This window comes from Elephas maximus, chromosome 22, assembly GCF_024166365.1.
Source record: "Elephas maximus indicus isolate mEleMax1 chromosome 22, mEleMax1 primary haplotype, whole genome shotgun sequence".
Classification (NCBI taxonomy): Eukaryota; Metazoa; Chordata; class Mammalia; order Proboscidea; family Elephantidae; genus Elephas; species Elephas maximus.
In genome coordinates, this window is record NC_064840.1 from 39584854 (window position 1) to 39729032 (window position 144179).

The window sequence follows — 144179 nt, forward strand, 5'->3', positions numbered from 1 at the left end:
TCCTGACTACTTGGCACCATGTGCCATCTCTGCTCCTTCTATATACGCTGTGCAGTGCTGCATGGGTGGGGAGCCACTTCCCTGGTCCATGCCACCACACTGGTGGGCTTCCTCGGAGCATCTTTTTTTTTTTTCTCCTCTCTTCTTTTCTTGATTTCTTGTCTCCCTCTACCTTCCTTCCTTACCCTTCTCCTGAACACCTGGTGCCATGTGCCAAGTCTGCAACTTCTTGACAGGCAGTGCAGTACCACTTGGCTGGGGACCAACTTCCAGTGGGCTCTCTTGAGGCATTTTTTTTCTGTATTCTTTCTACTTTTTTTCCCTCAGTTTCTTGTCTCTCTGTACCTCCCTTCCTTTCCTTGCTCCCAACCACCTGGCATGTTTTCTTTTCTTGGTTTCTTGTCTGTCTCTACATTCCTTCCATTCCTTTCTCCCAATCACCTAGCTATGTGTGCCTTTCTGTCTCCTTTTTTTAAAAAAGAATCTAGATTCTTATCTCTCTTTCCTTTCCTTTCTCTTTCCCATCTAGCTGTGTCTGTCCCTTCTTCATGGGCTGTGCCTCACTGCATGGCTAGAAAGCCACCGGCACGTGGCTTCCCTGGGTCTGTGCCACTCCAACGGAGGCTCCCTCAGCACTTTCTTTTAGCTCTTGTTTCTTTCTGCTCTTTCTCTTCTTTCTTACACTCACTTAGCTCCACACATCACAATCTCCCCCCTTCCTCCTGCCTATCTACACCATACATGGAACATCACACCCCCAAGCAGCACAGGCACAGCCTATCAGACCCTGGCCTGCACTGACCCCTGGCCCACCCTGTTGGCCCCAGTACGTGCCACAAACAACCCATACCAGCCCCTCCCCTTGCACTGGACCTGCCCTGCTGCACCACAGCTGAGTGACTGGCTTTGCCCACTGAACAAGGTGGGAAGTATCATGCCCAGAGACGAGCAAACAATGAAGAAATCCCAGCCCATGTGCTCAGGCATAACCTAATAAAACAAAAATCAGGATGAAACACAAATCTACAAACAATTGATGAAGAAAATAACTACTGAATGGCCCAAAGACAGCAGACAATAGCAAAACATATTTAAAAAAAAAAAAAAAAGACAGGGTGATTCCGCTAGGCATCCAAAATAAAACACCAGGTGATCTTCCAGTAGAAGAAAAGGCACTGGAACTACCTGATAGGGAATTCAAATATCTAATATTCAGAGCTATCCAAGAGTTGAAGGAAAAAGCAGACAAAATGAGGAAAAAATAGACAAAGTCACAGAAAAGTCAGACAAAATCATGAAAAAGACAGACAAAACAATGGGAGAATCCAGGAAAATAATACAGGGACAAAATGTCAAAATAAATGCACAACCAGAAATCATACAGAAACAGCAAGTAGAAATCCAAAAAACAAACAACAAGATTTCAGAAATGGAGAGTCTATAGAAGGTTTGAGGAGCAGGTTTGAAACAGTGGAAGGCAAGATCAGCACAATTGAAGACAAATACTTGGATACCACTTTGTTTAAGGAGAAACCAGAGAAAAGAATAAAGAAAAATGAAACTCCGAGAATCATGTGGTATATAATCAAAAGTAAAAATTTGCGAGTGATCAGAGTTCTAGAACAGGGAGAGAAAACGGAAAGCACAGAGAGGATCGTTGGTGAATTCCTGACAGAAAATTTCCCTAATACCATGAATGATGAAAAGCTGACCATCCAAGAAGCTCAATGAACCCCATATAGGGTAGGCCCCAAAAGAAAAACAGCAAGGCATATCATAATCACACTTGCTAAAACCAAAGACAAAGAAAGAATCCTGAGACCAGCTTGAGAAAAATGAAAAGCCACATACAAAGGGGAAACAATAAAACTAAGCTCTGACTATTCAGCAGAAACCATACAGGCAAGAAGGCAATGGGATAACATGTATAAAACCTTGAAAGAAAAAAATTGCCAACCAAGAATAACATATCCTGCAAAACTCTCATTCAAATATGGTGGTGAAGTTAGGACATTTCCAGATAAACAGAAATTAAGGGAATATGTAAAAACCAAATCAAACTTACAAGAATTATTAAAAGGAGTCCTTCGACTTGAGAAGAAACAACATCAGATGACAGCCCGACTCTAGGACACAGGACTGCACCAGCCAGATACCAACATAGGTAAGGAACCTTCAAGGATTAATTAAAACTAAAAGATTTACAACAGGGAACCAGGGAGATTAAACTGTAAATGACAACAACATCAGAACAATAAGAGAGGGAATAAATGGTGCAGGTATAGAACTTTCAAATGAAGAAGAAGGCAAGGTGATACAAAGTAATAAAAGGCTTGTTCAAACTTAGGAAGATAAGGGTAAATTTCAAGATAAACACAAAGAAAATTAATAAACCTACTCATCAAAATAAAGAAGAAAAACATAAAGTCTCAGTAAACACAAAATCTACAAAAACGAAAGTAATGAAAAAAAAATCCGTAAAAAAAGGCATTCAACACAGGAGAGTAAGAAGAACAAAGAAAACTTCAGTACCACAAAAAAAAAAAGCTACAAAATGACAGCAAAAAACTCATACCTATCAATAATCATACTGAATGTAAACGGCCTAAATGAACTCATACAGAGACAGAAAGTGACAGAATGGATAAAAAACAGGATCTCTCCATCTGTTATCTACAAGAGACACATCCTAGAAACAAAGACATAAATTTATTAAAAATCAAAGGATGGAAAAAAAAAATACATCAAGCAAACAGCTACCAAAAAATAGCAGGAGTGGCAATACTGATCTCAGATAAAACACACTTTAAAACAAAATCACCACAAAAGACAAAAAAGGACATTACATAATGATTAAAGGGACAATCCGTCATGAAGACATAACACAATAAATATTGATGCACTCAATGACAGGGCTCCAAAATACATAAAAGAAACTCCAACAGCACTGAAAAGAGAAACTGACATTTCTGCAATAATAGTAGGAGACTTCAACATACCACTCTTGGTAAAGGATAGAATATCTAGAAAGAAGCTCAACAAATATGCAGAAGATCTAAAGGCCACAATCACCCAACTTAATCTCATAGACATAAACACAAAACTCCACCCAACAGTTGTAAAGTACACATTCTTTTCCAATGCACATGGAATGTTCTCCAGAATGGACCACATCTTAAGCTACAGAGCAACCCTCAACAAAATTCAAAACATTGAGATAATACAAAGTTTCTTCTCTAACCACAAATGCATAAAAGTAGAAATTAATAATAGGAAAAGCAAGGAAAAAAATCAATTACACAGAAACTAAATAACACCCTGTTTAAAAACCACTGGGCAATGGAAGAAATCAAAGATGGAATAAAAAAATTCCTAGTATCAAACAAGAATGAAAACACGTAATACCAAAACCTTTGTGACACAGCAAAGGCAGTACTCAGAGGTCAAGTTACAGCAATAGACGCACATATTGAAAAAGAAGAAAGTGACAAAATAAAAAATGAGCTACACAACTTGAACAAATAGAAAGAGAACAGCAAAAGAAGCCCAAAGTCACCAGAGGAAAGGAAATAATAAAGATCAGAGCAGAACTAAATTAAACAGAGAATAGAAAAACAATAGAAAGAACCAACAAAACCAAAAGTTGGTTCTTTGAAGGGATCAACAAAATCAACAAACCATTGGCCAAATTAAGAAGAGAAAAACAGGAGAGGAAGCAAATAACCCAAATAAGAAATGAAATGGGAGACATTACAACAGACCCAACTGAAATAAAAAGGATTGTAAAAGAGTACTATGAAAAACACTTCTACCAACGAATTTGAAAACCCAGAGGAAATGGACAAATTTCTAGAAACACACTGCCTACCCAAACTAACACAAACTGAAGTAGAAAATCTGAACAGACCCATAACAAGAGAAGAGATCGAAAAGGTAATAAAAAAAATTCCGCCCCCCCTCCAAAAAAGCCCTGGCCCAGATGGGGTCACTGGAGAATTCTATCAAACATTTAGAGAAGGGTTTACACCAGTACTACTCAAACTATTTCAGAACGTAGAAAAGGAAGGGATACTTTCAAATTCATTCTATGAAACCAGTAAAGCCCTGATACCCAAACCAGGCAAAGACACTGCCAAAAAAAAAAAAAAAGAATATTACAGACCAATATCTCTCATGAATATAGATGCGAAAATTCTCAGCAAAATTCTAGCCAATAGAATTCAGCATCATATCAAAAAAATAATACGCACAACCAACTGAGATTCATATGAAGTATACAAGGATGGTTCAACATTAGAAAATCAATCAACATAATTCACCACATAAATAAAAGGAAAGAAAAGAATCACATGATCCTCTTCATAGATGTAGAAAAGGCTTTCAACAAAGTCCAAGACCCATTCCTGATAAAAACTCTCAATAAAATAGGTATAGAAGGGAAATTCCTCAACATAATAAAGGACATCTATACAAAACCAACTGCTAACATCATTCTTAATGGACAGAGGATGAAAACATTCCCCTTGAGAACAGGAACAAGACAACCTAAGGATGCCCTTTATCACCACTCCTATTTAACATTTGTGCTGGAAGTCCTAACTAGAGCAATAAAAAGAAAAAGAAATAAAGGGCATCCAAATTGGTAATGAAGAAGTAAAACTCTCCCTGTTTGCAGATGATATAATACTATACATAGAAAATGCAAAAGACTCCAAGAGAAAACCACTGGAACTAATAGACAGATTCAGCAGATTAGTGGGATACAAGATAAACATTCAAAAATCAGTTGGATTCCTTTACACCAATAAAGAGAAGGATGAAAAGGAAATCAGGAAAACAATACCGCTTATAATAGCCCCTAAAAAAAAAAAAAATTCAGAATAAATCTAACCAGGGATGTAAAAGACCTATACAAAGAAAACTACAAAACACTACTGCAAGAAACCAAAAAAGATCTACATAAATGGCAAAAAATGTCATGCTCACGGATAGGTAGACTCAACGTTGTGAAAATGTCAATTCCACCCAAAGCAATCTACAAATGCAATGCAATCCCAATCCAAATACCAACAACATTCTTTAAAGAGATGGAAAAATTGATCACTAATTTTATATGGAAAGGGAGGAGGCCCAAGATAAGTAAAGGACTGTTGAAGAAGAAGAAAGTAGGAGGGCTGGCACTATCTGACTTCTGAATCTACTATACAGCTATGGTAGTCAAAACAGCCTGGTACTGATACAATGACAGAGCCATTGACCAGAAGTAAATCCATCCACCTACGGTCACCTGATCTTTGACAAGGGCCTGAAGTTCATCAAATGGGAAAAGACAGTGTTTTTAAACAAACAGTGCTGGCAAAACTCAATGTCCATCTGCAAAAAAATGAAGCAAGACCCATACTTCACACTATACAAAAAAACTAATTCAAAATGGATGGAAGACCTAAATATAAAGCCAAAAATATAAAGATCATAGAAGAAAAATTAGGATCAAGACTACAAGCCCTAATACACAGCATTAACAGGATAAAAACCATAACTAACAACAGACAAACTCTAGAAGCTAAGGTAAATAACTGGGATCTTCTAAAAATTATACACTTATGCTCATCAAAAGACTTCACCAAAAGAGTAAAAAGAGAACCTACAGACTGGGAAAAATTGTTTGACTACAGAAAATAAGACAAAGGTCTAATCTCTAAAATCTACAAGAAAATCCAGCACCTCTACAACAAAAAGACAAATAATCCAATTAAAAAATGGACGAAGGAAATGAACAGAGACTTCACCAAAGAAGACATTCAAGAGGCTAACAGACACATGAAGAAATGCTCTCGATCACTAGCCACTAGAAAAATGCAAATCAAAGCCACAATGAGATACCATCTCACCCTGGCATTACTGGCATGAATCAAAAAAACACAAAATAACAAATGTTGGAGAGGCTATGGGGAGATTGGGGCTCTTATGCACTGCTGGTGGGAATGTAAAATGGTACAACCATTTTGGAAAACAATATGGTACCTCCCTAGAAAGCTAGAAATAGAAATACCATATGATCCAGTAATCCCACTCCTAGGAATATATCCTAGAAAAATAGGAGTGTTCACATGAATAGACATATGCTCACCCATGTTCATTGCAGCATTGTTAACTATAGCAAAAAGATGGAAACACCCTAGATGCCCACTGACAGATGAATGGATAAACAAACTATGGCACATATACACAATGGAGTACTACACAATGATAAAGAACAATGATGAATTTGCAAAACATCTCATAACATAGGTTCATCTGGAGGGCATTATACTGAGTGAAATAAGTCAATATAAAAGGACAATCACTGTATGAGACCACTACTATAAAAGCTCATGAAAAGGTTTACAGGCAAAAAGAAACAATCTTTGGTGTTTATGAGGGAGGAAAGGGGTGGGGATGGAAAAACATTGAATGGACGATAGATAAGTGGTAACTTTGGTGAAGGGTAAGACAGTACACAATACTGGGGAAGCCAGCACAGCTTGTCCAAGGCAAGGTCATGGAAACTCCATAGAAACATCCAAACTCCCTGAGGGACTGAATTACTGGGCTGAAGGCTGTGGGGACCATGGTCTTGGGGAACATCTAGCTCAATTGGCATAACATAGTTTATAAAGAAAATATTCTACATTCTACTTTGGTGAGTAGTACATGGGGTGTTAAAGGCTTCTGAGTGGCCACCTAAGATACTCCACTGGTCTTACCCATTGGGAAGGGAGAATGAAGAAAACCAAAGACACAAGGGAAAGATTAGTCCAAAGGATTAATGGACCACAACTACCACAGCCTCCACCAGACTGAGTCCAACACAACTAGATGGTGCCCAGGTACCACCACTGACTGCTCTGACAGTGATCAGAGTAGATGGTCCTGGACACAGCTGGAGAAAAATATAAAATAAAATTCTAACTCACACAAAAAGACCAGGCTTACTGGCCTGACAGGACTGGACACCCTTTTAGCTCAGTAATGAAGTCACTCCTGAGGTTCACAGTTCAGTCAAAGATTAGACAGGCCCATAAACCAAAACGAGACTAAAGGGGCACACCAGCCAGGGGCAAGGACTAGAAGGCAGGAGGGAACAGGAAAGCTGGTAATATGGAAACCAAGCTGGAGAAGGGAGAGTACACAAAACAATATGTGTACTAAATGTTTAATGAGAAGGTAGTTTGTTCTGTAAACCTTCATTTAAAGTACAATAATAAAAAGAGAAAATTACAGCTGTATCATAAAGGAGAGGCAGATGGGACTTCCCTTGAGAGGCAGACACTACAGCAAGCCCCATGTAGAAGGAAGTGGGTGTGTGGGACCTGGAGTAATGGCTGGGGACAGAGAACTAGGTGGAGCACAGTGCAAGGCGAGGCTGAAGGGTAGGCAGAGGCTACTGTCAGCCACATTAGGTTTTAATCTGAAGAGTAATGGAGAGCTATTGAAGGTTTACAGTAGGGAGTAACCATGATCAGCTTTGTGTTTTGAATTCTTTGCTCTGGTTGTAGAGAACGCACGGAGTTGTAGGGTGCCAAAAGTGAGTGCAAGGAGATCAGTAAGGAGGCTATTGCTGGAGTTGTGGTAAGTTGATGGTGGCTTGAATCAGGGGAGTGGTGCAGGGGATAGGAAGAAGTCGAGGGCTGGATAGGTATTTAGGAGCTAGAATCAACAGAATTCATCATGGCTTTGGGTGAATGCTATGGCTCTTCAAAAGACCTCTGTTAAAAGACAACTCCTAGCTTAGAAGCATTAACCATTAGCATAAAGCCATTAAGCCACTAGCATAAAGAAGTTTCTCACAATAACAAGATGTCTCCTTAGACAAAGTCCCTTAGAGAACTTTAAAGCAAGTGAAGGAAAAGAGGTCAGAAAAACCCCATATAAGGAGTTGCAGTGAAGGACAATGGCCACCAGGAGGCAGCACAAGGGTCTCGGGCACCTGCAGGGTATGAGTCCACACAGAAAATCAGCCCAGCAAATGAAGGCAGCAGACCACTCACCAGCTGTGTAAGCTTAGGCAGGTCGCTTTGCTCCTTCGCTTCTCTGTTTGTACATCTGTAAATGGAGTTGATGATGCCTGCCCTGCACCTCCAGTGCTATTGTGAGAATGGTAGGTTAGATAACTTTGAAAGACCCTTCCACCTCTGAGAGTTTAGAGAAGGAGATTTGGAGTGGATGTGCTTTGCAGTGTCTCAGGCTGCCTTGGAGAATGAGGCCAAAGCCCAGAGATCTGCACTGTGGCCTGTGGCCCCTCTGCCAAAAGGATGCCAGGTCCCCCGGACTGGACTGGAGCTTCCTGTTTCCAATCAGGATTGGTGCTAAAGACTAGGCCTGTAGGTAGACTGCTAGAACAGGGAGGAAAGCTGTGAGGATAGGGTAGAGGTCCTGACTGCTGTCGTGTATGTGTCCTAGGTGCCTGGAAGTGCAGGCTGTGGTGCAGCAGGGATCATATTTGAGGATATTTGTACCTCCAGTGGTTAACATGGTGCATAGTATTATAGACTACCTTTGGTTTAGTGAGGGGAACACATGCTAGGGGGCCAGGCAGATCTGGACTAATTCCCAGCTCTGCCACTGTTTTCTCCTTAATCTCTCTGAGCCTCAGTTTCCTCATATGTCAGATGGAGTTGCTCACATCTACCCTGCTATGTCATTGTGGGCTTGGCACATGTTAGGCATTCAGTGAATGGTAGTTGTTGATTGCACTGGTGGTGTTAATGGGCTTAAGCTATGTTTGTGGGTAGAGTGTAGAGTGTGTGGATGCCTTCAAGGGGGATTCTCCTGCCTCCCTCCATGTAGGCAAACTGCTGACAGTGGCAAAGCCACATTGCCATGCTTGGGGAAAAACTGCCTTGGTTTATGGTGTAATTTAAAAAATGAATATTTGGGTTTGATTTCGTTTACCGTGTGGCAACTCAGTGTCTACGTCTGGTTGCTGCTTTGGCTCAAGTCCTTGCTGGGAATGTGGAACTAGAAGGGTTTTAGGACCCTGCTGCTGAGGTCTCTTGGGACCCTTCAGACTGTAGGTCCACAGTTTCTCTGTGAGAGGCAGGAGCGAGTGAAGCATGAATGAGAGGCCAGAGGAAACCAGAATTGAAAAGACTAGCTCTGGAATAGCTCTGCCGTTGCCAGGCAACAGACCTGACGCAATACATACACACACACACACACAAAACCCTTAAAAAAAAGTAATAGTGCTGAGAATTCACAGGAGCATGAGAGAAAGGGAGGGAGAAGCCAGCTCAGCCTCTGGGGCTGGGGCCAGAGGCTGAGGAGCTGCTACTCCGCCTGTCTTGGGAAGAGGAAGCAGGACACCTTGATGACACCCCTAGAAGGGCCCTCCTGAGCGCCCTGGGGAGGTAGGTTCACGGCAGAGGGGTGGAGACTTTCCCAGGGGCTGGACAGCCACTGCAGGGTAGGGGGTGTTGTGGCTGTGGCAAAAGCAGTAGGGGAAGGGGATTGGGGTGCTTCAGGTCTCCAGGGCAGGGAGTGAGGAGGAGCAGCCATGTCCAGGGCTGGGGGAGCGCACAGAGCTTTCAGACACAGCCTCAGATCCCAAAGTGCCTTTGAGTGGACACTCACTCACCTGCAGGAGAGTAGAGCTCCTGCCTAACCTAGTCCAGGGACGTTTTGTGTGCATTCAGTGTCTTCATGGAGGAGTGGAGCAGTGGGGGTGGGGCTCCATCTCCCTGGTCTCTTCCAGGGCTAAGATTCTGAGGCAAGATTTTGAGTCCAAGGTCTGAGAGGCAGGAGCTCTACATCAGAGTCTCTGGCTGGTGATCTCCAAGCCCACTCATGTCCTCTGTCTAGTCAGGTTCAGTGAAATGGAAACTCCTGCTCCAAGGATACAATCAAAAACTCAGGAAAAAATGACTCAATGTACTTGGGCCCAAGGACCTCTAAAGAGTGATCAAAGGCCCTATGGAATGAGCAGGGCAGCTGTGAGGCTTGGACATCCACAGATCACCAGGATAAGACAGGAAAATGTCCCTTCCTTGGCAAAGGGCCACAGACCACACCTCTAGAGGCAGGCATTTCTTTCAAGAAAATCAGACCAAATTTATTGCTTTAAAAAAAGTGCCTTATGGCTTGTATTTGGTTTTTATTCCCTGTGGTGCTTACACACAGGTCTGCTGTGTGCCCCCCGCCCCCCACCCCACTCCCCTATGGCCTGGAAGGCAAGTTGACTCTAGGCTTCTGGGTCATGGCCACTGTTTTATGCCCACAGGTAAGTTCTCCCACTTAAGTTTCCATAAACTCATTGTCATTCTGAGCGAATCCTAGAAGACCAGACCAGGACCTCATCAACAGGGCTATTCCCAGAGTACTTAAGGGAGATGTGGCTACAAAGTAGCTTCCCTTCCCATATCTTTGCTGGGCAAAGTCCTGGAAAATCAAAGCTGGATATGGTGTCCCTGCCTTGACCATGCTCTGCCTTGGAAGAGGCAGACAGCAAGATTGGAGCTTCTCCCAGTGTTTAGTTTTGTTTTTTTTTAATAATTTTTATTGTGCTTTAAGTGAAAGTTTACAAATCAAGTCAGTCTCTCACAGATAAACTTATATACACCTTACTCCATACTCCCACTTGCTCTCCCCCTAATGAGTCAGCCCACTCCCTCCTTCCAGTCTCTCCTTTCATGACCGTTTTGCCAGTTTCTAACCCCCTCTACCCTCCCGTTTCCCCTCCAGACGGGAGATGCCAACATACCAGTGTTTTTTAAGGGGCTTGGCAAAGCAGTCTCAAGCTGTACTTAAAGCAGATAAAGATGTCAGCTATTCTTTTCTGAGTGCATTTACTGATCATGCAGCGTTTGACACCCTTTTCCATCCATTTGCCATTTTATTCTCACAATCGCCCTTAGAAGGAGATATCATTATTCCCATTTTGCCAATGGAACTCTGAAAGATTATTGCCATTGAGTTGGCTCCAAATCATGGTGACCTTAAAAAAACTGGTTGCATCGAGTTGATTCCGACTCATAGTGACATTACATACAACAAAACAAAACCTGACCTCGTCCTGCCCTCATAAGGGTGTCCCTATGGCTGACAGGTCTCAGCAGAGCTTCCAGACCAAGACAGACTAGGAAGAAAGGCCTGGCAATCTATTTCCAAAAATTAGTGACTGAAAACTCTATGGATCATGAGGGGTGAGGACAGGCTAAATAGAGGGTGTTGGGCATATAGGGAGCAGGAAAGATGAGCCTGGAGATGGAAAAGGGGTTGAGAAGGAGGGTGATAGATAAGGCTTGCTAACTTTGCAATTGGCCTGTTGAGTTTGGGCTGCCATAGGGAGTCAAGTTGCCAGGATGAGTTTGGAAGGCTGCAAATCTCAGCTTCTTACTGGTTAAGGCAGTTGACCCAGTTCAGCAAATAAAGCCCAGTGCCTCCCCACCCTGACCCCCACCACTTCTCTCTTGAGAGGTGTTGGAACCGAAAGAAAGAAAAGGAAAAAGAGGATAAGCAAAAGGAGAAGTCACAAGTTTGCGGTGTTCCAACCCCAACCCCATCCCCTTTCCTCCTGAACACCCTAGGTGGGTGTTTCCATAATGTTTATCCATTAAAACCTGCTTGTGAAAGGGCCTGGAGAGAACAGTATCCTTGTCTCCCTGTGGGCATGGCCCATCCAGGAAGGGCTCCTTTTCCAGTGGTTGAGGAGTAGTGTGCTCTCTAGCATTAGGGTCCTCTCATACCAGGGCTCCTCCTCATGGAGCCTACCTGGGCCCTGGCACATGGTAGCTCCCCACCAGTTTGTCATCTCTCCTGGAGGCATTACAGCCATACTTCTTCACTGTTAAATATCCCTTTACTGAGGAGCTCCTAGTAAGTCCCTAGGGCACCATTCACTGTAGTCCTCCTCCCCAGCAGCCTTTTTGCAGAGACCCAGGAGGAGGTGAGGTTCAGCTTCTTCCTGGGGCCTAGACAGACCGCCCATTTCTTCAACGCCATCTCTCCTGTGTGGCCGGAATTTCCTCTTGAGGTATTTTGACCCAAATGTGGGAGCTGGTAATAGATCTCCAAAGGCGTCCTCATAGGGCTTGTCCCCTAGGATCCTACAGGGGAAGTCCCCAGATGAGAGCTAGCTTTCCAGGTCAAAGGGAAAGTATGCAATGGCTCCAGACAACGATCTAAGCCACAGGCACAATTTCAGGGTTTACTGAACGCTGAGCAGTACTTCCTCATTCCAGGCAGTCAGCAGAGTGAGAGACTGGGAGCTTCAGCCCTGGAAGGTCTGCTGGGAGGCTGTCTCTGGGGTAATGAGTACACAGAAGTTTCTATATGAGGATGGTGCACTGTGAGATGGCCACTTAGAGACAGAGGTAGATTATCCAGTAAGCAAGCTAAGCATGGGCTTGTGTTTACTTACTAATCTGTAGTGAACAATTTCACATTTCTCACCACATGAAAGATTCTGCTTCTAGGTATGGCTGACATCTGTCTGTCTTCCAACCCCACAGCACCTTCCTACAGAATCAAAGCCTCTTTTCACATTTGTAATCCCTGACAGGGGCAGATGACTCAGTAAGCAAGGTAAGCATGGGTTCACTTGTGCTTACTTACTAATCTGTAGTGAGCAATTTCACACGGGTTTTACTATGATGTGGCATGGTGAAAACCATGTGAAATTGCTCACAACTAATTAGTTAGTAAGCACAAGTAAGCCCATGCTTACATTGCTTATTGACTAATCCCCCTGCTTAGAGACCTGTCTGCAACCAAATTCAAAGTGAAATAATCTTTCTAGTCTCTAGTCCTGTGAGCATTTACAAGTACTATGTACTGTAGAAAAAACAAACAGACCCATTGCCATCCAGTCTATTCCTACTCACAGCGACCATATAGGACAGGGTAGAACAGCACCATAGGATTTCCAAGGAGCAGCTCGTGGTTTTGAACTGCTGACCTTTTGGTTAGCGGTCGAATTCTTAACCACCAGAGAGATAGTGAAAGTTGTGAACTGACCTAACCAGGCATCACTTTTGGGCTTTGTTGTGCTGTTGTTCTGTTTGTTTGATGGCAGCCACTGAAAACTTTGAGGAAGGTGAAAGCAAACTTCACCATCAGGTTCGAATGAAAGTAAGTGTCACGGATTGAATTGTGTCCCCCTGAAATATCTGTCAACTTGGCTAGGTCATGATTCCCAGTATTATATGACTGTCTACCATTTTATCATCTGATGTAATTTCCCTGTGTGTAGTAAATTCTATCACTATGATGTATAAGATGGATTAGCGGCAGTTATATTCATGAGATCTACAAGATTAGATAGCTGATCTCTTTTGAGATACAAAGGACAGAAGTGAGCAAAGAAACATGGGGACCTCATACCACCAAGAAAGTAGCACAGGGAGCAGAGCGTGTCCTTTGGACCTGAGGTTCCTGGGCTGAGATGCGCCCAGACCAAGGCAAGATTGATGACAAGGACCTTCTTCCAGAGCTGACAGAGAGAAAGCCTTCCCCTGGAGCCGACCCCCTGAATTTGGACTTGCAGCCTACTACTTTGAGAGAATAAATTTCTCTTTGTATTTCTTGTGGTATTTCTATTATAGCAGCACGAGATAACTGAGATAGCAAGTCTCAGACCAAACTGTGCCACACGTGTAGACATTTTTTAAACAAATATTTATTTGCAAAGCAGGTCCAAAAGGGTTCATAAACCTGTTCTGCAGGCTCAGTGCCATCCCAGCAACCTGCCTTCCTAGTACTCTGGCCACACTTCACTGAAGACTGCCCAGAATTTGTTTGGCCAACCCACACATCTTGAATACCTCTGTTTTCACTAATGAGAATGCATTTCTAACATTTACTCTGCTACCTATCGAATGTCTAGTGTGGATCAGAGATAAAGATAAATCCTCTTCCGAACTGTGGACTTTCTTATACGGGGCTGTCGACCAGGGAGTGGTGAGCCCTTATGTGAATGCCCATGGTTTATGGCTCACCTAATTAAACCACATGAAATATCTCACTGTCTATGTGAAGGATTTAAAGATAAATAATTGACATACTACCAATGAGCCATAAGACAGCCTTGTCTTCAAGGAACGCAGATTCTGGTCAGGGTTGTAAATGAGTAAACAGACAATTTCTTCAAAGTACTGAGCAGACAGTACAGTGATGCTCTACACATATTGCATGGCTTTAATATTTTAGTAGCCCTTTGGACCTCAGCCCTCCTTTTGATAGGAGAGTGCCAGATAAGCACAGTCATGAGCAAAAGGTGACAGTCATATTCAAAACATAACTAATAATTCACATATATTCTATCTTATTTAATTCTTCCAAGGCTGTGAGGTAGTTTCAATTATGATACCCATTTCATGAATGAGGAACCTGTGTCTTAGGTTAAATAAATTACCCAAGGTTTCAGAACTAGTAAGTGGCAAGGTTGGGGTATGAACCAAGTCATTCTGACACTTGACTCTGCACTGATTCCCTAACCCCACTTTGTCTCTGGCTCCCTGCCTCCTGATCCTGATTTCTTCTCTCCATGAGATGTGGCCTAAGGCAACTTGTGCAACACCGCTACGCTCAGCCTGGGCTGACCCAATGGAGGGAGCAGGGTCCCATGCCCCTTTTCTGCTCTGTCTGCATAGATGGCCCCAGCGTGGGCACCATGTTGCACCCTCAGGATTAGCTGCAGTCCAAGCTCCCTCCCTACATCAGAGAGAGGCCTCACTGGGCATTCCTAGCAGGGTGAGGCCACATTGGAATCCCACCTCATCCTTAGGACTGGCACTGCCCAAATACCTGGAAACTCTAAGGGTCCTTCCAGCACCCCTGAGAGGTCAGGACACCCAGTACAAGTGTGATATTGAAGTGCAAAGTGAGCACGTGGCACACCATGAACCATTCAAGGATGTCCCTATGAAACCATCCGGCTTTGGAACTAGCAATGCAGGGCAAAATAGAAAGCAAATCGCCAGAACAAATGCCCACTTGAGCTAGAGTTTGTCGATGCTGCTTCTTTGAAGTCAGAGCCAATTATCCTGTGGTTTTGAATAGTCCTAAATCAGCCTCTATTTCAGGGCTGAGACTGATGCCAGTTTGGAGACACCTTGGTGGGCTGAAGCCCACCCTGGGGGAGGATGCGCCCTCCCCCGCCCCTGCAGTGTCCTCAGCTGTGCGGCGTTGCCCTGTAGTTTCAGTGAGCTGTAAAATGTTTCCTGCGCTTATAGTCCTCACTCCAGCTATGTCCTGACTTGACCTCTGCAAACTGTTGTAAAGACCCCTCTGTGCCTGCTTTCTGCTCCCTAATCCCCTCCGTGGCCTTTGGCCAGAAAAGCCCTGTCTATGGTCACATGTGGAGGACAGGGCAACAGGCTGCCTTAGCCTCTTGTGCACAGCCCTGCCTTGGTCAAGTGTTTTTTCTGAGGATTCCCACTTCAGACTTCCCTACATTTCCCTTGTCTAGTTTCTGCCTTCACTAACCAACAGGTCCTCAGGAAGGCTGTCCAGTGCCATGCCTCCACCAGACTCAGACTCTCAGGGTATCTTTCTCCCTGGTTGTGAGAGCAGCCCCTTCCTAGGACCCAGCAGCCTTGAAAGGGGCTATGGCCAGCGACTCTGGGTGTCTAGCAGCTCCCCGCCTCCCTTTGGAAAGCTATAAATTAGGCCTATAGCTCCCATGAGCCAGGGCCCCTCCCCCCAACAAAAGGGAAACACGACTCTTTCTGGACAATTTTCTTTGCAACTTCTTTCACTGGGTACAGTAAAAGGAAAGGCTTCCATACTCACAGCCTTACTGCAGGAATGCTCCACAATAATGCCAGGACCATGTGTCTGCTCTAAGCCTCTGGGACCAAGAACTTATCAATTACGCAGCACTTTGAATCTGCGAAGGTCTTAAGCATTTTTACAGATTCTTTCTTCAGAATGTCCCAGAGAGATGAAGCAAGTTTTCTCCATTTTCTAGACAATAGAAGCAGGACTCAGTTAGGAGTCCAAAGACTTGGGTTCAGCAACTTCATATCCAGCTCCACTGGCTGAGCAGTGCAAACCTGGGCAGGTCTTGGATTTCCCTGGTTTGCAGTTTTCTCTGTGGTATAACTCTTGGGAAAGCCTTTCCAGCCCAGGCCATAGTGTGTGGGAAATAATTTTCTAAACTGCAGCATGGTTTAAAATATTTGTGATTACTCTTATTGTTCCAGGTGTGAAAATGGGAGCAGTGAATTATGAATTGAGGTGCTACCATTAGCACAGGACGCTCCAAACCCAGCATCACCTGGGAGACATCCCTGGAACACGGGTAAGCAGGTTCCTCCACCCTCAAGGGTGCAATTACAATACATGGTCATGATTCCACTTGCTGCTCCTGGTCTGAGAATGATAATCTTAGGCTGGGAAGGAACTTTAGCTGCCATGTCACCAAAACCACTCATTTTATAGAGGAAGAAACAGAAGCTCTGAGAGGGGAAGTGAGCTGCCACAGTCACTCAGGTTTGCTGACACCAAGGCCAGGGACTCTTTTCTCTCCCACCTCAGGCTGGGTCTGTCCAAAATGGCTCTCATTTCCATCTCCCAGCAGTAATGCTGGAACTCAACGTAGGAGACAGCTTGAGCTGCTAAAGCAAGAAGGGTCACAGGAGTGAGGAACACAGCCCACCAGGGCCCCTTGCCTTCTTTTTGGAGCCCTGTTACAGGGCCTCCCACCCATCTACTGGCTCCCCTTTGCTGGCACCCTTGGGTGGAGGCTTACAGTTGCCCCAGGGTCAGGCCTGGAAGCCAACTTCCTCCTCCCTCCTGCCAGAAAGTCAATAACTCAGAGGACAAAGACAAATGAGATAAGTTCCTGTCCCATGCCAGGTACTTTGCTCAAGTTCCAAGAAGTTGTGTGACTTCCTCAGGGTTGGACAGTTGTGAATGGCAAAGCTTTTCCTGGGCTCAGGTCTCCTTGCTATTGAACACTGCCTGTACACCCCTGCCCATGGAGGAGGACTCTAACCCAAGAGAGAGACCCTCACACTGCAGGTAGTGTCATACACCAGGATCAGTTAGAGGACACCTCAGTTTTAGTGTATGAGTTTCATCCTCCTAGCCTTTCCAGGTCAATTTTACAGTATTGCCATGAGAATATTTAAATGTCATTATTTGCCATTCTTAAGAACTCTGGGCTTCAAACATTGAAACATGAAGCTTATGTTCTTGTTGCTTTTCTATATGGGAAGTTGTTTGAGAAGGTGGGTAAAGTGGCGGAGTAGGGAAGACTTTCCTTCACAAACCTGCTTGGAGCAGTGATTCCCTCACCTATTAAAGTAAGGTAATAATAGTTATATACCAGGATTATTTCAAGAATTGAATTAGACATTTGCCTGGATTAGACAGTGCCTGGAACATAGTAGGCACTTGGTAATTATTCTCTATTCCTTTTCCTCTCGATTATAAACATTTTCATTTAGCCGTATATTCAAATAGAGAGAAAATTGATCATTTATTTATTTTTTATACCAGTTGGACTGGTTCTACCAAGCAAGTAGCTATGAAGGGAGCATTAGAGACAGATTCTGCCCTCTAGGATCTCATAGTCTAGTATAGGTATGTTACTCAGACCTCTTTTGATTGAAAGAGACAGAAGCCCAGCTTAAGCTAGTTTAAGCAAAGGGGAGAATTTCCTGGCACACACAATTGGAAAGTTTAGGTGTTTGGGCACTGCTGGGTCAAGGACTCAAAATATATTGTCATGTCTGTCTCTTGCTCACTCGCTGGCTCTTGCTCTCACTCTTCTCTCTCTCCCTCTCTTGTTATCTGACCTTTAGTTCTCTTTCCCTGAGTCTTATTCTCTCTTAATGCAAATAGGCTTCCTTCCTGTGGCTGGGGAAGATGGCCCTGGAAACTGCAGGCTTACATCCTCCTAGCTGAGGCATCCCAGCTGAAAAGACCCACTGTTTTTCCTAGTATCTATATTAAAGTCCCCTGAAGATATTCTACTTGACATTACTTCATCATGTGCACATCCATTGGACAAAAATAGCCTCCCTATTGCCAGAGCAAGGGCTAAAATGATTGTTAAAGTCTGGGTCATGTGGACATTCCTGGGGGTGGGGGCAATGTACAGGGTGCTGTGACTGGCAGTTGCTTCAGAACCAACTGAAATGATAGAAGGGTGGTTCCCCAAGGGAGGGATACTGGGCAAAGACCTATGTCCACCTAACAGATACTTCAGAAGTAAAACTAAGGAATTATGATCCAAGGAGACAAATGGTCTGTACCCTAAGACTGATGCAGAAAAGTGCTTTTAAAAGAAAGGGTGGTGGTTGGGATGGAGAGGGGAAGGTTAGGGAAGAAAGCAAGCACTTCCATTCAGAAAGATCAAAAAGACTGTGGAATGAGGTGGTGTTTGAACTTGGCTCAAAGACTTAATCAAGTTTAATCATGAAATATAGGGAAAGGGTAAAACATAAAGTTGAGACCAGACTCCTAAACAACTCCCATCTCAGGAAAAATGATTCAGCCCTCTAGAAAACTGTTGAACTTGAAAGCCTTACCCATAAATCTATAGGAGGTCTACTCAGTAGGAAATCATCTGGAGATATGAACAAACTCTGGTTACAATTTGTTCCCCAGTTTAACAGCATTGCCTTTATCAGCATTTATTGTATATCTGCTATTTGCAAAGTCCTGTGTTCTGGATAAGGAGCCCTGATGGCACAGTGATTAAGCGCTTGGCTGTTAACTGAAAGGTTAGCAGTTTGAACCCACCAGCCACTCCTTGGGGAAAAAGATGTGGCAGCCTGCTTCGGTAGAGATTACAGCCTTGAAAGCCCTATGAGGCAATTCTACTCTGCCCTGTGGGGTTGCTATGAGTCAGAATTGACTCAACACCAACAGATTAACAGGGTGCTCAGGATATGGCAACCCCATGTGTGTCAGAGTGGAACTATGCTCCATAGGTTTTTTTTTTTTTATTATTATTGTGCTTTTTTAAGTGAAAGTTTACAAATCAAGTCAGCATCTCACACAAAAACCCATGCACACCTTGCTAAAGAAAATTGCTCCCCCTCAATGAGACAGCCTGCTCTCCCCCTCCACTCTCTCTTTTTGTGCCCATTCTGCCAGCTTCTAACCCCCTCTACCCTCTCATCTCCCCTCCAGACAGGAGGTGCCAACATAGTCTCAAGTGTCCACCTGTTCCAAGGAGCTCACTCCTCACCAGCATCCCTCTCCATCCCATTGTCCAGTCCAATCCCTGTCTGAAGAGTTAGGTTTGGGAATGGTTCTTGTCCTGGGCCAACAGAAGGTCTGGTGGCCATGACCACCGGGATCCTTCTAGTCTCAGCCAGACCATTAAGTCTGGTCTTTTTACAAAAATATGGGGTCTGCATCCCACTGCTCTCCTGCTCCCTCAGGGGTTCTCTATTGTGTTCCCTTGTATCTCTGGTGTTCTTTGTTCTCCTTTGGTCCGGGTGGGTTGAGACAAATTGTTGTATCATAGATGGCCATTTGCTAGGGTTTAAGACCCCAGACACCACTCTCCAAAGTTGGATGCAGAATGTTTTCTTAATAGATTTTATTATGCCAACTGACTTAGATGTCCCCTGAAACCATGGTCTCCAAACACTCACCCCTGCTACACTGGCCTCCAAAGCATTCAGTTTATTCAGGAAACTTCTTTCCTTTTGGTTTAGTCCACTTGTGCTGACCTCGCCTGTATTGTGTATTGTCTTTCCCTTCACCTGAAGTAGTTCTTATCTACTATCTAATTAGTGAATACCCCTCTCCTACACACCCTCCCTCCCCCCCTCCTAACCATCAAATAACATTTTCTTCTCTTTTTAAACTATTTCTCCAGCTCTTATACTAGTGGTCTTATAGAATATTTGTTCTTTCCCAACTGACTAATGTCACTCATCATAATGCCTTCCAGATTCCTCCATTTTATGAAATGTTTCATAGATTTATCACTGCGTAGTACTCCATTGTGTGCATATACTGTAATTTATTTATCCATTCATCCGTTGATGGGCACCTTGGTTGCTTCCATCTTTTTGCTATTGTAAACAATGCTTCAATAAACATGGGTGTGCATATATCTGTTCGCGTAAAGGCTCTCTTATATTCCAAGGAGTGGGATTGCTGGATCGTATGGTAGTCCTATTTCTAGCTTTTTAAGGAAGCGTCAATTCGATTTCCAAAGTGGTTGTACCATTTGACATTCTCACTAGCAATGTAGAAGTGTTCAAATCTCTCCACAGCCTCTCCAACATTTATTATTTTGTGTTTTTTTGGATTAATGCCAGCCTTATTGGAGTGAGGTGAAATCTCATTGTAGTTTTGATCTGCATTTCTCTAATGGTTAATGATTGTGAACATTTCCTCATATATATGTTAGCTACCTGAATGTCTTCTTTAGTGAAATGTCTATTCATATCTATTGCCCATTTTTTAATTGGGTAATTTGTCTTTTCGTAGTTGAGCTTTTGCAGTACCATGTAGATTTTTAGAGATCAGGTGCTGATCAGAAATGTCATAGCTAAAAACTTTTTCCCAGTCTGTAGGTAGTCTTTTTACTCTTTTGCTGAAGTCTTTGGATGAGCATAGGTGTTTAACTTTTAGGAGCTCCCAGTTATCTAGTTTTTCTTCTGCATTCTTTATAATGTTTTATATACCGTTTATGCCATGTATTAGGGCTCCTAACATTGTCCCTATTTTTTCTTCCATGATCTTTATCGTTTTAGATTTTATATTTAGTTCTTTGATCCATTATGAGTTAGTTTTTGTGCATGGAGTGAGGTATGGGTCTTGTTTCATTTTTTTGCAGATGGATATCCAGTTATGCCAGTACCACTTGTTAAAAAGACTGTCTTTTCCCCATTTAACTGTTTTGCGGCCTTTGTCAAATATCAGCTGCTCATATGTGGATCGATTTATGTCTGGGTTCTCAATTCTGTTCCATTGGTCCATGTATCTGTTGTTGTACCAGTACCAGGCTGTTCTGACTACTGTGGCGGTATAATAGGTTCTAAAATCAGGTAAAGTAAGGCCTCCCACACTGTTCTTCTTTTTCAGTAATGCCGTATTTATCCAGGGACTCTTTCTCTTCCATATGAAGTTGGTGATTCATTTCTCCATCTCATTAAAGAATGTCATTGGGATTTGGACCAGAATTGCATTAAATGTATAGATCGCTTTTGGTAGAATAGCCATTTTTTACAATGTTAAGTCTTCCTATCCATGAGCAAGGTATGTTTTTCCACTTATGTAAGTCTCTTTTGGTTTCTTGCAGAAGTGGACTGTAGTTTTCTTTGTATAAGTTTTTACATCTCTGGTAAGATTTATTACTAAGTATTTTATCTTCTTCGTGGCTACTGTAAATGGCATTGATTTGGCGATTTCCTCTTTGATGTTCTTTTTGTTGGTGTAGAGGAATCCAGCTGATTTTTGTATGTTTATCTTCTATCCTGATACTCTGTTGAACTCTTCAATTAGTTTCAGTAGTTTTCTGGAGGATTCCTTAGGATTTTCTGTATATCAGATCATGTCATCTGCAAATAGAGATACTTTTACTTCTTCCTTGCCAATCTGGTTGCCCTCCATTTCTTTTTCTAGCCTAATTGCTCTGGCCAGGACCTCCAACACAATGTGGAGTAAGAGCAGTGATAAAGGGCATCCTTGTCTGGTTCCCGATCTCAATGGGAATGCTTTCAGGCTCTCTCCATTTAGGATGATGTTGGCTGTTGGCTTTGTATAAATGCCCTTTATTATGTTGAGGAATATTCCTATTTTGCTGAGAGTTTTCATTGTGAATGAATGTTGAACTTTGTCAAATGCCTTTTTTGCATCAATTGATAAAATTATGTGATTCTTGTCTTTTGTTTTATTTATGTGGCGGATTACATGAATTGTTTTTCTAATGTTGAACCATCCCTGCATACCTGGTATGAATCCCACTTGGTCATGGTGAGTTATTTTTTTGATATGTTGTTGAATTCTGTTGGCTAGAATTTTGTTGAGGATTTTTGCATCTACCTTCATGAGGGATATAGGTCTATAATTTTCTTTTCTTGTGGTGTCTTTCTTTACCTGGTTTTGGTATCAGGTATATGGTGGCTTATAGAATGAGTTTTGTAGTATTCCATCCTTTTCTATGCTCTGAAATACCTTTAGTAGTAGTGGTGTTAACTCTTCTCTGAAAGTTTGGTAGAACCCTGCAGTGAAGCCCTCTGGACCAGGGCTTTTTTTTGTTGGGAATTTTTTTGATTACCTTTTCAACTTCTTCTTTTGTTATTTAGTTGTCCCACCTCTGTTTGTGTTAGTTTAGGTAGGAAGTGTGTTTATAGGAAATCATCCATTTCTTCTAGGTTTTCAAATTTGAGTACGGTTTTTCATAGTAATCCGATATGATTCTTTTAATTTCAGTTGGGTCTGTTGTAATATTGCCCCTCTCATTTCTTATTTGGGTTATTTGCTTCCTCTCATGGTTTTCTTTTGTTAGTGTGGCCAGTGGTTTGTCAATTTTGTTGATTTTTTCCAAAAACCAGGTTTTGGTCTTGTTAATTCTTTCAATTGTTTTTCTGTTTTCTATTTCATTTAGTTCAGCTCTAATTTTTATTATTTGTTTTCTTCTGGTGCCTGAGGGTTTCTTTTGTTGCTCTCTTTCTATTTGTTCAAGTTATAGGGATAATTCTTTGATTCTGGCCCTTTCTTCTTTTTGGATGTGTGCATTTATGGATATAAACTGGCTTCTGAGCACCACTTTTGCTGTGTTCCAAAGGTTGTGATAGGAAGTGTTTTCATTCTGATTGGACTCTATGAATTTCTTTATGCCATCCTTTATATCTTCTATAATCCAGTCTTTTTTGAGCAGGGTATTGTTCAGTTTCCAAGTGTTTGATTTCTTTTCCCTGATTTTTCTCTTATTTATTTCCACTTTTATGACCTTATGGTCAGAGAAGATGCTTTGTAATATTTCAATGTTTTGGGTTCTGCTAAGGCTTGTGTTATGACCTAGTATGTGGTCTATTCTAGAGAACGTTCCATGTGCACTAGAAAAGAAAGCATACTTGGTTGGTGTTGGGTGGAGTATTCTGTATATGTCTATGAGGCCAAGTTGGTTGATTGTGGCATTTAGATCTTACCTGTCTTTATTGAGCTTCTTTCTGGATGTCCTGTCCTTCACCAAATGTGGTGTGTTGAAGTCTCCTACTATAATTGTGGAGCTGTCTATCTCACTGTCCAATGCTGACAGAGTTTGTTTTATGTATCTTGCAGCCCTGTCATTGGGTGCATAAATATTTAATATGGTTAAATCTTCTTGGTGTATTGTCCCTTTAATCATTATATAGTGTCCTTCCTTATCCTTTCTGATGGATTTAAGTTTAAAGTCTATTTTGTCGGAAATTAACATTGCCACTCCTGCTCTTTTTTGATTGTTGTTTGCTTGATATATATTTTTCCATCCTTTGAGTTTTAGTTTGTTTGTGTCTCTAAGTCTAAGGTGTGTCTCTTGTAGGCAGCATATAGACGGATCTTGTTTTTTAATCCATTGTGCCAATCTCTGTCTCTTTATTGGTGCACTTAGTCCATTTACATTCAGGGTAATTATGGATAGGTATGAATTTAATGCTATCATTTTGATGTCTTTTTTTGTGTGTTGTTGACAGTTTCTTTTTCCCACTTAATTTTATGTGCTGAGTAGATTATCTTTATATATTGCCCTTTCCTCCTATTTGTTGTTGTTGATTTTGTTTCTGCTGAGTCTGTATTTTTCACTTGTATTTTATTTTGATGAGTAGAATAGTTTGTGTCCTTTGTGGTTACCTTATTATTTACCCTATTTTTCTAAATTTAAAACTAACTTTTATTTCTTTGTATTGCCGTATCTTCCTCTCCATATGGAAGGTGTATGATTACATTTCTTAGTCTGTCTTTATTATTTTAATGTTATATAATAACATTAATGTTATATAATAACATTGCTTTTACCCTGTTTGGGGCTTTATGGGTTTTTTTTTTATATATATATATATAATCTTGCTTTGTTTTTTTGGATTTCCCTGTCTGGCTTGACTTCTGGTTGCTCTGCCGAGTGTTCTAGTCTTGGGATGGTACCTGATATTATTGATTTTCTAACCAAAGAACTCCCTTTAGTATTACTTTTAGTTTTGGTTTGATTTTTACAAATTCCCTAAACTTGTGATTATCTGGAAATGTCTTAATTTTACCTTCATATTTAAAAGAGAGTTTTGATGGATATATGATTCTTGGCAGGCAATTTTTCTCCTTCAATTTTTTAAATATGTCATCCCATTGCCTTCTTGCCTGCATGGTTTCTGGCGAGTAGTCCAAGCTTATTCTTATTGGCTCTCCTTTGTAGGTGACTTTTCGTTTATCCGTAGCTGCTCTTAAAATTCTCTCTTTATCTTTGGTTTTGGCAAGTTTGATTATAATATGTCTTGGTGACTTTCTTTTAACATCTACCTTATGTGGAGTTTGATGAGCATCTTGGATAGATACCTTCTCATCTTTCAAGATATCAGGGAAGTTTTCTGCCAACCAATCTTCAACAATTCTCTCTGCAGTTTCTGTTATCCCTCCCTGTTCTGGTACTCCAATCACTCATAGGTTATTTCTCTTCATAGAGTCCTACATGATTCTTAAGGTTTCTTCATTTTTTAAAAATTCTTTTGTCTGATTTTTCTTCAAATATATTAGTGCCAAGTGATTTATCTTTGAGTTCAGAAATTCTAGCTTCTACTTGCTCAATTCTGCTCCTCTGACTTTCTATTGAGCTGTCTACTTCTGTAATTTTATTGTTAATCTTCTGAATTTCTGATTGCTGCCTGTCTATGGATTTTTCCAGCTTATTGAACTTTTCTTTATGTTCCCGAGTAATCTTTCTAATTTCTTTAATTGCTTTATCTGTGTGTTCCTTGGCTTGTTCTGCGTATTGCCTCATTTCCTTCCTGATGTCTTGAAGGGCTCTGTATATTAAACTTTTGTATTCTGCATCTGGTAATTCCAGGAATGCACTTTCATCTAGAAGATCCCTGGGTTCTTTGTTTTGAGAGCCTGTTGAGGTGATCATGGTCTGTTTCTTTATGTGACTTGATATTGACTGTTGTCTCTGAGCCATCAATAAGTTACTGTATTAGTTTATGCTTGCTTACTGTGTTATAGCTGCTTGCTTTGTTTTGTTTTGGTATACCCCTATGGGTTGCTTGAGTGAGCTAGCTTGATTATTTTCACCTTTGGAGCTCTGATGTCCTGTCCCCAGCTGGTTAGAGCTGTTACAGGTATATCAGTCTGGAATCTATTCAGTTTTTTTTGTATGAATTCAGCTCAGGTTTCCAGGTAGCTAATCATCAAGTGTGTGGTACAGGCTCTGTCCTACAGTCTCAGAGGGTCAGGGGTGATTGGCGTATATACCGGTATCTGATTGCAGTGGGGGTCACGCTCTGAACAAGGCAGGGGGCTGAGAACAGACCCCCAAGTGTCTCTGAGGAAAACAAGTCCCTGTTCCCTACAGCGTGCCGATGGGTGGGTTCTGCAGAGGGACCATGGGTACCCAAAGTATTTGGTTGTAAGGACTGGGAGGTACCAGTTATCTTTAGACCCCTGTCACGGGTGGCTAGGTGACCTGAGTGGAGCTACCAGTCCTTAGGTCCCTGATGTGGGTAGGTGAGGACCTTGTTTAACAGGCAAAGCAATGTCAAATGTCAAACTCCCACCTCTCCACCACACAGCTGAAATGGTTGGAGTTTGCCAACAAGGGCCTATTCTCCCGAAATAGGCCCAGACAGGTCCATGCAGAAGGGAAAGTTGCTCGAGGTCCACAGATGGTTTATGCCTGGACAGGAGCCGCTTCTGTCCTGAGCTCCCCAGTTAATGGAGCTAGCAAATTATCTTTCCCCGCCCCCCCCCCCCCCAGTTGCAAATTTTTTCCTTCCCCAAGGCCAGAAGAATGTCTCTAGGTGCTCAGCGGGGCTTAACTCAAGCCCAGGGATTCAGCGGCTGAAGCCGGCTTGGGGGTGGGTGGGGCACATTAAAACATACACAAGTACTTAGCTTTTACTGAGACCGCCGTTCTTCTCCGGTTCCAGAGGTATATGTAGGCTGTGTGGCTGGCTGCTTCTCCCTGTGGAAACTGCGGCCTAGCGCTAGTACCAGCCTGCAGCCGCCACCGCCACAGCAGCTCTGGGACTGGTGCCTGAGGGCTCCCCGTGATTCAGGTTAAGTAACTCTTCTCTACTTCTGAACGGCCTCTTCCTCCTCCTGTCCCTCAGTTCGTTGTCTAAGCTTGCCTTTGATGCTCAGGGCTCCCAGCTTGTCACAAATATACTCGTTTCACTTGTTTTTTCAAGTCTTTGTTGTAAAGAGGGCTTGCCCCAAGTGTCTTTCTGTTCCGCCATCTTGGCTCCGCCTATTTCTAGCTTTTTAAGGAAGCACCAAATCGATTTCCAAAGTGGTTGTAACATTTTACATTCTCACCAGCAGTGTATAAGTGTTCCAATCTCTCCACAGCCTCTCCAACATTTATTGTTTTGTGTTTTTTGGATTAATGCCAGCCTTCTTGGCGTGAGATGGAATCTCATTGTAGTTTTGATCTGCATTTCTCTAATGGCTAATGACCGTGAGCATTTCCTCATGTATCTGTTAGCTACCTGAATGTCTTATTTAGTGAAGTGTCTATTCATGTCTTTTGCCTATTTTTTAACTGGGTTATTTGTCTTTTCGTAGTTGAGTTTTTGCAGTATCATGTAGATTTTAGAGATCAGGCACTGATCGAAAATGTCATAGCTAAAAACTTTTTCCCAGTTTGTAGGTAATGTTTTTACTCTTTTGGTGAAGTCTTTGGATAAGCATAAGTGTTTGATTTTTAGGAGCACCCAGTTATCTAGCTTTTCTTCTGCATTGTTAGTAATGTTTTGTAAACTGTTTATGCCATGTATTAGGGCTCCTAACGTTGTCCCTATTTTTTCTTCCTTGATTTTTATCATTTTAGATATTATATTTAAGTCTTTGTTCCATTTTGAGCTCGATTTTGTGCATTGTGTGAGGTATGGGGTCTTGTTTTATTTTTTTGCAGGTGGATATCAAGATTTGCCAGTACCATTCATTAAAAAGACTATCTTTTCCCCCATTTAACTTCTTTCGGGCCTTTGTCAAATACCAACTGCTCATATGTGGATGGATTTATGCCTGGATTCTCAACTCTGTTCCCTTGGTCTATGTATCTGTTGTTGTACCAGTACCAGGCTGTTTTGACTACGGTGGTGGTATAATAGGTTCTAAAATCAGGTAGAGTAAGGTCTCCCACTTTGTTCTTCTTTTTCAGTAATGCCGTATTTATCCAGGGACTCTTTCTCTTCCATATGAATTTGGTGATTTGTTTCTCCATCTCATTAAAGAATGTCATTGGGATTTGGACCAGAATTGCATTAAATGTATAGATCGCTTTTGGTAGAATAGCCATTTTTTACAATGTTAAGTCTTCCTATCCATGAGCAAGGTATGTTTTTCCACTTATGTCTCTTTTGGTTTCTTGCAGAAGTATACTCTAGTTTTCTTTGTATAAGTCTTTTACATCTCTGCTAAGATTTATTCCTAAGTATTTTATCTTCTTGGTGGCTACTGTAAGTGGCATTGATTTGGTGGTTTGCTCTTCGATGTTCTTTTTGTTGGTGTAGAGGAATCCAACTGAGTTTTGTATGTTTACCTTGTGTCCTGATACTCTGCTGAACTCTTCTATAGTTTCAGTAGTTTTCTTGAGGATTCCTTATGATTTTCTGTGTGTCAGATCATGTCATCTGCAAATAGAGATACTTTTACTTCTTCCTTGCCATTCTGGATGCCCCTTATTTCTTTATCTAGCCTAACTACTCCAGCACAATGTTGAATAACAGCGGAGATAAAGGGCTTCCTTGTCTGGTTCCCTATCTCAAGGGGAATGCTTTCAGACTCACTCCATTTAGGATGACGTTGGCTGCTGGCTTTGTGTAAATGCCCTTTATTATGTTGAGGAATTCTCCTTCTATTCCTATTGTGTTGAGAGTTTTTATCATGAATGGGTGTTGAACTTTGTCAAATGCCTTTTCTGCATCAATTGATAAAATCATGTGATTCTTGTCTTTTGTTTTATTTATATAATGGGTTGCATTTATTGTTTTTCTAATGTTGAACCATCCCTGCATACCTGGTATGAATCCCACTTGGTCATGGTGATTTTTTTTTTAATATATTGTTGAATTCTATTGGCTAGAATTTTGTTGAGGATTTTTGCATCTAAGTTCATGAGGGATATAAGTCTGTAATTTTCTTTTTTTGTGGTGTCTTTAGCTGGTTTTGGTATCAGGGATATGGTGGCTTCATAGAATGAATTTTGTAGTATTCCGTCCTTTTCTATGCTCTGAAATAAATACCTTTAGTAGTAGTGGTGTTAACTCTTCTCTGAAACTTTGGTAGAACTCTGCAGTGAAGCCGTCCAGGCCAGGGCTTTTTTTTTGGTTGGAATTTTTTGATTACCTTTTCAATCTCTTTTTTTGGGGTCTATTTAGTTGTTCTACCTCTGTTTGTGTTAGTTTAGGCAGGTAATGTGTTTCTAGGAATTCACCCATTTCTTCTAGGTTTTCAAACTTGTTAGAGTACAATTTTTCATAGTAATCTGATATGATTCTTTTTATTTCAGTTGGGTCTGTTGTACTATTGCCCATCTCGTTTTTTATTCGTGTTATTTGCTTCCTCGCCTGTTTTTCTTCTGTCATTTTGGCCAAAGTTTATCAATTTTGTTGATTTTTTTCAAAGAACCAGTTTTCGGTCTTGTTAATTCTTTCAATTGTTTTCCTGTTTTCTATTTCATTTAGTTCTGCTCTAATTTTTATTATTTGTTTTCTTCTGGTGCCTGATGGATTCTTTTGTTGCTCTCTTTCTATTTGTTCAAGTTGTAGGGATAATTCTTGATTTTGGCCCTTTCTTCCATAGAGTTTTTAATGGTTGATTTTTTCAGAAGTAGAATGCTGGGCCTGTCTTCTGAGGTACCTCTGGGTGGACTTGAATCTGCAGCCTTTCATTTGTCAGCTGTTGTATTGACTGTTTACATCACTCAGGGACTCTATGAGTTGGAATTTACTCTATGGCAGCTGGCTTATGCTCAGGACACAAGAGATAAAGCAATGTCCTTATCTTCCAGAAGCTAGGTGTCTGGTCAGGGAGACGGTACACTTCCACAGTACAAAGTCTACAGTCTAACTGTGCAGGGAGTGTGATGAAAACAAGTGCAAGGAGAATTCAGAGGAAAAGTAGCCCTGAAGACAGAAGCTGTCCTAGGAAGTATTCAGATAAGAGGTGAGCCCAGAAGAGAGCTGTAAACGCAGCAGGAACTTAGCTAACTGGTGAGAAGCAGGGGATTCCCAGACAGGCCAATAATGTGTACAAAGGACAAAACAGGTTGCCCAGAAAGTTTTCATTCATTTATTCACTCATTCATTCAACAAATTTACTAAGCCAGGCGGTGTTCTCAGTTTTAGGGCCACAGTAGAGAAGAAGACAAAGTCATTGTCCTCGTGGAGCTTACATTTAGTGAGTGAGATACAATAAATAATACAAATAAGCGTGTATATAAAGTGAACGATAAGAGCTATGAAGAAAAATGAAGCAGACAGTGCTAGACTTGATAGGATGGTTAGAGCCGATCTCTTTGTGAAGGTGATTAAATATGAATTAAGTGGGTGTGTGAGATCAGTGAGAAGTCAGGTTTTTTGGAGCTGAGGCTTGGGGATGAGGAACACAGCCTCAGAGTTCTTTGAAATAAATGGATGAATTCTTAAAATGATTTGCTGCCAGACATGTCCGGTTGCTGCAGATAGGAATAATCCAGGTGGCCAATTGGTTGTTTCCAAAAGTGGAAAGTTCTGGGTTCTCCTGGGTGAGCAACATGTACTCTCCTGTGGAATGCACTACTCTGAGGCATAGATCACAGGGCATTTGAAGAAGCCCTCAAGTAGCACTATCCTGTGTACCACCCTAACACCATCACCCACCACACACCCACCCCTACTTTATACAGCTGTCACTCGTCTGTCAGTTTGTTGTACTTTGGTGGCTTGCATGTTGCTATGATGTTGGAAGCTTTGCTACTGGTATTTCAAATACCAGCAGGGTCACCCATGATGGACAGTTTTCAGCAGAGCTTCCAGATGAAGACAGATTAGGAAGAAAGACCTGGCAACCTATTTCCTAAAATTAGCCATGGAAGCAGCAGTCAAGAAATCAAACGATGTCTCTTTTGCAGCAAATCTGCTGCAAAAGACCTGTTTAGAGTTCTAAAACGCAAAGATGTCACTTTGATGACTAATGTGTGCCTGATCCCAAGCCATGTCCTTTCAATTGCTTCATACGCAAGTGAAAGCTGGATAATGAAAAAAAAGATGGAAGAAGAATTTACATGCTTGAATTGTAGTATTGGTGGAGAATACTGAATATATCATGGACTGCCAGAAGAACAAGCAAATCAGTCTTAGAAGAAATACAACCAAAATGTTCCTTAAAAGCCAGGGTGGTGAGATTTCGGCTCCCTTACTTTGGATAGGAAAACCTGGTGGCATAGTCGTTAAGAGTTACAGCTGCTAATCAAAAGGTCGGCAGTTCGAATCCACCAGGCACTCCTTGCAGACCCTATGGCGGTTCTACTCTGTCCTATAGGGTCGCTATGAGTCAGAATCGACTCCAAGTCAATGGATTTTTTTAAAGAAAAGTCTTAACCAGCCCTGTTCAGAAGGTATGTTCTAGAAGAAAGCACAGTCCTAAGGAATATGAGCTAGAGGCTCTGTGCTGTCACTGAAGAGGTCTGTCGCCTTGAGCCAGCCACTCAGGCTCCCTAACCTCAGCTGGCCCAGCAGGGCAGTGAGATAAGACGGCCTGCCCAGCCTTCCTTGAGGTGTGAAAGTGCTCCATAAATAAAGTGATTTTTCAGGAGTAATGTGACCAGCATCACAGGACAGCCCAGAGCCGGGCCTGAGCTGGCTGTCTCCTGAGGGTGTCTTGACTCCCAGAGTATGCTCCTGACTGGTTGTGCTTGGGATAGACTGGGGAAAGGGATACAAAGCCTTGCACTCCATTCTGGTTCCCCACCTTCCCCAGCCTCAGCCCCTGCTGTGGGCCTCAGCTCAGCCTTCTGGCTCCTCTATCCCACCCATAGCTGTATGCCTGGGTTTGAATTCTTGCTTTGCTATCTACAAGCCTTTGGGCTACTTACTTATCTTCTTTGTACCTTAGTTTCTTTATAATGGGATGATAATAGTATAGCATAGTATTTCACAAAATGTTGTACAAATTAAATGAAATAATATTTGCTTCTAGTACCTGGCATATATTAAATGCTTGATGAAGATTAGTGGCTTAATAGTATTAAAATATTAAGTAGTAAAATTATAAGTTGGCAGAGCAGAATCAGAGTTGAATTTTAGAAAAATAACTGGCAGTAGGGCAGAGAGAGCTGTGAGGCTGGGGGAGTCCAAGCGAGGGATTGAAGGGCCTGAAGGAGGGGGCATTGAATAGAAAAGGAGACAAAGAAACAGTGACAGGGTCCATCTCCGCAGGCTCAGGCTGAGGCTTAGGAGAGAGCGGTGTGGGGAAGGCAGCTGTGATAAAGTGGATGGAGAGTGGACATTAGGATTTGTCCCAGCTTTTCTTTTCTACTACACATTTGTGTTCCTGAGATCCAGCCTGCCTCTATGGCTTCAGCTTCCTCATTTGTAAAATAGAAACAATGTGAGTCTTAAGTGTATGTGAAAACCCTCTGTGAACTGTAAGGTGATATTATTGCCATTATGCCTGTGTCAGTACTGGGGAGCAAGTCTGCAAATTCCCTCAGACTTTTTACTAACAGTAAAACCAAACCAAACCCATTGCCGTTGGGTTGATTCCAACCATAGTGACTCTATAAGACAGAGTAGAACTGCTCCAATTGATTTCCAAAGAGCAGCTGGTAGAGTAGATTCAAACTGCTGACCTTTTGGTTAGCAGCTGAGTTCTTAACCACTGTGGCACTAAGGCTCCTTTATTAACAGTAGGCATCCGTATTTGCTAAATAATTCATCCCTTTTCCTGGGCGAGGATCCCAGCTCCATCAGTTCTGTTTATGTGACCTTGGGCCTCAGTTTCATGAGAATTGTTGTTGGGTGCTGTTGATTCTGACTCATAGTGACCCCATGCAACAGAGTAGAACTGCTCCATAGGGATTTCTTGGTTATAAAATTTATAGAGAAGATTGCCAAGTCTTTCTCCTGCAGAGCTGCTAGGGGCGTTCGAACCAACAACATTTTGGTTAGCAGCCGAGACTTAACTACTGTGACACCAGGACTTCTTGCTTTATGGAAATAGGACCCTCATTTCTTCACTTGTAAAATGAGGATACTATTAGTGTTAGTTTGATTCCTTTGGACTGCAGAAACAGATACTAGGTGACCTCAGTAGGTCACTTTTGGTTGCAAGCAACAGAGAACAATGTTATTGTAAGGGTAGCAGGTGATCACAGATTTATCAGGAGGTTAAACACCCAAGGTAGAACACAGGAAGGACCAGGGCAGCTCAGAAGGCAAAGAGGCAAGAGGCCCTGAATAGTCTTTTAACAGGAACAGGCCAAGATGATGCTCCCACCCTAGCACTTCACATCTGCCTCCAGGCTGGGTGCCACCCTCCGCATTGCCACAAGTGAATCCTAACCATCTCTTCTTCTTGGCCTCCAAATTCTGAGTCCTGAGCCTAAGCATCTGATTGGCCAGCAGAAGTCACATGCTTGTACCCTAGTTGCCATGGGGATAGGTCAAGGAGGAAGGGGGAGATGATCCCACTGGTTTCCAAGAAGGAAAACACAGCCTACCCGGCCTACTATACTGCACAAAATGGGATGTTCCTTAAAGGCAGACTGGAGCCAAACTGCAGTGGTTCAACTCTCAGCCTCATCATTTATTACCTCTGTGACTTGGGCAAGTTACTGAACCTCTCCGTGCCTCAGTTTCCTCATCTCTAAAATGAAGATAATGATAATACTTACCTCATAGGATTATTATGAGACTTAAATGTGTTAATATGTGCAAAGCTCTTACAATAATGCCTGGCATGGTAAGCTCTGAATAAGTGTTAGCTGATGCTGTTATGATGACTTCATTGTTTCTCCTATCTGTTCTTATTGCACCCTGTGCACACACAACCCAGCCTAGACAAATCAAGGAAAACTTCTAACAGAACTGAGGCACAGGAGAAAAGGAAGGGCATTTTAGACTGAAAGTCACAGGGCATGAAAGGGCATGGTGTTCAGAGGGACAGGAATATTGGGTGGTGTTGTAGAAAGATTGTTGGTTGTAATACAGAGAAGAAATGAGACAGTTCTTGTGAAGAATCTGACTGATAGGAGCAGGAAAGAGCCTGTGGGACCAAAAAGGGTGAAAACAGCCTTTTGGGTTTCTCAGAAAAATGAAGATTGATGGGGCCTCAGAGGGGAGTGAGTACTGCCAGGTAGTTAGCTTGCACCACCTTCATCCCTGAAACAGAGAGGGAGAGAAAAGTTCAGCAGTCTTCTGGATCTTTCCCTGCCCCCTGGGAGTCCCATCTAGGAAGTGACTTTGAAAGTTTTCCAAGTGAACAGATTAAGTCATAATGAGGCAAGGTGTTGGCTGAATGACTGAACTACACCCACACTTGATCCTCTGGGAGCCAGACGAATTAGCTCAAAGCTGGCACCGTCTTTCATGGCAGCCTCCATGGGCCAGGAGTGAGCCAGGGAGCATGTTTGAACACTGGTCCATGTGTGCAGCTTGTGACCCTAGATACTAGGACTTTCCTGCTGCAAAGAGGCTGATGCTGTTTGGGACGTGACCTGGCTGTTTGGGACCTGACCTGGTTGTTTGGGGAATTTCTAAGTCCCCTGCAGCTAGGTGGCCTGCCTAATAGGGTACTCCTGGGCCTAGTGGTATTACAGGGTCTGGCCTTGCTTTTCCAGATGCTCCAGGTCTAAGGTAGGGAAGTATTCTTTGTCTTTCCTCCTTAGCCTCTCTGTTTTTGCAAAGCCCAGGATAAGAGAAAATGTGCTTACCTGGCAGCAGGAAGGATTTAGGTTAGATGTAAAGAACGCCTGTTTGTGAGCTCTTTACAGCCTGTCATGGATTGAATTGTGTCCCCCAAAAATATGTGTCAACTTGTTTAGGCCATGATTCCCAGTACTGTATGATTGTCCTCCATTTTGTGATTGTAATTTTATGTTAAAGAGGATTACAGTGGGATTGTAACACCGTTACTGAGGCCACATCCCTGGAGTGTGGCCTGCACTACCTTTTTTTTTTTTTTTTATTAACTTTTATTGAGCTTCAAGCGAACGTTTACAAATCAAGTCAGTCTGTTACATATAAGTTTACATACATCTTACTCCGTACTCCCACTTGCTTTCCCCCTAATGAGTCAGCCCTTCCAGTCTCTCCTTTCATGACAATTTTGCCAGCTTCCCACTCTCTCTATCCTCCCATCCCCCCTCCAGACAGGAGATGCCAACACAGTCTCAAGAGTCCACCTGATATAATTAGCTCACTCTTCATCAGCATCTCTCTCCCACCCATTGTCCAGTCCCTTTCATGTCTGATGAGTTGTCTTCAGGGATGGTTCCTGTCCTGTGCCAACAGAAGGTCTGGGGACCTTGGCCGCCGGGATTCCTCTAGTCGCAGTCAGACCATTAAGTATGGTCTTTTTATGAGAATTTGGGGTCTGCATCCCACTGATCTCCTGCTCCCTCAGGGGTTCTCTGTTGTGCTCCCTGTCAGGGCAGTCATCGATTGTGGCCAGACACCAAATAGTTCTTCTGGTCTCAGGATGATGTAGGTCTCTGGTTCATGTGGCCCTTTCTGTCTCTTGGGCTCTTAGTTGTCGTGTGACCTTGGTGTTCTTCATTCTCCTTTGCTCCAGGTGGGTTGAGACCAATTGATGCATCTTAGATGGCCGCTTGTTAGCATTTAAGACCCTGCACTACCTTTTATCTTACAAGAGAAAAATGGAAAGGGAAGCAAGCAGAGAGTGGGAAATTCATACAACCAAGAAAGCAGTGCTGGGAGCAGAGTGCATCCTTTGGACCCAGGGTTCCCCTGTGGAGAAGCTCCTAGTCCAGGGAAAGACTGATGACAAGGACCTTCCTCCAGAGCCAACACAGAAATCTTTCCTCTGGAGCTGATGCCCTGAATTTGGAGTTCTAGCCCACTTGACTATGAGAAAATAAATTTCTCTTTGTTAAAGACATTCGCTTGTAGTATTTATGTTATAGCAGCGCTAGATTACTAAGACAGGGCCTTAGCCCCAGAAGTTCCAGTCCACAAATTGATCCAGTCCTGGCTCTGATCCACATACCCCCAACCCCACACCTCTGCCAGCTCAGGCTGGGCCAGCTCAGTGCCTACTCCTTTCACCTGCCACACCCCTGGAGTGACTTGTTCTGGTGACATTTAGATCATCTCTTGTGCTGGATTGGAGCAAAGAAACCCCACTAGATCCGGCCCTTGGGCACTGGAATACCCAGCAGGGCAGCTCTCTCTGGGACACTGGTTACAGTAATATGGAGCCTGTTGATCAAATTCTCATTACCTGTGTGCTGGGCACACTAGAGATAGTTGAGGGCTGGTCCCAGCCTGCTCAAGTGACCAGGCATTCTAAAATGACAAGTCCCTAATTCACATCTTCTCCACACCCCACATACACCTTCTAATAGTAGTACCCATCAAGTAGATACAGCTCTTTACAGTTTACAGGGAGCTTCCGCATACAAGATTTCATTTGATCCTCACAACACCCTTAGGAAGATATGGGGGTTGTGAGTGCCATTGCACAGATGAGGAAACTGAGCCAAGAAGAAGAGGGATCTGGCCCTGGATGCATAGGGTGTCAGTAGCAGTAGTCCCTGGCCTGCTCCCCTTTGCTCTCACCCTGTGGATAACACACTATGAAACCTGCCTTAGCCTCTGTGGCCCTGAGCTGTGTCATAAGCAGATGAACAGGGAGGGAAGGGAGTAGGGTACAGAGTGGTTTTTTTAGTACTTTTATTTTTCTCTCCTTTCTGTGGCAAGACTTGCTGTTCATGGTATGATGAAATTGCAATTTTTAGATCTGAAAATTTGGGGAAGATTGGGTAAGCTGACTTAGTTGGCTTCCAGGGAAGAATTTAAGGGTACAGAAATTGGCTTGGGCCTGCCAGCAGGTCAGGAACCAACAGGATTACTGCTCTTTGTAATAAAAATGGGTTGGTTTGGTGATACAACTGTGATGTAGACTGACAGCTATCATAACCTCAACAATAACATTTTTAAAAGTTTAAGTTTTTCTAGGGCTAACTGTATACCAGGCTTCATGTTAAGTGCTCTGTATTTGCCACCTTATTTAATCCTTACAATGACCTATGAAGTTGATATTATTATCCCCAGGCCAGCTTCATGGCCTAGGACCCATACAGTCACAAAGGGCTCCACACTTACAAGAGCCCCACGCTGGTTTAAGGCTCTGCTGTCACCATCTTGAAATTCTTGATAATGCTTTAGCAAGGGACCCCACACTTTAATTTTGCCCTGTTGTTGTATGCCGTTGAGTATATTCTGATTCATAATGACCTATATGACAGAATAAACTGCCTTATAGGGTTTCCTAGCCTGTAATCTTTACAGGAGCAGATTGCTAGGTCTCTTCTCTTATGGAGCTGCTGGGTGGGTTCGAACCTCCAAAATTTCCGTTAGCAGCCAAGTGCTTAACCATTGTACCACCAAGGCTCCTTCATTTTACCCTAGGCCCCTGCAAATTATGTAGCTGGTCCTGATTATCCCCACTTCTCAGAAGAGGAAGCAGAGGCACAGAGTGATTTTTAAATGACCTTCCCAAGATTATAGAAGAGGTGGGTGGTAGGACCAGCACTTAGACCCTGCCTTACAGGGTGTCTGGCTCCAAGGCCCACGCTCTTCTGTAATAGGAAGCAGCTAACTTTTTTTTTAACCCAGAGTCAGGCTACTCTGTGGGTACCTGCCTCTGATCATGGTTGAGTCGCTTAACTTCTCCCAGCTTTGGTTTCCTCATTTGTGAAATGGGTAATCCTACTTCTTCCACAGGGCTACTAGGAGATGCAAGAGAGACAGTGTGCACACAAGTGCTCCACATACTCCATAAGCTCAGCAGATCAAAGCATCATAATCGATCCCTAGTTGAATCACAATTCACTGGCACTCCTAGTAATGCCTCTAAATATTTCTGACATTTCCTTCACAGGCCCACCGGAATTGATTTTGAAACTGTGGCACGAGTAAGCAGCTTGCAATTGGCTGCTAACCTAAAAGTTGGTGGTTTGAAGCCAGCCAGCAATACCTCTTAAGAAACCCCTGACGAACTGCTCCCATAAGGATTATAGCCTAGAAAACCCTATAGAGCAGTTTGGCTCTGTAACACATGGGGTTGCCATGAGTTGGGGCCAACTCAACGGCAGCTAACAACAGCAACAATTAAAGTAAACTCCCTCTATCCAACCCAGCCACATAAAGTCACAGAGCTGTAGGTTTTCCCACCTCAAACACCTAACAGTTCTGACTCAGCCACAGCACTCCCTCCCCTCTTCAGTGCAAGTGTGCTTGGGGTAGAGGGAGGGGAGAACTCAACTTCCCATTCATGTTATCTGCTCACAGAAGGACTGTAAAGAGAGTATTGCTCATCTCATTGCTCATTGGTTTATCTGAAATTGGATCCTCTCCCAAAAGCTTCACTGAAATAATTGGAGCTCCCCTGCTGGTGGGAAGGAAGCCCTATGGGGTAAAGAGCTGACCCCAGCCACATTCGAACCCGATTCTGGCACCACAGCAAAGAGGCAGATGGTGCCAGAGGAGGGGGCCCCAGAAAGCCACTAATAAGTCTTTGAATTTTGAGTTCTAAAGAAGCCTGTGTGACCGTTAGACTGCACAGAAAGACCCTGTGAGAAGTCTCTGCATTTGCAGAGCATACTAAATTTATAAAGTGCATACAAACCTCAGTTCTGCCAATGTCCAAGAGACCTGGCAACTGGTATTATCACTCGTGTTTTACAGATGAGGAATCTGAAAGTTTGGCAAGCCTGAGAGAACCTAAAGCTAGGTCATCAATCCCAAATCTAATCTCCTCCCTGGCTACACATTAGAATCACAGGGCAGCTTTAAACATATGCTGATAACTGAGTGCCACTCCCCAGATCAAATGAATCAGAACCTGAAAGGGTGGAGCCTGGATCCCAAAGTGTTTTAAAAAGTTCCTCAGGGGATTCTCATGTGCAGCCAGAGTTGAGAACTAGGTTCCTTTGCTATCACTGGGGGTGGAATATTCCTTTTTTACTCCTCAGGGAAGCCCAGAGCAGGAGGCAGGTTCTAGAAAGAAAGCAAGAGAAGGCACACTCAGCTCATCTTGAGTATCTCTGTGTACAGGTTGGAGAGAATCCCACAACCTCTCTTGGTGGCCTAGCCTGGTTTTTCTTTTTGCCGCCCCCTCCTTAGTTCTTTACCCCTCCTATGCTTGTCCCCTATCTGCCCAGTTTCCATCGCCCCAAACAAGCAATCACATCTATTAGTTTCTTTTTCATCCTGGCAGAGAATTTTTTAGGCATGCACAAGTCAATAAAAATATCTCTCCCCCCCCCTTTTTTTTTTTTTTTTTACCACAGAAAGGGTGCTGAATACCTTTCTCTTTTCATTTAAACTTTATATTGGACATCAGTCCATATCAATCCATTCACTTGGACAGCTGCATTTCATCAGCATAGATTTTTAAAAATCACTCTGAAAGTCAAGAACTTCCACCCTTGGTCTAAGTCAAATGTCTTCTACCCTAAGTTAAACCCATATCTACTTGCTTGGTCTTCTGTGGATGTAGAAACACAAAGGAGAGAGGGCATGGGTCTGGGAGGCTGGAGATCTCATTCTAACTTTACTAGGTTATGTATCTTCCTTGTGCTGTGACATTATGGAGTATGAATTTTGGTTTATACCTTTGCACCAGAGGTGGGGAGGCCAAATCAGGTCACTCCTTGCTAGGAGACTGCTGCTATGTGGGCATTTTAGGTAAACGTAAGTACCATTTTTCTAGACTGGCGAGTTACAAACCTCATTCGGTTTAACATTCAAACTTGAATGCAGTCAACTCCTCCTCAGCTGCTGAGAGTTTATTTGCTTCCTGCTCTGAAGAGGTGAGAGAAGGAAACTAGAGACAGTATGGGGTACTGTGAGCCTTTAAGAACTGGGACTGAGGATGGGGACTGTGGTTGGTGGGGGTGATGAGGGGCCAGAATCAGCAGTTGCTGCACAGAGGAGACAGACCTGGGCTAGTTCTGCTGCTGCTTGCTGGGAGCTGTCAGATGAGTCATCTAATTCTCTGAGACTCTGCTCCTCCTGTAAAGAGGGCCTTAAAGAAAGCTAACTACATACTTTCTGTGAGGATTAAATGAGATAATATAGCTGAAATTATTTTATAAATGGTAAAACACTGTACAAATGTTAAGTTATTATGAACTTGGGGCTTCTCTGCATCAAGTTGCCCCAGTTCTCATCCTGAACTAGGAATTAGAAGCCCTAGATTCTGCCACTGTGGCTTAATCTCTCTGAACCTCAGTTATCCATCCTATGGAAGGGACCTGAAATGGGCCTGTGGCTGGGGAGCTTCAACAGGACAACAGATTTCATGCATGGTGAGGGATTAGTACTGACATCATTCTTATCCTTCCTCCAGGGCCAGGGACTTGGGCAGAGTCTCCACACCGGTCAGCAGCTCTTCACCATCTGCACTTCTCCGTGGGGAGGGAGCTCCAGGGTCTGCTTCCTGGACCAGCTGCCTCTGATCTGCCTACACCTCAGGAAGAACATCACAAGGGCACTGTCTGGGGCTCAGTCTACAGTCTGTCTCTGGGCCTGGAAGCTGCCCAACCCCTGAGACCTGCTCACATCCTAGCAATGCCCTCAGGAGCCTTGGCCCAGCTGGATGAGGTCATTCCCTAGCAGGACCCAATCTTGCCTCCTACCGAGAGTTCCACGCTGCCCCTCATCACCTCCCATGTCTGGCTGCCTGGGCAGAAGATATAATGTCTGTGCCCCCGATCCAAATAGAAGAAGTGGGTGAAGAGGAAGGGCCAGCAGGAGCAGCCCTGCCTCCAGATGACCACCTCCAGAGCCTGAAGGTCCTCACTGAGAAACTGAGACTTGAGACGCGCAGGCCCTCCTACCTAGAGTGGCAGGCCAAGCTGGAGGAACAGACATGGACCTTCCCCAGGCCAACTTCCCAGCAGGAGACCAGCCTGGAGCAAAGGCAGTGTGGGGAGGAGTCCTTGCTCACCCGGAGGGAGCCCAGGCAGCATCCCTCACCTAATGGGAGAGCCAGCCGGCACCAGGGGCCCTTTACCACCGGCAAGCTGGAAGGTTTTGAAAGTATTGATGCAGCTATAACCTGGCTCAAGAAGGAACTGGTGAGTGGATGCCCTTCCAAGAGTCCCTGGAAAAGAGATTATCTGTCCCTTGCTGTCCCTCCCTCCCTCCTTCCCTCCCACCTCTACTCCCTCCCAATTGCACATCTGTAATCTTTACAGTAAATGAAGGGTAGGCCTCCTTACTGTGTAGTTACATGAGATTCATGTGCCAATCAGTTCAGTCTTTAATTACACATAGTATTAGAGGAGGTAAGTTTTGTCCATGAGAGCCTGAGTGCATGTTCTGAAGGTGTCCCCTCTTCCCCATTCCCAGCATAGGAGTCTCATACTCTTATTCTTGGACTGCTAAAGGGGGTCCTAGAATTTAATTGCTCCCTCCCTTCTCTCTGAAACCTTCTCGCCCTGCCATTACCTAGAGCTGCCAACTGGTGTCCTGTGACCATTCGGCAAGTGTTTAGTGGCTGCAATCCCTGAACTGATGCTGTCCTGAAAGTTTGGCTGCATGAGGTGAACCATGTGGGTGGGGCTTTTGGTCTGGGTGAGGGAAATTACTACAGAAAGTGCTCTTATGATGAGGAGCTGTGTGTATGAGGAGCTGCACGGAGAAGGGTGTGACTGATCATGCCGGGGGGAAGGCTTTGGCAAGGAGGCAACATTTGGGCTGTGCCTGGGGAGACTGAGTAGGAGTCTGCATAGAAGTCAGGTCTGGGAAGGACATTCCAGATGGAATGGGTGTAAGCAGATGGCATGTTGTGTTTGGGAACTGGGATGAGCAACTTGACCTTTTTACGGCCCACGGGTACAGTAGACACATATCAGTGGCATCTCTCATCCCAGCAGTGACTCTAAGCCTGAGAAGGGGATAGGCATGCGGAGCCCTCTTTACACACAAGCCTAGGGAAGCGTCACTGTCCAGGGCAGAATGGCATCTAATTCCCAGCCAGGCATGGCACTAGTCCTCCCATGCTTTCCAGCCCTTCCCAGTCCCATCACCTCAGGTCCAGGCAATATCTGAGTCAGGTCAGTGCAGTCAGGCTAACAGTGCAGTCAGGTCACTCTGGCCACAGATAAACCCAGAAACCAGGGGCAACTGCCTTCCATAGCCAGTAGTAGCTCTTATGTTAACTGGGCTGGCAGAATCCTGAATGGTTTGTTTTGCAGAATCTTGAAAAATAAAGCCCCATTGGGCCTCATGAACTTCCCTCTATAAGAAGGAACCTCAGAGACTCAGGTATTGGATTAATTAGAAACCTTTTTTGGTTTTTATCCTTGATGCTGAGAATGCTTCTCAAGCACACCATCCCATTAGTCCATCTTTAGAAAATAGAGAGCTTGCGTGCCATTGGCTTTCATAGAAGACGGGTATGTGTGATCCCTCATGTGTCTCTGACAGCTCCATTCCCACTGGGACCTCTTGGGATGAGGTAAGATGGATATTTGGTGGTCCCAGGACAGACGCTAAAGCTTCTCTTTCAATGCCTGATGCTAGACAGTTTTGATTTGTTTTCATAGAAGTAGAGAGATGAAAAATATTCCCATTAATCAAGGATTTAGTTTGTTGGCTTCAGGCTCATTTGAGGTTTTATTGCTTTGGGGAGAAACAGCTTTTCCTTTCTAAGTAAATTAGAATTCTCCACAGGCCCACCTTTGGGATGGAGATTAGAAGAGGGACTCTTCTCTGTGATAAACCAGTAAGGAGTTCTCTGGAACTTGTCTTCATTACCATCTAGAGCCAACCACCAAAGGGTTGCCTTTGAGTTGACTTCAACTCATGGTGAGTCCATGTCTGTCAGAGTAGAATTGTGCTCCATAGAGTTTTTAACGGCTGAGTTTTTGGAAGTAAATAGCCAGGCCTTCCTTACAAAGTGTCTCTGGGTAGACTTAAACCTCCGACCTTTCGGTTAGCAGCTGAGCACATTAACTGATTGCACCATCCAGGGATTCCTCATCTAGAGCAGTGCCTCTCAATCCTGGCTGTACATTTAGAATCCTCTGGGGAGCTATGAAAAATCCCAAAGCCCAGATTATATCCCAGACTAATCAAATGAATCTCTAGGGGGCAGGACTGAGGCATCAACAGTTTTAAAGCTCCACAGGTGATTCCGATGTACAGCCAGGGTTGAGAACCACTGCTTTAGGTCTTCAAGCTGTATTCATTTGTCTTGCTAAGCTGTGCAGCATGAGGTGGCCCAGAGCATGCTGGCTGAAAGGAGGAAGGTGTGCCAGGTTAAAGATTAATCATGAATAATGTATAGAGTAATATTCTATAGGCAGAGAGCAGCACATTGACTGTCAGAACTAATAAGGCTGCCAAAGGTACAGGAAATATTAGCATTATTTATAATGATTTATATTTACATAGCACTTCCCCCACTCCTTGACACTTCTATGATTATGAGAGAGTGATTCTGTGAGTAATCATAACAGTGAGATGTATTACTAATTGAGTACTTACCACATGCCAGGTAATTTACATTACTTGTCACATCATCTTCCTGTTACCCTCATTTTACAGAAAAGGAAACTGATGCTTGGAGAGAAATGCAGCAATGAATGAGCAATTAGAACATTGGCCCATCTAATTGTATAGCCCTCGCTCTTTTTAGTCACTATATAGCATCCTCCAAAAGCAATCGATTTTGCTGTTTCATTTCTAAAACGTAAATTGACAAAGATGTCAGCAGTCATCACAATATGCAGAGGTGGAGGTGGGGGCAAAAGGAGAAACATGATTGAATGACAGAGTCCCGGCCCTCACTTCATTATTTCTTTGATTCTTACAACAACCCTGTGAGACTGTTGTTATTGTCCCCATTGTACGTAAGAGTAAACTGAGGATCATAGGACCTCAGGTGACTTGCCCAAGATTATATGACCAAAAAGTGGTAAAGCCAGAGCTTGAACTCAGTCTTCACAACTGAGAGTAGAAAGCTATGGGGAGAGGCAAGAGTTGAGGCTGGAGAGATGCTCTGGTTGGCCATGCTGGAAGAGCAATGATAGGGTCAGATTTATGCTTCAGAAATGACTCTGGCTACGGGGTAGAGAATCTATTACAGCGGTGCTTCTCAAACTCTAATGTGCCTGCAAATCACCCAAGGATCTTTTAAAAATGAAAATTCTGAACCAGTATGTCTTGGACGAAGCACACAATTCTGAATTTCCAATAAGCTCTAAACCAATGCTATACTGCTGGTCCATGGGCCATACCTTGAGTGTTAAGTAATGAAAGGCAGGCTAGACCCAGGGGGTTGGGGGAGGTGGGGGAGGAGTGGGGAGTGGGGCGAGGGGGACGGGGAGAGACAAAGAAGGGACCTCAGAGGGAAGACTCAGGGAAGGGATCCCCAAGCTCGAAGCTTTGAGCCCTGTCCCTGCCATAACTGCCCTGTGGCTGGAGCCTCAGTGAATGGGCTCACAGCATTCCAAACTGAGTGGTCAAGAGCCACATTCATTCAGAAGATCATTTCTCTAAGAAGGTCAAAAACAGCCCAAATGCATGCAGGCAGACAGGCAGACTCAGAACATGCAGTTCTGCTTGGGGTTTAAATAGTAACAAAATGCAACTTGTAAAATTCTTTGAAATGAAAACAGAATTCAGAATTTTAACAAGAAGCTTATTCTCATGTTTTTAAGTCTCAGCCAAAACATTGAAATCAATGTCATTGTTTTTCTAATTCATCATCTGTTACCTCATTAAGGAATCTTTAAAAAATGAATCTATTTTTTAACCCAATGAAAGCAGTTTCAAATAACCTTTGTTATGTTTTAAGCCCTGGGTGGTGCAAATGGTTAAACACTAGACTACTAGCCAAAGGTTCTAACCTACTCAGAGTGGCAACTCAGAAGGAAGCCCTGATTATCTGCTTCCCAAAGGTCACAGCCATTGAAAGCCCTATGGAACAGTTCTATTCTACATACCTGGAGTCACCATGAGTTGGAATCAACTCCTTGGCACTGGGTTTGGTTTGGTTTGTAAGCCCAGAATCAAGTCTTCCTCAAGTCTTCCACTATACCTGGGCAGATCCTCCCTGCCAATTTGTCGGGCTCATTTGAAGATTTATCCTTTTCTCCTTATGTGGCCAAGGCAACAGACTGAAAATCTTAAATTCAGTTAGTCATTTGGATGTTTTCCCCACACAATGCCAAACATCTGAATTGATGGAAGTTTTGACTGAACTTGCAAGTTGTTTTTGGCCCAGTCATGTTTTTATGGCCAGTAGAAGCAGACCCTGATAGTCTATCCCAGAAGTAGTTAACACAAACAGAGAGGCATTACCAAGGTCAACCTGTCCAGAGAGGCAGGAAATGCTGGGTCTGGAAGGATCATCTAGTTCATCCCCTGCGTTGAAACAAGACCAGCTAAACAGCAGAGGAGTGACTATCTAAATCTTGAATTATTTGCAAGTCAAGAAAGGGATCCTATCAGCCCCACAGGGATCCACTCTCCCCTCTTCCACCAGGAGGAAAATGACAATCACTCCTAACTCCCTGGGGATCTGCAAGTGCAGAGATTCTTCCTTGGGGTGGGGTGGGTGATAGAGGAAATACAAGGAAGGCAAGGAAAAAAAAAAAAAAAAACTGTTGCTGGCAAGTTGACTGACTCATGGCAACCCCATGTGTATCAGAGTTATGCTCCATAGCATTTTCAGTGGCAGATTTTTTGGAAGTAGATTGCCAGGCTTTCTACCAAGGTGCCTCTGGGTGAATTGGAACCACCAATATTTTAGTTAGCAGCTGAGTGCATTGACTGTGTGTACCACTCAGGGACCCAGCAAACCCTGTTAGCATTACTCCTTCGGCTCCTCCCGTAAGACCAGCTCAGAGCCTGGCTAAGCTGCCATTGTGCAGCTCTGCTTGTTCTAAGCAGCTCAGGTTGCCAGAAGGTCTCAGCTTCCAGCTTCCCTCCTTAGCAGTGGTCTACAAGGTGGCCAAGTGACTCGGGGTGGGGTAAGATAATGATTCAGGAAATGAGAGCCAGAAAGGGCAAGACCTCAAAGCTGTGGGACTCTCTCCTCATCTCCGCTCTCATGTGGAGTCTGGAATTCAGAATATTTTGCAAACTGCCCTTGACTGGGGCTTTGGTCTGCCTGCCAGCTCCCAGGGGCTAGGCCCCAGAGCATGGAGTATCACAGCATTCTGCACAGTGAAAAGGAATGCTCTCTTCTCCCTTTTCTCTTCGATCATGCTGAAGAGTTCTCCTTACCAAAGTGAAGATTTAAAAAAAAAGGAAGGGGGGGACAAAAAAGTCTTCCACTCCATCTGTGTGGTGCCAAAATCCTGAGGAAACTAAAAACAAAACAAAACAAAGCATTCCAGCTTCCTAATGGGTTACCTTTGTGCTTAGAGTCCCTGGGCATCCAAAGATATTTTTCTTTTAGTTTCATGCAGGTGTTTGATCCCCATAGACAGAGCCCCTAAAAGGTGTTTATGGTTGTTAGATAAAGGGAAAGAAACCTGACAAGTTTTAATAAGCTGAGGACTGGCTGTAGCAGTAGTTAGGTAGACAGAAGTCAGCTAGTCCCATTGTGATCTGTAGCTTCACAGCTGCTGTTGCTATCCTTTTGATTTCAAGCTGGGAGCCCTCCCCCAGTTAACCCTCTCTTGCTTGTGCTGTCTGTTTGGCAAGCACATGACTCTGGTATGTCTGGATACAGCCCTCTGAGACCAATATTACCTGTATCTGCTGAATGAGACAACAAAATGGCAATTAAAACTCACTGAGCATCTTCTGATGGAGATGGAGGTGAAAAATGTGAAGATGGCAGCCATGTTAATACCTCTCATCAAGGGAGCACTTTATGGTTTCCAAAGCACTTTTACCTACAGTATCCTCTGAGAAGGCTCAGAGGTATTATTATTCCCATTTTAAAGGAAAGAAGACTGAGACTCAGAAAGATTATAGACCTGAGGTGCAGAGAGGTTAAGTGACTTGCCCAAGGTCATATTCAAGGATGTGGCTAAATCAAGACTTAGGCCCTCACTTCCTGGCTCTGAATCCAGATCTCTTCCCTTTGTACTAGGTACTCCAGATGTTCAATTCAGTGGGGTCCTGAGCTGCCAAAAAGCCAGTATGTAAAACACTACCTTAAGGAGTTGTAGAGATTATTAGCAATTCCTCATAACAACCCTTTAGCAGACACTAGGACAACCTTCCCATTTCAGTAACTTATTGAGATGAATAAGCTACTCAGAGCCACCCAGATAGATACTGGCTAGCTGGGATTTGATTCACAAGAGAGTTTCTAGTCCAGGCATCTCTTTGCCCAAGGCTAATGCTTCTGAGTGTAGCATGTGGCTTTCTGCATGCTTGGTACCAGCAAGTTGCAGGAGGAGGACTCCTTTTCTGACAGTCTGAGCCGATACTGACCCCTTCCAAAAAAAAACCAGACCCATTGCTGTTGAGTCGGTTCCAACTCATGGCAACCTCATGTGTTGTGATACAGAGTAGAACTGATCTGTAGGGTTTTCTTGGCTGTAATCTCTACAGAAGCAGATCACCAGGGCTTTCTTCTGTGGTGCCACTGGATGGGTTTGAAGTGTCAAACTTTACGTTAATAGTCAAGCTCAAACCATTTGTGCTGTTCAGGGACTTATTGACTCCTTAGTAGTCATTAAAGTTTTTTAAAAACAAAGGTACCAGCAAAGGAATTATGCTAAAATACCAATGATCTTTATTTCTGAGCAGTAATATTATTCTTTGGTCTTTTCTGTAGTTTCCAATTTTTCTAAATAGGAATATATTATATATAATCAAGAGTGGGGGTAGGGAGAAGGTATATGAATAAAAGACAAAAAGAGAAGTGTCTTGCCAATGTAATTGGTAAACATTCCTCAGCTTGTAGTCTACAAGTAAGAAAGACACAGAATCTTCTAGAATAAGATAAGAAAAATCAGGTCTACAATCCTCAGAAATTCCCCACTCAGCATGAGACCAGTCAAAAACATGCTGAGAGGTGGAACTGTTGGACTAACAATGTGTATGAATGACTTTCAGTCAGGAAGTCCTGCTTCTTTTTCCTTTCTTCGTTGTCTTGCAGGACAAAGGAGAGATGTGAAAAGGAGGGAAGGAGAAGCCTGATAGTAGTATCTAACCAGAATAACAGCTCAAGGAAATTCTGGGGCTGTGAGAGACAGAACAGAGCCCTGGTGGCATGGTGGCTAAGTGTTCCACTGCTAACCGAAAGGTCGGTGGTTTGAACCCACCACCCACTCTGTGGGAGAAAGATGTGGCAGTCTGCCTTGGAAACCTTATGGAGCAGTTCTACTCTGTCCTATAGGGTTTCTATAAGTCAGAATCTACTCGATGGCAACAGGTTTTAAGAGACAGACCCAGGTCCTTTAATCTAATCCTCTGTTCATTCAGTGCAACTGGCATTTACTGAGTGTCTAGGCTTGGGAGGTGGGGAGGGAGAGGGAAAAGGTGAAGGAGACAGGATTTCTGCCTTTATGGAGTTTCCACCTTTATGGAGAAAACAGGCACATAAACAGTGACATGAGCTATACTAGAGATATAATAAAGCTACAAAATGCTTTGGAAGGATTGAGGTCAATGTTAATTGAGTGATAGCCATGTGTCAGGAACAGTGGACAATGAAATCAATCAAATATACAAATCCATTACTACCTCAGTAACCTAATCCACACCTTCAAGAGCGGATTATTGTAAGACTTCTCCTTATTTCCCATTTACATTTCTCCTATAATAACTAAAACCCAACTCATCTGGTATGTCCACCATCCCATCTATAAAAACTACTCACCATAGCATTGTGTAGTGGCTACTCAACTAGGCCGCCAGGGCATTTGTAAAAATACAGATCCCTCCCTGCTCCCCACAGAAATTCAGATCTGGTAAATCTGGGGTCCAGCTCAGAAATTTAATGAGTGCTGGCAGGAGATTCTAATGTAACTGGTCCACTAATTGGGAGTTGGGAGTCACAAGTGGAGAAAGCATACAATTTACAATTAGATCAGGTTTCAAGTCAAGTTCTACCACATCCTAGCTATATGACTTTAACAAAATCAGTCTTACACTCAGTTTTGTCATTGTAAAATGGGGATAATAAATACCTAGCTGACAGGGTGCTGTAAAGGGAAAATGAAGAGGGGGAGGAGCAGAAGGGCAGTGGACACTCTCAAAATAGTAGGTACTGCATTATGTGATATTAGACTTATATCACATCATTTAATATGGCAGTCTTTTAAGGTGGGTACTATTACTATCCCCATTTTACAGATAAGGAAACTAAAGTTAAGTAACTAAAACTAAAGTTAAGTAACTTGCCCAAAATCAACCATTAGAGTAGGGATTTGAACCCAAATCTGGCTAACTTTAGAGCCCATGCTCTACAAATTGCTTCCATGATCAAATATAACTTGTTAACACACTTCATGTTTCACCAAGTTTTATGCTCATTTAACACATTATCTCAACTACTGGAGCTTTTGGATTTACTTCAAAGTTTATTTTGCACTCTCTCTTTCAGAGAAGGACACTCACTATTTTAATACAAAAGTCAGGAACTTAGGTTCAAAGGGAGCTGTGAAAGCCCAAGGCCTGCCCCTAGTCTGGACAATCCTTTTCTGGGGGATGTATTCTTTTACAAGATTCTGGCAGATGACACTTCTGAACCCAACTCCTTCCTCCCCTTGGGGCACGTCCAGGGGCCAAGGAACTGGACACTGCCCAGCAGTCATTGGTTGTGTCCCTGGACACAGGCCTGAGCCAGACACAGCCAGTGAACAGACAAAAGCCAAGGAAAGGGCACAAGGGACCCGCTGAAGGCAGATAAGCCCTTAGCAGCATGGAGATGGTTTCCAAAGTCTACACAGAGGGCCTGGCATGTAGGAGCCACTGCCCTTAACTGCCAGGCAAGTAGGGGTCAGATGCTGCCAGGCAGGAGACTGTAGGCCACACTGCAAGCCAGGGGAGAACGAGGTTCTCAGTCAGCGGGCAGATCGAGGAACCCTGGATTCTCCTGCACCCTCCACAGCTCCCCACCTACGGCAAGGCATCCTTCACAAACAACGGTTGACTGAGTGGACAAAGTTCCTCCTTTACTGAATAAGGCTAACGAGTCAAACATTAAAGGGGGAAGGGATTGAAGGGATGATCAACCCCTCTTTTTTCAGATATGGAAAGAGATGGCCAGGGAGGTTCTGTGGTTGCCTGTTCAGACATCTGAACCCTCTCAACCTCACCACCTTCCTCCTGTTTTTCCTCCGTGTGGACAGCCCCTACCGTCTGCACTGGCACACATTTCACTGTATTCAACAGTTCTGGAAACTTTCCTGGGCTTGCAGTGTATGTGGGGCCTCCTACTCTAAGTTCCTTAGCTCTGGAAAGGGAGAGAGGAAACAGGTCAGAGACTCTTGATAGGCACAGCAAATACTCTCCTGTTAGCAGTTCTAAGTTCAACCTCAATACTGCAGACTGCTGTGAGACCCCTCTGGCAGATAAAGCCAAAATTGTCTGTTCTTAAGGAGACAAGTACTGGAGTAATGGAGTATGAAGTTACTCTGGAGAATAAAGTAGCCTCAAATGTGCTTGGAGGGTAGGGCAGAGAATAGGTTTGTTTTCCCTCCCTTTGGAGGCACAGGCAAGAATCTATATATAGACACTACGGGTATATCCATAATCATAATTACTAACACAGGCCCAAATTTCACACTTTTTCCAACTAGCAGCTCCTCCTTACTCTTAGTCAGCGGGGCCCAAGTGACAGGTTCCTAGCTAGTTCACAGGTGTGCTAAGCATCAAATGAGAAGCTCCCACTCAATTAACTTCCAAGCTGGGAAGCCTAGAATGGAAAAAAAAAAGTCTAGAAGTCCCAACATTGGCATTCTAGGGGTCTTCAGAGGGCTCTCAGAGGATCACAGGACCTGTCAGCACCCTTCAGTTACATCTGACAGTGTCTGGGCTAAAGCTTCTGAACTCACAGGGCATGCACTTGATGAAGCCCAAATCTCTGTCTCTGGGAGATTAGTCCATCCTGGGACTCTGGCCTGCACATGGACATTCAGAAGGCAATGGAAGAAGCTCATGTTAGAGAAGGACGATAGTCCCCACTGGTCAGTGTCTTACCTCTCCTCATGCACTTGCCCCAGAGATATCACAGCAGGGCAGCCAGGCTCAGCAGAGGTCAAAAAACTGGACTTCCCTGAGGCCTTGCTTGGGGTCCTAGCAGGAATAGTTATGCCCTGGGCCCAACCTGCAGCAGCATGGCAAGACTAGCGCAGTCCTGGGACTGCCTGTTTAGTCTTACAAGGACTCCCACTTGCTCTCCAGGGGCATGGCAGGGAAGGTTGGGAGCCACAACCCCCTGGCCCCACACTGGTGGTCCTTGACTTCATCATGTCCAAGTGAAGGACACTCCTTGACTGGGAGGACCACCTGCCTCCATTTCAGATCCTGGCTTTGGCACTTACCACTATCTCTCTATGATGAATGAGCCACTTAATGATGGAGATAATTCTACCCTATCTACCCCCACCCCCACTCTACCCCCCAGGGAAGATAAAGTGTGAAGAGTAACACAGATGTCAGGTATAAGTTTTTGTGAAACACGTGTTGGCTGTGTGAGGAACTGCTGGGGAACAAAGAAGAATCATTCCAGACTCTGCACTCAAGAGCTCCTATAACCTAGAATGAGAGACAGGAATGAAAAAATAATGCTTATCTCTGCAGTTCTGATTTTGAAGAAGGGATAAACTGGAACTAATATTTATTGCACCCCGTAGATTTAATTCTCATAAAGTGGGTATTATTGTTATTCCCATTTAACAGCTGAAGACACCGAGGCTGAGAGAGGTTGAGCAACTTTCCCAGAGTTGCACCACTAGGGAGTGCAGAAAAGGACTTTGAACCCACATCCTGTTCTCTGTTCATTATACCCAGCTGCCTCTCCTAGGCTTGGAGGGCAGCAGAAGTTTCTAGAAAACAGAGGTCAGTCTGAATGGGGAGTCAGGAATGATAGCCAGGATTGTCCCAGCTGTGAAAAATCAAGAGCTGGCTCCAGGGAGATATCATTCATTCACTCATTCATCCATCCATTCATTCAACCAATGGCTTTTAAGCACCAGAGCTATGTACCAAGCACTTTGATAGGTCAGGTAAACACATTATTGATCTCTGCTTGAGTGTTTTACCATCTAGTGGGAGAAACATGATTACACAAACACAGTAAACACAGGGTGTAGTTGCTATGGTAGGAGACACCCAACCTGCAAGGATAAGAGAAGTTAAAGGCCAAGCTGGGCTCTGCAGGATGATGGATGGGGATGGGTTCTAGGAGAGGGAACAACACCCTAGGGTGGCTGCCACAAAGTTGGAGGCCAGGGGAGCACAGGGTGAGAAAGGCCAGGATGGAGAGAGAAATGGAGCCTAATAACTTAAGTTTGGTCCTTATTCGATAGGTCATAGAGGGCCAGGGAGGGGAGATCATAACTTTGAAAAGTTTTAAGGAGAGAGACCTTACCAATTTGACTCTTGAATGGAAGAACAAGTGGATGGAATGGGAGTGAAGGCAGGGAGGAGCCTGGTGAGGAGGCTAGCTACAGGCTGAGAGGGGGCTGTGGGCATGTTCACCATATCTGACAACAACCCGCATCTCTCCAATGCTCCCTTTTGGGTGCAGAATTCCTTCCCTTGGATATAGTTTCCAGTCTCCCTCACCTTCAAGATCACATTTAAACCTCATGGCATCTTATGAGGTCAGAGGAATGTGATCAGCATCCCCTTTTACAAAGGGGTCACACCACCTGCCAGAGTCACTCACCGTATTAAAGACTGAGCTGGGACCTGAACCCAGAGCCAAAGAACTTTCTACTCTGAGAGCCATCAGGCCAGTTGAAAGGAGCAGTGCACTCACCTGGCAAGCAGAGGTTCACCCTCCCCTATGGCACACAACCTGGGCCCCATGGCTTAGGGGACTGGGGAAAGTGTACAAGGCTGGAGGGCCTCATGGCAGACTGTGGTATTGGGATTGAACTCAAAACCCCTAACAGGAGAGTATTTCCTGTGCCTGCCCGATTCCTTCCTCCCTTTCCAGAGGTAGGGAATGAGTCAGCAGGAGGCAGATCTAGGTTCTGTTCTGTATGCATCACCTCATCCTTCTCAAAGACCAGCCTTACCAGGTAAAGATGGCAGTTTGGTCTAGGACCTTTCAAGTTTGAAAAATTAACCCACTGCTGTTGAGTCAATTCTGACTCATGGTGACCCCGTGTGTTGCCGACTAGAACTGCTCCATAGGGTTTTCTTGGCTGTAATCTTTACAAAAGTAGATCGCTAAGTCTTTCTACCTCGGAGCCGCTGGGTGGGTTTGAACAGCCAAACTTTTAGTAGTCAAGTGCAAACCATTTACGCCACCTAGAGACTTTTGAAAAATCAAAGACCTTATCAAATAGAGCTTCACTTTTGTGGTAGAGACCAGAGGACCGCTGGCTGGGCCTGAAGTGCCCCCCACCCTCTATTGCAGCTCTGGTACCCCCTTCCCCCACAGCAGATGGATGGCTCCAAGGAACATGAGTGCTCGTCAGAGGAGCTCAGGAGGCCATCACAGACAGAGGAATTGCCTCACTGGCTCTTTCCCACCCCACTGAGCTGAGCCCACGACTTGGGAGCCATTGTGCCTCCCCTCCCACCCACATCCCCAGGCCAAAGACTTTCATAGGAACCCGTGACCAGCCTTGCACACTTTCCCCAAACCCCTAGTCCAGGGGCCCCAGGATGTGTGGCATCAGGGAGAGTGAACCTCTGCTTGCCAAGTGAGCATTGTTGCCCCCTCCAGCTAGCCTGTTGCCTCTCAAAGTAGAAACCTTTGTAAAGTACGTTCCTGCCTTGCCTGGGTTGACAACTTCCCCTGGAAATCAATTCACAAACTCGGTTTTGTTTCTAAGGGTGTTTGAAAAATATTTTTAAAAAATTTTCCCTGAACCAAAAGTTGCCATGCAGCAGCAAACATCAGTGACACCAAACAGCTTTCTTTCCTAAAGGCATTATTCTGGCTCTTCCTCAGAGGCCAAAGCCAAGACCAAGTAATGAAACTATTTTATTCCAGGCTTCTGAGAGGATGCTTCTACACAGTGTTGATTAAAGTGATAAGCTGAACCTTTAGGTTAAGCAAGATAAATAATGAGACAAGGTTCAAAAACTTTCTAAGGTTCAAGAATTTAGTCTCATTATCAAATTGTGTGAGAGCTGAGCAAGATTTGTTCCTTCACACATGGCTTCAAAAATGATTTTTTACCCAGCCTCCTCTTCAATATCAGAGATTAATTGTAGCTGTTGGGCTGGGATAGCTTAGACATGAGCCCCAGAAATAAGAATAAGACAAATTGCCCTTGACCACCTTGGAATTCCTCCTGCCCACCCACATGTGCTAATTACAATGCTCTCCTGCTCTCCGATACAGCATATTTGAATCATCTCTGGTTTGGCCCCTATGAGCTGGAACTTCTCTTGGGCCACCTTTAAAGATATATTCAAAAATCACTGCCTTAAAAATGTTTTCAGGTTTGCGCATGCTTGTGTCTCAAGCCACTGTCACCCCTTTGTTATTTCCCCAAACTAAGAGAATAGGAGATTTCACAAGTGAGAGTGCACCGCAGATATCTCTGGGAAATTGAAGGAGTAGATGATAGATTTAAAAAAAAAAAGACAAATTGCCATTGAGTCAACTCCGACTTATGGTGACCCCATCTGTGTCAGAGTAAACTCCATAGGATTTTCAATGGCTGATTTTTCAGAAGTAGATCACCAGGACTTTCTTCTAAGGCACCTCTGGGTGGACTGAAACCACCAACCTTTCGGTTAGCAGCCAAGCGTGTCAACAATTTGCACCACCCAGGGGCTCCAGATAATCGGAACAAGACAAAGATTTATAGAGTTCCAGGTAAGGCTTTTACTGGAAAGAGGAGGATTTCTCTGGCAGTTCATACATTTGCACTTATTTTAGGCAACAGAAGCTATGATAGGTTAAAGGTGACACCTTTAAAGGTGACAAGTTGCTTCTTGTGCTCTCAAGGGTCAGATATTACACATCCTTTTATACTTTGACTCCTAAATTCTTCTGGACATCCTGTAGACACCAGTTGCTGGGATCAGAAAAAGCATTCAGGCAGATCCCATTGGCAACTAGAATTAAAGGTATTTGCTTCCCTGGGATGCCAAGGAATCACTCAGTGTTTTAGCCTGAGCACGTGAACACAGAGCAAGTGGGCAAGGGGATGTGGAGGATGGACACAGATTCTCTAGGTGAACACAAATATGCTACCTCTCCCAAATGCCGAGTGGGCCTTTGGCAAAGAACAAAATACTCTCTCCCTTTACCAGTTGGTCTGAGACGCTCCTTCCATGGCCACCCTCTCCTCTAACCCACACCTGAGACACTGCCTGTTTTGGAATCTTGCCATCCCCAGTACTACACAAGTTCTCACAAAGAGTGGCATCACTGACGTGGGCTCTCTGTATCTGCCAGAGGACAGGTGCTCATTGGCCAATGCTTGCATTCACACTTGGAGATAGGGTGACGAAATGTTCCTGTTTTGTTGGGACTGAGAAGATTTCTGTGACATGGGCACTCAGTGCTAAAACCAGGAACATCCTCATGAACCACCGCCTCCTCCACCTTGAGACCAGCAGAACTAGATGGTTCCTGGCTACCACTGCTGAATACTCTGATGAGGGACACAATAGATGGATCTGATAGAAAAAGAGAAAAATGTGGAACAGAACTTCAGATTCTCAAAGAATCCAGACTTACTGGGCCTATTGAGACTGGAGAAATTCCCAAGGCTATGGCTTTGAGTTACTCTTCAGAACTTGAATCAAAACTACCCCCTGAAGTCACCTTTAAACTAAGTAATACTTTAGCTCAAAAAATAAAGATTGTCACCCTTGAGTATTACATTCTTTTAAAAAATATCTACATAAGACCAAATAGACAGAAGCTATTTTAAAGCATAGGCAAGAAGGTTGGGGGCAGGGAGTTTAAGTCAATGACTGTGAAACAACAAACAGAAATAAAGAAAATATTGATGCAATTTGAAGAATGTAACCAATGTCATTGATCATTATGTCTAGAAACTATGGAATGGGAGTTGGTTTTGCTGTGTATATTTTCACCAAAAAAAAAAAAAAAATTAATATATATATAAAAAAACAGGAACATCCTGGACAAACCCAGATGAGTTGGTCGCCCTAAATTTGAAGCCTTCATTTTTATCCCAGCAGCCCAGACACAGAAGTAGCACCTCTTCTCACTCCAGAGGAATAGCACTAGTGAATTGTGATTTTGCTAAAGATCACTCACAGCAGACAACTTAAACAAGAAAAGTTAAGCGATTTTCCTTTTGGTTAGCAGCGCAGCTCTTAACCACTCTGCCACCAGGGCTCCTGTCCGCTTGCAGAACCATTTAATTACCATTTTTAGTTACGTAGTCATGCCCCTGTAGAAGTACCTTACACCCTAAGAAACAAAACAGCTCTCCTAAGAAGCAAACTTCTGGAGGTTACAGCCAAGCATATACCACAAACACAACTATTTCAAAGGGACCACCAGTATCCACGCCCTCTTCATGTTCTTTCACATACAGTAGGGGCACACCCATTCACCTCAGTGGGCTGACACCCCTGACACAATGGCATTTCTCCCTACTTTCACCAAATACAGTGCCTTAATTACAGGATTGCTGGAATAATTGGCCACACCTCTGAAAATCCAGCCAGTGCCTTTATCTCTGGATGTGGCAATAGGCCACCCAAGGAGGGGGGATTAGAAATCAGCACATCCTACAGTTTGAGTCTTTGCCAGGGAGAGCATTAAACCCACACTGATGGTTGAGTCACAAGGACTAGGTTTTAGGGCCAATGTCTCAGCCTGTATAATGAAGGCTTAAATCTGGCAAGTCCTCACAGGTTCCACCTTCCTATCCTGGAGAGACATGCAGGGGTGGATTATCCAATAATCTAGGTATGCATGGTGCTTCCCTTGCTTACCAGATTATCTGCAGCGAACAATTTCACATTATGGCAGGCATCTGTCTCTCTCCCAACCCCACAGCACCTTCCTATAGAACAAAGCCTCTTTTCAGATTTACAGTCCCTGACAGGGCAGATGTGAAATTGTTCACTACAGATTAGTAGGTAAACACAAGTAAGCCCATACCTACCTTGTTTGCTGGGTCACCTGCACTAAGAGAAAGGACTTAAACGATGTTGAACCTCCTACACTAATTTGGCTAACACTATCCAGCACTAGTCGGCACTATAAAAAAAAAAAAAAACACTATGCGTGTTTTAAAATCAGGAAAGGTATGCTTCAGGATTGTATCCTTTCACCATTCTTATTCAATCTGTATGCTGAGCAAATAATCCAAGAAGCAGGACCATATGAAAAAGAATGGAACATCAGGATTGGAGGAAGACTTGTAAACAACCCCCAATATGCATATGACACAACCTTGCTTGCTGAAAGTGAAGAGACCTTGAAGCACTTACTGATGAAGACCAAAGATTACAGCCTTTGGTATTAATTGCACCTCGACATAAAAGAAAAATCCTCACAACTGGACCAATAGAAACATCATGATAAACAGAGATAATATTGAAGTTATCAAGGATTTCATTTACTTGGATCGACAATCGATACCCATGGAAGCAGCAGTCAAGAAATGAAATGATGTATTACATTGGGCAAATCTGCTGCAAAAGATCTCTTTTAAAGTATTAAAAAGCAAAGATGTCACCTTGAGGGCTAAGGTGCACCTGATCCAAACCATAGTATTTTCAATCGCCTCATGCATGTGAAAGCTGGATAATGAATATGGAAGCCCGAAGAAGAATTGATGCCTTTGAATTATGGTGTTGGAGAAGAATATTGAATATACCATGGACTGCCAGAAGAAGAACAGGTATAGCCAGAATGCTCCTTAGAAGCGAGAGTGGCGAGAGTTCATCTCACATACTTTGAATGTGTTATCAGGAGGGACCAGTCCCTGGAAAAGGACATCATGCTTGGTAATGCAGAGGATCAGGGAAAAAGAGGACTGACACAGCAGCTGCGACAATGGGCTCAAACATAGCAACAATTGTGAGGATGGCACAGAACGAGGCAGTGTTTCATTCTGTTGTATGTGGGGTCACCATGAGTCGGAACCAACTGGATGGTACCTAACAACAATAACAATTCAGTTTACATGTTGTTGTTAAAAAAAATCGCCTCTGACTCATGGTGACCCATGTATAACAGAATAAAACATTGCCCAGTCCTGAGCCATCTTCATGATCGTGGTTATGTTTGAGTCCATTGTTGTGGCTATTGTGTCAATGCATTTCATTGAGGGTTTCCCTCATTTTCACTGACTCTCCACTTTACCAATCGTGATGTTCTTTTCTAGCCAATTGACACGGCAGGTTATTTCTTTTCTTTTCTTTTTTTTTAATTGTACTTCAGGTGAAGGTTTACAGAAAAAACTAGCCTCTCATTAAACAGTACACATATTATTTTTGACATTAGCTAACAACCCCACGACATGTCAACATTCTCCTTTCTCAACGTTAGGTTCCCTATTGCCACCTTTCCTGTCCCCTTCCACGGCAGGCTATTTATTATCTAATTCTCACAGTCCTTGGAATAGATGTTATCTTTTTTCAGTAGATAAAGTCAGAAGCTCAAGGAGCATTAATGACTTGCCTAAAACCCCTCAGGTAGTAAGGAGTGAGGTTTAGCTTGAACTCAGGTCCTAACCTTGGAGCTATGAGTTTCCTACTCCTGCTGCCTCTGAGACCTCTTCCTGCAACACCATCCTCTTCAATGAAGCCCACTTCTGGGTGGACAGGAGCTATAGAGAGGCTTGCAGCTCTGGGCTGCACCAGCCCAGGTTAGGTCTGAGTGTCACCATTCATAAGCCTGAACAGTCCCCTAACTTCTCAGAGTCAGTGTCCTCATCTGTAAAACAAACACATTGCCTGTCATCTAGAGTTGTTGGGATGATGCAATGAAACACTATATATAAAATGCATTTAACAGCAGAGGATGGGGTGTGTCGTTAGCGCTGTCTGAGTGCCCCTTTTGTAGAGCTTGAAGAGAACAGAAAAAGAAAGGAGGGGCTCCTGTGCCGGTCCAGGCTCTGCTCTCTCTCCTTCTCTTTTTTTTTTTTTTTGAACATTTTATTATGTTTTTGGTGAAAGTTTACATAGGAAATTAGGTTTTCATTTAACAATTCCTATTATTTTTTTATATATATGGTTCAGTGACACTGGTCACATTCTTCACAATATATCAGCATTCTCATTATTTCCATTTTGGTGGTTCTGTTTCCATTAATCTAGTTTCCTTGTCCCCCCTTTGCCTTCTCATCTTTGGTCTGGGGTAAATGTTTACCAACTGGTTTTATCTAGACGATTATTTCGAGAAGCACATTACTCATAGGTGATATTATTTATTTTAAGGACCAATCTGTCATTTGGCTGAAAGGTGACCTCTGGGAGTAGTGTGAGTTCCAAGTTTAAAGAATATCTCAGGATGATTGTCTCAGGGGTTCATCTAGTCTCTACCAATCTGGCCTTTTTTTTAGGAATTTGAGTTTTGTTCTACATTTTTCTCCTGTTCTATCGAGGATCATCTATTGAGTCTCTGGTCTGAATGGTTGGTAGTGGTAGCCAGATACCATCTAGTTCTTCTGGTCTCAAGGTAGGTGAAGTTGTTGTTCGTGTAGACTATTGGTTTTTGTAGACTAGTTTATATTTTGAGTCTTTGGTTTCCTTCTTTCTCTTTAGCTCCGAATGAGTAGAGACCAATAGTTGTATCTTAGATGGCTCCTTACAAGCTTTTAAGACCCCAGATGCTACTAACCAAACTAGGATGTGGGACATTGTCTTTATGCACTATATTGTATCAATTGACTGAGTTGCCCCATGGTCCTAAGCCCTCAAACTCAGTAGATCAATCCCATGAAGTGTTTGGTTGTATCTTGGCAATATCCATATCTGTGTTGTCTATGTGCTTTATTTTATACTTGAAAATATATACAGCACACATAAACGTGTTTAAACATATGCCTACAGTTATTCATATATGCCTTCCTGTACATATTTACGCATGCTTATATATCCATGCAATCAAACACGTATTTCTGGTTGTATTACTGTTGTTGCAAAATTGTATATCCCCCATTTAATTTTTTTTTTACGAACGTCCACATAAATTGTTCATTGACATTAGTTACAGTTATCACAATTTTTCAGCATTCTCTTTAATTGTGTCTGTACCCTTCTATTTGTGTTCAAACACTCATTTTTACTATGGTTGTGCTGTGTTCTCTACTTCCACACTCAGAGCCACGTTTTCCATCACGAAAAGTAACAAATCTCTAAGTTCTAAAGCATACTTACCCCTCTCCCCCCTTCTCCTTGATAATCACCAATGAATATTTGTCTCTGTTTATCTGTTCTTGTCTTTTTATAAAAGAGGGATCATGCAATATTTGTCCTTATATGTTTGACTTATTTCACTTATCATTATGCTCTGCAGGTACATTTATGTTATAATATGTTTCACGGACTCATCATTGTTCTTTATGGTTGCATAGTATTCCGTTTTGTGTATGTGCCACAATTTGCTTATCCACTCATCTGTTGATGGGCACTTTGGTTGTTTCCATTGTTTTGCTATTGTGAATAAAGCTGCAATGAACATAGGAGTGCATATACCTAGTCCTGTTAATAGTTTTATGTCTCTAGGGTATATTCCTAAGAGTGGGATTGCTGGGTCATAAGGTAGCTCTATTTCTAGTATTTTGAGGAAGCACCAAACCATTTTTCATAGTGGTTGTACAATTTTACAGTCCCATCAGCAATAAATAAGGGTTCTAATCTCCCCACATCCTCACCAACCTTTTGACATTTTCTGTTTTTTTTAATCAGTGCCACTTTAGTAGGAGTGAGATTGTATCTCATTGTTGTTTTGATTTGCACCTCTCTCTTTTTTTTATTATGGCTAATGATTGTGAGCATCTTTTCATGTGTTTGTTGGCTGCTTGGATTTCTTATTTAGTGAAGGTTCTGTCCGTGTCTTTGCCCACTTTATAATTGGGTTGTTTGTCTTTTTGTTGTTGAAGTTTTCTATACATTTTGGAGATTAGACCCTTATCTGTTATGTCTTTTCTGAAGATTTTTCCCCAGTCTATAGATTCCCTTTTTACTAATGTCAAAAAAAAATTTTTTTTTCTGATGAGCAGAAGTTTATAATTTTTATGAGATCCCATTTATCTATTTTGTCTTCTATTTGTGCATTTATTGTAATGCTTATTATCCTATTTTTACAGATTACATTCCATAGTTTTCTCACTATGTTTCTTTCTAGGAATTTTGTGGATTTAGGTTTGACTTTTAGTTCTTCAATCCATTTTGAGTTAGTTTTTGTGTTTGGTGTGAGGTATGGGTCCTGTTCCAATTTTTGCAGTTGGGTATCCAGTTTTGCTAGCACCATTTATTAAAGAGACTGTATCTGCCAAATTGGATAGACTTTGACCCCTTGTCGAAAATCAGTTGTCCATAGAAGTTTGGGTTTAGTTCTGAGTTTTCAAATCTGTTCCACTGGTCTGTGTTTCTATTGTTGAAGCAGTACCAGGCTGTTTTGATTACAGTGACTGTATAGTATGTTTTGATATCAGGGAGGGTGAGGCCTCCTGCTTTGTTCTTTTTCTTCAGTATTGCTTTGGCTATTCTGGGTTTCTTTCCTTTCCACATGAAATTGGTCATTAGTTTTTCCATTTCAGTCAAGAATGTTACTGGGATTTGTATCAGGATTGCATTGAATCTGTAGACTGCTTTAGGTAGTATTGACATTGTCGCTATATTAAGGCTTCCTAAGCATGGAATGTCTTTCCATTTTTTTAGTCAGTTTTAGTCTATCAACGGCACTGGGTTCTGGGTAATAGCATTTTATAATTCTCACTGTATAAGTCTTCTATATATGAAGAAGAATGCAGCATCAGGATTGGAGGAGGATTCATTAACAATCTGTGAAATGTAGATGACACAACCTTGCTTGCGGAAAGTGAAGAGGACTTGAAGCACTTATTGATGAAAATCAAAGACCACAGCCTTCAGTATGGGTTACACCTCAATGTAAAGAAAACAAAAACCCTTAGAACTGGACCAATAAGCAACATCAAGATAAATGGAGGAAATATTGAAGTTGTAAAGGATTTCATTTTACTTGGATCCACAATCAACGTTCCTGGAAGCAGCAGTCAAGAAATCAAAAGACACATTACGCTGGGCAAATCTGCTGCAAAAGATCTCTTTAAAGTGTTAAAAAGCAAAGATGTCACTTTAAGGGCTAAGGTGTGCCTGACCCAAGCCGTGGTGTTTTCAATCACCTCATATGCTTGGGAAAGTTGACCAATGAATAAGACTGAAGAATTGATGCCTTTGAATTATGGTGTTGGAGAAGAATATTGAATATACCATGGACTGCCAGAAGAATGAACAAATCTGTCTTGGAAGGAACAGGCAGAATGCTCATTGGAAGCAAGGATGGCAAGACTTCATCTCACATACTTTGGACATGTTATCAGGGGGAGCAGTCCCTGAAAAAGGATATCATGCTTGGTAAAGTAGAGGGTCAGCAAAGAAGAGGAAGACCTTCTCAAGATGGATTGAGACAGTGGCTGCAACAATGCGCTCAAGCATAGCAACCATTGTGAGGATGGCACAGGAATGGGCAGTGCTATGAGTTGGAATCAACTTGATGGCACCTAACAACAACAACTGTAAAATCTTTTATGTCCCTGATTAGGTTAATCCCTAGGTATTTTGTTGATTTGGGGGCTATTGTAAATGGTATTGTTTTCTTGATTTCTCTTTCAAAGTAGTCTTTGTCGTGTAGAAGAACCCAACTGATTTTTGTGTGTTGATCTTGTATCCTGCAATGTTGCTAAATTCTTTTATTAGTTCCAGCAGTTTTCTTGTGGAATCTTTAGAGTTTTCATGCCATCTGTAAATAGTGATAATTTTACTTCTTTTCCAATTTGTTATTGTTGCCTCTACTTTGAGGAGGCAGCTCTTCCCCAGTCATATTTTGGGTGGATACCTTTTATTTCTCTTTCTTGTCTTATTGCTCTGGCTAGGACTTCCAGTACAATGTTGAATAAGAATGGTGATAATGGGCATCCTTTTCTTGTTTCCATTCTCAGAGGAAAGTTCTCAGCCTTTCTGCATTGAGTATGACACTGACTGTTGGTTTTTCACATATGCCGTTAATTATGTTGAGGAATTTCCCTTCTATTCCTATTTTGCTAAGAGTTTTTAGCAGAAAAGGGTGTCAAATTTTATTGAATGCGTCAATTGCTATAATGATGTGGTCCTTTGTTTTATTTAAGTGGTGGATTACCTTGATTTTCTGACGCTGAGCCACCCTTGTCATGAATCCCACTTGATCATGGTGTTTGTTTTTTTTTTTAAGTATTTAAAAAAAAAATCGTTTCCATTGAGTTGATTCCAACTCATAAGGACCCTATAGGACAGAGTAGAACTGCCTCATAGGGTTTCCAAGGAGCACCAGGTGGATTGAAACTGCTGACCTTTTGGTTAGCAGCTATAGCTCTTAACCACTATGCAAACAGGGTTTTCTAAGTTTTTTTTAATTAATTGATTTATTTACTGTGCTTTAAGTGAAAGTTTACAAATCAAGTCAGTTTCTCATACAAAAAGTTATACACATCTTGCTATGTACTCCTAGCTGCTCTCCTCCTAACGAGACAGCACATTCCTCCTCTCTACCCTATATTCCCTGTGTCCATTCAGCCAGCTCCTGTCCCCCTCTTCCTTCTCACCTTGCCTTCAGACAGGAGTTGCCCACATAGTCTCGTGTGTCTACTTGTGCCAGGAAGTTCACTCCTCACCAGTGTCATTATGTATGATTTTTTAAAATATACTTTGATAGTCCATTGGCTAGATTTTTTTTTTTTTAATTTTGTTTAGGTGAAAGTTTACAGCTCAAGTGAATTTCTCATACAAAAATTTACACACTTTTTGTTATGTGACAGTAGTTGCAATCCCTGTAATGTGACAGCACACTCCCCCTTTCCACTCCAGGTTTTCTGTGTTCACTCAACCGGCTCCTGTCTCTTCCTGCCTTCTCATCTCACCTCTCGACAGGAGCTGCCCATTAACCCTCTTGTATCTACTTGAACTAAGAAACACACTCTTCATGAGTATTTTGTGTTTTATAGATGATGGAAAAGCTCAATATCATCAGTCAGAACAGGGCCAGGGGGGCAGCCAACTGTGGAACAGACCATCAATTGCTCATATGCAAGTTCAAGCTGAAACTGAAGAAAATCAGAGCAAGTCCACAAGAGCCAAAATATGACCTTGAGTATATTCCACCTGAATTTAGAGACCATCTGAAGAACAGATTTGACGCATTGAACACTAGTGACCAAAGACCAGATGAGCTGTGGAATGACATCAAGGACATCATCCATGAAGAAAGCAAGAAGTCACTGAAAAGACAGGAAAGAAAGAAAAGACCAAGATGGATGTCAGAGGAGACTCTGAAACTTGCTCTTGAGCGTCGAGCAGCTAAAGCAAAAGGAAGAATTGATGAAGCAAAAGAACTGAAGATTTCAAAGGGCCTCTCGAGAAGACAAAGTATTATAATTACGTGCAAAGAGCTGGAGATGGAAAACCAAAAGGGAAGAACACGCTCGGCATTTCTCAAGCTGAAAGAACTGAAGAAAAAATTCAAGCCTCAAGCTGCAATAGTGAAGGATTCCATGGGGAAAATATTAAATGACACAGGAAACATCAGAAGATGGAAGGAATACACAGAGTCATTATACCAAAAAGAATGTCAATGTTCAACCATTTCAAGAGGTGGCATATGATCAGGAACCGATGGTACTGAAGGAAGAAGTCCAAGCTGCTCTGAAGACATTGGCAAAAAACAACGCTCCAGGAATTGATGGAATATCAATTGAGATGTTTCAACAAACAGATGCAGCGCTGGAGGTGCTCACTCGTCTATGCCAAGAAATATGGAAGACAGCTTCCTGGCCAACTGACTGGAAGAGATCCATATTTATGCCTATTCCCAAGAAAGGTGATCCAACAGAATGTGGAAATTATAGAACAATATCATTAATATCACACGCAAGCAAAATTTTGCTGAAGATCATTCAAAAATGGCTGCAGCAGTATATCAACAGGGAACTGCCAGAAATTCAGGCTGGTTTCAGAAGAGGACGTGGAACCAGGGATATCATTGCTGATGTCAGATGGACCCTGGCTGAAAGCAGAGAATACCAGAAGGATGTTTACCTGTGTTCTATTGACTATGCAAAGGCATTTGACTGCGTGGATCATAACAAACTATGGATAACATTGCAAAGAATGGGAATTCCTGAACACTTAATTTTGCTCATGAGGAACCTGTATATAGATCAAGAGGCAGTTGTTTGGAAGAACAAGGGGATACTGATTGGTTTAAAGTCAGGAAAGGTGTGCGCCAGGGCTGTATTCTTTCACCATACCTATTTAATCTGTATGCTGAACAGATAATACAAGAAGCTGGACTATATGAAGAAGAACGGGGCATCAGGATTGGAGGAAGACACATTAACAACCTGCATTATGCAGATGACACAACCATGCTTGTTGAAAGTCAAGAGGAATTGAAGCACTTACTAATGAAGATCAAAGACCACAGCCTTCAGTATGGACTGCACCTCAACATAAAGAAAACAAAAATCCTCACAACTGGACCAGTGAGCAACATCCTGATAAATGGAGAAAAGATTGAAGTTGTCAAGGATTTCATTTTACTTGGATCCACAATCAACACCCATGGAAGCAGCAGTCAAGAAATCAAAAGATGCATTGCATTGGGTAAATCTGCTGCAAAGGACCTCTTCAAAGTGTTGAAGAGCAAGGATATCACCCTGAAGACTAAGGTGCGCCTGACCCAAGCCATGGTGTTTTCAATCGCATTATATGCATGTGAAAGCTGAACAATGAATAAGGAAGAACGAAGAAGAGTTGACGCCTTTGAATTGTGGTGTTGACGAAGAACGAACAAATCTGTCTTGGAAGAAGTGCAGCCAGAATGCTCCGACTGCATCTTACATACTTTGGACATGTTGTTAGGAGGAATTGGTCCCTGGAGAAGGCCATCACACTTGGCAGAGTACAGGGTCAGCGGAAAAGTGGAAGACCCTCAATGAGGTGGATTGACACAGTGGCTGCAACAATAAGCTCAAGCATAACAATGATTGTAAGGATGGTGCAGGACAGGGCAGTGTTTCGTTCTGTTGTGCATAGGGTCGCTATGGGTTGGAACCAACTCGACGGCACCTAACAACAACAACAACAACAGTCCAGTCTAATCTTTGTCTGAAGAGTTGGCTTCGGGAATGATTTTAGTTCTGGGTTAACAGAGGGTCTGGGGGCCAAATTTCTTTTTTTTTTTTTTTAATTGTACTTTAGATGAAGTGTTACAGAACTAACTAGTTTCTCATCAAACAGTACACACATTGTTCCATGACACTGGTTAACAACCCCACAACATGTCAACACTCTCCCTTCTCAACCCTGGGTTCCCTTTTACCAGCTTTCCTGTTCCCTCCTGCCTTCCAGTTCCTGCCCCAGGGCTGGTGCACCCTTTTAGTTTTGTTTTGTTCCACGGGCCTGTTCAATCTTTGGCTGAAGGATGAACCTCAAGAATGACCTTATTACTGAGCTGAAAGGGTGTCGGGGGCCATACTCTCAGGTTTTCTCCAGTCTCTGTCAGGCCAGCAAGTCTGGTCTTTCTTTTTGAGTTAGAATTTTGTTCTACATTTTTCTCCAGCTCTGTCTGGGACCCTCTATTGTGATCCCTGTCAGAGCAGTCAGTGGTGGTAGCCAGGCACCATCTCGATGTACAGGACTCAGTCTAGTGGAGGCTGTGGTAGATGGGAGGCTGTGGTAGATGTGGTCCATTAGTCCTTTGGACTAATCTTTCCCTTGTATCTTTAGTTTTCCTCATTCTTCCTTACTCCCAAAGGGGTGAGACCAGTGAAGTATCCTAGATGGCCGCTCACAGGGTTTTAAGACCACAGATGCTATTCACCAAAATAGAACCTCGAACATATTCTTTATAAACTATGTTATGCCAATTGATATTTGCTAGCGTTCTGTTGAAAATTTTTGCATATATGTTCATAAGGGATATTGGTCTGTAGTTTTCTTTCTTTGTGATGTCTCTTACCTGGTTTCCATACCAGGGGTATGCTGGCTTCATAGAGCGTGTTCATAGAGCGTGTTTTTGAAGAGGCTGAGTAGGATTGATGTCAACTTGTCTCTGAATGTTTGGTAGAATCTCCAAAGTAGCTATCTAGTCCTGGGTTTTATTTTATTTTATTTTTTGGTAGTTTTTGATGACATCCTCAATTTGTTTTGTAATGGGTCTGTTTAAATTTTCTACCTCTGTGTTTAATTTGGGTAGGTGGTGTGTTTCTAGGAATTTGTCCATTTCGTCTAGGCCTTCAATTTTTTGGAGTATAATTTTTCATACTGATCAGTTAAAATCTTCTTTATCTCTGATGGATCAGTTGTAATGTCTCCAATTTCTTTTCTTAATTTGGTTATTTGCCTCTTCTGGATTTTTTTCTTTTGTCAATCTGGCCAGTGGTTTGTCTATTTTGTCGATCCTTTCAAAGAGCCAACTTCTGATTTTGTTAATTCTTTCAATTTTTTTTCTATTTTCTAATTCATTTAATTCTGCCCTGATTTTTATTATTGCTTTTTTTCTAGTTGGTTTTGGCTTCTTTTGCTCTTCTTTTTTATTTGTTAAAGTTGTTGGTTTAAGGTAGTGATTATGGATCTTTCTTCTTTTTAAATGTAGGCATTTATTGCTATAAATTTCCCTCTGAGTACTGCTTTTGCTGTGTCCCAAAGGTTTTGATATGTTGTGTTTTCATTTTTGTTTGGTTCTAGGAATTTTTAGTTTCATTTTTGATTTCTCATATGACAGAATAATTTTTAAGTTGTGTATTATTTCATTTCCATGTAATTATTTTTTTTCCTTATTTAACCTGTTGTTGATTTCTAGTTTCATGCCACTATGTTCCAGGAAGATGCCTTGTATAATTTTTTGATCTTTCTAAATTTTTTGAGGCTTGTTTTGTTATCTAGCATATGTTCTATTCTGCAAAATGATCCATGTGCTCTGGAGAAGAATGTGTATCGTTCTGTTGTTGAGTGGAGTGTTCTACATATGTCCATTAGGTTCAATTGGCTTATGGTTTTATTTAAGTTCTCAATATCTTTAATGATTTTCTTTTTAGATGTTCTGTCTGTAATTGAAAATGATGTGTTGAAGTCCTCTATTATTATTGTGAAATTGTCTATTTCTCCTTTCATATTAGTCAGAATCTATTTCATGTATCTTAGTACATTGCTGTTAGGTGCATATATATTTATAATTGTTATGTAATTGGTTCTTTGATTGTTATGTGATGTCCTCCTTTATCTCTTGTAACAGATTTTGATTTTAAGTCTAAGTCTATTTTATCTGATATTAGTATGACTACGCCTGCTCTTTTTTGTTTTACTGGTTGCACGGAATATTTTTCTCCATCTTGCATTTTCAGTATGTGTCCTTGTGTCTAAGGTGGGTTTTTGGTAGAGAGAAAAGGGATAGATCATGGTTTGTTTTTGTTATTATTATTATTCATTCTGCCACTCTCTGCCTTTTGCATGGGGTGTTTAGAACATTTAAGGTTATTACTGAAAACAAATTGCCTTCCTCACTCATTTTGTTTTTTGAGTATTTTATATGTTGTTTGTTTAACATACTGATTTTTCTGTTTTTCTTTGTATTTGGGTGCTTTCTTGTGATGAGCCTTTTTGTTAATTTGCTTCTTTTCTCCTGAGTGTTTCTTCTTGGTGGTTTCTTAGTGGTTACCACATATGTCACCTTACATGACTTATAATTACTACAGCATCTAGCATATGAATAATTGTTAACATACAACCTTAACATAATAACTCTATTCCTGATATGCTCTTCCTTCCCCCATTTCTGTTGGCATGTCTCCATTACCATCAATGTACAACCTATATTTGATAAGTTTAGTTTGTACTTACGTCTAACTGTTCTTGCCTTTCCATTTAGAGTACTCCCTTGAGTAATACTTGCAAAATTGGTCTGGTAGTGGTAAATTCCCAGAGCTTCTGTTTCTTTGGGAATGTCTTGATTACCCCTTCATTTTTTAATGACAGCTTTACTAGGTAAAGCATTCTTGGTTGACAATTATTTTGGTTCAGTATTTTATATATGTCACTCCATTGTCTTCTGGCCTCTAGAGTTTTGGTGGAGAAGTCCACACTGATGCTTATGAAAGACACTTGGTATGTTAAATTCTGTTTGTCTTTTGTTGCTTTCAAAATTCTCTCCTTGTCTTTGGTTTTCAAGAATTTTATTAGTATATGTCACAGAGTTGATTTTTTTTTTTCTCTCCTGATTAGGTTTCACGTAACTTCCTGTATTTGCAAGCTTGATCTCTGCTCAGGTCTGGGAAATTCTCTCTATCTCTTGGAAAATTGTTTCTATGTCTTTATTGTTGTTGTGGTGCTCTGGGATTCCAATCATTCTGATGTTAGGTTTCTTAATTGAATCCCAGATTTCTTTCTGGGTTTGTTCACTTTTCTCTTGTTTCTCTTGAGGTTTGATGAGTTCAGTTATTTTGTCTTCTAATTCAGGAATTCTATCTTCTGCTTGTTGACTGTATTGTTGAGTGTATTTCTTGCTTTTTCTAAATCAGATGTTTTATTCTTCAGTTCCAGTAGTTCTCTTTGGATTTTTTTATGTTTTCAAATTCCTTGTTGAATCACTCGTTTTGTTCCTCCATTTGTTTCCTGAACTTTGCTAGTTTGTTTACTGTGTGTGTGTTTTGTTTTGTTTTGCTTTGCTTTTTAAAACATATTTAGCACCATAGTCTGAAAATTATCAATTCTTTGCATTATTCTTGCCTCCACAGGAGAGATTTCCTCTTTTTCACGTTTTGCTTTTGAGTGTTCCTTCTTCTCTTGTGTTTTTGTGTATTTTACTAGTTTGTGTTGAACTTAAGCCATTTTGTTATCTTTGAATTTTTTTTCTGTTTATTGCAGGAAAATTTTCTGATTGGGTGTCCTTGTGGGAGAGCGTCCAATTGTCCAGTTGCCAACTGAAAGGCTGGGCTTGCACCCAGCCATTCACATGGGAGAAAGACACAGCAGACCGCTCTGTCCAAGATTCACAGGCTCAGAAATCCCAGGAGGCAATACGCTGCAGCCACTTCAGGTTCCCTGTTAGAATTACTCAGTGGCAGCAGGATTGTATCTTCTCTTGTGAACCACTAAATGGTACTCTTATACTTAGATCTTTTCTTCCCCCTCCTCCCCAGTTGATTCCAGAGACCTGTATGCTTGGTCTCTGAGATTCAATATGCATGTGCGGGAGGAGTGGAGTTTGCCGGATGCCTCAGCTGGTGTGCATGGTGGGGATGGACTTTACTGTAGTGACAGTGAGGTTTTTTTTAGTCTTTCCCTCACCGGTGCCCTTGCACTGGCACACCCACTACCCACAGTGTCCTGCCAGGGGCTGCCTCCTGCTTGCCTGTCAGTCTAGACCATTCCCCTCACCCTGTTGCCCTTGCAGCTCTTTCTGGTCCTAGAGCTCGTATTAGTTTCTGGCCTCAGGGAGGTTTAACAGTACTCTCATGCAGTGTCAAGATCTTCCTTCACCCCCACCCACTTGCTCAGCCTGCAAACTCCCACGGCTAATTTGTGCTACCTTAAAAAATTTTGACTAGAGCTTCCTCAGACATACTCCCTTTCTGTGTTCCTTGCTTGAGGTGTTAATCCAGTCCTATCCCAAAATGGCTGGGATGAGCACATGCTTCTGATGTTAGCAGGTAGGATCTCTCAGTTTCTGTGCTGACCCTGTTCCTTCTCTCCCATGCTTCTGGACTCACCCAGATTCTTCAATTCCTCAACTGCTGCCTGGAATTCCAAGATCTCAGTCTGTGCTTGTTTTTATTTGTTGTTCAGTGAGTTGGTTGCTGGGGGAGTATATGGGAGTGTTCATTTACTTTGCCGTCTTGTTATGCCTCCCTCTGCTCTCTTTAACTGCATCACAGCCTTCTGCTCCTTCCTAAGTAACTACCATGCTTCTGACTTAAGTTAATTTTTTTAAGTTTTTTTTTTTTATTAAAAAGAAAATTAAGCCTCTTAACCCTGCACATTTTTCTCAAGAGACTTGGAAAAGCTATGCGGCTCAAGTTAGTATTCAAGACATAAAGTCACCCTTGGAAAATCCTTTATGTGGACCACAGAATAGATGATAATAGGTCCAACACAGCCAGTTTTCCCTGGTTCTTTCCTGAAAAGAACAATGTTCCTTTGATCATGCATCTGATGAAGCAATTGATTTATATTCAGGGAGTCATAACAAAAAATATGTATCCTGAAGTTTTAAATATTAGAGTCCTCAGCAAATCCTAGGATGAAATATGCTGAGACACCCTCAGAACCAAGGTCTGCTGATGAAACAGCAGATGTACCACTCCCTCTTATATTCACTCAGGGCATAAACTAGTGGGATGGCCAGAATCACTATTCAAATTGTGATTTCATTTCTCACCTTTCTCTTTTGTAGAGCTGAATGCATATAAGCTAAACAGAAGTGTGAGGTTATCCACTGAGGTTGCCTTTGTCCAGTCAAAGAAACTGGACATGTACCTATCATCTCTCTTTTCGACTGACTGTGATAGGCTTTAAATTCTAAATTGTTTTCTGACTGTGGTTAAGTGCTCAGCTGTTAATCAAAAGGTCAGCATCTCGAACCCATCAGTGACTCCACCAACAGAAGAAAGATGTGGCAGTGTACTTCCATAAAGATTACAGCCTTGGAAACCCTATGGGGCAGTTCTACTCTGTCCTATAGGATCACTATGAGTCAGAATTGGCTTGACAGCAACAGGCTTATCAGCCATAGAAAATAGCCACCACCACCAATCTCCATGTACCCACTGGCAGGCACCATCTCACAGATAGTCCCAGACATCTACTCAAGTCTGAAGCTCTCTAACTTTAAACTATCTTTTTAGAACAAAGATTAAATTCCTGAAGCCAAAGTTCAAATCTAAACCATAGGGCTGCTAGCTTAAAAAAAAAAAAAAAATCTACCTTCCAATTATAGAATATCCGAAAGAGAAGTGGTACAAACAAAACTCTCTGGAGGACCACCTTACACAAGACAATGAGTGTGAGCTAGTGCCATCTTTCAGACAGATTTGACATCCATCTCCTTCAGAAGGGTTTAGGCAGCATCTAGCCCAGTTCCAGGCATGGCTAGGTGTTCCATAAAGAATGTATGCATGACTAACCATCCTATGGTGAGCCTGTACTCATTAATTTGGTACTATCCTAGGTCAACAGAATTCCTGATTGGCAAGAAATTTTGATTGAGAAGTAAACTAATGAATTGGGGTCTATGAACTTTAATCTCAATTTTGCCATTAAATACTTTGCTGACTTCCGAGCAAAGCTTTATATCTTGATATTTCTCATCTATGAAGTTGAGAGAAAAAAGATCTGCAAATCTGTAGAAGTGCATAAAAAATGAAAGAGAAGAATAATGGATCACTTAACAGAGATGCACTCTGTTCCAAACCTGAAAAGGGGAAAAGTGAGAACATTTGCATTCATTTTCCTAACCACAAGGAGGGTTTCTCTGGAATCTCATGCTTGATTTTTCCAAATCTGTTTTGCTTCAAGTACAAGTTGAAGGACATAGCTGAGCATGAGTACATAAAAATACTTCAACAATAACCACTTGCAAGTGTGGCAGAGTAAAGAGTGAGAAAGAATAGGATCCTGTGTCAAGTAGGTAGTGATGAAGGCACTAGGAGGCCAAAGAGTTCCCATGAGCTCTAATCCCATCCCTGCCACATCACAACTGTGCAACTGAGCAACTCATTGAAGCTCTCTGAGTTCCAGTTTCCTGTCTTGTAAAATACTCAACCAAACTGCCCTGCTGGTACCTCTGGGGTTGTTGTGAAGTTCCAACAAGGTTAAATATGTAAATGAATTCTGGGAACTGTGACTAATAGGCCAGGTAAGGAGTTATTCTCATATCCCTTCCTCAGTTAGGAAACATGAAAGCACTAAAAATATCATGAACCTTCTGATAGATCATTGAGAAGACAACTGACTCCAACCACCACAATCTAATGATACCTTAAGAGGCAGAAGAATGTAGTTGTCAGTGGTTTGGGTTCTGGAGACTGACTGTCTGGGTTCATAATCCCAGCTCTGACTTGGCACAAATTGCTTACTTTGCTGTGCTTCAGCATCTTCATCTATAAAATGTAGATGATGATGGCAATATTACCTCACAGAGTTGTAATAAAGATGAACTGTTATATGTTAATATACAATGAAGGATTTAGAGCAGTGCCTGGTTTGTAGAAAAACATGCAATAAATATTAACATATTTCTATGTTTGACTATTAAGAAATATTTCAGAAATATTTAAAAATTCTAACATCTTTAAAGAATAATAACAGCACACCCACAACCAAGCATAAGATATAAAACATTACCAATACTGATGAAGCCACTGTATACCTTCCCCAATAACATTCCTTCCTGTCCACCTAGAGGTAACTGTGCTCCTGAATTTGGTATTTTTCATTCCCATGCATTTCTTTGGACTTTTACTCCATCTGTATATATCTCTAACAATGAGACTGAATTGAAAGTATCTCTAAGTCAGGACTGATAGACTCCTCTGTTGTATGAAGCATAGTATGGCGTAGTATGAAGTCGGTGGGTGGTGCAGTTAACACAGTAGGCTGCTAACTGCTATCCGAAAGGTTGGAGATTCAAGTCCATCCAGAAGTGCCTAAGAAGAAAGGACTGGCGATCTACTTCTTAAAAATCAGCCACTGAAAATCCTATGGAACATAGTTCTATTCTGACATACGTGGGGTCGCCATGAGTCTGAATCAACTCCATGGCAACTGGTTAGGCATATTATCTCTTTTAGCACAAACTATTGTTTTACAAGCATACTCTCATTTGTCGTGTTGCTTTCTGTGTCTTTTCACCTCCCTGTACTAGGAATATTGGCACCCTGGTGGCGCAATGGTTAAGAGCACGGCTGCCAACAAAAAGGTCAGCAGTTGGAATCCACCAGCTGCTCCTTGGAAACGCTGTGGAGCAGTTCTACTCTGTCCTATAGGGTCTCTATGAGTAGAAAATGACTTGATGGGAATGGGTTTGTTTTTGTTTGTTTGTTTTTGGTATGCTAGGAAAGTGCTTATATTTCCAGGGTGGACTGTTTAATAATCTAAGACATAAACTAGATCTCCTATTAATGGGTCTGTACTTGTCAGGCCCCTTACCCCACTATTTGCTGATACCTCCTCCTTCTTTCTAGACAGAGATGCAGCTGCAGGACCAGCAATTGGCGAGACAGCTCATGCGCCTGCGCAGTGACATCAATAAACTGAAGATTGAACAGACCTGCCACCTTCACAGGAGAATGCTGAATGATGCCACCTATGAGCTGGAGGAACGGGATGAGTTGTCCGATCTCTCCTGTGACTCCCCTCTTGCCTCCCCCTTCAGTCTCTCCACTCCACTCAAGCTCATTGGCGTCACCAAGATGAACATCAACTCCCGAAGATTCTCTCTCTGCTGAGAAGCTCTAGAAGGAGGCAAAGGAGCCAGAGCAGGAGTTTAGAGATGGGGGGATTACTTGGTAAGGAAGTTGAGGCAGAGTTACCCTGAGTAGGTCTCCCCAGAGGCAGGGCACCCACAGAACAAACCTGCAGCATTTCCCTGCAGCTGGTGAATCATCGAAGGGGCTCTCTCAGGGGCCCAGCTGGGGAATCTCAGCATCCTCACGACTGACTCTTCATTTAATATCCAAAGATGCTGCAGAAGGGCCATTCCAACCAAATGGGAAATGAGAACTAGGTTCCCAACATGATCTATCACAGTCCTCCCCTCAGTGCGCCACGGTCCTGTTCTCAGAATCACTGGTGCTATGAACCGGGATCCCACAGGGAGGGTCCCCCACAGGATGTTATACTTGAAGAAGGCTCCCCCAATGACACTGAGCCCCCAGGAGGGAAGGTGATTAGATATGTTAGATGTGCCCATCACCATGTTGCTGTCCTCTAAGTACTGGCTCAAATTCACCCTAAATAGATGACTCAACAACTTTGACAGGGACCCACTAGGGAAGGAAAACCAAAAGGAATAGCATCGTGAAGCTTGGGAATGCAGACTTCATGGCCCAGCAACCAGTGCCCCAGGAGAGCACATGGTCCAGGCAGCTGTCGGCCTTTGACCTTGGCTCTACGAGGCCATGCACATTGTTTTGAAGTATGCCAGTATGTGTGACAGGCACACACAAGTGTAGTTTGGGAAAAACAAGCATAGACCCCTGTTTTGCTGTGAGCACATATACCAATCAGAATCTCCAAAGAGCCCCTTTGCTTCCACTCCATAACCTCACGGAGTGCCTAGGAGACCCTTGGTGACTGAACCAGGCAGAACTGTAAAAGGATTTCCCATAATTCTCCTGTTGGGAGATGGTGTCACCTACATGACCTTTTTCCCTCCCCAGAAAGACAATCAAGGGAGGCCACAGCTTGTCTTGAGTCTCCTCTGAGATTCTGTGTCTGACCTAACAATTGACTTTAATTGAACCAGACTGTTACTAATCTGCTGCTAACTTGTAAATAACTGCTTTTTTTCCCCAAATGAGGAAACCAATTGGGTAGGTCAAATATGAGGTTTAGGATTTGATTTTAAGAGAGTCTCCCTAACAACAAATTGAAAACTGAAACCTCAACAGATTAGGAAAATTAAGCTGATATAACACCATATGGCAGGATGTTCCTCTTCCAACCTAGTATGATCATAAAATCCATGGAGTTTTGACCTTTGATGTCATCTAGTCTTGCCCTCTCATCATAAAGGACTAAACTGAAACCCAGAGAGAGAAAATGACTTCCATTAGGCTACACAGCTATTTAGCAGCTATAGAACATTGAAGTATTTAATCATTAACAATAATGCCTGAGCTTGAACTCCGAAGATGACCCGAATGCTTTGCCAAACCCTCAAACTGCCAAACCTTCTAACTCTCCACCTCACTCAGCTACCCCCCTCCCCCACTCCCCCACACTGGAATTCAGAGTATTGAGGTCAAGCTGAGAGCAATGCCTAGACAGTGGACCAACAGGACATGTAGTGGACCTACAGGACGTGCATCACTATCCCATAGTTCAAGTACAGGGTCCTGCAGCTCTACCTTCATATTTAGCCTTCCTGTATGATCTCATTCATGCGTACACACACACAAAGAAACACACAGAGGGGAAAAATTGGTTTTCTTTTGTGGGCTGGGAGTGGGAGGATGCAAATCGACAGTCCCTAGTTAGACAGAAGGGAACGGTGGTCACTTCCTTGTGATTTCTAAGAGTGTTTATGCTTCCTTCAAAGAAGGTCAAACAACATAGCCATTTGTTTCCCAGCCCTAATCTGAGCAATGAGGAAAGTCAGAGGCCCAGAGGATTCAGTAAAGAGGATCTCAGTGGAGAGCCAGGCCTCCTCCAGGCCTGTTCTCCCTCATGCAGAAAGGGAGGGAGAGTTATTTGCACTAAGTGAAGTCTTTCCTTAGGGATTAGGTACAAGCACTGCCAAGTCTGAAAGAAGTACTCTTGCCAGAATTTAAGAATGTGCCTTTGAGGTAGTGGGGTATCCACCCTAGCCTGCATGCTCTTACCCACTGTCATCGAAAAGAACACACACATCAATATACTTCAACTCATACAGTAAAGCCCGTTGCATATTCTAAAATTGAACCAATCTTTTAATTTTAGAAATTAGTTATTATAGTAACTGGAAAAAAAAAAAAGGATTCAACTAAAGATGAGTAATTCACTTGCTCAGTTAGCCTAATGTTTTCTTCCTTTCTTTGTTTTTAGAGAGGAAATTAACATCAAGACACAATTATTTGGATAGGTTAGCTACCTCAGCTCTTTTGTTTAGTACCACCCAAGTGAATTTTATTTGGGATAAGGAGGGAAAGATAAGTTGGTCAGAAGAGAAAAGGAGGGGGAAAGACAGCTAAGTTTTCTTACTCACAGTCCAGTGCCTGTTAGTGCCCTTACTTTCCACATGGAATACAAACAACTAACCAAGTTAATTCAACTTTGGGAAGTCACTGTTTTGTGTGGGCAGATAGATGTCTATGGGTCTCAGCAATGTTGGCTTAACCTTCTTTGCCAAATTCCCAAGGCAATTTTCTGGCTTACTATGTGTATACTATATTGTTTGTAGTTGTACTCATTATTCATCTTTCTGCCATTCCCAAGTATCCCCTGGGTGTACACCATGAAGTCTCTATTGGCATTTTTGTGTGTGGTGATGTCTAATGCCTTCATGAGTTCAGTAGCAACCACAAAGTCCTGGAGCCTGGGCAGGCTTGACAGTGGTATTACCTAGCCTAAGGCCTGCTCCCTAATATCATTAGCAATACCAAGTGCTATTACATACGTGATGGACAATTTAAAATTTTATTTTTATGATCTTTTTTTCTATGTTGCTGTTAGAAAAAGTGAAATAAAAAATTTCAAAAGGAGATATTCATATAAAGAGGAAAAATCTGCATTATTTTAATTTGTCTCTGCCTTAGCACACAGAGCAGGCATAAGCATTTAATAAAAAGAGAGGAGGGGAGAGGGAGGAAGGAAGGAGATAAGGAAGGAAGGGAGGGAGAATAAATTATTCGATCAATCAACAGCTGAATGGAGGCATGGACAGAGGAAAGTATTCACCAAAATCATTCTTTTTTTTTTTGTGCCTTCCTCTAAGGAGGCCTGCTTGGTGATTGTTGCCATTTAGCCGCTTCACACTGTGAGCTAAGTGAGGTCAATAGGTGGTGGTGAGAAACTAAATTATTGTTCCTGATTTTGGCCTTGATCAGAGCCAAACTAAATCCATTTCCTCTTCCAGTAGTCCTTTCCAAAGGTAATAGATAATATTTCTATACTCTGAAGACAATTTGTGCCTTAAAGTGTTTTATCCTTTTAAAGCAGTGGTCCTCCAAATGAAGAGTGCATGAGACTCACCTATGGTGCTTGCTGCAAATGCATATTCCCGGGAAAATCACTAGGCCTCACCCCTAGGGATTCTAGTTCTATTGATCTGAGTGGGGCCTGGGAATCTGCTTTTAAAAAACACCCCAGGTGACTCTGCTATAAAAAAAAAAATATGGTCAGATAATTTAAGAAACACCTAAAAACAACAAAGTAGGCAAGGAGAAGCATTGTTTTTAGTTGATCCTATCTCAGTGTTTTCAAAAGAGGAAAAGATCAAAGCAGGTGTTAATATTCCCATTTTACAGAAGAAGTAAGTGAAGGGAAGCTTTCTAGCAGTCCCTTGGGGATTATATCACCTGCCTAAACCAAGAGAAAAGGACATCATATTTGGTAAAGTAGAGGGTCAGCAAAAATGAGGGAAACCTTGAATGAGATGGATTAACACAATAGCCCCAACAGTGGGCCCAAACATACCAACTATCATGAAGATGGCACAGGGCCAGGCAATATTTTGTTCTGTTATACATAAAGTCACCATGAGTTGGAACCAACTTGGTGGCAACTAACAACAACAAACCAAGAGACAGTGACTATGATCTACTCCCCGCAAAGAGCACACAATATAAATTGGCCATTTAGAACGTGGGCTATGAAGTCATGGGCAGAGCAGGCACTCCAGCAGTGGTCTCCACCATCCACCATTGACCATCTGTTTCAAAGGGCACACAAGAAGCCATTTGGCCCTTGCACTCATGCAGGTAAGACTACATATACACTTTTTCAGCCCAAAAGGGAAACTACCCTAATTTGGCTTCCAAACAAATAATTTTAAGTTCCATAGAAAAGATGAAAAGTGACTACAGCATAATTGTGTAAGAAGGTGCTGCTTCTCAGAAAAACCTTCTCAAAGAAGGTGATATTTCAGCTGAATCTGCAGCAATGCAAAGATGAGGAAAAAGAGTGTTCTAGACAGAAAAACAAGTACCAAGATTCTGAGACAGAGTGGAGTTTGGCCTGTAAAGGGGACAGCAAGGAGACCATTGTGGCTGGAATGGAGAGGTAGTGGGAGGTGAAGCCAGAGAGATTGCCAGGGCTAGAACATCCCAGCCTGGTAGGTCAGAGTAAGGAGTTTTGATTTTATTTGGGTAGTGCGGGGAATTATTTGAGGTTTTTGAGCTGGGGAGTGATACATGATCTGATTTAACCTTTAGCAAGATCTTCTTACTGCTGTGTAGAAATTAAGGGGGGTGGGGCACAAATGGAAGCAGGAAAACCAGTTAGGAGGTGATTGTAGTACACATGGCGGTATTTTGGACTGGGGTAGTAGCTATGGAGGAGAGGAGAAATGGTCTGATTTGGGATATACTTTAGGGCATACTTTGACATATACTTGGAAGGTAAAGCCAATAGGACTTACTGATAACTTAGATGTAGAAACTGAAGCAAATAGAGAAATTGAGGGTGGCCTTCTTGGCTAGCAACTAGCAGAAGAGTGGTGCCATTTTCTGAGATTGAGAAAGTTTAAAGGAAGCATTGTTGGGAGTGGAAAGGCAGCATCGATAGGTCTCTTTCAGCCCTGTTATATTTAAATAGGCAACTAGTGTAGAGTAGGCAGTTTCATAAAAAGGCCTGGAATTCAGAAGAAAGGCCAAAGTTGAAGATGTAAGTTTGGAAATCATCACTGTTTGGAAAATAAAATATTATACCTGAATAAAACCATCTAGGAAGGTAGTGTAGATATAGCAGAGGAGAAGGGTAAGTACAGCATCCCAGTGACTCCAATATTCAGAGGTCTGATAGAGAAAGGGGAACTGTCAGAGAAGACAGAAGAGGAAGGGCTAGTAAAGTAGAAGGAAGACCAGGAAAATGGGGCATTAAAAAAAAAAATGTTTCAAGAAAGAGTGAACTATTAGAACTAATGGAAAGATTCAGCAGAGTAGCAGGATACAAGATTACAAGATCAACATACAAAAACCAGTTGGACTCCTATATGCCAAAAAAGAGAACTTCAAAAAGGAAATCAGGAAAACAACACCATTTATAATAGCACATAAAAAGATAAACTATTTAGCAATAAATCTAACCAGGGATATAAAAGACCTATACAAAGAGAACTACAAAACATTATTGCAAAAAACCAAAAGAGACCTACATAAATGGAAAAACACTACATGCTCATGGATATGAAGACCCAACTTGTGAAAATGTCAATTGTAATCAAAGCAATCTACAGATATAATGATATAATGCAATCCCAATCTAAATATTAACAGCATTCTTTAAGAAGATGGAAAAAATAATCACCTCAATAACAACAAGACAAATAATCCAATTAAAAATTACGCAAAGGATATGAGCAGATACCTCACCAAAGAAGAAATTCAGGAGACTAACAGACAAGTGAGGAAATATTCCCTATCATCATCATTAGAGGAATACAAATCAAAATTACAATGAGAGGCGGAGCCAAAATGGCAGAACAGATGCTTCCAGTGAGCCCTCTTTACAACAAAGACCCCCCAAAACAAGTGAAACGAGTATATTTGTGACAAGCTGGGAGCCCTGAGCTTCAAAGGCAAGCTTAGGAAATGAACTGGCGGGCAGAGGGAGGAAAAGACCATTCAGAAGCAGAGAGGAGTTACCGGACCTGAATCGCGGGGAACCCTTAGGCACCATTTCCAGAGTGGCGGCAGCAGTGGGTGGGCTGCTCCTACCGTTTGGCCACAGTATCCTCAGGGAGAAACAGCCAGCCACACAGCCTACTCACACCTCTGGAACCTGAGGAGAATGGCATGCTAGGCAAAAGCTAAGTACTTGCATATATTTTAACATGCACCCCCCCCCCCGCAAACCGGCTTCAGCGGCTGAACTCCCTGGGCCTGAGATAGGCCCTGTTGAGCACCTAGAACCATCCTCCCAGCCTTGGGGAAGGAAAAAAAATGCATTTGGGGAAAAAGATAATCTGCTAGCTCCACTAACCGGGGGAGCTCAGGAAAGAACTGGCTCCTACGCAGGCATAAACCGTCCATGGACTTTGAGCACCTTTCCCTTCTAAATGGACCTATGTGGGCCTATTTCAGGAGAATAGGCCTTCGTTGGCAAACTCCAACCATTTCAGCTGTGCAGTGGAGAGGTAGAGGGTTGATGTTTGTCATTGCTTTGCCTATTAAACAAAGTCCTCACCTACCCACATCAGGGACCTAAGAACTGGTAGCTCCACTCAGGTCACCTAGCCACCTGTAACAGGGGTCCAAAGATAACTGGTACCTTCCAGTCCTTACAACCAAAAACATTGGGTGCCCATGGTCCATCTGCAGAACCCACCCACCTGCACACTCTAGGAAACAGGGATGCTGTTTCCTCAGAGACACTCTGGGGTTGGTTCTCAGCCCCCTGCCTTGTTCAGAGCGTGACCCCCTGCTGCAATCAGATACCGGTATATATGCCAATCATCCCTGCCCCTCTAAGACTGTAGGACAGAGCCTGTACCACACACTTGGTGATCAGCTACCTGGAAACCTGAGCTGAATTCATACAAGAAAACTGAATGGACTCCTAGACTGATATACCTGATAACAGCTCTAGCCAGCTGGGGACAGGACATCAGAGCTCCAAAGGCGAAAACAATTTCAAGCTAGCTCACTCAAGCAACCCATAGCGGTATACCAAAACAAAACAAAGCAAGCAGTTACGACATAGTAAGCAAGCATAAACTAATACAATAACTTATTGATGGCTTGGAGACAGCAGTCAATATCAAGTCACATAAAGAAACAGACCATGATCACCTCAACAGGCTCTCAAAAAAAGAATCCAGGGATCTTCTAGATCAAAGTGTATTTCTGGAATTACCAGATGCAGAATATGAAAGTTTAATACATAGAACCTTTCAAGACATCAGGAAGGAAATGAGACAATACGCAGAACAAGCCAAGGAACACACAGATAAAGCAATTAAAGAAATTAGAAAGATTATTCAGGAACATAATGAAAAGTTGAATAAGCTGGAAAAATCCATAGACAGGCAGCAATCAGAAATTCAGGAGATTAACACTAAAATTACAGAAGTAGACAACTCAATAGGAAGTCAGAGGAGCAGAATTGAGCAAGTAGAAGCTAGAATTTCTGAACTTGAAGATACATCACTTGGCACTAATGTATTTGAAGAAAAATCAGATAAAAGAATTTAAAAAAATGAAGAAAACTTAAGAATCATGTGAGACTCTATCAAGTGAAATAACCTACGAGTGATTGGAGTACCAGAACAGGGTGGGGTAACAGAAACTACAGAGAGAATTGTTGAAGATTGGTTGGCAGAAAACTTCCCTGATATCATGAAAGATGAGTAGATATCTATCCAAGATGCTCATCAAATGCCACATAAGGTAGATCTTAAAAGAAAGTCACCAAGACATGTTATAATCAAACTTGCCAAAACCAAAGATAAAGAGAGAATTATAAGAGCAGTGAGGGATAAACAAAAAGTCACCTACAAAGGAGAGCCAACAAGAATAAGCTTGGACTACTCGCCAGAAACCATGCAGGCAAGAAGGCAATGGGATGACATATTTTTAAAAAATTGAAGGAAAAAAATTGCCTGCCAAGAATCATATACCCAGCGAAACTGTTTCTTAAATATGAAGGTGAAATTAAGACATTTCCAGATAAAAACAAGTTTAGGGAATTCGTAAAAACCAAACCAAAACTACAAGAAATACTAAAGGGTGTTCTTTGGTTAGAAAATCAATAATATCAGGTATCAACCCAAGACTAGAACACTGGGCAGAGAAACAAAAAGTCAACCCATACAAAGAAATCCAAAAAAAACAAAGCAAGATTATAAAAAAAAATAAAAAAAATAAAAGCCCCAAACACGGTAACAGCAGTGTTATTATATAAAAGAAGGCAACATTAAAATAATAAAGAGGGACTAAGGAATGTAATCATACACTTTCCATATGGAGAGGAAGATACGGCGATACAAAGAAATAAAAGTTAGTTTTAACTTTAGAAAAATAGGGGTAAATAATAAGGTAACCACAAAGGACACAAACTATTCTACTCATCAAAATAAAATACAGGGGAAAAATACAGACTCAGCAGAAACAAAATCAACAACAACAAATAGGAGGAAAGGACAATACATAAAGAAAATCTACTCAGCACATAAAATTAAGTGGGAAAAAGAAACTGTCAACAACACACAAAAAAAGACATCAAAATGATAGCACTAAATTCATACCTATCCATAATTATCCTGAATGTAAGTGGACTAAATGCACCAATAAAGAGACAGGGAATAGTAGAATGGATTAAAAAACAAGATCTATCTATATGCTGCCTGCAAGAGACACAACTTAGACTTAGAGACACAAACAAACTAAAACTCAAAGGGCGGAAAAAAGCATATCAAGCAAACAACAATCAAAAAAGAGCAGGAGTGGCAATGTTAATTTCCGACAAAATAGACTTTAAACTTAAATCCATCAGAAAGGATAAGGAAGGACACTATATAATGATTAAAGGGACAATACACCAAGAAAATATAACCATATTAAATATTTATGCACCATGAAAGGGCTGCAAGATACATAAAACAAACTCTATCAGCATTGAAAAGTGAGATAGACAGCTCCACAATAATAGTAGGAGACTTCAACACACCACTTTTGGTGAAGGACAGGACATCCAGAAAGAAGCTCAATAAAGATACGGAAGATCTAAAAGCCACAATCAACCAACTTGACCTCATAGACATATACAGGACACTCCACCCAACAGCAACCAAGTATACTTTCTTTTCTAGTGAACATGGAACATTCTCTAGAATAGGCCACATATTAGGTCATAAAGCAAGCCTTAGCAGAATCCAAGACATTGAAATATTACCAAGCATCTTCTCTGACCATAAGGCCATAGAAGTGGAAATCAACAACAGGAAAACCAGGGAAAAGAAATCAAACACTTGGAAACTGAACAATACCCTGCTCAAAAAAGACTGGATTATAGAAGACATTCAGGATGGAATAAAATTCATAGAATCCAGTGAGAATGAAAACACTTCGTATCAGAACCTTTGGGACACAGCAAAAGCGGTGCTCAGAGGCCAATTTGTATCAATAAATGCACGCATCCATAAAGAAGAAAGGGCCAAAATCAACGAATTATCCCTACAACTTGAACAAATAGAAGGAGAGCAACAAAAGAAACCCACAGGCACCAGAAGAAAACAAATAATAAAAATTAGAGCTGAACTAAATGAATTAGAGAACAGAAAAACAATTGAAAGAATTAACAAGACCAAAAGCTGATTTTTTGAAAAAATCAACAAAATTGATAAACCACTGGCCAAACTGACAAAAGGAAACCAGGAGAGGAAGCAAATAACCTAAATAAGAAACGAGATGGGTGGTATTACAACAGACCCAACTGAAATTAAACGAATCATAACAGATGACTATGAAAAACTGTACTCAAACAACTTTGAAAGCCTAGAAGAAATGGATGAATTCCTAGAAACACACTACCTACCTAAGCTAACACAAACAGAGGTAGAACAACTAAATAGACCCATAAAAAAGAAGAGATTGAAAAGGTAATCAAAAACTCCCAACAAAAAAAAGCCCTGGTCCAGACGGCTTCACTGCAGAGTTCTACCAAAGTTTCAGAGAAGAGTTAACACCACTACTACTAAAGGTATTTCAGAGCATAGAAAAGGACGGAATACTCTCAAACTCATTCTATGAAGCCACCATATCCCTGATACCAAAACTAGGTAAAGATACCACAAGAAAAGAAAAATATAGACCTATATCCCTCATGAAGGTAGATGCAAAAATCCTCAACAAAATTCTAGCCAATAGAATTCAACAACATATCAAAAAAATAATTCACCATGACCAAGTGGGATTCATACCAGGTATGCAGGGTTGGTTCAACATTAGAAAAACTATTCATGTAATCCACCACATAAATAAAACAAAAGACAAGAATCAGATGATTTTATCAATTGAGGCAGAAAAGGCATTTGACAAAGTTCAACACCCATTCATGATAAAAATTCTCAAAGCCAACAGCCAACATCACCCTAAATGGAGAGAGCCTGAAAGCATTCCCACTGAGATCGGGAACCAGAAAAGGATGCCCTTTATCACTGCTCTTATTCAACATTGTGTTGGAGGTCCTAGCCAGAGCAATTAGGCTAGATAAAGAAATAAAGGGTATCCAGATTGGCAAGGAAACCCTGGTGGCGTAGTGGTTAAGTGCTACAGCTGCTAACCGAGAGGACAGCAGTTCAAATCTGCCAGGCGCTCCTTGGAAACTCTATGGGGCAGTTCTACTCTGTCCTATAGGGTCGTTATGAGTCAGAATCGACTTGACAGCAGTGGGTTTGGTTTTTTGGGTTTAGATTGGCAAGGAAGAAGTAAAAATATCTCTATTTGCAGATGACATGATCTTATACACAGAAAACCGTAAGGAATCCTCAAGAAAACTACTGAAACTAATTGAAGAGTTCAGCAGAGTCTCAGGATACAAGATAAACATACAAAAATCAGTTGGATTCCTCTACACCAAAAAAAAGAACATCCAAGAGGAAATCACCAAATCAATGCCATTTACATTAGCCCCGAAGAAGATAAAATACTTAGGAATAAATCTTACCAGAGGTGTAAAAGACTTATACAAAGAAAACTACAGTCCACTTCTGCAAGAAACCAAAAGAGACTTACATAAGTGGAAAAACATACCTTGCTCATGGATAGGGAGACTTAACATTATAAAAATGTCTATTCTACCAAAAGCAATCTATACATTTAATGCAATTCCAATCTAAATCCCAACGACATTCTTTAATGAGATGGAGAAACAAATCACCAACTTCATATGGAAAGGAAAGAGTCCCTGGATAAATATGGCATTACTGAAAAAGAAGAACAAAGCGGGAGGCCTTACTTTACCTGATTTTAGGACATATCATACCGCCACAGTAGTCAAAACAGCCTGGTACTTTTACAACAACAGATACATAGACCAGTGGAACAGAATTGAGAATCCAGACATAAATCCATCCACATATGAGCAGCTGATATTAGACAAAGGCCCCAAAACAGTTAAATGGGGAAAAGACAGTCTTTTTAATAAATGGTGCTGGCATAACTGGATATCCATCTGCAAAAAAATGAAACAAGACCCATACCTCACTCCATGCACAAAAATGAGCTCAAAATGGATCAAAGAACTAAATATAAAATTTTAAATTGTAAAGATCATGAAAGAAAAAACAGGGACAACATTAGGAGCCCTAATACATGGCATAAACAGTATACAAAACATTATTAATAATGCAGAAGAAAAACTCAATAACTGGGAGCTCCTAAAAATCAAACACCTATGCCCATCCAAAGACTTCACCAAAAGAGTAAAAAGATTACCTACAGACTGGGAAAAAGTTTTTAGCTATGACATTTCCGATCAGCATCTGATCTCTAAAATCTACATGATACTGCAAAAACTCAACTACAAAAAGACAAATAACCCGATTAAAAAATGGGCAAAGAGTATGAATAGACATTTGATTAAGGAAGACATTCAGGTAGCTAACAGATACATGAGGAAATGTCCACCATCGTTAGCCATTAGAGAAATGCAGATCAGAACTACAAAGAGATTTCATCTCACTCCAACAAGGCTGGCATTAATCCAAAAGACACAAAATAATAAATGTTGGAGAGGCTGTGGAGAGATTGGAACACTTCTACACTGCTGGTGGGAATGTCAAATGGTACAACCACATTGGAAATCGATTTGGTGCCTCCTTAAAAAGCTTTAAAAAGCTAGAAATAGAACTACCATACAATCCAGCAATCCCACTCCTCAGAATATATCCTGGAGAAATAAGAGCCTTTACATTAACAGAGATATGCACACCCATGTTTATTGCAGCACTGTTTACAATACAAAAAGATGGAAGCAACCAAGGTGCCCATCAATGGATGAATGGATAAATAAATTATGGTATATTCACAGAATGGAATAGTATTCAATCGATAAAAAATACTGAGGAATCTGTGGAACATTTCATAACATGGAGGAACCTGGAAGGCATTATGCGGAATGAAATTCATAGCAAAAGGACCAATACTGTATAAGACCACTATTATAAGAACTTGAGAAATGGTTTAAACTGAGAAGAAAACATAGGAGGAGGGCAGGAGGGAGGGTCAGAAAGGGGTATTCACTAATTAGACAGTAGATAAGAATTACTTTAGGTGAATGAAAGACAACACGCAGTACAGGGGAGGTCAGCACAACTGGACTAAACCAAAAGCAAAGAAGTTTCCTGAATATGCTGAATGCTTCGAAGGCCAGTGTAGCAGGGGCAGGGGTTTGGGGACCAAGAGTTCAGGGGACATCTAAGTCAATTGGCATAATAAAATCTATTAAGAAAACATTCTGCATCCCACTTTGAAGAGTGGTATCTGGGGTCTTAAGCGCTAGCAAGCAGCCTTTTAACATGCATCAATTGGTCTCAGCCCACCTAGATCAAAGGAGAATGAAGAACACCAAGGACACGAGGTAATTACGAGCCCAAGAGACAGAAAGGGCCACATGAACCAGAGACTACATCATTCTGAGACCAGAAGAACTAGATGGTGCCTGGTTACAATCAATGACTGCCCTGACAGGGAACACAACAGAGAACCCCTGAGGGAGCAGGAGAGCAGTGGGATGCAGACCCCAAATTTTCATAAAAAGACCAGACTTAATGGTCTGACTGAGACTAGGTCCCCAGACCTTCTGTTGGCCCAGGACAGGAACCATTCCAAAAGCCAACTCTTCAGACAGGGATTAGACTGGACAATGGGTTGGAGAGGGTTGCTGGTGAGGAGTGAGCTTCTTGGATCAGGTGGACACTTGAGACTATGTTGGCATCTCCTGCCTGGAGGGGAGATGAGCAGGTAGAGGGGGTTAGAAGCTGGCGAAATGGACACGAAAAGAGAGTGGAGGGAGGGAGCGATTTGTCTCATTGGGGGAGAGAAATTGGGAATATGTAGCGAGGTGTATATAAGTTTTTATGTGACAGACTGACTTGATTTGTAAACTTTCACTTAAAGCACAAAAAAAAAAAAAAACTATAATGAGATACCATCTCACCCCAACATTACTGACATGAATCAAAAAAACAGAAAATAGCAAATGTTGGAGAGGTTGTGGGGACATCAGAACTCTTATGCACTGCTGGTGGGAATGTAAAATGGTACAACCATTATGGAAATGATATGGTACCTCCTTAAAAAGCTAGAAATAGAAATACCATACAATCCTGTAATTCCCACTCCTAGGAATGTATCCTAGAAAAATAAGAGCTGTCATACAAATGGGAACCCTGGTGGTGTAGTGGTTAAGTGCTATGGCTGCTAACCAAAGGGTCTGCAGTTCAAATCCGCCAGGAGCTCCTTGGAAACTCTATGGGGCAGTTCAACTCTGTCCTATAGGGTCGCTATGAGTCAGAATTGACTCAACAGCACTGCGTTTTGGGTCACACAAATAGACACATGCACACATTATATTTAATAGCAAAAAGATGGAAACAACCTAAGTGCCCATCAACAGATGACTGAATAAACACATTATGGTACATACACACAATGGAAAATTATGCAATGGTAAAGAACAATGATGAATCCACAGAACATTCACAACATGGATGAGTCTGGAGGAGATTATGCTAAGAGAAATAAATCAATCACAAAAGGACAAACACTATATGAGACCAAGAAAAGGTTTACATGCAGAAATAAAAAAACAATCTTTGATGGCAACAAAGGAGGGGAGGGTTGGGGAGGGGAAATCACTAGCTGGACAGTTAAAAAAAAAAACTCTTTGCCATCGAGTCCATTCTGACTCATAGTGACCCTACAGGACAGAGTAGAACCTCCCCATAGGGTTTCAAGGAGCAGCTGGTGGATTCATATTGTTGACCTTTTGGTTGGAGCCACCAGGGCTCCAACTAGATAGTGAAAAAGACAAGTTAATTTTCGTGAAGGGAAAGACAACACACAATATAAGGGAAGACTGTGCAACTTGACCAAGGCAAAGTCATAGAAGCTTCCTAGACACATCCAAACTCCTTGAGGAACTGAATTGTTGGGGCTGAGGGCTGGGGACTATGGTCTTGGAGAACATCTAGCTCAATTGGCATAATGTAGTTCATAAAGAAAATGTTCTACATCAAACTTTGGTGAGTAGCATCTGGGGTCTTAAAAGCTTTTGAGCAGCCATCTAAGATACATCTATTTGTCACATCATGTTTGGAGCAAAGGAGAGTGAAGAAAACCAAAGACACAAGGAAAATATTAGTCCAAAGGACTAATGGGCCACATGAACCATGCCTCCATCAGCCTGAACCCAGAAGAACTAGATGGTGCCCAGCTACCACCACCAACTGCTCTGACAGGGATCACAACAGAAGGTCCTGGACAGAGCTGGAAAAAATGTGGAACAAAATTCTAGCTTACAAAGAAAACAAGACTCCTCAGACACCCTTTTAGCTCACTAATGAAGTCACTCCCAAGGTTCACCCTTCAGCCAAAGATTAGACAAGCCCATAAAACAAAATGAGACTAAAGGAGCATACCAGCCCAGGGGCAAGGACTAGAAGGCAGAAGAAGACAGGAAAGTTGGTCATAGGGAACCCAAGGTGGAGAAGGGAGAATGTTCACATGTCGTGGGGTTTCTAACCAATGTCATAAAGCAATACGTGTACTAAATGTTTAATGAGAAATTAGTTTGTTCAGTAAACCTTCATCTAAAGTACAATTTAAAAATAATTAATTAATTAAAGACAAGCCTTACTGGTCTGACAGAGACTGGAGAAACCCTGAGAATATGGCCCCCAGACACCTTTTTAACTCAGTACTGAAGTCACTCCAGAGGTTCACCCTTCAGCCAAAGATTAGACAGGCCCATAAAACAAACAATAATACACGTAGCTCAACCATGTATATGAGACTAAATGGGCGTACCAGCCTGGGGCGAGGATGAGAATTCAGGAGGGGACAGGAAAGCTGGATGAATGGAAATGGGGAGCCCAAGGTTGAGAAGCAGAGTGTTGATACGTTGCTGGGTTGACAAACAAAGTCACAAAACAATATGTGTATTAATTGTTTAACGAGAAACTAATTTTCTCTGTAAACCTTCATCTAAACCACAAAACAAAACAACAAAAAAGAGGATCCCAGACAGGGTGGGAGAAAAATGTAGAACAAAATTCATATTCACAAAAAAAGGCCAGACTTTCAGTCTGAAAGAGACTGAAGAAATCCCCAAGACTATGGCCCCCGGACACCCTGCTAACTCAGAACTGAAGCCACTCCAGAAGTCCACCTTTCAGCCAAGGTTTAGACAGGTCAACAAAACAAACAATAACATCGGTGAGGAATGTGCTTCTTAGTTCAATCAAGTATATGAGACCAAATGGGCAACACTTGCCCAAAAGTGAAGGCAGGAAGGGACAGGAAAACTGGAATGAATGGACACAGAGAATCCGGGGTAGAAAAGAAAAGGGAGAGAGTACTGACACATTGCCGGGATTGCAACCAAAGTCACAAAACAATTTGTATATAATTTTTTGAATGAAATTTGTACTGTAAACTTTCACCTAAAACACAACAAAATTAAAAAAAAAGAAAGAAGTAGTTATTAATTTCAAAGGCTGCTGAGAATTCAAGTAAGAAGAGGATAGAGAATTTGACATCAGTTTCAGCAAGATGAAAGCCATTTGGTGACTGTGATAAGAATAATTTCATTGCAGAGGTAGGGATAAAAGCCCAGTGGTGTGGGCTGAGAAGAAAATAGGAGGTGAAGAAGTGGACACAGCAAATAGAGACAACTCTTTCAAGAAGATTTGCTGTAAAGGGAGCAGAGAAATATGGTTAGGGGCTGGACAAGGACAAAGACAAGGGAAAGTCTGTTTGTTTTATTTAACAGTGAAATGTATAATAAAGTGTTGGCATCTAAGCTGTGCCATTGGGAATAAGCGTGTAGAGAGGGAGCAATTGATAATGTGTGAAAGTGAAGAGGGCATTTTTATCAGTGAAGATCTTAAGGAGGCGAGAAGGCACAAGAACCAGAGTGTAAGTATTGGGCTCAGAAAGGAGCAAGACCACTTCTACCCTTGTAGCAAGAGGAAAGGCAGGGTATGTGGCTGAAGATGTAGGAGCTAGTGAAATCAATGGTAGGAAAAGGAGGTGAGTCCCATTGGAGTATTCCTATTTTCTCTACGAAATATGAGAATGAGTTGAAGGGGGGTGTAGTGTTGGAGGTTTGACCAGCTAGAAGTTCCAAAATAATTATCTCTGAGAATGGGCAAGTTAATTACTAAGCTAATTATTAAGTGTAGTAGAATCATCTGCCGTGTTGGCTACCCATTGGAGGCTTGTGGTCATAAATGTGAGACAAATCTAGTGAGCACGGTTGAGTGCTTTTTTTTTCCCGGCAATGTTAACTGTTCCAGTGCAGACATAGACCAAGTAGATATGGCAAAAGGGGATTTGACAGGCAAATATGATGGAAAAAAGGAAAGGCAAAAGTTAAAGGTGTTTTGCATGGAGCAATCAAAGGGTTGAACTAAGGAATCCAAGCTGGGTGTAGAGGAAAGAGAGGACATGGGGGAGGCAGAGGGAGCAGATAGTGATAAGTGGTAGGATTGATGGTTTGGAGGTGTCAGAGAGATCTGAGAAGTGCTGGAGCAAGAGTCCTGGAGTAAGTCTGAACAGAAGGTGAAGATCAGACAACGGTATGAGTGAAACTGACATCTGAAGATGGTGCAGCTTCTCCATTTAGAGACACAGTCTGCTGAATTAGCTGTCAGAGTACCCAGCTAAGTGTGTGCCTGACCGGCTAATGACTTTAGTCCAAAATGTGGCTTGCTTTTTTTTTTTTTAGGTTCCAATTTTTTTTCTTTTTATTGTACTTTAGGTAAAGGTTTACAGAACAAACTAGTTTCTCATCAAACAGTACACGCATTGTTCTATGACATTAGTTAACAACCCCACAACATGTCAACACTCTCTGTTCTCAACCTTGCATTCCCTATTACCAGCTTTCCTGTTCTGCCTGTCTTCCAGTCCCTGATCCAGGGCTGGTGCGTCCCTTTAGTCTTGTTTTTTGCCATGGACCAGTTCAATCTTTGGCTGAAGTGTGAACCTCAGGAGTGATCTCATTACTAACTGAAAGGGTGTCTGGGAGCGATACTCTCAGGGTTTCTCCAGTCTCTGTCAGGCTAGCAAGTCTCGTCTTTTCTTTTTGATTTATAATTTTTTTCCACATTTTTTCCCAGCTCTGTCCAGAACCCTCTATTGTGATCCCTGTCAGATCAGTCAGTGGTGGTAGTCGGGCACCATCTAGTTTTACTGGACTCAATCTGGTGGAGGCCGTGGTAGATGTGGTTCATTAGCCCTTTGGAATAATCTTTCCCTTTTATCTTTAGTTTTCTTCATTCTTCCTTGCTTCTGAAGGGGTGAGACCAGTGGAGTACCTGAGATAGCCACTCACAGGCTTATAAGACCCCAGATGATATTCACCAAAGCAGAACGTAGAACATATTCTTTATAAACTATGTTACATGCCAATTAGGTTAGATGTTCCCTGAGACCATGGTCCCCACAGCCCTCGGCCCAGCAATTTAGTCCCTCAGGGAGTTTGGATGTATCTATGGGGCTACCATGAGCTTGCCTTGTACAGGTTGTGCTGGCTTCCCTAGTATTGTGTACTATCTTACCCTTCACCAAAGTGTCTATTGTCTATTAAGTGCTTTTCCATCCCTACCCCTCCCCTCCCTCATAACCATCAAAGATTGTTTCTTTTTGTATGTAAACCTTTTCAGGAGTTTTTACAGTAGTGGTCTCAAACAATATTTGTCATTTTGTGATTGACTTATTTCACTCAGCATAATGTCCTCCAGATGAGATGCTTCGCAGATTCATCATTGTTCTTTATCACTGCTTAATATTCCATTGTGTGTATGTACCACAGCTTGTTTACCCAATCGTCTGTTGATGGGCATCTAGGTTGTTTCCATTTTTTGCTATGGTGAACATTGCTGCAATGAACATGGGTGTGCATATGTCTATTCATATGATGACTCTTATTTCTCTAGGATATACTCCTAGGAGTGACATTGCTGTATCATAGGGCATTTCTAGCTTTCTAAGGAAGCACCATATTGTTTCCAAAATGGTTGTATCATTTTGCATTCCCATCAGCAGTGCATAAGAGTTCGGAACTCCCTGCAGCCTCTCCAACATTTGTTATTTCTTGTTTTATTGATTGATGCCAGTAATGCTGGGGTGAGATGGTAACTCGTTGAAGTTTTGATTTGCATTTCTCTAATGGCTAGAGTTCGTTAGCATTTCCTCATGTGTCTCTTGGCTGATTGAATGTCTTCTTTGGTGAAGTGTCTGTTCATTTCCTTTGCCCATTTTTTAATTGGATTACTTTTTGTTGTAGAGGTGTTGGATTTTCTTGTAGATTTTAGAGATTAGACCTTTGTGTGATTTATAATAGCCAAAATTTTTTTCCCAGTCTGTAGGTTCTCTTTTTACTCTTTTGGTGAAGTCTTTTGATAAGCATAAGTGTTTAATTTTCAGAAGATCCCAGTTATCTAGATTATCCTCTGGAGCTTGTGTGTTGTTGGTTGTGATTTGTATTTTGTTAATGCTGTGTGTTAGGGCCTCTACCATTGATCCTATTTTTTCTTCTATGAACTTCATAGTTTTTGGCTTTATGTTTAGGCCTTTGATCCACTTTGAGTTAGTTTTTGCATATGGTGTGAGGTATGCGTCCTGTGTCTTTCTTTTTTTTTTGTAGATGGACATCCAGTTTTGCTAGCACCATTTGTTAAAAAGACTGTCTTTTCCCCATTTGATGGAGTTTGGGGCCTTTGTCGAAGATCAGGTGACCATAGGTGGATGGATTTACATCTGGGTTCTCAATTCAGTTCCATGGGTCAATGTATGTGTTGCTGTACCAGTACCAGTCTGTTTTGACTCCTGTAGCTGTATAGTAGGTTCTGAGGTCAGGTAGTACGAGTCCTCCTACTTTATTCTTCTTCAATAGTGCTTTACTTATCCAGGGCTTCTTCCCTTGGAAAGCGGATTTTGAACTACACTATACACATCCCCTTTTGGCTTCTCAGCAAGAACAGAAGTGTTTTCCCCTTTGTAATTCTCCATGTCAAAGTCCTGAAGTCTGTGGTCTTGATGGCTTGGGGAAGAAGGCTGTGGTAAGTGGGTTAAAGGAGAAAGATGATAGTATGAGCCGAAGCCAGCCCTGCCAGAACAAATAAGCCTGTCATAACCACAGAGCCTATCTGATGGGAACTGCTCAATCAGATTTAAGGTTTCAGACTTGGCTATTTTTAAATACCCTGTTTACAGGCTCAAAGCAAACAAGGATGGAGACAACTAGGCAGTCTCTAAAGGAAATTGATTCAGGAAGAAAAACCTCAAAAGTGAGGGCTCTGGAGAGTGGTCACCCACGACTCACTCACTAAGTGTAGGTAAGTTTGCTCGTGAAGACATACTGTACCAGTGGGGGTGGGTACCATGAGAATGTAGGCATTCCCTGGGAAACAAGCCAGGAAGACTAGGGTCAGCTATGCAGGATGAGCATGTATTTCCTAAAATATTTTATCACACAAAAAGCCCTCAGGTTACTCTTTTTCTTACCCTATTCTCCAGGTTAGAAAGACTAAGAATGGGAGACTTGCCAAAAAACAATCAGAGCACAAGGGCAATCTGAGTTAGAATTCCAAGCCAGACCCCATGTCTCACTCCAGTACACTCTCCTCCCCAGGTGGGCCTGGTTCAGGCACTGAAGGGAGAGCTTTTGTGAACACACCTAAGAGCCTCGGACTCATGATGCTCTGACCCTCACTGGAAGGGGTAGCACCTTCTAGGTAGCATGGGATCGGGAGTAGGGTAAATGCTTCTCCACCTTGTCCCATCTATACCAGTCAGGAAAGCAGATGCCACTGTCAGCATTCCAAGAAGGGAAAGTCCTAATACAAGGAATTCTTGTTGTAGTTTAGTGTCCTTGAGTCAATTCTGACTCATAAAGACCCTAAAGGACAGAGGAGAACTTCTCCATAGGTTTTCCAAGGAGGGTTTCATGGATTCGAACTGCCGACCTTTTAGTTAGCAGCCATAGCTCTTAACCATTACACCACCTGGGTTTCCATATGACAATTCATAGTGACCCCATATGACAGAGTATAACTCCCCATAGGGTTTTCTTAGCTGTAATCTTTATGTGAGTAGATTGTCAGGTGGGGGGGAGCCATTGGGTAAGTTTGAATCACCAACTTTGGAGTTAGCAGCCAAATTCTTAACTATTTCACCACCAGGGCTCCTTACAGGGAATTAGATGCTTACATAACTAGTCAAAGAGTTGGAGGATGGAGAGTCAGGCAAGCGGCTGCTAGAAGAGGTGATCCACGGAGTTCATCCAGTAACTACCCTAAATTTCAGCAAGCTAAGCAGGATCCCTTTTTGGCAGGAAGAACCACCAGAAAAATGTTGCAAGGTGCCTAGTGAGGCAGAATTTGATTTTTTTTTAAGCAAAAGAAGTTTCTCTTTAAAAGTTTCCAGCAGCTTCTATTTCTAGCAGAGGAGACAAGAAGTCTACCTGAGAAAAACTGCTTAAGAAGCTCCTTTCTATTAAGTGGATGAAAGGCAAGCAAGAAGTCATTTTACTGGGGGAGGATGAGCCAGGACTTTTGGCGTTGACAAAGACTACCCTTCCCTCCCCCACCCCAAGGTTGCTGGGGGGGGTCACAGATTGCATTGGGGCCAAAAGGCTTCTAGAGAAAGGGGGAACTCTCAACCCCTCTACAGATTCAAAGCTATTGAAGCTTCTCTGAACACCAACTGAGATAGCCCTGATTAAGGAGTCCCTGGGTGGGCCAAACGGTTAACGTGCTTGGTTGCTAACTGAAAGGCTGGAGGTTTGAGCCCACTCAGAGGTACCTTAAAAGAAAGGCCTGGCAATCTACTTCTGGAAAATCAGCCACTGAAAACCCTACAGAGCACAGTTTCTACTCTGACACACAGGGTGTCACCATGAGTCATCTTGATGGCAAGTGGTTAAGGTCAACTAAAAAGAAAGGAGTCCAGGGGCTGCAAAGAGCAAATCCTTCGAGAGAGGAAGGCACCTGTTCTCGTGCCCTCAGCTTTCTTGGGGAGGGCTCATTCTGTACACAGCTGTTAGGAAGCCTGGCTGTGGCAGGTGAAGGCTGTATATGATTGCACAGGACACAGCTAAACTCTATCATGAGGGCGTGGTTGAGCCCTATCGTGAGGGCGTGGCTGAGCCCTATCATACAGGCTGCAATACGGGGAGCTCAGGCCAGAGAGGTGATGGCACCCTCCGCTTCAAGGGCCAACAAGAGCAGCAAGGAGATAAGTAAGGGAGAGAGAGAGTCAGGCTTGCCATGATGAAATGGGGCTCAGAATTATGTAAAATATTTTAAAAGGCATGACCTCGTATTGACCCTAAACTGATGAAATGCAACATATTGGTTACAGAAATATCTACTGTCAGAGCCAGAGGGCATTACCAATCAGAGTACAATTTATTCCTAGTACAAAGAAAGGCCCCTAGGTGACATAAATGGTTTGCACTGGACTGCTAACCTAAAAGTTGGCAGTTTGAACCCAGTCAACAGTACCTCAGAAGAAACGTTTGGCAATCTGCTTCTGTAAAAATTACAGCCATTGAAAAATCCTATGGAGAAGTTCTACTCTGTAACACGTGGGGTTGCCACGAGTTGAAATTGACTTGATGGCAACCAACAACAGACAGAGATGCACGTCCAGGAGCTAATGCGACTAGCCACGTAGCTAGTTAGTGCCAGAGTTGGGTTTGTACCCGCGTTTCCTAATTCTTCCACCTGCAATGTTTCTAACACACCACCCTCTCTTCTATGCAGCCCTTCCATGTCCATATTGCCCTTTGCCACCACCACTCAGAAAAAGGCTGAGAAAATGAATCTATGTTCTCCCCCTGTAGAGTAAGCAAATGGTTTTTTCAGACTTTCTAATTGTGTTTAGACAATCTTAAAGTGCCCTTTGCTGGATAAATGAAGGAGCCTATTTATACAGGCATTTGGTGAAACAGTTCAACACTACAGATAATTTATACCCAACGTTTGCTTGTTTTCCTGGCATTTGTGATTGTTGTCACTTTCCATGTTTGCTGGAAAGTTCAAAATTCAGATGTGATTTTCCATCACTGAAAAACAAAAGTCTCCACTTGGAGAACTGTGTCACAATTTAATTAAATTTTATATATATACATATTTTAAATATCTAGTTTATGCTAAGCACTGTGCCAGCTCTGGGAAAACAAGACGATTTTTAGAAATCTTCCAGAAAACATGGAAAGTTCTGAAGACACATAGAATACATTGGGTTCACCATTCCCGAAGCCAACTGTTCAAAGATTAGACTGGATTATAAGACATAAAATGATACTCATGAAGAGAGTGCTTCTTAGCTGAACTTGAACTTGATACATGAGACTAAATGGGCAGCTCCTGTCTGGAGGTGAGATGAGAAGGCAAAAAGGGACAGGAGCTGATTGAAGGGACACCAGAAATTCAGGGTGGAAAGGAGGAGTGTGCTGTCACATTACAGGGAGAGCAACTATCAATGTGTGTATAAATCTTTGTATGAGAAACTAACTTGAACTGTAAACTTTTACTTAATACACAATTAAAAAAAAGAATACGTTATTTTCATTCATGCAATCTGAACTGCAATTCATGTTTTACCTCAGCTCTGTAATACAACCCTTTATTTAAAAAATAAAGTGGCCATTATTAACTTGAAAATATAATAATTTTAAAAATGTATTGTTTAATTCGAAACTAATTTTTAAATACTACAATTCCTAATTAATGTAACTATTTTCCCCATTACAAGTGAAAAGGGAGAAGCACTTACCTCTTCCTATCACTTGCTTTCACAAGTCAGTCCCTGGATTTCTCCAGATTTCCCCCTCAATGTCTTCACCCAATTTCAAAGCTCTAGCAGTCTTTATCAGTTTGCAACTAGAAGCTTGGCTTTTTTTCTGATACAGACAACTTTGTAAAACTGTGTGATGGTTAAGGTTGTGTGTCAACTTGGCTGGGTCATGATTCTGAGTGGTTTGGCAGTTATGATGTAGTTTGGACATTATGTAATGATGTAATGTAACCTCCTCCATGGTGAGATCTGCTGTAAGCAGCCAATCAGTTGAAAGGGGGTTTCCCTGTGATATAGCATACTTCAAGCATATATGTACTTTCTGGCAAAGCTCACTGGCTTTTGCTCTGCTCTGGATCCTGCATTTGGCTCATCATCATCTGAATTCTGGTTCTTGGGACTTGAGCCAGCAGCCAGCAGCCCGCCTTCTGACCTGTCATTCTTGGGTTTGTCAGCCCCTTCCGCTATGTGAGTCAGGAGAAGCCTCCAGACTAATGCCTGACCCATGGACTTGGGACTTTGTAGGCTCCACAACCACATAAGCCATTTCCTTGATATAAATCTCTCTCTCCATGTATATGCTGATTTTGCTTCTTTAGAGAACCAAGCCTAAGACAGACAGTTAACAAAGTAATTCAGTTTGCCTCTTCAATCTCCCTGCTGTCCATCTGTCTTTCTTTCCATGAGTCAGAAACAAAAAGATTACACTCAAAAAAGTTTTTCTGGAGGCGGGGCCAAGATGGCTGACTAGGTAAAAGCTACCTCGGATCCCTCTTGCAACAAAGACTCGGAAAAACAAGTGAATCGATCACATACATGACAATCTACGAACCCTGACCATCAAACACAGATCTAAAGAGTTGACCCGAGTGACAGAGACTGAGAACGAACAACCACGGGGAAGCAGTGACTGTTTTCGGAGCCTGGAGCCAGCGTCCCAGTCAGGAAACCTTGGTGCCGGGCTTTGGACTGGGTGCAGGGGAGCTGAGCACGGCATCCTGAGATGGCGCAAACACGGGTCGCAGCCCTAACCCCCAGAAGTGACCTCGGGGGAAGCCCAGCCAGTGCATGCAGGCAGCGCAGCAACACGGCCGACAGGAAGAGGAGTCACCAGGAGGCAGCAACTGATTTTAGAGCCAGGAGTGCAGTGTCCCAGCCAGGGAACCTTGGCGCTGGGCTTTGGACTGGGAGTGGAGGAACTGACCACGGCTTCTGAGACAGCGCAAGCACAGGACAAGGGCCTGACCCTCGGGGGCAATTTCTACCCAGCCAGCACATACAGTCCACGTGCCCCTTGGGAATCTCAGATAAAATAGTCATCCCAAGCAAGATAAGTAACTTTGTCTATATTCCAGGGTACTACTTTCTCCTATTTATCTGAACCCTCCCCTCCCCTTCCCAGGCGGCTTCATTAACATTGGAATTTCCCGAGCCAGAGAGTGAACTGCGCTGTGGTTTTTCTTTCTTTCTCTCTCTCTCTCTTTTTTTTTTTTTTTTTTTTTGGTCTTTTCCTAACCCATTCTCCTGGCCTGAGAGAAGCAGCTACAAAAAACCCAGGGACCAAAAATCCTTCCCTAATTGGACTAAAAACACAGAACCAGCTCCAGACAAGCATATGTGATCCACAGTCTTGGGCTTTCATCCCTACAGGGAACAAAGTGGCTATTATAATGCAAAGGCATTTCTGATAGGGATCTGAGTGTAATTGTTTTAGTGGATTACTGGAAAGGCAAGTTTCCCAGGTCTGATATCTCTGCTTATTCAACAGAGCCCTCACTGACCCACAACAGGGAACTGAGGGCTGAAGCTCCCCCCAGACCACCTAGCCTCCTGCCTTAGGGGTCTAAGGAGGGTGAGACCTGCCAATCTGTAGAGGTACTTGCATTGGGGGCCTAAGGCACAGCTGCAAAGCCCACCCACCAAAGTGCTTTAGGAATAGAGACACACCTACCTCACTGGCACTTGGGGGAAGACTGTCAGCATCCTGCCCCCCTCCCCCCGGAGTGTGAACCCCAGCTGCTACTAGAATCTGGTGCACACAACTATCACCACTACTTCTCTAGGTGGATAGGTGACAGTCTGCACCACACACTTGATGACCCAAAATCAGATTCTACTCAAGAATAGTGAATGGACTCTTAGGCTTATATATCTGGTAATATCCCCAACCAGCTGGTAATAGGACATAAGTGATTCAAGGCTACAACAATCAAGACAGCACAATCTAGTAGCCCATCTATGTATATTGAAAGAAAACAAAACAAGATAAAACTCAGTGCGCAAATATAGAAAAAATCACTACAATATCTTAGTGATGTCTCGGAGACAGCAGTCAATATCAAACCACATAAAGAAGCAGACCATGATTGCTTCTAAAACTCCCTAAACTAAAGAATCAAAATCTTTCCCAAATGAAGATACAATCCTGGAATTGCCAGATGCAGAATATAAAAAACTAATTTACAGAATGCTTCAAGACATCAGGGATGACCTCAGAAATGAAATAAGGCAATCTACAGAAAAAAGTCAAGGAACACACTGATAAAGCAATTGAAGAACTCAAAAAGATTATTCAAGAACATAGTGGAAAAATTAATAAGTTGCAAGAATCCATAGAGAGACAGCATGCAGAAATCCAAAAGATTAACAATAAAATTATGGAATTAGACAATGCAATAGGAAGTCAGAGGAGCAGACTTGAGCAATTGGAATGCAGAGTGGGAGATCTGTAGGACCAGGGAATTGACACCAATATAGCTGAAAAAAAATCAGATAAAAGAATTAAAAAAAATGAAGAAACCCTAAGAATCATGTGGGGCTCTGTGAAGAAGAATAACTTGTGTGTGATTGGAGTCCCAGAACAGGGAGGGATAACAGAAAACATAGAATAGTTGAAGATCTGTTGGCAGAAAACTTCCCTGACATCATGATAGATGAAAGGATATCTATCCAAGATGCTCATCGAACCCCATTTAAGATTGATCCAAAAAGAAAACCACCAAGACATATTATCATCAAACTTGCCAAAACCAAAGATAAAGAGAAAATTTTAAAAGCAGCCAGGGATAAAAGAAAGGTCTCCTACAAAGGAGAATCATCAATAAGAATAAGTTCAGACTACTCAGCAGAAACCATGCAGTCAAGAAGGCGATGGGATGACATATATAGAGCACTGAAGGAGAAAAACTGCCAGCCAAGGATCATATATCCAGCAAAACTCTCTCTCAAATATGAAGGCGAAATTAAAACATTTACAGATAAACACAAGCTTAGAGAATTTGCAAAAACCAAACCAAAGCTACAAGAAATAATAAAGGAAATTGTTTGGTCAGAAAACAATAATATCAGATACCAGCACAACACAAGGTCACAGAACAGAACATCCTGATATCAATTCAAATAAGGAAATCAAAAAAACAAATTAAGATTAATTTTAAAAAGAAAAAAGCACTCAAAACAGGGAATCATTGAAGTCAATATGTAAAAGTTCACAATTATCAAAAAGAAGGACTAAATACAGGTGGCATAGAACTGCCATATGAAGAGGGATACAAGGCAATATAGGACAATACAAGTGAGGTTTTTACTTAGAAAAATAGGGGTAAATATTAAGGTAACCACAAAGAGGTATAACAACTCCATAACTCAAAACAAAAACCAAGAAAAACATAACGACTCGGCAAACATAAAGTCAAATACTATGAAAATGAGGAACACACAATTTACAAAGAAAAGCGTCCCAGCACAAAAAAGTAAGTGGAAAAATGAAATTGTCAACAACACACATGAAAAGGCATCAAAATGACAGCACTAAAAACTTATTTATCTATAATTACGCTGAATGTAAATGGACTAAATGCACCAATAAAGAGACAGAGAGTCTCAGACTGGATAAAGAAACACGATCCATCTATATGCTGCCTACAAGAGACACACCTTAGACTTAGAGACACAAACAAACTAAAACTCAAAGGATGGAAAAAAATATATCAAGCAAACAACAATCAAAAAAGAGCAGGAGTAGCAATATTAATTTCTGACAAAATAGACTTTAAAGTTAAATCCACCACAAAGGATAAAGAAGGACACTACATAATGATAAAAGGGACAATTGACCAGGAAGATATAACCATATTAAATATTTATGCACCCAATGACAGGGCTGCAAGATACATAAATCAAATTTTAACAGAACTGAAAAGTGAGAGAGACACCTCCACAATTATAGTAGGAGACTTCAACACACCACTTTCGGAGAAGGACAGGACATCCAGTAAGAAGCTCAATAGAGACACGGAAGATCTAATTGCTACCATCAACCAACTTGACCTCATTGACTTGTACAGAACACTCCACCCAACTGCTGCAAAGTATACTTTTTTTTCTAGTGCACATGGAACATTCTCTAGAATAGACCGCACATTAAGTCATAAAACAAACCTTTGCAGAACCCAAAACATCAAAATATTACAAAGCATCTTCTAAGACCATAAGGCCATAAAAGTAGAAATCAATAAAAGAAAAATTAGGGAAAAGAAATCAAATACTTGGAAACTGAACAATATCCTGCTGAAAAACGACTGGGTTATAGAAGACATTAAGGAGGGAATAAAGAAATTCATAGGATGCAACGAGAATGAAAATACTTCCTATCAAAACCTCTGGGACACAGCAAATGCAGTGCTCAGAGGTCAATTTATATCGATAAATGCACACATACAAAAAGAAGAAAGAGCCAAAAGCAGAGAACTGTCCCTACAACTTGACCAAATAGAAACTGAGCAACAAAAGAATCCATCAGGCACCAGAAGAAAACGAGTAATAAAAATTAGAGCTGAACTAAATGAATTAGAGAACAGAAAAACAATTGAAAGAATTAACAAAGCCAAAAGCTGGTTCTTTGAAAAAATTAACAAAATTGATAAACCATTGGCCAGACTGACTAAAGAAATACAGGAAAGGAAACAAATAACCCAAATAAGAAACGAGATAGGCCACATCGCAACAGACCCAACTGAAATTAAAAGAATCATATCAGATTATTATGAAAAATTGTACTCTAACAAATTTGCAAACCTAGAAGAAATGCATGAATTCCTGGAAAAACACTACCTACCTAAACTAACACAATCAGAAGTAGAACAACTAAATAGACCCATAACAAAAAAAGAGATTGAAACGGTAATCAAAAAACTCCCAACAAGAATAAGCCCAGGCCCGGATGGCTTTACTGCAGAGTTCTTCCAAACTTTCAGAGAAGAATTAATACCGCTACTACTAAAGGTATTTCAAAGCATAGAAAATGACAGAATACTACCTAACTCATTCTATGAAGCCACCATCTCCCTGATACCAAAACCAGGTAAAGACATCACAAAAAAAGAAAATAACAGACCTATATCCCTCATGAACATGGATGCAAAAATCCTCAACAAAATTCTAGGCAATAGAACTCAACAACATATCAAAAAAATAATTCACCATGACCAAGTGGGATTTATACCAGGTATGCAAGGCTGGTTTAATATTAGAAAAACCATTAATGTAATCCACCATATAAATAAAACAAAAGACGAAAACCACATGATCTTATCAATTGATGCAGAAAAGGCATTTGACAAAGTCCAACACCCATTCATGACAAAAACTCTCAGCAAAATTGGAATTGAAGGAAAATTTCTCAACATAATAAAGGGCATCTTTTATACAAAGCCAACCGCCAACATCACTCTAAATGGAGAGAGCCTGAAAGCATTTCCCTTGAGAACACAAAGAAATAAAGGGCATCTGGATTGGCAAGGAGGAAGTAAAATTATCTCTATTTGCAGATGACATGATCTTATACACAGGAAACTCTAAGGAATCCTCCAGAAAACTACCGAAACTAATAGAAGAGTCTCAGGTTATAAGATAAACATACAAAAATCACTTGGATTCCTCTACATCAACAAAAAGAACATCGAAGAGGAAATCACCAAATCAATACCATTCACAGTAGCCCCCAAGAAGATAAAATACTTGGGAATAAATCTTGCCAAAGATGTAAAAGACCTATACAAAGAAAACTACAAAGTACTACTGCAAGAAACTAAAAAGGACCTACTTAAGTGGAAAAACATACCTTGCTCATGGATAGGAAGACTTAACATAGTAAAAATGTCTATTCTACCAAAAGCCATCTATATATACAATGCACTTCCGATCCCAATTCCAATGACATTTTTTAATGTGATGGAGAAACAAATCACCAACTTCATATGGAAGGGAAAGAAGCCTCGGATAAGTAAAGCATTACTGAAAAAGAAGAAGAAAGTGGGAGGCCTCACTCTACCTGATTTCAGAACCTATTATACAGCCACAGTAGTCAAAACAGCCTGGTACTGGTACAACAGGCACATAGACCAATGGGACAGAACTGAGAACCCAGATATAAATCCATCCACATATGAGCAGCTGATATTTGACAAAGGCCCAGTGTCAGTTAATTGGGGAAAAGATAGTCTTTTTAACAAATGGTGCTGGCATAACTGGATATCCATTTGCAAAAAAATGAAACAGGACCCATACCTCACACCATGCACAAAAACTAACTCCAAGTGGATCAAAGACTAAAACGATAAAGATCATGGAAGAAAAAATAGGGACAACCTTAGGAGCCCTAATACAAGGCATAAACAGAATACGAAACATTACCAAAAATGACGAAGAGAAACCAGATAACTGGGAGCTCCTAAAAACCAAACACCTATGCTCATCTAAAGACTTCACCAAAAGAGTAAAAAGACCACCTACGGACTGGGAAAGAATTTTCAGCTATGACATCTCCAACCAGCCCCTGATCTCTAAAATCTATATGATTCTGTTAAAACTCAACCACAAAAAGACAAACAACCCAATCAAAAAGTGAGCAAAGGATATGAACACGCACTTCACTAAAGAAGATATTCAGGCAGCCAACAGATACATGAGAAAATGCTCTCAATCATTAGCCATTAGAGAAATGCAAATTAAAACTACGATGAGATTCCATCTCACTCCAACAAGGCTGGCATTAATCCAAAAAACATAAAATAATAAATGTTGGAGAGGCTGTGGAGAGATTGGAACTCATATACACTGCTGATGGGAATGTAAAATGGTACAACCTCTTTGGAAATCTATCTGGCGTTATCTTAAAAAGTTAGAAATAGAACTACCATACAACCCAGAAATCCCACTCCTCAGAATATACCCTAGAGAAATAAGAGCCTTTACACGAACAGATATATGCACACCCATGTTTATTGCCGCACTGTTTACAATAGCAAAAAGCTGGAGGCAACCAAGATGTCCATCAACAGATGAATGGTTAAATAAATTATGGTATATTCACACAATGGAATACCAGTCATCGATAAAGAACAGTGATGAATCTGTGAAACATTTCATAACATGGAGGAACCTGGAAGGCATTATGCTGAAAGAAATTAGTCAGATGCAAAAGGACAAATATTATATAAGACCACTATTATAAGATCTTGAGAAATAGTATAAACTGAGAAGAACACATACTTTTGTGGTTACGAGGCGGGGAGGGAGGGAGGGTGGGAGAGGGTTATTTACTGATTAGTTAGTAGACAAGAACTACTTTAGGTGAAAGGAAGGACAATATTCAATACACGGAAGGTCAGCTCAACCTGCCTGGACCAAAAGCAAAGAAGTTTCCAGGATAAAGTGAATGCTTCAAAGGTCAGCGAAGCAAGGGCGGGGGTTTGGGGACTATGGTTTAAGGGGACTTCTAAGTCAATTGGAAAATAATTCTATTATGAAAACATTCTGCATCCCACTTTGAAATGAGGTGTCTGGGGTCTTAAATGCTAACAAGCGGCCATCTAAGATGCACCAATTGGTCTCAGCCCACCTGGATCAAAGGAGAATGAAGAACACCAAGGTCACACAATAACTATGAGCCCAAGAGACAGAAAGGGCCACATGAACAAGAGGCTTACATCGTCCTGAGACCAGAAGAACTAGATGGTGCCTGGCCACAACCGATGATTGCCCTGACAGGGAACACAACAGAGAACCCCTGAGAGAGCAGGAGATCAGTGGGATGCAGACCCCAAATTCTCATAAAAAGACCAGACTTAATGGTCTGACTGAGACTAGGGGAATCCTGGCGGTCATGGTCGCCAAACCTTCTGTTGGCCCAGGACAGGAACCATTCCCGAAGACAACTCATTAGACATGGAAGGGACTGGACAATGGGTTGGAGAGAGATGCCGATGAAGAGTGAGCTACTTGTATCAGGTGGACACTTGAGAGCGTGTTCCATCTCCTGTCTGGAGGGGAGATAGGAGGGTAGAGAGGGTTAGAAACTGGCAAAATTGTCACAAAAGGAGAGACTGGAAGGGCTGACTCATTGGGGGAGATTAAGTGGGAGTATGGAGTAAGGTGTATATAAGCTTATATGTGACAGACTGACTTGATTTGTAAACGTTCACTTAAAGCTCAATAAAAATTATTTAAAAAAAAACAGATTGGGGACAAGGCAAAAGGACAATGTCTTCTGTTCAAAAGTTTTATTTTGCCAGAAAATGTTTAAATGTGGGAATTTCTTCAAAAAGAAAAAGAAAAAAGATATGAGTAAACTAGTTTCTGTCCATCTTCAAATTTTCCCCATGCTCTTCATCTAAGTCCACTGAGATGGAATGAAAAGAACGATAATAATAAATGCTAACTTTTAGTTTTTTTTTTTTTTTTTTTTAGCAAGTACATTCAGTGTGCTGGGCGCTATGCTAAGCTCTTATCCTGAAGACAGGGCAGGTAGGGTCCTCAGCCACCACGAGTACCACACGCCCTCCTCTGTACAACAGTTGTAACTTTACATCTATGGAGGGGTTGTTGGATGGCTATAAGTTCCATGAGGACAAGGTCTGTGTCTGTTTTTATGTACTTTTGAGTTCCCAGTGCCTGATGTAGTACCCTGCACACCATATGTGCTCAGTACATATCTGCCAAGTGAGTTAGTGAATGACTGATTGTTCAGGGTTGAAATTGTCTGTCTTTAGAATAAGTATACATGCTTTCCAAAAACCAAGAAATTTTCCTGAAAGTGGGGTTTAAGCCAAAAGCTGAGAAGTTTCCGGAATACAACCAAACACTCTAAGGGACTGAGTGGCAGTGGCAGGGGTCTGGGGACCATGGTTTTGGCGGACATCTAGGTCAATTGGTATAGCAAAGTTTATTAAGAAAATGTTCTGCATCCCACTTTGGTGAGTGGTGACTAGGGTCTTAAAAACCAGCAAGTGGCCACCTAAGATGCGTCAATTGGTCGCAACCCACCCAGATAGAGCAAAGGAAAATGAAGAACACCAAAGACACAAGGAAAATATTAGCCCAAGGGACAGAAAGGGTCACATAAACCAGAGACTCCATCAGTCTGAGACCAGAGCTAGATGGTGCCCAGCTACTACCAATGACTGCCCTGACAGGGAACACAACAGAGAGTCCCTGACAGAGCAGGAGAAAAGTGGGGTGCAGAACTCAAATCTTAGTAAAAACACCAGACTTAATGGTCTGACTGAGACTGGAGGACCCCAGAAGACATGGTCCCCAGACTCTCTGTTAGCCCAAAACTAAAACCATTCCTGAAGCCAACTCTTCAAAGATTAGACTGGACTATAAGACATAAAATGATACTTGTGAAGAGCGTGCTTCTTAGCTCAAGTAGACACATGAGACTATATGAGCAGCTCATGTCCAGAGGCGAGATGAGAAGGCAGAAAAGGACAGGAGCTGGTTGAATGGACATGGGAAATATAGGGTGGAAAGGAGAAATGTGCTGTCACATTATAGGGAGAGCAACTAGGGCCACATAACAATGTGTGTATAAGTTTTTGTATGAGACACTGCTGGTGGGTATGTAAAATGGTACAACCACTTTGGAAACTGATTTCATGCTTCCTTAAAAAGCTAGAAATAGAACTACCATACAATGCAGCAATCCTACTCCTTGGAATATATCCTAGAGAAATAAGAACCTTTACGTGCACCCCCACGTTCATTGCAGCACTGTTTACAACAGCAAAAAGATGGAAGCAACCAAGATGCCCATCAACAGATGAGTGGATAAATAAATTATGGTATATTCACACAAGGGAATACTACACATCAATAAAGAACAACAATGAATCCATGAAACATCTCCTAACATGGAGGAATCCGGAAGGCATTATGCTGAGTGAAATTAGCCAGTTGCAAAAGGACAAATATTATATGAGACCACTATTATAAGAACTCAAGAAATAGTTTAAACAGAGAAGAAAATACTTTTTGATGGTTATGAGGGTAGGGAGGGGGAGAGGGAGGGGGTATTCACTAATTAGATAGTAGACAAGAACTATTTTAGGTGAAGGGAAAGACAACACACGATACAGGAGAGATCAGCACAACCGGACTAAACCAAAAGCAAAGAACTTTCTGAATACAACCAAACACTTCGAAAGCCAGTGTAGCAGGAGCAGAAGTTTGGGGACCATGACAGCTAGGTCAATTGGCATAATAAAATCTATTAAGAAAATATTCTGCATCCCAATTTGGAGAGTGGCATCTGGGGTCTTAAACATCAGCAAGTGGCCATCTAAGATGCATCCATTGGTCCCAACCCACCTGGAGCAAAGGAGAATGAAGAATATCAAGGACACAAGGTAATTATGAGCCCAAGAGACAGAAAAGGCCACATAAACCAGAAACTACATCGGCCTGACAGCAGAAGAACTAGATGGTGCCCAGCTACAACAAATGACTGCCGTGATAGGGAACACAACAGAAAGCCCCTGAAGGAGCAGGAGAGCAGTGGGATGCAGACCTCAAATTCTTGTAAAAAGACCAGACTTAAATGGTCTGACTGAGACTAGAAGGACCCTGGAGGTCATGGTCCCCAGACCCCCTGTTAGCCCAAGACTGGAACCATTCCGAAAGCCAACTCTTCAAACAGGGATTGGACTGGACTGTAGAATAGAAATTGATACCGGTGAGGAGTGGGCTTCTTGGATCAAGTGGACATGAGACTATGTGGGCAGCTCCTGTCTCAAGGGGAGATGAGAAGACAGAGGGGGGCAGGAGCTGCCTGAATGGACACGGAAATAGAGGGTGGAGAGAAGGAGTGTGCTGTCTCACTAGGGGGAGAGCAACTAGGACTATATAGCAAGGTGTATATAAATTTTTGTATGAGAGACTAACTTGATTTGTAAACTTTCACTTAAAGCACAATAAAAAAAAATAGGGCTAAAAAAAAAAGGTTTTCTATTCCTTAGAGTATAGATGTTCTCATCATTAATTTTCCCCACTTAGACATATCTCAGTTCATCTCCCCCCTGCCCCCGCGATGGTTTAGCTTTTTTTTTTTTTTTTTAACCTTTATGAGAAATACATCTCTAATTTGCTCTGCTCCCTCCATATGGCCACGCTGCAATAACTAGTATACCTTCACCTTACTTACCCCTGGCAACATAAACCAAAACCAAAAAACAAGCCCGTAGTCAATTCCGACTCACAGCAAGCCTATACGACAGAGTAGAACTGCCCCATAAGGTTTCCAAGGAGCAGCCGGTAGATCCAAATTGCTGACCTTTTGGTTAGTGGTTGAGCTCTTAACCACTGAGCCACCAGGGCTCCATACTCAGAAATAAATTATTCCAGCAAGCAAAGCTTATGCAGTTTACTAACAGAGTTCAGCTGCCAACCAAAAGGTTGGCAGTTCTAATCCACCAGTCGCTGTTTGGAAACCCTATGGGGCAGTTCTACTCTGTCCTTTAGGGTCGCTATGAGTTGAATCAACTTAACTGCAACAGGTTTTTTTTTTTTTTTTTTTTTTAGTACATGAAAAGGCTCAAAGTCTTCTCAATGATTTAAAAGCTGCACGTGCAGCAAGTGAAGGTGATTGTGATGAATAATTTGTTGGGAGCAGGGGTTGGTTCAATCATTTCCAAGTGAGGGCAAATTTACATAACATTAGAGGGCAAGTACAAATTGTCCATAAGTCGTAACCCATGGACTGCCTTCTGTGTATACATATAAAACATACTCACATATACATACATACACACACATATAGCTCTCCAGGTGATTCTAATGTGCAGACAGAATGGAGAACCCCTGAACCAATTGATTCAGGTCAGGGATTAGGGGACAAAACCTGAAGGCTTTAGTTTTTCAGCTTTATATAACAGGAAAGGGGGAGAGAAGCTAGTGGAAGTGGTGGCTCAGTGAGCCAACCTCCAGTATCTGCTACATTTTCCGCTGAGGCAGTTTAGTGCAGTGGATACAGGATGGGCTCTGGAAGCAGCTTGGCCAAGCTTCCAATCCCAGCTCCTTCCCTTGTTAGAGACATGAACTTGGCACTTCCTTTAACCTCTCTGACCCTTATTAGCTTACCTGTAAAACCAGAAAAAAAACCAAACCCATTGCCATCAAGTTGATTCCGACTCATAGTGACTGTATAGAACAGAGTAGAACTGCTCCATAGGGTTTCCAAGGAGCGGCTGGTATATTTGAACTGCTGACCTTTTGGTTAGCAGCCGTAGCTCTTAACCACTACACCACTACGGTTGCAGCCTGTAAAATGGAGTTAATAAACATGACCTTCTTTTCGGGGATTGTGAGAATTAAATGAGGTCAGTGTTTTAAGAGCTTTTATCCATATTAACCCATTTAATGAAATAAATTGCCTGGTACAGAGCAGGTGTGGAAACTCATTTGTTCTTACTCTGTAATCCAGAGTTAATACAATTCTCTTCTTTCACCTTATAGTCTTTAAACATTTGAATGCATCAATCATTTCTGAAAAATCACTACATATCTATAATATACCTGGAACTGTCATACTTGCTACTTTATTTACTACTCACTATAGCCCCTTTGAAGAAAGCATTACTACCTCATTTTATAGACAATGAAACTGTGACTCAGATAATTTAAGTGTCTTCCCCTAAACCCGGTGAGACAGCCAAGCAGCCTTACAGGGCTTTGGAGTCAGATGGCAGGGGTTTAGAGCTCAATTCTTCCAGTTAAAAGCTGTTAGCACTTGGGAAGGTAACAGCATTTCTAATCCTTAGGCCCTCCTCTGTACAATTGTCTCTAATAATGTCTACCATTCAGAATCTTTGTGACAATTAAAGATGGCACACACAAAGCCAGGTACATAAAAGCCATGATTCAATAAATGCTGCTATTATGATTCAAGCTCCAAGTCCAGCGCTGTGTTCACTATATCACAACCTCTTCTCCCTGAGCCTTTTCTTCCTTGGATTACACAGTCTTGGCTTCTTCTTCATTATTTCAGGCCTTCTCCATCTTCCCCAGTTCCGTAGTATAATGATGCATACTCTGGTGGCTTAGAGTTAAGCTGTTTGTTTTAAGGCTCCTTGGCAGCTACCTAACAACATTCTTTCTTAGCTTAACCATAAGGAAAAACATTCCCTTACTTACAAGATTAAGTCTGTATAAATGTTACAAGTTAACAAAAGTAGTAAGCTATTGATCCCAAGTCTGGGCTAGCAATTATCACTATCAAGCACCCCAAAATTTAGAACCTTCACATACCTCCTTTTGATCAAAAATTTCTATAGAAATTCTTTGATCACACTTTTCAAGAATGTTTCTTCTTCATGGGCTGCTAGTCCTCAGATGGTTGCTCAATATTATGAGTTATTAAGACTCTGGAAACTATGAGTAGGTAGCCAGACAACATCTGGGTTTTTCACTATGCCATGGCTGGACATTCTGCTTCAATGCTCATTCATGGAAGTTAAGGTGTGTCTTAGGCTGGGTTCTCTAGAGAAGCCAAACCAGTAAAGTGTATAAATATATGTAGAGAGAGATTTATATTAAGCAAATGGCTCACACAGTTGTAGCTGCTGGAACATGGGTCAGGCTGGAGGCTTCTCCTGAATCACATAGCTACAGGGGCTGGGGAACCCAAGATTGGCAAGTCAGACAGCAGGACTCTGGCTCACAGGCTGCAAAGGCCAATGAATCCCAAAATTGGCAGGCGAGTCCCAAGAACCAGAGGTCAGATGAACAGGAGTCAGCTGCAGGATCCAGTAAGAGCAAAAGCCCATGTGCCTTGCCAGAAAGTCCACACATGTCAGATGCAGGCCACACCCCCCCAAGGAAACTCTCCTTCAACTGATTGGCTACTTACAGCAGATCCCATCATGGAGGTGATCATATTACATCAAATCTCATTGTGGAGGTGATCACATCACTATGTTACTGCCAAACTACATCATAACTGCCAAATCACTGAGAATCATGGCCCAGCCCAGTTGACACACAACCTTCACCATCACAGTCTACCTCTTGTCAATTTGGCACCTGTACATATCTCCTAAAACCATACATAATTTCTGAATAAAAGCAATTATAAAATCATACTTGTGCCTAACATGATACAACTAACATGTATACAATTGAAAATGCACAAGCCCTGTTTATGTCTTATATTTTATAAGTCAATAAAACAAAATATTTGATGCACACATACAAGGCAGAAATACTCATATTACAGTGCTTATTTCTGCAACCAATCACATGGTTGTAACTGGTATTTAGATTACCTTCCTCTACAACCCATTCTGTGTTCCCCTTGCTCTCAGCAAACATCTCAGCTGGTCGTGGTTCTTTACCTGATGGACTGACCCAAACCTTCATTCCTGAAGAGTCTGGGCCATTAGTAGTCATGTGGGATTTGGGTTGTTGTAGTTCTCCATTGATTTTAATCACAGGGCATGGTAGTACTAAGAGACACTCTAAGGGATCTCCGGCATCCCAGATATATTCTTCTTTACCTGCATTATGTAATATCATTCCAATTTCCTCTCGGTAATCAGGATCAATCACACTAGGTGATACGAAAACTCCCTTCTTTGCCTGTTGATCCAAAGGCATAAGGAGCCCAAAGTGGTAAAGTGGCATTCTTAAATTCCAGTTCAATGAAATCAGTGATGTGTCTCCTGGTGGGAGAATCCTTCCCTTGGAAACTAAGACCTCTAGACCTGAAAAGCATAAGGGCATGGGGACTGTAAGCAAAAATTTTGCAAGTGCATCACTAGGGGTAATAGTGAGTGGTGTCTCTCCCATTTCCACCCTCGATTCTTGGAACCGGGAATCCTGGCTCTGGGAGAAACAGCACCATATATTGGACACTGCTTTAAAGCCTATACAAACTCCTGGAGAACATTGCTCCAATCTGGCAAGGTATTGCCACCTATCTGGTACCATAATTGAGTATTTAGGAGGCCATTCCATCATTCTACCAAGCCAGCTGCTTCAGGATAATGAGGAACATGGTAAGACCAGTGAATTCCATGACCATGGATCCATTGCTGCCCTTCATTTGCTGTGCAGTGAGTCCCTTGACCTGAGGTGATGCTGTGTGGGATACCATGACAGTGGATAAGGCATTCTATAAGACCAAGGGTGGTATTTTTGGTAGAAGCATTGCATGCAGGGAGGGCAAATCCATATCCAGAGTAAGTGTCCAATCCAGTAAGAACAAAATGCTCTTCTTTCCATGATGGAAGTGGTCCAATGTAATCAACCTGCCACCAGGATCCTGGCTGATCACTCAAGGGCTGGAGCCATATTGGTAACTCATTGTTGGTATCTGCTGCTGTCAGATTGAGCATTCTGCAGTGGCTGTGGCCAAGTTGGCCTTAGTGAGTGGAAGTACATGTTGCTGAGCCCATGCATAACCTCCATCCCTGCCACCATGGCCACTTGTTCATGAGCCCGTTGGGCAATGATGGGAGTATCTAAGGAAAGAGGATGACTGGTTTCCACAAAATGCATCATCGCATCCACTGGATTTTTAAAATCCTCTTCTGCTGAGGTCACCCTTTGGTGAGCATTCACAAGGGACACAAAGGTCTTCACTTCTTTGGCTTGTTCAGAGAGATCTATTTGCATACATCTTCCCCATACTGCCTTGTCTCCAATTTTGCAGTCATGTTCCTTCCAAGTCCCTGACCATCTAGCCAAACTGCTGACCATAGCCCATGAATCAGTATACAGTGGCACATCTGGCCATTTCTGCTTCCAAGCAAAGTGAACGACCAGATGCACTGCTGGGAGTTCTGCCCATTGGGAGAATTTCCCTACACCACTGTCCTTCAGGTAGGTCCCATAAATGGGCTGTAGTGCTGCTGCCGTCCTCATATGATGCAGAATCATCTGTAAACCAGGCATGAGTTTTCTCTTCCTCAGTCAACTGGTCATAAAGAACTCCCCATAAGGCCATAGGTGCAGACCAGGAGACGGAAGATAATGTGACAGGAGTGGAGACCATGGGCATTTGGGCCACTTCCTCATGCAACTTACTTGTGCCTACAGGTCCTGCTCGGGACCGATCTCCTATATACCACTTCCATCTAATGATGGAGTGCTGCTGTGCATGTCCAACTTTATGACTGTATGGGTCAGACAACACCAAGCTCGTGATGGGCAGCTCAGGCAGCATGGAGACTTGGTGTCCCGTGGCTAAGTGTTCAATCTCTACTAAGGCCCAGTAACAAGTCAAAAGCTGTTTCTCAAAAGGAGAGTAGTTATCTGCAGAGGACGGATGGACTTTGCTCCAAAATCCTAAGGTCTGCACTGTGATTCACAAACTGGGGCCTGCCAAAGACACCAAACAACATCTTTATCTGCTACTGACACTTCAAATACCATTGGATCAGCCGGATCACACATCCCATGTGGCAGAGTGGCTTGCACAGCAGCCTGAACCTCTTGCAGAACCTTCTCTTGGTCTGGACCCCACTCAAAACTATCAGCTTTTCAAGTCATTTGACGAATAAGCCGGAGTAGCATACCTAAGTAAGGAATGTTGTCTCCAAAATCCAAAGAGACCTACTATGCATTGTGCCTCCCTTTTAGTTGTGAGAGCAGCCAAATGCGATAACTTATTCTTCACTTTAGAAGAAATATCTTGACATACCCCACACCACTGGACCCCTAGAAATTTTACTGAGGTGAAAGGTGCCTGAATTTTTGTGGGATTAATTTCCCACTCTCTAGCACACAAATGTTTTACTAATAAGTCCAGAGTCATTGACCTTTCTTCCTTACTAGGTCCAATCAGCATAATGTCATCAATGTAATGGACCAGTGTGACATTTTGTGGAAGGGAGTTTTCTGTAGACTAAATTATGACATATGGGTTGAAGAGTAGATATAGCTCTGAAGTAGGCAACTGAAAGTGTATTGTTGGCCTTGCCTACTGAAGGCAAACTACTCCTAGAGGTCCTTCAAAACAGATATGGAGGAAAAGGCATCAGCCAGATCAATAAGTGTATACCAGGTACGAAGGAGATATATTAATTTGCTCAAGCAATGAAACCACATCTGAAACCGCAGATGCAATTGGAGTTGCCATCTGGTTAAGTTTTCAATAACCCATTGTCATTCTCCAAGGTTCATCTGTTTTTTGCACAGGCCAAATAGGCAACTTAAATGGAGATGTTGTGGAAATCACCACCCCTGCATTTTTCAAGTCCTTGATGGTGGCAGTAATTTCTGAAATCCCTCCAAACCAAAAAAACCAAACCCACTGCCCCTGAGTCAATTACGACTCATAGCAACCCTATAGAACAGAGTAGAACTGCCCCATAGAGTTTCCAAGGAGCACCTGGTGGATCTGAACCGCCGAACTCTTGGTTAGCAGCTGTAGCACTTAACCACTACACCACCGGGGTTTCCGAAATCCCTGCAGGAACATGGTATTGCTTTTTGGTTTACTATTTTCCTAGGTAGGAGCAGTTCTAATGGCTTCCACTTGGCTTTTCCTACCATAATAGCCCTTACTTCATTTTTTCAGGGCTCCAATGTGGAGGTTCTGCCATTTGCTGAGTATATCTATTCTAATTATGCATACTGGAACTGGAGAAATCACTACAGGATGGATTCGGGGACCCACTGGACCTACTGTGAGATGGACATGACCTAAGGTTCCATTAATAACCTGACCCCCATATGTCCCCACTCTGACTCATGGGCCACAGTGATGTTTTGGGTCTCCTGGAATTAATGTCAGTTCAAAGCCAGTATCAAGTAATCCCCCAAAAGTCTGATTATTTCCTTTTTCCCAACTCATAAAAGGCCTTTGATTCCTTTGGGGAAGACTGGGAGAAAGATTAACAGTATAAACTTTTGGCACTGTAATGAGGTCCTTCCTCAAGGGCACCCAGCCTCTCCTTCATTCAATGGGTTGTGACTCTTTAAACTTACTGAAATCTGGGAATTGATTAAGGGACTGTGACTCTCTATTCTGTGATTCAAGCTAGACTGCTGTTCACCTGACCTAGAATTCTTCCACTTGTACAGATCAAGTAAATATTTGGTAGATTTCCTATCTATTTCACTCCCAGGGACACTGTGGGATACTATGACTAAGAAGCCAACACCGTAAGTCCATATGAGTCAGGCTGTTCTGATTACTGCTTAGACTCGGCTGTCCTTTACAGTAACCACGCTCACCTTGTCTTTGTCAATTGAGTGCCACCACTGACCCCTACTACAATGGGGTCCAATCGGGTCCGTTGTAGTTTGGTGTAGTTAGGCCCATTCAGTTAGGGCAAACCTGACTTACATAAAATAGCAATCACAGCAGTCTTCAAGGATGCTGATACTCCGTTCTCAAATTTGTTCCTCACTCTTGTGATAAAAGGTGTGTCCTCTGGGCACTCCGTGTGTGGATCTGTGAGTCTAACCTGATAAATCCACTCTAAAATGCCAATATCCCTAAGCTTTTTTTTACTCTACAGTTTATGAAGGCAGGTCTGGTACTTCAACTTGATTTAGTGTAGGCCACCACATAAGCCATGCTTCAGTAATGCAATCAAATAAACTATTAGATCTTTTCCTAAGCTCTTGAGCTGAAACATTGGATGAAGAATCTGTGCCTAGTGGGCCCATATCAATAAACTCAGGGTGATACATCTTTATGTTCCTTGCACCATTATCCCACGCCCTTAATAGCCATTCCCACACGTTTCCCCAGGTTTCTGTTTGTACATATTAGAAAACTCAAGTAGTTCTTCTGGAGTGTAGAGTAGCTCCTCCTAGGTCACACTTTGTACTTCACCTTTTGGGGTTCACTGGGAGTTAAGTCTAGTAATAAGTCTATAAGCCAGAATGGGTGTGGGGGGTATGTTATGAGAACACTGAACATTGTCTTGTAAGGTATCTGCCCCAGGCGATGCCCCAGGAAATGACTCAGGCAAAGGCTCTTTAGACACAGCTGGGTTAATTTCTTCAGAGGGGGATGGAAGGGCTAATGGATTTACTGAGGAGGGTGGCTTAGCAGATAAAGATGGAGTAATCTCTTCAGATGGCAGTGAGAGGCCTGGATCTGTTGCCAGGAGTGATTCAATGGAATTTAGGGCTCAGTGTCCCCAGCTTCCTGATTATCTACCAGTACATCTCCATTCCAAGTTTCAGGATCCCATTTCTTCCCAATCTATGCCCTCACTTTAACTTCAGACACTGTTTGAGGTTGGGAATGCAATTGGCATTGTAATTTAGCCACTCTTATTTTTTACGGTAAGATTCTGCATTTGGTTTTTGGTAATATCAGCTGTTACTACTGGAAATAAGGTTTTCTTTCAAGACACAAGTGAAAACTTGGAGGTCTTTTATGTGGTGCTTGAGCTTTGACTCTGAAGACCTGAGCTCATCTCTCTCTGTCACCACTTTGTCTAGTGAAAGTAGGACCAACCAACCAGCTTCCTTCTCATTATGACAAAATTGTAGAAAGGTATCAAACATGCAATCACCCAGAGCCTCGCCTTTCACCAATACCTGACTTATTGTTGGTGACATTTTGCATATTTGAATTGCCACCCCACGCCATGGATTAGCAGTGTTTTTTTTTTTTTTTCTTACTGCTGGAAGCAGAGTCATTAGTATCTTTAAGATTAACCATATTTGAAAACCAATTTAGAAAACTCATCCTTACATATTTGTTCCTCTAGAACCATTCCTGGTACCAATGTCTTAGACTGGGTTCTTTATAGAAGCGAAGCCAGTGAAGTGTATAAAAATATGTAAAGATAGATTTATGTTAAGGAAATGGCTCATTCAGTTGTAGATGCTAGAACATGGGTCAGACTTGAGGCTTCTCCTGATCCACATAGTTGCAGAGGCTGGCAAACCAAGAGACAAGTCAGGCAGCAAGGCTCTAGCTCACAGGCTGTGAAGACTGAAGAATCCCAAGACTGGCACTCAAGATGGCAGATAAGCTGCTAGCTCAAGTTCCAAGAGACAGAGGTCAGATGAGCAGGAGCCAGCTGCAGGATCCAGAGTGAGCCAAAGCCCATGTGCCTTGCCAGAAAGTCCACTTATATTGGATGCAGGACACACCCCCAAGGAAACACACTTTCAACTGATTGGCTACTCACAGCAGATCCCATCATGGAGGTGATCACATTACATCAAATCTCATCATGGAGTTGATCACATCATTATGTGACTGCCAAACTACATCATAACTGCCGAACCACTGAGAATCATGGCCCAGCTAAGTTGACACACAATCTTAGAAATCACAGGGTGGGAGGATGGCCACGTTAAGGGAATCACTTTGATGGTTAAGGGTGCCAGCTTAAGTCTTGAATTCAATGTCATATGAAAAAACAGTTTGATCTATACACATAATTCTTTTTTTTTAAATAATTTTTATTGAGCTTTAAGTGAACGTTTACAAATCAAGTCAATCTGTCACATACAAGCTTATATACACCTTACTCCATACTCCCACTTATTCTCCCCCAATGAGTCAGCCCTTCCAGTCTCTCCTTTTGTGACAATTTTGCCAGTTTCTAACCCTCTCTACCCTCCTATCTCCCCTCCAGACAGGAGATGCCAACACAGTCTCAAGTGTCCACCTGATACAAGTAGCTTACTCTTCATCAGCATCTGTCTCCTACCCATTGTCCAGTCCCTTCCATGTCTGATGAGTTGTCTTCGGGAATGGTTCCTGTCCTGTACCAACAGAAGGTTTGGGGACCATGACCGCCGGGATTCCTCTAGTCTCAGTCAGACCATTAAGTCTGGTCTTTTTATGAGAATTTGGGGTCTGCATCCCACTGATCTCCTGCTCCCTCAGGGGGTTCTCTGTTGTGCTCCCTGTCAGGGCAGTCATCGGTTGTGGCCAGGCACCATCTAGTTCTTCTGGTCTCAGAGTGATGTAAGTCTCTAGTTCATGTGGCCCTTTCTGTCTCTTGGGCTCAGAGTTATCGTGTGACCTTGATGTTCTTCATTCTCCTTTGACCCAGGTGGGTTGAGACCAATTGCTGCATCTTAGATGGCCGCTTGTTAGCATTTAAGACCCCGGATGCCACATTTCAAAGTGGGATGCAGAATGTTTTCATAGTAGAATTATTTTGCCAGTTGACTTAGAAGTCCCCTTAAACCATAGTCCCCAAACCCCCGCCCTTGCTTCGCTGACCTTTGAAGCATTCAGTTTATCCCGGAAACTTCTTTGCTTTTGGTCCAGTCCAGTTGAGCTGACCTTCCGTATACATATAATACTTTTAGTGGTAGGGGCAAAAGCGCTTGACAGGCATCTCACCCAATATTTGATTATTCCTATAATAATCAAAGCAGTAGCCTGATGACAGGGGAAATCTACCCAGTGAGAAAATCTACAAATCATTACTAATACAAATTTGTAACCATTTGAGGGAAGAAGTTGGATGAAATCAATTTGCCATTCAAACATGGGTCCTGAAGACAGAGGATAGCTCCCAAGTGGAGCTTTATAGGTTTGCCTGAATTATTTTGGGAGCAAATAAGACATTGAGAAGCCACTTGTTCAGTAACTTCATAAAAGTGCCCCCACCAATATTTTTTTGAAAACTTCTATCATCTTACCTCTTACCAAATAGGTGTTCATATGCAATACTTCCAACATAGGGATTTGCGATGATTTGGGGCAGGCTGAGTTCCCACTGGGACCTGTCCATATCCCAGAGGTGGAACGTTGGGAACAGCCATTTTTTTTACATTTATCAATCTCATCATGTGAGGCTGACTTTTGATGTTCAAATAAATTCTTTAGAGCAACTTCTCCAGGTCTAGAGGGGTTTTATCTAAGCATATTGAAAAGTCGTTCATCATTCAAAATAGTGCCCCAAAGTGAGCGACCATACATAACTGTTAAAAGTTTGTGGAAAGAACTAACAGAAGGAGTACAATCCTCAAAATTATGAAAAAGTACATGGAAAAATCACCCCACCAATAGTTTTTCCAAAGCTTGGGTCAATTCATCTGCTTTTATTTGTATATTATCATGCAAATAGCATCGTACCATAGGGACATGCAAGCATTTGGGCTAGGCCTGGTCCATAAACTGGTAATTGGATTTTGGTGACTGCTGTCTTTGCAATAAGTAGAGGCTCGATTCAAGTGGGCTTACCTTAGGCCCCTGAAAGCCCGAAGAGATGACTGACCACAAGGGGCTTGTGCTTATGGAAGCACTGGGTCTGTGGCTTCTTAGGAATGCCTTCTAATCCTGCTGGCTACACAAAAGAAATATCATTGTGTAATGATGCATACTCTGTTTAAGTTAAAATCAAAAGAGATTTATTGAAAGTAAAGGCAACATCCAGTTTTGCTAGCACCGTTCATTAAAAAGAGTGTCTTTTCCCCCATTTAATGGAGTTTAGGCCTTTTGTCAAAGATTAGACAGCCGTAGTTTTTTTTTTTTTTTTTTTTAGGTAGATGGGTTTACATCCGGATCCTCCATTCTGTTCCATTGGCCAATGTGTCTGCCACTGTTTTGACTACGGTAGCTGTATAGTAGGTTCTGAGGTCAGGTAGTGTGAAGCCTCCTACTATCATCTTCAATAGTGCTTTACTTATCCAAGACTTCTTTCCTTTCCATACAAAGTTAACGATTACTTTTTCCATCTTTTAAAAAAATACTGTTGGTATTCAGATTGGAATTGCATTGTATATGTAGATTGCTTTGGGTAGAATTGACAAGTTCACAATGTTGGGTCTACCTATGCATAAGCATGGTACGTTTTTCCATTCATGTATGTCTCTTTTGGTTTCTTGCAGTAATGTTTTGTAGTTTTCTTTATATAGGTCTTTTACATCCTGGTTAGATTTATGCCAAAGTTTTTTTTGTTTTTTTTTTAATGGGCTATTATAAATGGTATTGCTTTCCTGATTTCTTTTTCGTAATTCTCTATATTGGTGTATAGGACTCCAACTGATTTTTTATGTTTATCTTGTATTCTACTACTCTGCTGAATCTATTAGTTCCAGTAGTTTTCTTGTGGAGTCTTTTGGGTTCTTTATGTATAGTATAGTATCATATCATCTGCAAATGCAGATAATTTTACCCTTCCTTACTAATTCGAATGCCTTTTTTTCTTTTCTTTCTTCTGTATTTGCTCTAGCTAGGATTTGCAGCACAATGTTAAACAGGAGTGGCGATAAAGGGCATCCTTGTCTTGTTCCTGTTCTCAGCCTCTCTGTGTTAACAGTGATGTTGGTTGTTGGTTTGGTATATAAAATATATATATATATATTTTCCTTTCTATACCTATTTTATTGAGAGTTTTTCTCAAGAACTGGTGTTGAACTTTATTGAAAGCGTTTTCTGCGTCGACTGAGATGATCGTGAGATTCTCTACTTTTGTTTTATTTATGTGATGGATTACGCTGATTGTTTTTCTAATGTTGAGTCATCCTTGTGTACCTGCTATCAATTCCACTTCGTTGGGTGTATTTTTTTTTTTATGGAAAAAAAAAAAAAAAGCCTGTTCGTTAGGTTTTTGTTGAGAATTTTTGCATCCATACTCATGAGAGATATTGACCTATAATTTTCTTTTTCTGTGGTGTCTTTGCCTGGTTTTAGTATCAGGGTTATGCTGGCATCATAGGATGAATTTGGAAGAATCCCTTTTTTTATTTTCAATTTTATTTTATTTTTTGCTTTAGGTGAAGATTTACAGCTCAAGTTAACTTCTCATTCAAAAATTTATACATCTACTGTTTTGTGACATTGGTTGCAATCCTCACAATGTGACAGCACAATCTCCCTTTCCACCTCAGATTCTCTGTGGCCATTTGTCCATTGATCAGTTCCTGTCCCTTTTTGCCTTCTCATCCTGCTTTTGGACAGGAGCTACCCATCTGGTCTGATATATATGAAAGAACTAAGAAGCACGTTCCTTGCTCATATCGTTTTGTTGTTGTTGTTGCTGTTGTTTGTTTGTTTGTTTTATAGTCCTATTTAATCTTTGTCTGAAGAGTGGGCTTCAGGAATGCTTTCAGTTCTGGGTTAATGGATCGTCCAGGGGCCATAGTTTTAGGGGTTCCTTCCAGTCTGTGTCAGATCATTAATTCTGCTCTTTTTACGTGAATTTGAGTTCTGTTCTACTTTTTTCTCCTGTTCTGTTCAGGACTCTCTGTTGTGTTCCCTGTAAGGGTAGTCACTGGTGGTAGCAGGCACCATCTAGTTTTTCTGGTCTCAGGCTGGTAGAGTCTCTGGTTCCCTTGCCCTCTAGTCCTTTGGGCTAGTATTTTCCTTGTGTCTTTGCTTTCCTTCATTCTTCTTTGCTCCAAGTAGAATGGGATCAATAGATGTATCTTAGATGGCCTCTCTCAAGCTTTTAAGACCCCAGATGCTACTCAGCAAAGTGGGATGTAGAACATGTTCTTTATAAACTGTGTTATGACAATTGACCCAGATGTTCCCAAAAACTATGGTCCCCAGTCCCAGCTACTCTATCCCTCCAAGTGTTTAGACATGTCTAGGAAACTTCTTTACTTTTGCTTTGATCAATTGTGCTAACCTCCCCTGTGTTGTCCTTCCTTCCACTGAAGTTGACCCTTGCCTATTATCTAGTTAATGATTTCCCCTACTTCTCCCTCCCCAACTTCATAACCATCAAAGAATGCTTTTTCTGTTTTTAAACTTTTTCTTGAGTTCTTACAGTAGTGAACTCATACAACATTTGTCCTTTTGTGACTGATAAATTTTACTCAACATAATGCCCTCCAGATAAATCCATGTTGTGAGATGTTTCGTGGATTCCTCATTATTCTTTATCGTTGCATAGTATTCTATTGTATGTACGTACCATAATTTGTTATCCATTCATCTGTTGATGGGCATTTAGGCTGTTTCCAACTTTTTGCTATTGTGAATAGAGCTACAATGAACATGGGTGTGCAAGTCCATTTGTTTGACAGCTATTATTTCTCTCAGGTACATTACTAGCAGTGGGATTGCTGGATTATAAGGCATTTCTTTTTTTTTTTGTTCTATTTCTAGCTTTTTAAGGAAGAATATCATTTTCAAAGTGGTTGTACTATTTTACATTTCCACCAGCAATGCTTAAGAGTTCCAATCTCTCCACAACCTCTCTGACATTTGTTATTTGTGGTTTTTGGATTAGTGCCAGCCTTGTTGGGGTGAGATGGTATCTTGACATGCATTTCTCTAATGACTAATGATCTTGAGCATTTCCTATTGTGTCTGTTAACCAGTTAAATGTCTTCTTCGGTGAAGTGTCTGTTCATATCCTTTGCTCATTTTTAATTAGATTATTTGTCTTTTGTCTTTTTGTTGTTGAGGTGTTGCAGTAGCTTGTAGATCATAGAGATTAGACCCTTAGTGGATATGTCACAGCCAAATTTTTTTCCCCAGCCTCTGGGTTCCCTTTTTACTCTTTTAGTAAAGTCTTTTGATGAGCAAAAGTGTTGGAATTTTAGGAGCTCCCAGTTATCTAGTTTCTCTCCTGGTGTTTGTGCATTGTTAGTTATGGTTTGTATACATACTATTTATGCCATGCATTAGAGCCCCTAGCATTGTCCCTGTCTTTTCTTCTATGATCTTTATCACTTTAGATTTTATATTTAGGTCTATGATCCATTTTGAGTTAGTTTTTCTGTATGGTCCTGTTTCATTCTTTTGTAGATGGATATCCAGTAATGCCAGCACCATTTGTTAAAGAGATTGTCTTTTTCCCATTTAACAGACTTTGGGCCTTTGTTAAATATTAGCTTCTCATAGGCTGATGAATTTATGTCTCGGTTCTCTATTCTGTTCCATTGGTCTATGTGTCTGTTGTTGTACCAGTACCAGGCTGTTTTGACTACCATGGCAGTATAATAGGTTCTAAAATCAGGTAGTGAAATCAGGTAGTGTGAGGCCTCCCACTTTGTTCTTCTTCTTCAGTAATGCTTTACCTATCTGGGCCTTTTCCCTTTCCATATAAATTTAGTGATTTGTTTCTCCATCTCATTAAAAAATGCCTTTAGAATTTGGATTGGGATTGCATTGTATCTGTGGATTGCTTTTGGGTAGGAGTGACATTTTCACAATGTTGAGTCTTCCTATGATGAGCCTGGTATGTTTTTCCATTTATGTAGGTCTATTAATTTTTTTTTTTTCTATTTCTCGCAGTAGTGTTTTTTAATTTTCTTTAAATAGGTCTTCTATGTCTCTGGTTAGATTTATTCCTCAGTTTGGCCAATGGTGTATTGACCCTTTAATCATTATATAGTGTCCTTTTTTTTTTTTCCTTACCCTTTGTGGTGAATTTTGCTTTAAAGTCTATTTTGTCAGAGATTAATAATCCTCCTGGTGTATTGACCCTTTAATCATTATATAGTGTCCTTCCTTATCTTTTGTGGTGAATTTTGCTTTAAAGTCTATTTTGTCAGAGATTAATATTGCCACTCCTCTTTTCTGGTTGTTGTTTTCTTGATATTTTTTTTCCATCCTTTGAGTTTTAGTTTGTTTATGTCTTTGTGTCTAAGGTGTGTCTCCCGTAGGCAGCATATAGATGGGTTGTGTGTGAGTGTGTGTTAATCCATTTTGCAACTCTCTGTCTCTTTGCGGGTGCATTTTGATCATTTACATTTAGTGTAATTACTGATAGGTATGAGTTTACTGCTGTCATTCTGATGTTGTGTGCATGTGTGTGTGTGGTTTTAATGCTTTCTTTGTTCCACTTAATTTTCTGTGCTGAGTTCTTTTTCTTTATGTATTTTCTTTTCACCTTTTTCAATAGTGTCAATTTTGTGTTTGGTAAATGTTTTTCTTCTTTTTTATTTTGAATGGTAGTTTTGTTAGCTTCCTTTGTGATTACCTTGAAATTTACCTTTATTTTTCTAAGTTTAAGTCAACCTTTTATTTCTTGATATCACCTTTACTTCCTCTGCATATGGTAGTTCTATGACTACACTGTTTATTCCCTCTTTTTTTTTTTTTTCTTCTTTCATGTTGTCTTCTTTTACATATTGACATCTCTGGACCCTATTTTCAATCTTTTAGCTTCATTTTGTTTTTGTGAATTCCCTATCTGGGTTGGTAACTGGTTGATCTGTCTTGTGTCCTATTTCTGGATTATTGTTTGATATTGTTGGTTCTTTTACCAAAAGACTCCCTTTAATATTTCTTATAATTTTGGCTTGGCTTTTTACAAATTCTCTTAACTTCTGTTTATATAGAAATGACCTAATTTTGCCATCATGTTTGAGAAACAGTTTTGCTGGATATATAATTTTTGGCTGGCAATTTTTTTCCTTCAAGACTTTATATATGTCATTCCATTGCCTTCTTGCCTGCATGGTTTCTGCCAAGTAACCAGAGTTTAGTCTTATTGGTTCTCGTTTGTAGGTGACTAGTGACTCTCAAGGTTCTATCTTTGCCTTTGGTTTTGGCAAGTTTGATTACAATATGTCTTAGTGACTTTCTTTTGTCATCTACCCTGTGTGGGGTTCGTTGCGCTTCTTGAATAGATATCTTCCCTTTGTTCATCATATCAGGGAAGTTTTCATTGCCTTCTTGCCTGCTTGGTTTTGCTGAGAAATCAGAGATTAGTCTTATTGTTTCCCTTTGTATGTGACTTTACATTTTTTTTCAAGCAGTTCTCAGGATTCTTTTTTTTTTTTTTTTAGTGAGTGTGATTATGATGTGTCTTGGTGATCTTCTTTTGGTGTTTATCCTACATGGGGTTCATTGAGTTTCTTGGATGGTCAGCTTTTCATCTTTCATGATATTAGGGAAGTTTTCTGTCAGCAAATCTTCAATGATCTTCTCCGTGTTTTCTGTTTTCTCCCCCTTCTTTGGAACTCCAATCACAGACAAATTTTTGCTTTTGATTGTATCCCACATTGTTCTCAGGATTTCTTCATTTTGTTCATTCTTTTCTCTGACTTTCCCTCAAAGTGGTATCCAAGAATTTGTCCCTTCAGTTTGGCTGATCCTGTCTGACATTGTTTCAGATTTGTTCCTAAAGCCTTCTATTGCACTGTCCATTTCTGAAATCTTGTTTATCTTCTGTATTTCTAATTGCCTTTTTGTATATTTCTAGTTGTTTACTCATTTTGAAATTTTGCTACTGTATTATTTTCCTGAATCTTCCATTGCTTTTTCTGTGTTTTTCCTGATTTTGCCTGTATTTTCCATGATTTTGTCTATTTTTTCCTTATTTTTGTCCATATTTTCCTTCATCTCTTTCCTAATCTCTTGGAGAGCCCTGAGTTTTGAACTCTCTGTCAGGTAGTTTGAATTGTGGTGTTGGAGAAGAGTATTAAATATACCACGGACAGCCAAAAGAATGAATAAATCTGTCTTCGAAGAAGCACAACCAGAATGATCCTTAGAAGCAAGGATGGTGAGACTATGTCTCACATACTTTGGACATACTGTCAGGAGGGATTAGTCTCTGGAGAAGAAGATCATGCTTGGTAAAGTAGAGGGTCAGCAAAACAGAAGTCCTCAATGAGATGAATTAGCACGTGGCTGTAACAATGGACTTAAGAATAACAACAACTGTGAGGATGGTGCAGGACTGGGAAGTGTTTCATTCTGTTATACATAGGGCTGCTTTGAGTTGGAACAAGCTTGATGACACCTGACGACAACAACAAAACAACAACAAAAGTTCTAGTGCCTTTTCGTCTACCCAAAGGTCATCTCGTGTTTTATTTGCTCACTTACTAGGACCACCTTGTCCTGTTTTTTGTTTGTTTGTTTGTTTTTTATGTGTTTTAATAACGTTTGTTGTCTCCAGGACATTCGAGAATTATTTTCTTCATTTATGCAGTGTAGTTTTTTTTTTTTTGGTCCTGCTTTTTTGTTTTGTTGATTATGTTATGTCTGGACAGGTGGGCTGGGCATGTTTTGTCCTTTGCTTTTCAGTGGGCATAATCCTCACCACCTTGTCCAGGTGGGTAGGGCTAGTTTCTCAGCTATGGTGCAGCAGGGCAAATCCAGTGGGGGGAGGGGCAGGGATGGGTCATTTGCAGCATGAACTGGGGCTGACAGGGTGGGGCTGAGGGGGAGTGCAGGGTGGGGTCCTGATGTCTAGGGGTTCATGCAGGCACTGCTCAGGGGTGCAGCACTGAGCGCACTGTACAGATAGGCAGGGGGGAAGGAAAAGTTATGATGTGCAGAGCAAAGTAGGTGAAAGAAAGAAAACAGAGAAATGGAAGCATAAAAAAAGAAGGAAAAAAGGAAAAGAAAGTAAAATTGTGGCATGGTGGGATTCAGCATATGGGGGGCAGGGCAGATCCTTAGAGGCTGTGTGCTGGTGGCCATCTAGCTGAGTGGTGTGGCTTGGCCTGTCGAGAAGGGACATGGATCATGCACAATGCTAGTTGGGTGGGATAAAGGAAAGGAAAGAAGGGAAAGAGAGAGAAGAAACAAACACAAAATGGGACAACAACAAAATAAATAAATATGGTGCTAGGGGATCCAGTTGTTTGGGGTGGGGTGGAATTGGGGTGAGAGAGAGCTGATGTCTTTCTCACTGGGTGGTGCAGCATGGCTCATCAGGAAGGGGTTGAGGCAGCACAGGGCCTAGGTGGGAGGGAGAAGGAAAAGGGCTAAGGGGAAAGATAAAGAAACATAAAAAATATGGCACTGAAGGAGCCGCCCTGTGGAGGCAGTGCAGACCACAGTAGGCTGTGTGCCAGTGACTGTCTAGCTGAGTGACATAGCACAGCCCTTCAAGAAGCCATGGGGGGAGCACACAGGGCAAGGTGGACAGGAAAAAGGAAAAAAAGGAAGGGAGAGAGAGAAAACAAAAATAAGAAGAAAACAAACTAAAAAATACATGGCACTGAGGGAGTCAGTTGGTGGGGGCAGCATGGATTCGGGGAAGCTGCTTGTTGGTGGCTTTCTAGCCAAGTGGTGCAGCATGGCCCATCAAGATGGGGCAGGGATGGCACACAGGGCTAGTTGGATGAGAGAAGGGAAGGAAGGAATAGAGAAAGAAGAAACAAAAAAGAAAAGAACAACTACAGCACTGAAGGAGCCAGGCGATGGGGGCAGCATGGACCCAGGGAGGCCGTGTGTCAGTGGCTCTCTAGCTGAGCAGTGCAACACTGCCTGTCAAGAAGGTGCAGGGGCACTTACAGGGCTAGGTTGGTGGGAGAAAGAAAATGAAGGAAGGGGGAGAGAGAGAAGAAACAAACAAAAAAGGCACCAAAGAAGCCTGCCAGAGGGGGCAGTGCAGACCTGGGGAACCAATGGCTCCCTAGCTGAGCATTGTGGCACAGCCTCTCAAGAAGAGGCGGGACAGCACATGGGACTATGTGGGCAGGAGAAAGGAAAAGAAGGAAGGAGGAGACAGAGAGAGAAGAAAGAAAGAGAGAAAGAGAGAGAGAAAGAGAGAGAGAAAGAGAGAAAGAAACAAAAAGCCAAAATAAATAAATAAATAAAATAACACAAAAAAAGGTAATGAAAGAACCAGCCAGTAGCGGCAGGTTGGACCTAGGCAGCAGCGAGCTGATGTCTCTCCAGCCGAGTGACTGTGGCCCATTGGAAAGTGGCAGGAGGCCATGTAGAGGGGAGAAGGGTGGAGGTTGGGGAGGGTGTATCCCTCTTTACCAGGTGCTCTGTGTCCTGTTGAGAGCTCAGTCAAGTAGCCTTCCCATGCTCTCTGTTTGCATTCCTTGGTGGCTGTAGTCCAATGGCAAATTTGTGCCATGTTAGCTGGTAGGGGAACTCTTCTCCATAGCTCCCCTCATTCTCTGTTCTCTGTCAGTTTCTTATTCCGTTTTGCTTGGTCAAGTTCTTTATTCCTTCATTTGATGCTTAGAGTTCCAGGATTGATGTTTGTATCTGTTTTACTTAGTTTTTTGGGTCTTTGCTGCAGAGGGACCACATAGTGCTTCTGTCTATAGTGCCACATTAGCTCCCTGGGCTGTAATATTCATTTTCTTGCTCAATCCATTTGACACATACTTCTCAAATAATGCACTGATTCTGCTGGTTGTATTTAACTGTGCTTTACTTATTGGTATTTCAATTCAATATATATTTTCCATGTGACTCACTATTAGGGGCCGAGCATTCAGAAATGACTAAGGCATGGTCCTTGACTTCCAGGAACTCAAAAGTCAGTACTAAACCCTCCTGCTCAGCTCAGAACTATTTTCTCCTGTTCATGATTGTAACACCAACCATCATATCCTACAGAAATTCTGTCAGACCACTCCCAGTGACTCAGTAGAGGTTGGGTAGGGACACTGTTTTAGTTTCCTAGGACTGCCATAACAAAATGCCACGAAGTGAATAACTTTAAGTAAAAAGATTTATTTTTTCACAGTTCGGGATGCTAGAAGTCCAAAATCAGGGCATCAGTTATACCAATTCCTTCTGAAGGCTTTCAGAGAAGAACTGTTTCATGGCTCTCTCCTAGTTTGGGAGGCTGCCAGCAATCCTTGGCATTCCCTTGCTGCTTATAGATGCTTTTGCCTCTGTCATCACATGGTATCTGTCTTCTTCCTGTGTGTGTGACTCCATTTCAGTGTCTGTCCTTCTCTTTAAAAAACACCACTCAGAAGGGATTAGGGTTAAGGCCTAGCTTACACTAGTATGACTTTCTTAACTTAACTGATAACATCTGTAAAGAAAAACCCTATTTTCCCAAGCAGGGTCACATTCACCTATGCAGAGGTTAGGATTTCAACACATCTTTTCAAGGGACACAATTCAATCCGTAACAGGGACCATGTCTAGATTTTGTTTCCCAAAAAGAAATACAAGAGTGAAGGTGGGGCCAAGATGGCAGAGTAGTCAGACGCTTTGGGTGATCCCTCTTACAACAAAGACCCAAAAAAAAAAAGGTGAAAAGATTATATATATGACAAACTAGGAGGCCTGAGCGTCAAAGGCAAAGTTAGAAAACAGGCTGAGCAGCATGGGGAGGGAGAGTCAGTTCAGAAGTGGCTAGGAGTTGCTAGACCTGAATCACCAGCAACCCTCAGGCTGACAGTAGTGTTCTGGATGCAGTTTGCTCATGGAGAGGCAGCAAGATGCACAACCTAGTCACACATCCGGAACAAGAGAAGAATGGCGCTCTTGGCAAAAGCTAAATATGTGCATTTATTTTACCATGACCCCAGTCCCCAAGACTGCTTCAGTAGCTGCTGATTTCCCTGGGGCTGAGATAGGTCCTGCTGCACACTCTGAGCCATTTTTACAGCCTTGGAGAAGGAATAAATTAATAACTGGGAGAAAACATAACCTGCCAGCTCCACTAAGCTGGGGAGCTCAGGAGAGAAGTGGATCCTGTCTAGGCACAAATGGTCCACAGACTTTAAGAGTCTTTTATCCTGGCTTGGACCTGTGTGGGCCCGTTTCAGGAGACTAGGCTGTTGTTGGCAGATTGCAACTGTTTCAGCTGTGCAGTGGAAAGGTGGGTGCTTGATGTTTCACTCCGTTTTACCTATTAAACAGGGTCCTCATTTAGCAACATCAGGGGCGTCAGGACTGGTGGCTCCACCCACAACAAGGGTCGAAGGATAAGTGGTACCTACCAGTCTTTACCACCAAAAGCACTGGATGGCCATGGCCTGGTTGCAGAGCCCACCCACCTGCGCGCTGTAGGGAACAAGGATGCGCTTTCCTCACAGACACTCAGGGGAGGGTTTCAGTTCCCTGACTTGTTCAGAGCATGACCTCCTGCTGCAACCAGATACCCGTACCTACACCAATCACGCCTGCCCCTCTAAGACTGTAGGACAGAGCCGGTACCACACACTTGATGACCAAATGCCTGGACACCTGAGCTGAATCCATACAAGAAAAGTGAATGGACTCCTAGGCTAATATACCCAATAACAGATCTAGCCATCTGGTGAGAGGATATTACAGCTTCAAAGGTGAAAATAATCAAGCTAGTTCACTCAAGCAACCCATCTGGGCATATCAAAACAAAACAAACCAAGAAGATAGGATACGGTAAGCAAGCATAAAATAAACTAATACGATAACTTACAGATGGCTCAGAGACAATAGTCAATATCAAATCACATAAAGAAGCAGACCATGATCATGTTAACTAGCTCTCAAAACAAAGAATAAAGAATCTTCCAGATGAAGGTGCATTCCTGGAATTACCAGGTGCAGAATACGAAAGATTAATATACAGAATTCTTCAAGACATCAGGAATGAGATCAGGCAAAAATGCAGAACAAGCCAAGGAACACACAGATAAAGCAGTTGAAGAAATCAAAAAGGTTATTCAAGAACATAATGAAAAATTTAATAAGCTGCAAGAATCCATAGAGAGACAGCAATCAGAAATTCAGAAGATTAACAATAAAATTACAGAATTAGACAACTCAGTAGAAAGTCAGAGGAACAGAATTGAGGAAGTGGAAGGAAGAATTAGTGAGAGGGAAGATAAAACACTTGACACCAATATATTCGAAGAAAAATCAGATAAAAAGAATTTTAAAAAATGAAGAAGCCCTAAGAATCATGTGGGACTCTATCAAGAAAAATAATCTACGAGTGATTGGAGTACCAGAACAGGGAGGGATAACAGAACATACAGAGAGAATTGTTGAGGATATGTTGGCAGAAAACTTCCCTGATATCATGAAAGGCGAGAAGATATCTATCCAAGATGCTCATCAAACTCCACATAAGGTAGCTCTCCAAAGAAAGTCACCAAGACATATTATAAACAAACTTGCCAAAACCAAAGATAAAGAGAGAATTTTAAGAGCAGCTAGGGATAAACGAAAAGTCACCTACAAAGGAGAGTCAAGATGAATAAGTTCAGACTACTTGGCAGAAACCATGCAGGCAAAAGGCAATGGGATCACTTACATAAAGCATTGAAGGAAAAGATAATTGCTAGCCAAGAATCAGATAAAGAGCAAAACATTCTCTCAAATATGAAGGCAAAATTAGAACATTACCAGATAAACAGAAGTTTAGGAAATTTGTAAAAACCAAACCAACTCTAAAAGAAATACTAAAGGGAATTCTCTGGTTAGAAAATCAGTAATATATCAACCCAAAACTAGAACACAGGACAGAGCAACCAGATATCAACCCAGCTAGGGAAATCACAAAAATAAATCAAGATAAAAAAATGCTCAAAACAGGGAAACTGCGATATCATTATGTAAGACAATATTAAAACAATAAAGGGGACTAAGAAATATAGTCATAGATCTTTCATATGGAGAGGAAGTCAAGGTGATATAAAGAAATAAAAGTTAGGTTTAGACTTAGAAAAATAGAGGTAAATATTAAGGTAACCACAAAGGAGACTAACAATCCTACTCATCAAAATGAAATACAAGAAAAAAGTAATGATTCAGCAAAAACAAAATCAACAACAACGAATAAGAGGAAAAGACAATATATAAAGCAAACTACTCAGCACAAAAAATTAAGTGGGGAAAAGAAAACTGTCAACAACACATAAAAAAAGACATCAAAATGACAGCACTAAACTCATACCTATCCATAATTATGCTGAATGTAAATAGACAAAATGCACCAATAAAGACACAGAGAGAGGAAGAATGGATTAAAAAAAAAAAGAGATCAGTCTATATGCTGCCTCCAAGAGACACACCTTAGACTTAGAGACACAAACTAAAACTCAAAGGATGGAAAAAAATTTATATCAAGCAAACAACAATCAAAAAAGACCAGGAGTGGAAATATTAATTTCTGAAAAAATAGACTTTAAAGTGAAATCCTCCAGAAAGGATAAGGAAGGACACTATATAACAATTAAAGGGACAATATGTCAGAAGGATATAACCATATTAAACATTTTTGTACCCAAAGACAGTGTTTCAAGATACATAAAACAAACTCTAATAGCACTGAAAAGTGAGATAGACGGCTGCACAATAATAGTAGGAGACTTCAACACACCATTTATGGTGAAGGAAAGAACATCTAGAAAGAAGCTCAACAAAGACACGGAAGATCTAAATGCCACAATCAATCAGCTTTACCTCATAGACATACACAGGACACTCCACACAACAGCAGCCAAGTATACTTTCTTTTCCAGCACACATGGAACATTTTATAGACTAGACCACATATTATGTCATAAAGCAAGCCTTAACAGAATCCAAAACGTCAAAATATTACAAAACATCTTCTCTGACCATAAGGCCATAAAAGTAGAAATCAATAACAGGGAAAAGAAATCAAACACTTGGAAATTGAAAAATACCCTGCTCAAAAATGACTGGGTTCTAGAAGAAATTAAGAATAGAATAAAGAAATTCATAGAATCCAATGAGAATGAAAACACTTTGTATCAGAACCTTTAGGACACAGCAAAAGCAGTGCTCAGAGATCAATTTATATCAATAAATGCACACATCCAAAAAGAAGGGCCAAAATAAAATAATTATGCCTGCAACTTGAACAAATAGAAAGAGAGCAACAAAAGAAATCCTCAGGCACCAGAAGAAAGCAAATAATAAAAATTAGAGCAGAATTAAACGAAACAGAGAACAGAAAAACAATTGAAAGACTTAACAAGACCAAAAGCTGGTTCTCTGAAAAAATCAATAAAATTGATAAACCATTGGCCAAACTGACAAAAGAAAAACAGGAGAGGAAGCAAAATAAACCAAATAAGAAATGAGACGGTGGTATCACAACAGACCCAACTGAAATTAAAAGAGTCATATCAGATTACCCTTAAAAATTGTAGTGTAACAAATTTGAAAACCTAGAAGAATTGGATGAACTTCTAGAAGCACACTACCTACCTAAACTAACACAAACAAAGGTAGAACAACTAAATAAACCCATAACAAAAGAAGAGATTGAAAAGGTAATTTAAAAACTCCTAACAACAACAACAAAAAAAGCCCTGGCACTGACGGCTTCACTGGAGAGTTTTACCAAACTTTCAGAGAAGAGTTAACACCACTGCTACCAAAGGTATTTCAGAGCATAGACAAGGATGGAATACTCCCAAACTCATTCTATGAAACCAGAATATCCCTAATACCAAAAAAAGTAAAGACACCACAAAAAAAAGAGAATTACAGACCTGTATCCCTCATGAACTTAGATGCAAAGATCCTCACTAAAATTCCAGCCAATAGAATTCAACCACATATCAAAAAAATAATCACCACGACCAAGTGGGATTCATACCAGGTATGCAGAGATGGTTCAACATTAGAAAAACAATTAATGTAAATAAAACAAAAGACAAGAATCACATGATCTTACCAATTGATGCAGAAAAGGCATTTGACAAAGTCCAACATCTCTTCACGGTAAAAAAAACTCTCAGCAAAATAGGAATAGAAGGAAAATACCTCGACATAATAAAGGCATTTATACAAAGCCAACAGCGAACATCATCCTAGATGGAGAGACACTGAAAGCATTCGCCTTGAGAAAGAGAATCAGACAAGGCTGCCCTTTATCACCACTCTTATTCAACATTGTGCTGGAGGCCCTAGCTAGAGCAATTAGACTAGATGAAGAAATAAAGGGCATCCAGATTGGCAAGGAGGAAGTAAAACTATATTTGCAGTTGACATGATCTTGTACACAGAAAACCCTAAAGAATCCTCCAGAAAACTCCTGAAACTAATAGAAGTGTTCAGCAGAGTATCAGGATACAAGATAAACATATAAACATCAGTTGGATTCCTCTACACCAACAAAAAGAACACTGAAGAGGAAATCACCAAATCAATACCACTTACAGCAGTCCCCAAGAAGATAAAATACTTAGGAATAAATCTTACCAGAGACGTAAAAGACCTATACAAAGAAAACTACAAGACACTTGTGCAAGAAACCAAAAGAGACTTACATAAGTGGAAAACATACCTTACTCATGGATAGGGAGACTAGGCATTGTAAAAATGTCTATTCTACCGAAAGCGATCTATAGATACAATGCAATTCTGATCCAAATTCCAACGACAGATTTTAATGAGATGGAGAAACAAATCACCAACTTCATATGGAAGGGAAAGTGGTCCAGGATAAGTAAAACATTACTGAAAAAGAAGAACAAACTGGGGGGCCTCACTCTACCTGAGTTTTGAACCTATTTTACTGTCACAGTAGTCAAAATAGCCTGGTACTGGTACCACAACAGATACATAGACCAATGGAACAGAATTGAGAATCCAGACATAAATCCATCCACATATGAGCAGCTGATATTTGACAAAGCCCCAAAGTCAGTTAAATGGGGAAAAGAAAGTCTGTTTAGCAAATTATGCTGGCATAACTGGATATCACCTGCAATAAAATGAAACAAGACCCATACCTCACTCCATGCACAAAAACAAACTCAAAATGGACTAAAGAGCTAAATATAAAATCTAAAATTATAAAGATCATAGAAGAAATAATAGGGGCAAAGCTAGGACCCCTAATACATGGCATAAACAGTATAGAAAACATTACTAAAAATGCACAAACACTGGAAGAGAAACTCAATAACTGGGAGCTCCTAAAAATCAAACACCTATGCTCATCCAAAGACTTCACCAAAAGACTAAAAACATTACCTACAGACTGGGAAAAAGTTTTTAGCTATGGCATTTCTGATCAGCATCCGGTCTCTAAAATCTACATGATACTGCAAAAACTCAACAACAAAAGACAAATGACCCAATTAAAAAAATGGGCAAAGGATATGAACAGACACTAAAGAAGACATTCAGGTAGCTAACAGATATGTGAGGAAATGCTTATGATCATTAGCCATTAGAGAAATGCAAATCAAAACTACAGTGAGATTCCATCTCACTCCAACAAGGCTGGCATTAATTCAAAAACACAAAAGAATAAATGTTGGAGAGGTTGTGGAGAAATTGGAACACTTCTTCACTGCTGGTGGGAATGGAAAATGGTACAACCACTTTGGAAATCGATTTGGCACTTCCTTATATAGCTAGAAATAGAGCTACCACACTATCCAGCAATCTCACTCCTTGGAATATATCCTAGAGAAATAAGAGCCTTTACACGAACAGATATATGCACACACATGTTCACTGCAGCACTGTTCACAATAGCAAAAACATGGATGCAACCAAGGTGCCCGTCAACAGATGAATGGATAAATAAATTATGGTATATTCACACGATGGAATACTACATATTGATAAAGAACCATGATGAATCCATGAAACACTGGAAGGCATTATGCTGAGTGAAATTAGTCAGTCAGTCAGTTGCAAAAGGACAAATATCGTATAAGATCAGTATTATAAGAACTCAAGAAATAGCTTGAGCTCAAAAGAAAATATTCTTTGATAGTTACAAGGGTAGGGAGGAAGAGAGGGAGTGGGGTATTCACTAATAGTAGACAAGAACAATTTTAGGTGAAGGGAAAGGCAACGCACAATACAGGAGAGGTCAGCACAACTGGACTAAACCAAAAGCAAAGAAGTTTCCTGAATAAACCAAATGCTTCGAAGTCCAACGTAGCAGGGACAGGGGTTTGGGGACCACGGTTTTGGGGGACATCTAGGTCAGCTGGCATAAAAAAATCTATTAAGAAAACATTCTGCATCCCACTTTGGAGAGTGGCCTCTGGGGTTTTAAACGCTAGCAAGCAGCCATTCTAAGATGCATCAATTGGTCTCAACCCACCTGGAACAAAGGAGAATGAAGAACACCAAAGACACAAGGAAATTATGAGTCGAAAAGACAGAAAGGGCCACATAAATCAGAGACTACATCAGCCTGAGACCAGAAGAACTAGATGGTGCCTGGCTACAACCAGTGACTGCCCTGACAGGGAACACAGCAGAGAATCCTTGAAGGAGCAAGAGAGCAGTAGAATGCAGACCTCAAATTCTTGTAAAAAGACCAGACTTAATGGTCTGACTGAGACTAGAAAGACTCGGAGGTCATGGTCCCTTCTTTTAGCCCAAGACAGGATCCATTCCCAAAACCAACTCTTCATATAGAAAATGATGCTGGTGAGGGGTGAGCTTCTTGGCTCAAGTAGACACTTGAGACTTTGTGGGCAGCTCCTCTCTGGAGAGGAGATGAGAAAGCAGAAGGAGAGAGAAGTTGGCTAAATGGACATGGAAGTATAAGGTGGAGAGAAGGAATGTGCTGTCTCATTAGAGGGAGAGCAACTAGGAGTATATGGCAAGATGTATATAAATTTTTGTATACACATTGGAAAAAAAAAAAGTACAGCACTGTTTTCCAGAGCCAAAATGGGACACGGGATCTGACAAGTACAAGGACACCAGTGGCCACAGTAGGAAAGAATAATTTAAACCAGGCTTATTGTTGTTGTTGTTAGGTACCGCTGAGTCAGTTCCAACTCATAGCAACCCCATTCACAACAGAAGGAAACACCACCCAGTCCTGCACAATCCTCACATTCGTTGCTATGTTGGAACCCATCGTTGCAGTCACTATGTCAATCCATCTCATTGAAGGTCTTCCTCTTTTTGATGACCCTCTCCCTTATGAAGCATGATGCCATTCTCCAGGTACTGCACCCTCGTGATGACATGTCCTAAATAAGTGAGACAAAGTCTTGCCACCCTTGCTTCTAAGGAGCATTCTAGTTGTACTTCTTCCAAGACAGATTTGCTCATCCTTTTGTCAATCCATGGTATATTCAATATTCTTCACCAACACCATAATTCAAATGCATCAATTCCTTTTTGGTCCCCTTTATTCATAGTCCAGCTTTCACATGCATATGAGGCAACTGGAAATATCGTGGCTTGGGTCAGGTGCACCTTAGTCCTCAAAGTGACATCCTTGCTTTTGAACACTCTAAAGAGGTCTTTTGCAGCATATTGGCCCAATGCAATATGTCTTGACTGTTGCTTCCATGGGCATTGATTGTGGATGCAAGTAAAATGAAACCCTGGACAACTTCAATATTTTCTCCGTTTATCATGATGTTGCTTATTGGCGCAGTTGTGAGGATTTTTGTTTTCTGTATGTTTAGGTGCAATCCATACTGATGGCTATAGTCCTTGATCTTCAAACCAGGATCAAAGATAAAGTTAGAATTCAGGACATAGGACTGTTCTGGACAGGACTGAAGCTCTGAGCCTTACATCTCCAAACTGCCTGAGGATTGGTCTTGTTACTTTAGAGTTCCTCTTTTAACATCACTGCCAAATTTGATAAGTAAAGCAAGTATAGTCCACGGGTCTCCCTTTGTATTCCTTTACAAATTTAAAAACACCTCAGAACCCACTTTTTTTATTATCCATATACCTCAAATCACAACACATATCTGGGAAAGGAGACAGTGTAGGTATTGGCACTTTTGTGATAAGCACCGTTACCTTCATCTTCCCCAGTCTTTTGAGGGCGGAGGAAAGCCAAAACCAAAAAAAACCAAACCTATTGCCATTGAGTCTATTCTGACTCATAGTGGCCCTATAGGGCAGAGTAGAACTGCTCCCTAGAGTTTTCAAGGCAGTAATCTTTATGGAAGTAGATTGCCTCATCTTTCTCCCTTGGAGTGGCTGGTGGGTTCAAACCACCAACCTTCGGTTAGCAGCAGAGCATGTAACCACTGTGCCACCAGGACTCCTTGGGTGGAAATCAGAGGCTATTATTCCTGTTTGCTAGCATAACAAGGAGTACCTGGGTGGTGCAAACAGCACACTGAGCTGCTAACGGAAAGTTTTGAGGTTCGAGCACTCCCAGAGGGACCTCAGAAGAAAGGCCTGGTGATCCACTTCTCAAAAATCAGCCATTGAAAACCCCATGGAGCACAGTTCTAGTCTGACAGACAAGGGGTCCCGTGAGTTGGAGTCGACTTGATGGGAAATTCAGGTATAAGGATCATAACACAAAGGACAGAATGGGCACTCCCTGGTTTTGTATGTCTCTAACTTGTTCCTTTTCAAAATTTTGATGTATTTGTGTTTCATTCTCTAATACGTACTCACCTCTCCAAAGTGCCACATCATACATAAAAAAAACCCAGTGTATGTTTACTTGAAAAATTAAAATGAACTGCACTTAATTTTTTTTAATAACATGCAAAATTAATAAATTTCATTGCATTTTGTTTTTGTGGAACACATGTGAAGCAGAAAAGGTGACACAAACTCAATTCTCGACTTCCTCAAACATATGTGGCCCTACACATATGCACACATGTTATATGGCAAGCAGAATAACCTTTGCCCTGAGCAAGCACCAACACACAAAATGTTTTCTCCAGTTGTGTCAATATGATCAACACTGGGATGCCCCCTGGTGGCAAAAAATTGTACAACTGTCAAGTATCAAAATAGTTTGATTTTAAAAAATCACCCTGAGCTTGTATCTTCTTCCACTAGGATGCAAGGTCCATGAAGACAGAGATTTTTTTTTTCTTTAATCCCTCTGCTACATCTTCAGCACCTAAAATAGGGCCTGGCATACAGTAGGTGCCCCATAAATATTTGTTGAATAAATGACTGAAACAATGACGAAGCCCTCCTTGCCCACACTTAGTGGTCTAATGAGCCCGGCTATGTCAGGCTCTGTTATGTGTCTTTGCTCATGTTCATGTGCAATGTACAGCTGAAACCCTGTTTCTCAACTTATCAATCAAAACTCAGCTCCAGCTTGTTTTCCAGGACACGATTTCGGGACCTCCTTCTTCATCTTCCCAGAGTTCCCTGTGAAGCAAGGAGGCTCAAAATACTTAACATCAGGAAAGGTAAATCAACTCAGTAAAAATATATTCTATTTTACATATATATGTATAAGTTGTGGATATATATATATATCAGTTATTGTCGAATCGACTCAGACTCGTGGCAACCCCATGTGTGTCAGGGTAAAACTCTGCTCCACAGGGTTTTCAGTGGCTGAATTTTTGGAAGCAGAGTGCTGGACCTTTCTTCTGAGGTGCCTGTGGGTGGACTTGTATCTTCAACCTTTCAGGGTAAAATGAATTAAATGATTATACAATGGCTTATTAAATAATATAAGTTATAGTGAAAATAATTCATCAAATCATTCTAATAGTTTTCAAATCAAGTATTGATTTTTAGAAATATTTTGTGTAATTTCTTGACTGTCACCTGCTAAATGATATTCTTTCCTGAATCATATTTTTTTGTTGTTGTAAGTAATTTATGTAGCACAGCATTTGCCAATTCAGCACTTTTTACATGTACGATTCAGTGACACTAACTACATTAGCCACTTTGTGTAACCATCACCAGTATCCATTGCCGAGTTTTCCATCACTATAAACAAATATCAATGCGTCTTAAACAATGACTCCTACTTTCCCCCTCCCTACTGCCTCTAGTAACCACTAACAAACTTTGGTCTCTATACGTTTGCCTGTTTTAGACATTTCATGTAAATGAGATTATACAGTATTTGTCCTTTTGTGACTGACTGGATAACACTACAAAGAATGGCAATTCTAGAACACTTAAATGTACCCATGAGGAACCTATACGTAGGTCAAGAGGCAGTCATTCGAACAGAACGAGGGGATATCACGTGGTTTAAAGTCAGGAAGGATGTGTGTCATGGTTGTATCCTTTCACCATATCTGTTCAAACTGTATGCTGAGAAAATAATCTGAGAGGCTGGACTCTATGAAGAAGAATGGGGCATCAAGATTGGAGGAAGACTTATTAACAACCTGCAATATGCTGGTGGCACAACCTTCCTTACTGAAAGTAAAGAGGACTTGAAGCACTTATGGATGAAGATCAAAGACCATAGCCTTCAGTATGGATTACACCTCAACATAAAGAAAACAAAAATCATCACAACTGGACCAATAAGCAACAACATGATAAAAGGAGACAAACTTGAAGTTGTCGAGGATTTCATTTTACTTGTATCCACAATCAACACCCATAGAAGCAGCTGTCAAAAAATCAAAAGATGCATCGCACTGGGCAAATCTGCAGCAAAAAGTGTTGAAAAGTAAAGATGTCACCTTGAACACTAAGGTGCTCCTGACCCAAGCCATAGTGTTTTCAATTGCCTCATATGCATGTGAAAGCTGGATGATGAATAAGAAAGACAAAAGAAGAATTGATGCCTTTGAATTATCATTTTGGAGAAGAATATTGAGCCAAAAGAATGCACAAATCTGTCCTGGAAGAAGTACAACCAGAATGCTGCTTAGAAGCAAGGAGGCTACATCTCACATACTTTGGACGTGTTATCAGGAGGGATCAGTCTCCGGAGAAGGAAGTCATGTAAAGTAAAAAGTCAGTGAAAAAGAGGAAGACCCTCAACAGGATGGATTGACACAAGGGCTGCAACCATGGGCATAAGCATAAGGATTGTGAGGATGGGACAGGAAAGGGCAGTGTTTCATTCTGTTGTACACAGGGTCACTATGAGTCAGAATTGACTCGATGGCACCTAACAACAGCAATGTTTTTAAGGTTCATCCATGCTGTAGCATGTGTTAGGACTTAATATCTCTTTATGGTTGTTTGGCTGTACCACATATTGTTTATCCATTCACATGTTGATGGACGTTTAGTTTGTTTCTACCCAAACAGGTTTGTTTCCGTTCCTGTTTTCCCTTCTGTGTGTATACCTAGGATTAGGATTGCTGGGTCATATGGTAGTTCTATGTTATGCTTTTTGAGAAACTGTCAAACTATTTTCCACAGTGGCTATACCCACTAGCAGTGGATGAGGACTGAGACATAATTTGACTTAAGGAATAATATCAAACTCTTTAAACAACTTTCCCATTAGATTGGTATTTAGTAGTTGACTTCTTGTCTTAATAAGAAAAATTTACCTTAGCATCAACAATTTAATTTTTGGTGCTGAATCTTCTCTTGGTTTCTACTACATTAACAGCAGTTTCACTAAAAAATTTCCTAGACCTTATAATATTGCTTGATTGCTGTTGTTAGTTGCTGTCTAGTTTACTCCAACTCATGGTGACCTTGTATATAATAGAACAAAACATTGCCTGATCCTGTATCACCTTCATAATCATTGATACATTAGAGTCTATTTTTGCTGCTATTGTGTAGTGCCTTCCAACTCAGGAGGTTCATCTTCCAGCACTATGTCAATGTTCTGTTGTGAACCATAAGGTTTTCACAAATTTTGGAAGTAGATTGCCAGGCCTTTCTTCCTACTCTGTATTAGTCTGGAAGTTCTGCTGAAGCCTGTCCACCATGGGTGATCCTGCTGGTATTTGAAATACTGGTGGTATAACTTCCAGCATCACAGTAACACACAAGCCACCAGAGTATGATAAACTGACAGATTGGTGGTGGATATTCTTTGATATTTCTATTTGCTCAATATTTGTATTATCAATCAAGTCATAAAAACATTTATTGATCATTTAAATCATTGGTTTAATTTTATTTACCTACATCCATGTGCAATACACAGGACTTTGTAAACATCCATCAGCCAACATTCAGAATTCAGTACACTGAAAGAACTTAAAAGTTCATTATGTTTTTAACTTTTACCATCAAATAAATGCATTTGTAAGTAGTTTGTTAGAAAATTTGTAGTTTTTCTCTTGGAATTGATATATTGTTTTCATGTGCTATATATCTTCATTGTTTCTTCATTTCTATATCTTCTGCCTCTCTTCCTTATAGCCTATATTTATAATTAGATTTATAAGTTTAATAATGGTCTTATTTACTCAAATAATCTATCAGTTTTAGTAACTAAAATATTCTTCCCTGTAAAGCTAATTTTAAAAATGATTTTCATTGGCCTTTAAGTGAAATTCAACGGAGCAAGTTAGTTTCCATTTGATAGTTTGTACATAGTGTTCCATGACATTGGTTGTATTCCTCACAATGTGTCAGCACTCTCCCCATTTCTGCCCTGGGTTTCCCATTGCCTTTGTCAGATTTTCTACCCCTTCCTGACTTCTCATCTTTGCTTTCGGGCAAATGTTGTCCTTTTGATCTCGTATAATTGACTGTTCTAAGGAACACATTCCTTCTGGCTGTTATTGTTCATTTTGCTGGCCTGCCTAAATGGCTTCAGCTCCAAATCAGGAGATTGTCTTACAGCCATAGTCTCAGGGGTTCCTCCAGTCTCTGTCAGACCAATGAGTCTGGAGATTTTTGTGAATTTAATCTTTTGTTCTACATTTTTCTCCTGCTCTTTCTTCTGACCTTCTGTTGTGATCCCAGTGAGAGTAATCGGTAGTGGTAGCCAGGCACCATCTAGGTCTTCTGGTCTCAGAGTTCATGTGGTCCATTAGTCCTTTGGACTAATTACTCTCTTGAGTCATTGATTTTCTGCACTCTCCTTTGCTCCAGAGGGGAAAAGACCAATAGCTGTATCCTAGATGGCTGTTTGCAAGCTTTTAAGACCCCATATGCTACTACTCTCCAAAGTAGGATGCAGAATATTATCTTTGTGAATTATGTTGTGCCACTTGATATCAATGTCCCCTGAGTCTATGGTCTTTGCCTTCAAGCCTAGGAACTTCATCCCACTGGGTGTTTTTTTATGCTTAAGAAGTTACCATGACTGTGCCCCTTGTGTGCTCTACTGTCTATATTAATATACATGCAGCACCTACAATTATATGTGAGAAATATCCACAACCAAACCTATATATGAAAGTAGGTGTGTTCCCTTACACTCTCCCACTCCTCAAACTAAAGAAATTTTGAGATCTATTAGAATATTGCTTGCTTAAGCCAAATCTCTAATTACAAAATTTTTCCCCAAAATTTAACCACTCCCATTTCACAATTTCTATGTAAGTGAATGTACAAGTCTTCGTATGATTTCCAACCTTCTTTTGCAATACTAGTATTTCAGGTTGCCATTTAAAGTTATTAAATATTTTTAATATCATCCCTATTTATACTGTATAATGTTAGGAAATCTAAGCACATAAACTGTAGGTTGCCTGCACTGGAAAAGTTCTCTGTTGGATAGCAATTGTATAAATTTCACACTTGGATGTAAAACCCTCAACCATTTTAAGCCAAAAGGAAAAAAACTTCCTTCCCTAGATAGTCCGGTCATCAAGCAATGCTCTCAAAAACATGGCAAAGGAAGTCTGTATCCATTGCTTTTGCAATGAGTATTGTGATATTAGAGCAATGCCTCCTTACCTGGTCTCTGGATGTGCCAGTCCTGAGCCTGGTTGCCTTCAGATCCTATCCTCACCTTTCCCATGCTTTGCTCTTTGAAACCTCTTTTTCTGTAGGTATTTGTAGTAGGACTATGTCCTATAAAGCCACTGTCTCCTAAGTGCCTTATATCTTTTCTCAAAGATTTTTCTGCAGCTAGCCCATCACCTCAGCATTCCAAAGCAACAGTCAGCTACACTCTGCCATCAC

At 41.5% G+C, this 144179-nt stretch overlaps 1 protein-coding gene across 1 annotated transcript; it reads left to right on the forward strand.

Moving 5' to 3' along the window:
- Positions 1-9246: 9246 nt before the first annotated feature.
- Positions 9247-77110, forward strand: FAM167A (family with sequence similarity 167 member A). The gene is made up of 4 exons (XM_049866438.1): positions 9247-9389; positions 16182-16279; positions 39721-40450; positions 73880-77110. The coding sequence occupies exons 3-4, from the start codon at positions 40070-40072 to the stop codon at positions 74141-74143; spliced, it is 645 nt and encodes a 214-aa protein (XP_049722395.1). The 5' UTR covers positions 9247-9389; positions 16182-16279; positions 39721-40069; the 3' UTR covers positions 74144-77110.
- The last annotated feature ends 67069 nt before the right edge of the window (positions 77111-144179 follow it).

What these genes read in the sequence shown, in the direction of transcription:
- FAM167A (XM_049866438.1), top strand. Translation starts at nt 40,070, where the DNA reads ATGTCTGTGCCCCCGATCCAAATAGAAGAAGTGGGTGAAGAGGAAGGG. An exon ending in CCTGGCTCAAGAAGGAACTG is followed by an intron (nt 40,451 to 73,879) that starts GTGAGTGGATGC and finishes CCTTCTTTCTAG; the next exon opens with ACAGAGATGCAGCTGCAGGA.